We start from the raw sequence: 117,997 nt of genomic DNA on the forward strand, positions 1-117,997 counted from the left end.
TTGATTCCTCCTTTTCCTCATTTAATTGGTGAGCAAGATAGGTCAACTTTTTCCTCACCTCTACTGCTACTATCCTAGTCCATGATACTCCGTTTCGTAAATCCCTCAATGGCTTCCAGTGCACGTCACCTTCTTATCGAGGCTGAAGACTTCACCTCCTATCATTCCTTCTTTTGGTCAGTAGACTTCAGCTACACTGACCTTGCTGTTCCCTAAACACAACAAACTTCTCACCTTAGGGCCTTTACCCCGCTATTTTGGTCTCACACTCTGTTCTTAAGTCCTTTCTAATACCTTCTCAGTGAGGCCATCTCTGATCAACCAACCACCAAAAGTCTGCTCTTTTCCCCAGACTAACACTTCATCCAATCAGCCTTTAATTCTCTTCACAAACTTTTTTTTTTTCTTTTTGAGACGGAGTCTCGTTCCATCGCCCAGGCTGGAATGCAGTGGCGAGATCGAGGCTCACTGCAGCCTCCATGTCCTGGGTTCAAGCTATTCTCCTGCCTCAGCCTCCGGAGTACCTGGGATTACACAAGCGTGCCATTGTGCCCAGCTAATTTTTGTATTTTTAGTAGTGATGGGGTTTCGCCAGGTCGGCCAGGCTGCTCTCTAACTCCTGAGCTCAGGAGATCCACCCACCTCAGCCTCCCAAAGTGCTGGGATTACCGGCGTGAGCCACTGCACCCGGCCTTCTTCACAAACTTACGGGATATTTTCTCATTTTAAAAACTTGTTTATACGCTGTTTCCCTCTAAAAACAGGAGTAGGAACCGTTTGTTTTGCTGCTGCTTTATTTCAGTGTAGGTGAACACCTACTCTGTACCTGGCACAGAGTAGCTGTTCTTCCAACAGTGTTGAATGAATATCTAATTGCTGACTACACGCATCTGTCTGGTTGGCTCACAGGCACTTCGAATTTTACATGGTCAAAACAGAGACTTCTTTCTTCCCTAACATATATTCTTATTTTGTTTCTAATCTCAGTGAAGATATTACTATCCTCGTAGCTGCTCCAACTCATTTGGCAGTCACCTCTGACATCTATTTTCCTCAGTCATTTTCAGTTAACGAAATCTCCCAATAACCACTTCATCTTCTTCACAACTACTTGCCACCAACTCAGTCCAAGTCGTCGTTGGCTCACAGTCTGCTGTTTACTCCAAACTCTTTTCCTTGCCTCAAATTTTTGTGTAACAGTGATCTGTCTAAAATGAATTCAATCCTGATTCTTCTACTTAAAATCTTTCAATATCTTCCTCCTGGCTCTCAGAAGCTGACTTCTGCACACAGCATTCAAGGCCTTCACAAGCAGACCTCCAGCACTGTCTTCTTTACCCAAAAATCTCTCCAGTGTTTGCCTCCAAACATCGGTACTTACTGCTTCTTATCTAGGTCTTCCATAATACCCTTATTAAAGCCAATTGCTTCTCTAGTCCCATTCCATTTTATTCCTCCCTCTTGGTTTATTAAGGGGTTCCTCCTTTATTTGATTCCACAGTATTAAGTAGCTTCACTCTCATCATACTGATGCCTACTTACTTGTCTACATTCTACAGTGTAAGATTAATGGGGGAAACGATTTTCTAACAATAATTAGCTGAATGTTCACTCAAACAATGCTCATTCTGGGGGCAACGATTTTCTAACAATAATTAGCTGAATGTTCACTCAAACAATGCTCATTCAAATAATGCTACAGAAAAACATCCGCATTTTGACAAATTTCTATTAACCGAAGCAATGAAAATATTAAATCAAAAGAAAACATAGACTATGGTTCCTATGCTTTTTTTCTGTTTTAGCCACAATGCTTTAATAAATTACGCAAAGACTACAAACCTTTATTACATCAATTGTTACAAAAGGCTAAGTGGAGAAAGATTACTTATCTGAGGCTGCACAAAATCAGTGGGCAATATGGATTTCATTTAAGCTTGTCAGTTCTCCTGGATTAAATTCTTGGCGCTGTCTCACATACTCCCAAGTCCTAGATGTAGGATGCTATAAGTTGCAGTTACTAGGTTGGGAAAGCCATGCCCTGACTCCCCTGCGAAAAACATATCAATATGTTAAGTTCCTTAGCAAATCACATCTAGATTAAGTTCATAAAGCTTTTTTTTTTTTTTAACCTTGCAAATCTCCAAACTTTTGCTACTTAATAAAATACAACAAAAGTTTTGACATTGCAGCCACGGAAAAACAGATCTCTACCTCTGAGGTGGCAGTAATCCAAGCAGTTACTAGGATCTACGAAATATGAGGCATCATTAGAATGCTCGGGAAAAAAATCTACAGAAATATGTACATCCTCGTCATGAATCTGACCGTTGAGTTTATGTAAAAGTGGAAAAGGAACCTCACTCGTTCCTTCCCTGGTACCTTCACAGCGTCTCCCGTCCCAGTTTGACTAGTTGAATCTAGGGACACTTAAAAGGTAAATCCTAGCCTCCTGGCTGTCCTTCCGTCTCCCAGGATTCTGCTAGGCCGCTCAGTTGGCAAGCTTAAAGTCCAAAGATTCCGCACTCTCCGTCTTTAAACGGTCATGTCACAGAGACACGAAGGTTAGCACAGAACATTAGTTTCCAAACTACTACCCACCGCAGAAACACGCGGGAAGGCTCCGCGGCCACCCAGCCTCTCCGCCGCGCACATGGCCGGCCGCAGCTCCCACCCCCGCTGCCGCGCAGGCGCCGGGTAGGCCGGGACTTGCGGTCGCCGAGAGCGGATCATTCCGCCGCTTTCTTTGTGTGGCTGAAGCGCTAGAAGTGGCATATTTTCATCCCTTTCGTTAAAAAATCAGACTCTCTTTCCCCTCTCTCCCGGTGGGAACAGAGTCAGGGAGTGGGTAGGAACGGGATCTGCCGATGAGTGCAGAGGCGGAAAATCCTCGGGCGAGCAGCTGACGAGGGCCGGGTCCGGGAGGGATGCTGGGAGCTTGACTCACTCGCACACCATGTGTCCCTCCGCGCGCAGCACGGGGGACTTTTCGGTGGGGATTTTGGGCGCCGACCAGACGCGGCATTTTCGGAAAATAGCGCCCTGTGCTGCTGAAGCGCTTTGTGTGTAGCGGGGCCGCGTCAGCCCGGCCGGGTACGAGGCGCCTCGGGTCCCCGCACCACCTCCTGCTGCCTTCCCGTCGCCGCTCCCGAAGCTTTTCCAGGTCAGTGCGGGTCTGTGTAGGGCCCTGTTACCACCGGATGTGGAAGTTGATCTCTTCGCTGGTAAAAAATAATTCCACTTCCCCCGGAACCCAGATCATCCCCGCGATTTCCTGTTTATTGCATTAAGGCGCCGGGTTTCCGGGGCTCCTGGCCCCGCTTATTCCGCGGGGGTCGGCGGGGTCGGCCTGGGCGCCCGCTCCGCCTGCGCCGTCGCTGCGCTTTGTCCGCTGGGCACCCCGCTTCTGGGAGGGGCGGGCAGACATGGTGGCGGCCGCCGCCCCCTCCTCGGCCCTGGCGTGCGGCGGCCTCCTCGCGGCTACCTGGCGGGCCGGTCCCGAGCGGCAGCCCCGGGGTGGCGATGGGGTCGCGCCGAGGCAGCGGAGGTTCTGCGGGCGACTGGAGGTTGGCAGTGGGCGGGAGAAGGAGGAAGGCAGGCGCGGCCGGGCCCGGCCTCTGGCGCCGCGGTAGCCTTTGTCTGGGCAGCTTGACGGCCCCGCTGGGCTCTCCGGAGAGGGGAACGGGCGGCGGGGGCGGCGGGTCCTGGGCGCCCTGTGCTGCGGGGCCGAGAGGCGCTCGGGCCGCGGCGAGATCGGCCGGCTCAGACAGGGTTAACGGGAGAGCCTGGCCAGTCCCGCGCGGGGCCCCCGCAGCGACAGTCTTGGCCGCGGGGACTGGAGTCCTGAGGGGGAGAAGCCTGCCGTTTTGAAGGCTTGGGACTTCTGCCCGAAAGACTTCGCCGCCGAGACCCGCGGGTGCACGGCCTCAGGGAAAAAGTTGAGAATTTTGCCAGGTCATCTCTGCCAGGGCACAGTTCATCAGTGTGTATTTAGTGTGTTTCGGTGAAGCTCTCCAAGTGTGTTGAATCAGCGTGCCTAGCCTCAAGGGTGCATCGTGAAAACTGAAACCAAAGGAATGATACAGGCCTGCTTTGTGTGTGTCTTCCCACTTGAAGCTTGTTTTCAGTACAAATACTCTTGCTTTAAACCTGATTGGACTGTGGCGAGCGGACATCTGTTCAAAGGAGGGGCCGAGACCACAGTACTTCTGAAGGGGGCTTGATAATGTGGAAACATTTTAAGTTTTCTCTCCGGACTGTTTTGCTCTTTCAATTCAGGCAAGTTACTGAAGTACGTTTTTTATCTAGAAAAAGGTTTGATGTAGGCTGTAAATGGTCCTTGTAAAGTACATTGCCATCCCAGAATGAAAAGATCCACTCTCATTTATTATGCAGAAGTTAGTGGTCAGACATTCTTGTAGATAGTTTATCTCGTGTAAAGACCCACCCAGCTTGGTTTAAATTTTTTTCTCACTGACGTATAAACCATCAGCTTTGATACTTCCATTTTCAGGGTCAGACTTTGAGGAAACTAAAGATGGCTTTGTTTTATTTTCTCCCGGGTTTTTTTTCCCAAAAACAAAAAATACATCCATTACATGTTAGCATAGATGATTTGTTAAGAGTAACATCTTGCATTTTTGCAAATCTTTTTAATGCCTGGTTTAATAGAAGATTCTCAAAACTACGTCACTGTTGTGGTTAGCACACCATGTAACCTCTGGAACACTCCACTGTACACTCATACTTTTTTTTTTATACCAAAAAACAGAAATGTGTCATTCTTACCGTGCTTTCACCATACAAGTCAAATCAGGATGTTATGCAAGACACATTTTAACAAGACGAATAAGATTGATTCCCATACTTTTTTTTACTGGGCTCCAGCTTTTTTAAAAGTTGGAATTTAGGTACCTAAACAAAATCATAGATAATGACTGCATAATCTGCCTATGATCTTGGAGACTCAGGAACATTTGAAAATATTCTTAAGTGATTAAAAAATTTAATTCTAGTACGTACAATGATTTACACAAGTAACACGTGAATTCCACATTACATATGCTATTAACACTTGTGTGTAAATGTTATTTTTAAAGATGAAACATGCTGAAAACTATAGGAGGTGCAGATTCTACGGAAAACTAGTTCTGCAGTGAATCCTTTGGTGAAACGAATAGTTCGCAGATACGTATCCTTAGAGTTCTTTGTCTCTGAATCATTCTGGGTTTTCTAGGTTGAGAGACAATTATACCTAATTGATTAATGCGTAAAAATTTAAGGCCATACTTTAATGGTTTTGAAAGGAAGCTAAGTTTGTTTCCAGTTGTTTCTGTGAACTCTAGTCTGAATCTGTCAGTCTGTAGTTCTCTACTGTTCCATCAACAGGAAGCATCTGGTCATTCTTCGTGTAATTGTTAGAAAATACCAGGTGTATTTTTAATGTTTGCTGTTTAAATGAAAATAGATTGGATCTTGGTTAAGTTTACTTGGTTTGGCCAGGCACAGTGGCTCACGCCTGCAATCCCAGCACTTGGGGAGGCGGAGGCGGGCCGATCACCTGAGGTCAAGAGTTTGAGACCAGCCTGGCTAACACGGTGAAGCCCCATTTCTACTAAAAGTACAAAAAATTAGCCGGGTGCGGTGGTGCGCGCCTGTAATCCTAGCTACTTGGGAGGCTGAGGCAGGAGAATCGCTTGAGCCAGAGAGATGGAGGTTGCAACGAGCCGAGATAGCGCTATTGCATTCCAGCTTGGGCAACAAGAGCGAAACTCTGCTCCGTCTCAAAAAAAAAAAAGTATGCTTGGTTTTAGTTTGTTTAGTTTGTTTTTTCCTCTAACATTGTGTCATTATAATGGACCACATCTCCTGTACCATGGATGTTTTGTTTTGTTTTGTTTTTCCTTTGGCCTTCATTACCTTGTTAGAAATAGTAACAGGTAAAGTTCACATGTCATGAGGAATTCAGAAATTCAGAAATTACATGAAGTTTTGCATCATGAATTTTATTTTGAGGGTGCTTGAGGCGGTTACCCAGTCTCTGTTTGCAGGTAGCCTGAGTTCAGATGAACTCTCTGATGGCCTTCATCTCTTCTGACTTTGCAAACGTTAAAAAACAAACCCACACAAAATCTCAGTTCAGAGCAACTTAGTTTCCTTAGTGTCATCCTTCCCCTCCCCTCTCCTCCCCCACAACTAGTAGGATTTCCAGCTAGTAATCACAATGTTTCTATAGCCTGATGTGCCTACTTTGGTATAGCTATAATTAGTATTATAGTTTTCTGAAGATGTTTGTTCCATCATGCTTTCTAGAAGGTAAATCTAGCACTAGATGAGATCAGTATTAGGGCCTCTGTTTTTTCTCAGTGTTGACATCACAGTGCTCTATACAGAGAAGATGCTTTGGTGCAATCAGCTGTCAGTTCGGTTGTTGGTGGGCTAGTGCACCTTCCTCTGTCTCTCTGTCTGTCTGTCTCCCTCCCTCCCTCCCTCCCTTCCCTCCCTCCCTTCCTTCCCTCCCTCTCTCCCTTCTTTCCTCCCTGTGTTCCCCTCTGCACCTTTTCTTTCTTTGACAGGATCTTGCTTTCTCTGTTACCCAGGCTTAGTGCAGTGGTGCAGTTATACTTCACTGCAAGCTCCGCCTTTCAGGCTCAAGCAATGCTGCCTCTGCCTCAGCCTCCTGAGTAGCTGGGACTACAGATACCTGCCAACGTGTCCGGCTAATTTTTAAATTTTTTTGTAGAGACGAGGTCTCACTATGTTGCCCAAGCTGGTCTCAAACTTCTGGACTCAAGTGATCCTTCCACCTTGGCCTCCCACGTGTTGGGATTACAGGCGTCAGCCACCAAACCTGTCAGAGAGTAATTCTGAAGATGGTAGAACAGCTTATTGAAAGAGCAAGGTGTTAGCCCCACTTTACTTTGTACTAGTTATATTACACGTGGGGTATTGAGTTGGTTTTTTGGGTAGCATACTATCATAAGTGAGACCTTGTATTCATTCTCAGACTTTATCAGAATAATCTGGAGAGCTAATAAGAAACCACACAGAGCCCCAAACTTAATGTAGGGTAGGAATGGACCTTTATTTTTCTCATTTTCAAGGTGGTAGACATCAAAGTGTCAAAATCACTTATCTGTAGAGCATAAACGAGGACCTTGATCATGAGAGAAATGGAAATGAGAAAAAGTTGAAAAAATGGGATATTTGACCTAAAGAAGAGGAGCTTCTTTTAAGAAGTAACAGCCACCTTTAAGGATTTGGTGTTCTGTCACACAGAAGGATCAGATTTGACCAGAAGGAACTAGGGTCAGTGGGTAGAAGTTTAAAAGAAACAGATTTCCACTCTATTTCAAGAGAAATTTCCTCAAAACTGTGAAAATAGAATGAGTTGTTTTGGGTGGTAGGCTGTTCCTTTTCACTGACAGATTGAGGATTCTAGAGTAGAGGAATCGTGCTGAAGGAGAATTTGGGCTAGGTGTCTTCAAGTTACCTATAAACTTTGAGGTTTTATTAAATATGCCGAGGTTTATAGGTGGAAGAACAAAAAACTAATTGAGTGAAACAAGCTGGTTAACTTAACTGGATAATAGTTTTTGCCTTTTTTGATAAAGAGAAATGAGTATTAAGTGAGAAGGCTATTTAATGAAGGACTGTAAACCACTCTGTAATTTGGCAGATTCAGAAGCCTTAAAAACGGGCATACTTTCTGACATGGAAATTCCCTTTAAAGAATTTTTTTTTGGTGTAGTAAAGGTGTGTGTGAATATTTAGCTGTGAGCATACCAATTGCAGTGTTGTTGGTTATACAAGCTGTGTGTTAATGCCTTTGACCCCCACGGTAATCATATGGAGTGGGTAGTACTATTTCTGTTTTTCAGAAGAGAAAACAGGCATAGAGAAATGAGGTTGCTTGCTCAAGATACCTGAGTTACTTAAGTTTTAGGGCCAGGACTTGAATCCAACCACTGTGACTCTAGAGCCAGTACTATTGATCATTATATGGTAAAACTGTAAACCTAAATGTTTCACAGTGATTGTTAGGGTCCATCCATACAGTGGGGTACTGCCTTCTCAGCCGTGAAAATAATTATAGAATAATATAAATACATGAAAGGATGTCTTGGTATATGTGAGAAAAAGTAAGATTTAAAAACATGATTCCATTTGGTAAAAAAACCGAAAATATATCGATGTTTGGGAGGATATGTGCCAAATTGTTAAATGGTTATTTCTGAGTGTAGTTTTATAGGTGATTATTTTTTTTTTTGCTTATCCAAATTTTCTAACTTCTACAATGACTATAAATTATCATGTGTTATAATTAAGATATTAAGATGTTATTTTTCAATAAAAAAATATGTTACATAAGCTGAGAAATTTGGGTTTTATACTCTGCATTTTAAGCAAGTGTGTAGAAATTGTACATAAATGAGAATTTGTAAATGCATGTAGTGTTTTGTAATTTTTTGTTTGATTCCTTATTCTGGAAGTAATATCAATTGAGTAGAGAAACATATCACTGACTCCTAGCACCTAGCATAATCAATTATCCCATTTTCTTGTGTTTTGTTACTCTTATGTGTAATGTTTTAAATATTCATCCCAGTGTCATCCCAGTTAGTCACACTCTAGCTGTGTGATTTTAGGCAGTTTACTTAATCTCTCCATGTCTCAGTTTCCTTCTTTGTAAAATGGGGATTATTATAATACTTAGCTCATGATGATTGGAAAGATTAAATGAGTTATTTCATATAAAGTGAACAGTATCTGACACATAGTTAATAGCTCAATAAATGTTAGCAATTATAGGATCACAGTCCACCATTCAAACTCTTAGAGTCTAATAGGTTATGGAATTAGGAATTTTTTTTGATAAGGGCAAGGTAGTAATGTATAGCCTTCCAATAGAGTCCAGTGCAGTATCCCCCTTCAAAAATGTTACTGTTTCTGCAGCAAAATGTATCAATGTTTGCACTAAATAGGATAAAGACTGTAAATAGCTTCATATCGGTTTGGGTAAGGTTTACCACAAGATGAGTTATTTTGGGTTTCAGAAGTTTTTTGGATTTTTGGAATTGCAGATAAAGAACCTACAAAATACTAATTTTGAGTCCTATTTTATAATATTAAAACATCTTTTCATGGCATTATATAGTTTTATAGTGCATGGTAAATTAAAGTCAATTAAAATGAAATAATGGAAAATGTCCACCTCCATCTCCTTTGATTAAAAAAATACGGAGCACACTGATACTATGATTTTTTTTTTAAATTTTTTTTCTTTTTGAGATGGAGTCTCTGTCACCAGGCAGGAGTGCAGTGGCACGATCTTAGCTCACTACAGTCTCCACCTCCTGGGTTCAAGTGATTCTCCTGCCTCAGCCTCCCGAGTAGCTGGGACTACAGGCGTGCGCCACCATGCCCAGCGAATTTTTGCATTTTTAGTAGAAACGTGGTTTCACCATGTTGGCCAGGATGGTCTCGATCTCTTGACCTTGTGATCTGCCTGCCTTGGCCTCCCAAAGTGCAGTGATTACAGGTGTGAGCCACTGTGCCCAGCCTAAAAGTTTCGCAGTCTAAAATGAAAAAAAAAATGGCTGGGCGCAGTGTCTCATGTCTGTAATTCCCGCACCTTGGGAGGCTGAGGCGGGTGGATCAGTTGAGGTCAGGAGTTCGAGACCAGCCTGGCCAATATGGTGAAACGCCGTCTCTACTAAAAATACAAAAATTAGCCAGACATGGTGGCGTGCGCTTGTGTCACAGCTACTCGGGAGGCCGAGGCGGGAGCAACCCTTTAGCCTGGGAGGTGGAGGTTGTAGTGAGCCGAGGTTGCGCCACTGTACTGCAGCCTGGGTGACAGAGCAAGATTCTGTCTCAAGAGAAAAAAAAAAACAAAACAAAACTGAAACTTTAAAAAACTACTCTTGTTGGTCCTGACTGTGATTCTATTTTTAAGAATATTTTAAACCCACTAATGCTGTGATTATATAATATAGAATCTTTTTTTTCTGAATGAGGCTTGAGCATTCCTATAACCCAATTAGCTTGTTTATGTCTCATTACACTTGAGGGATAAGATACTTTTACTATGGTGGTTTACTATAGTAGTGATTCTTTTTTTTTTTTGTGAGATGGAGTTTCATTCTTGTCACCCAGGCTGGAGTGCAGTGGCGTGATCTTGGTTCACTGTAACCTCTGCCTCCTGAGTTCAAGTGATTCTCCCACATAGCTGCAGTTACAGGTGCCCGCCACCACACCCAGCTAACTTTTTTATATTTAGTAGAGACGGGGTTTAGCCATGTTGGCTAGGCTGGTCTCGAACTTCTGACCTCAAGTGATCTGCCCGCCTTGGCCTCCCAAAGTGCTGAGATTACAGGCATAAGCCACTGCGCCCAGCCTATAGTAATGATTCTTTAAAGGAGGTGGGTAGATGCCAGTATGATACCTGTCTTTAACACACCCATTCTGTGCACGTAGACACTGAGGTGGTTTTAAAATGACAGAACGGAACTTTGGAATTAGGTCGATTCTTCTCATTATGATAACGGTTTTGGATGTATAGCCCCTTCTGACTCCTGGAATCCTTTATGTCCACAGCACTTCCCATGTATCCAAACAGAGGAAAAAATAATTAGTAGTCTAGTGCTTGTTTCAGCAGCAAATATACTAAAATTGGAACGATGCAGAGAAGATTAGCATGGTCCCTGCACAAGGATGACACATAAATTTGTGATGTGTTCCATGTTTATTCTTTTTAATGATAAAAAATAAAAAAAATTTGTGTGGTAAGTGAATGATCTAAAAATTTCCTTTACGCCCTGAATGGCTTGTGTGAACTCTGTGTCTTTGCCGATGGGATTCTTCTTCCTATGTTCCTTTACTTGTTCCATTCATAGAGACCCTCACTTTCTCTCCCTTAGTGCTATGGTCTAAATGCTTGTGTCTCCCCATAATTCATGTTGAAATCTTAACCTCCAAGATGATGGCATTAGGAGGTGGGGCCTTTGGGAGGTGACTAGCTCAGATGGGTAGAGCCCTCACAAGTGGGATTAGTGCTCTTAAAAAATAGACTCCAGGCTGGATGCAGTAGCTCATGCTTATAATCCCAGCACTTTAGGAGGCTGAGGTGCGTAGATCAGGAGGTCAGGAGTACAAGACCAGTCTGGCCAAGATGGTGAAACCCCATCTCTACTAAAAATACAAAAATTAGCTGGGCGCGATGGTAGGCGCCTGTAATCCCAGCTACTCGGGAGGCTGAGGCAGGAGAATCGCTTGAACCTGGGGAGTGGAGGTTGCAGTGAGCAGAGATCACGCCACTGCTCTCCAGCCTGAGTGACAGAATGAGACTCTGTCTCAAAAAAAAAAAAAAAAAAAAAAAGGAGACTCCAGACAGCTTGTTAGCTCTTTCTTCCACATGAGGTTACAGCAAAAAGACTGCTGTCTAGAAGCTGGCCCTTACCAGATACTGAATCTGCCAGTGCCTTATCTTGGACTTCTCAGCCTCCAGAACTATTAAAAATGGTTTTCTGGGCTGGGTGTGGTGGTTGCTACCTGTAATCCTGGCACTTTGAGGAGGCTGAGGTGGGAGGATTGCTTGAGACCAGCCTAGGCAACATAGATCCTATCTCTACAAAAAAAAAAAAAAAAAAAAAGAAAATCATTTTCTGTTGTTTAGTAAGCTACCCAGTTCATGGTATTTTGTTACAGCAACCCAGTCTAAGACATTTAACTTACTCCTGTACGCACTAGATACAGTCTGCACTTTGACATCGGTCACTTATTTTATATTTTACTGGACGCATATTGTCAGATTTTTCCACCATCGATTTCTTCTGTTTTCCCTCACAGGTCACAGCATATTTGTGGAGGAAGGTGAGTAATTATGAAGATTTCTTGGCCACTATAAATTTATGCTGAACAATTCCAAATAGGCCCTTCCTACTTCTTGGCAATCATCTTATTAATTGCATTTTTCTGTTGTCTTATATTCCTTCTTCCTCTTTAACTCTTAATAGATGCCATTTACTTCTATTTAAGTGAAAAAGGAAAACAGAATACAAGCTTGCACATTTTTTTTTCATTGTAACCATGACAAATCACTGTTCTTTCATCTTATTTTGTAAATTGAATAGAAGAAGGATCCTGCTGCCACAGTTAACTACCTCTCTGGTCACTTTGATTGTTTTTTTTTTTTTTTTTTTTTTTTTGAGCCGGAGTCTTACTCTGTTGCCCAGGCTGGAGTGCAGTGGCACAATCTCGGCTCACTGCAACCTCTGCCTACTGGATTCAAGCGATTCTCCTGCCTCAGCCTCCCGAGTAGCTGGGATTACAGGTGCGTGCCACCACGCCCGGCTAAGTTTTTTTCTATTTTTAGTAGAGACGGGATTTCACTGTGTTAGCCAGATGGTCTCGATCTCCTGACCTTGTGATCTGCCTGCCTTGGCCTCCCAAAGTGCTGGGATTACAGGCGTGAGCCACTGCGCCTGGCCTTGATCATTATTTGCAATGTTTTTTCTTCGCTGTCTTAAAATATGTACGGACTTCTGTACTTTGGGAGGAAAAAGAATCAATTTTGATGAACTGCTGCTACTGTTCTATCTGCTGCATTTCTCTTCTTTATTTTCAAAAATTTTAAGAATTGACTTACCGTTGTTGCCCTGAGTTCTTACTTTTTTTTTTGAGACAAGGCCACACTGTGTTGCCCAGGCTGGAGTACAATTGCAGCTCACTGCAGCCTTGACCTCCCTGGGCTCAGGTGATCCTCCTACCTCAGTTTCCTGAGTAGCTGGGACTACAGGTATGTGCCACCATGCCTGGCTAATTTTTGTATTTTTCTGGTAGAGACAAAGTCTCACTGTGTTGTCCAGGCTATTCAACTCCTGAGTTCTTTTACTACTTCTTTCCTAAATTACGCAGTTTTGGAATATCATAATTCAGATTGTTGCTTCAGAGGACATCTTTTTTGTCAATAATAACGGCTTCATCCTGACTCTCTTCAGCTAGTATATATGTGTTACTGTTTCCACCAAGGCTTCTTAATGTTCTTTCCTTGCCCTTTGTGTTAATTTGCCATCCTGGTTTTCCCTTCTGACTACTGCTTTTCTGTTTTCTTTGTTGTTTCTTGAGCTTCTTAGCACTGTTAGTCTCATCAGTACTTGATTATCTGTTCCCCTCTCAGATGTTTTATATGCTGATGGCTCCCAAATGTGTGTCCCATCCGTGTTTGTTGCTCTAATAGTTTACTGGATATTTCTGTTGGAAAACTCAAGGAATTTCCATCACTTTTAGATTTATTATTATTCAGCCTCCCACCTGCTTTCAGCATTTCTCTTAATTTTGTCATACTTAAATCTTGAAGTAGTCTGCAATGCATACTTTTGCTTTCTTTTTTTTTTTTTTGCCTATTATTTACTTCCTTTAAACTTTAGATTTTCCTTCCTTGAATCCGTTTTGCATATGGCTGCCAGAATGATTTTCCTGAAAAATTTTTGAACCCATTGCTAAACATATAAGCCTAAGGGGAGAACATGTGCTGTTGACCTTTGCACTGTCTATTCTGTCAAACAAAGTGAATTGAACCTGTGCTGAATAAATGTTTGAAAGGGTCACCATTTGCTCAAAAATTTGAATGGCTCCCAGTTGTTTACAAGATAAAGTCCAAATTCTACTTCTGACTTTCCAACCTTTTTATATTCTTTTTCAGCCTTATTCCTTACTGTTTGACATTATTAAGCTGGGGTTTCCTCTGTAATATACCTTGCTTAAGCACAACTCCGTGCATTCTTCCTTTTCCTTGCCTGTCAGAGCCTACTCAGGGATGTTTGCCCTGCGGCCGGCACTGTTCTAATCTCTAGTGTTAGAATAATGAACAAAACGAAGACAAAGTCCCTGTTTTCTTGGAGCTGACGTTTGTGGGGAGGGACTCATAGTAAATAAATATGTGATATTAGGTGGTAATGAGTAAAATGAAAAGGAATAAAAGTAGGTAAGGGGAGGCCAGGTGCGGTGGCTCATGCCTGTAATCCCAGCATTTTGGGAGGTCAAGGCGGACAGATCACAAGGTCAGGAGATCAAGACCATCCTGGCCAACATGGTGAAACCCCATCTCTACTAAACATACAAAAACTAGCTGGGCGTGGTGGTGTGTGCCTGTAGTCCCAGCCGCTCGGGAGGCTGAGGCAGGAGAATTGCTTGAACCTGGGAGGCGGAGGTTGCAGTGAGCTGAGATGGCGCCACTGCATCTCCAGCCTGGCGACAGAGTGAGACTCCATCTTAAAAAAAAAAAAAAGGAGGTAAGGGGATAGATTGGTGAGATGTGGTAGCTATCTTAGGTGGTCTGCGAAAGCTACTCCCTGGGCGTCCTGGAGTGCAGGAGCAAGCCATGCAGTTATCTAAGTGAAGAGTTTTCTAGGCAACGGAACCAACATGTGCTAGACCCTAAAGTGCGAACACATTTGCCTTGTTCAAAGAATTGCTAAGACTTTTGTGGCTAGAGCACAGTAACTAAGGGTGAGAATGAGAGAGGAGCTGAGAAGAGATGGTGGGGAGACAGGTTATGCTTCAGATGTTAAGTCCTTCATTGAAGAGGCCTTCCTTGACTGCTACAATTTGTTAATATAAACCTTGGAACCTATCAACTATGGAAGTAGCTCTCAGATGATTGTTTATTCTGACTCCCAATAAAAAATACATCTTATATGGTAATTGTCTATTTATGTTACTGTGTGCATGTGTGTGTGTGAGAGATAACTACATTTGATATATGCTGATATTTTCAAAAACATTGGCTTTAACCCACTAAAGTGATTTCACAGTCTGTTAATAGGTCATGACTAACAGTTTGAAGAACACTGATCTATGGTATCTATACCCGCTTAAACAAAACACTGAACTACAAACTACTTTTGTTATAATCCACACATTTTTTCAGTTTGTGAAATATTTTTGGTTAAAGATCTTACCTTCAATTTCTGTGTTTGTAGGCTTACAGTGTTTGTAATAATGCTGAATAGAAAGGACTTGTTTAATTTGGCAAACATCTGTTGAGTGGTGTATTAGAAGCTGCTAGATACTAAAATACACGTAAGAAGAAGATAAACTATTAGCCTTTACTCCTATAAGGGTTAAAAAAAAAAAAAAAAAAAAGATAAATCCCTATCTGAATTCCTAAGGTTTATGAGAGAGGAAAGCTTGTAAATAAATCATTTGTAATGTGATGGAATCTATCTAATAATGAAAGTGTGTTAAGGCCACAATGAGAGAATAAAGAAGTGATTAATTCATTTTGCTGAGAAGGTCAAGGGAAACTTATTGGAGGAGGTAATGTCTGATCTGGGTTTGGAGGGAGAATAGAACTACTTAGGTAAGTTTGGGAGGGAACGACTTCTTAGGCAGGATAACATATAAAGGAGTAGAATTGTGAGAGAGAATAGCACATGAGGGTATTGTAGATAACTCTATATTAAAATATAAATCCAAGGGGGAAATGTTGAGTGAAGAGGCTGCAGTGAGGCACAGGTCATATCCTTGAAGGTCTGGGATGCTTTGGAGTTACCACTTACTGATTATGCATATTAGGGGAAAATACTGTATAGTCAGAATCAACTTGTAGGAAGTTGCCATATGGGAAGTAAGATACCATCTCTCGATAATTCCAAAACAGCCAGTTTTTCATCTAGTGATGAAATATATCACCGTTTCCTCAATTGTGCTCTAGAGGAAGGTGGCTTACATTTATGGGCCATGTTGTACAAAATAAAATCGTATGAAACATTAACTTATCTATTGCAATGAGAAGTTCATTTCATAAGATGCATTTGAAGAACTGAGACCTACTGAGGAAATAGATTCATATTTCAGGCTCATGCTGGGACTTATGTTTATTAAATAGAATGGTGAGTAGCCAAATGTTTAAATCTTCTTTTTTGTTTTTTTTTTTTTTTTGAGACAGAATTTCACTCTTGTTGCCCAGGCTGGAGTGCAGTGGTGTGATCTCGGCTCACTGCAACCTCCACCTCCCAGGTTCAAGTGATTCTTCTGCCTCAGCCTCCCGGGGTAGCTGGGATTACAGGCATGCGCCACCATGCCCGGCTAATTTTGTTCTTTTAGTAGAGACGGAGCTTCTCCATGTTGGTCAGGCTCGTGTCGAACTACCGACCTCAGGTGATCTGCCCACCCTGGCCTCCCAAGGTGCTGGGATTACAGACGTGAGCCACTGCACCTGGCCTAAATCATTTTCAAGTTAAATACACATATGGTTCAGTGCCACTGTATTCTATGGGTGATTGGAATGCATAATTATATCTACGTTCATTTTGGAAAGGTATTTTGATACATTTGACCAAACCACAATTTAAAACTTTATGACAACATTAACATTTAGAATATACAAATTTTAAAGAAAAAAAGAATATACAAATTTAAAACAGACTGAGAGGAGTATGCAACATATGTAATAAACCAGAAATATACATATTGCACTCCTACAAAGAGAATGAAATGATAAAATAGGTAAAGAATATGAATAGGCAGTTTCTGAAGAGGAAACATAGTGGCCAACAAACATTTGATAAAGATGCACGGTCTCAGTAGTTTGAGAAATGCATGTTAAAACACAGTAATAGCATACTGTGCAGCTGTATAAAAAAATGAGGAAGTTCACCTCTCTGTGAACTAATGGGAAAAGATCTCTGGGATGTGTTAAACAGGAAAAGCAAGTGGGGAACAGTGTTATGTGGTAATGTTATTTATTTATTTTTTTGGTGATTATAGAAATGCTGGAAGGATACTCATGAAACTAGTAAAGGTGATTACTTGTTGGAGTTGTGGGTCCAGGCTGGGCTGAGGAGGAGCAGTGAGTAGTGTAAATACTTCCGTTGAGAATTTTCAATGTATACATTTCTGTGTTTGGGCTTTTGAGCTAAATGAAAGTATTGCCTATTAAAAAAAGAAAAAGATGTGAAGTAGACTTTATAGAACTTGACGACCAACTGTCTTAGTCCATTTGTGGTACTGTAACAAAAATATAAACTAGTGACTTATAAACAATAGAAATTTATTTCTCACAGTTCTGGAGGCTGGGAAGTTCAAGATCAAGGTGGTGGCAGATTCCGTGGCTGGTGAGGGTCCATTTCCTATTTTACTGATGGAGCCACCTTGCTGTGCCCTCATATGGTGAAGGGACAAAGCAGTTATCTGGCAGTAATTCCATCCATGAAATTATGAATGGAATGATAAGGTTTGCCCTCATGACCTAATCATCACTCAAAGTCCCCATCTACTAATACCATCACCTTGGGGTTAGGGTTTCAACATGTTAATTTTGTGGGGACACAAACATTGAGACCAGCTGTATGTAGAAGATGAGGGAGAGGGAAGAGTTTAAGATAGCTCCCAGGTTTCTAAATTGGGAAGTAAAGAGGCTGTTAATATTATCAGGTAATACAGAAGGAAGATTAGGTTTTGGCATGTGCCTGGGAAGTTCTGGACATGCTAACTGACTACTCACCTTACTACTTTTTAGTTTTTATCACCTTACTACTTTTTAGTTTAGTGTTGGTATAATTTATGTGCTTTAGATATGGAACTTTTGAGCTTATCTTAAACATGAATGTTAAGTAGTCATCAATAAATATTCTTTATCCATGGACATATTCTGGGTTAATTTTTAGAAAATTATGACTAATTCTATAATCATAATAGGGACACTGATAAACACAGGTAGAATGTAGATAGAGAAATAGAGAATGTATATCTGATAAATATATAGCTTAGGTGGAAAGTAAGAGCTTAATTTATTAACATGGTTTCAAGAAGCTTTATTTTTTTTTTTCCAAGATGGAGTCTTACTCTGTTGCCCAAGCTGGAGTGCAGTGGCACAATCTTGACTTACTGCAACCTCTGCCTCCCAGGTTCAAGTGATTCTCCTGCCTCAGTCTACCAAGTAACTGGGATTACAGGTGCCTGCCACCATGCCCTGGTTAATTACCGGTTATTTATTTGTTTGTTTATTTTTTGAGACGGAGTGTCACTTTGTTGCCCAGACTGGAGTGCAGCAGTACGATCTTGGCTCACTGCAACCTCTGCTTACCAGGCTCAAGCAATGCTCCCGCCTCAGCCTCCCGAGTAACTGGGACTACAGGCACGCACCACCATGCTTGGCTAATTTTGTATTTTTAGTAGAGACAGGGTTTCATCATGTTGGCCAGGCTGATCTGGAATTCCTGACCTCAGGTGATCTGCTCGCCTTGGCCTCCCAAAGTGCTGGGATTACAGGTAGGAGCCACCGCACCCAGCTGCTGGTTAATTCTCGTGTTTTTAGTAGAGATGGGGTTTCACCATGTTTGCTAGTTTGGTCTCGAACTCCAGATCTCAGGTGATCTGCCTGCCTCGGCCTCCCAAAGTGAGACATGAGCCACCATGTCTGGCCTATGGTTCCAATTTAATGACATCGTTTGATATCTGAAATTCAAAGAAATAAAAATATATATGAATAAGGAAGTCATCATGGTAGATGAGCTTATGCTGTAATATTTAAAACTGAAGTTTAGGCCAGGTGTGGTGACTCATGCCTGTAATCCCAGCACTTTGGTAGGCCAAGGTGGGTGGCTCACTTGAGCCCAGGAGTTCAACACCAGCCTGTGTAACATGGTGAAGCCCTGTCTCTACAAAAAATGAAAAAAATTAGCTGGGCATGGTGGTGTGTGCCTGTAGTCCCAGCTTCTCGGGAGGCTGAGGTGGGAGGATCCCTCGAGCCCAGGAGGTGTGAGCCAACATCACACCGCTATACTCCAGCCTGGGAGACAGAACTCTGAAAGAAAAATAAATCTCTTTGAAATTTAGGGAAGTTTATAACAGCACAGAAATATTTTTTTATGTAGTACCTTTGGGAGTAACTGTATATAAGACAAAGAAAGAGATTTAACCTAATGGAGACATGGAGTCATAACATGTTGGGTGCTACTTAAAACAAGCTCTTTGTCGGGTGTGGTGGCTCACGCCTGTAATCCCAGCACTTTGAGAGGCCGAGGTGGTTGGATCGCTTGAAGTCAGGAGTTAGAGACCAGCCTGACCAACATGGTGAAACCCCATCTCTACTAAAAGTACAAAAATTAGCCGGGCGTGGTGGCATGCGCCTGTAATCCCAGCTACTTGGGAGGCTGAGGCAGGAGAATCACTTGAACCCGGGAGGCAGAGGTTGCAGTGAGCCAAGATCACACCACTACATTCCATCCTGGGCCACAGAGCGAGACTTTGTCTCAATAAACAAAAAACAAAAACAAGCTTTTGGTATATAATTTAGAGTTTAAATTTTTTTTGAGTGAATTATATTTCAGAATCTGATTTTTGAGGTTCTAATATATCCATACTACTTTTACCTGAGTTTTATTTGGCTAGAGTCTAAAATTAAGTAAAAGAGGAGCACAGATAAAGCACATACTTGCAGGACTTGCAAATAAATGTAGTTTTTTTCTGGATTTTTGTTAGTAAGGATTTGGGTATGGAATAGTAATGAAAAAGAACTACTAAGTAATTCTTTGTTTTCTTTTTTAATTGAGACGGGGTCTGTCTCTAACACTCAGGCTGGAGTGCAGTGGAGCAATCTCAGCTCACTGCAGTCCTCTACTTGGACTCTGGTGATCCTCTCACTTCAGCCTCCCGAGTAGCTGGGACCACATGCTTGCATCACCACACCTGGCTATTTTTTGTATTTTTTGGTGGAGACGAAATTTCTTCATGTTGTCCAGGCTGTTCTTGAACTCCTGAGCTCAAGTGATCTGCTTGCCTCAGTCTCCCAAAGTGCTGGGACTACTACAGGTGTGAACCACTGCACTCAGCCAGTAATTTTTGCTTGAGATTCAAAACTTTTAACCATTTATGTCTGAAGAGAAAATAGTTTACTAGTAAAAGTTTACTTTTTAAGAGTCTTTTATTGCTGGCTTAGTCTTTCAAAAAATGCTTTAAAATTACAAATATTATAGAATCTCGTAACAGGTGGAGATGGGCTTGTTTATGTGAGAGTGAAAAGGGTCTGAAACGTTCTGCCACCTCCAACCTGTGCTTACCTCTTTAGCCACTGCCCTTCTTGGTACTGAAGTCTGGAGCTTTGGGAATCACAAATTGAGAAATGCTGGATTGGGCTGGGCTAGAGTTTTGGATGGGCTCTGACCTCTTCATATATATATATATATATATAAAAGTAATTTTTTCTTCTTGAGACAAGGTCTCACTCTTTTGTCCAGGCTGGAGTGCAGTGGTGTGATTATGGCCCACTGCAGCCTCAATCTCTTGGGCTCAAGTGATCCTCCCACTTCAGCTTCCTGAGTAGCTGAGACTACAAGCACACACCACTGTGGCTGACTGGCCTGGTGCTCCTGAGCTCAGGAAATCCCCCTGCCTCATCCTCTCAGTCATGTACCACCATGCCTGGCTACATTTAACTTTTTATAATAGATTTGTGTATATTTAATTGTAGTAAACCATAAAATAGACCAAAATCTATATATATTTTATGCATTCTTGACACCTTTTTCTTAAGTTTTTAAATATGCAGTTGGTGAGTTTTGTTTTTGAGACAGTGTCTTGTTCTGTTGCCCAGGATGGAGTGCAGTGGCATGAACATGGCTCACTGTAACTTTGACCTCCTGGGTTCAAATGATCCTCCTTCTTCAGCCTCCTGAGTAGCTGGGACCACAGCTGCATGCCACCATGCCTGGCTAATTAAAAAATTAAAAATTTTTTTTGTAGAGATGGAGTCTCACTATGTTGCCTAGTCTGATCTTGAACTCCTGGGCTTAAGCAATCTGCCTGCCTCACCTTCCTGAAGTGCTGGGATTACAGGTGTGAGACACTGTGCCTAGGCTTGTGCGTTTTTTTTTTTTTTTTAAATTTTCAAAAAATTTAACTTATATCTTTTCTTTTTGCTTCTTTTTTTTTTGAGACGGAGTCTTACTCTATTGCCCAAGCTGGAGTGCAGTAGTGTGATCTTGGCTTACTGCAACCTCCTCCTCCTGGGTTCAAGCAGTTCTCCCTGCCTCAGCCTCCTGAGTAGCTGGGATTGCAGGTGCCTGCCACCATGCCCGGCTAATTTTTGTATTATTTTAATAAAGATGGGTTTTTGTCATGTTGGCCAGACTAGTCTCAAGCTCCTGACCTCAGGTGATCCACCTGCCTTGGCCTCCCAAAGTGCTGGGATTACAGGCGTGAGCCACCGTGTCCAGCCTCAAAATAATTTTCTAATATATTAAAAAAAAATGTATGCGTGAACTGTGCAATTCAAACCTATGTTGTTCAAGGGTCAAGCTGTACATCAGGAAGGTCACTTCCAAATATGTCTGGTTTCTGGATAATAGTGGCCTAAATTAGACCAATCTTCTTTTTTTGTTTTTTGAGTCGGAGTCTTGCTCTATCGCCCAGGCTGCAGTGCAGCAGCGTGATCTTGGCTCACTGCAACCTGTCCTCTTGGGTTCAAGCGATTCTCCTACCTCACCCTCCCCAGTAGCTAGGATTACAGGTGCATGCCACTGTGCCTGGCTAATTTTGTATTTTTAATAGAGATGGGGTTACACCATGTTGGCCAGGCTGGTCTTGAACTCCTGACCTCATGATCCACCCGCCTTGGCCTCCCAAAATGCTGGGATTCCAGGTGTGAGCCACTGCTCCCGGCCGACCAGTCTTCTTTTTGAAGACAATTGAGAATGTTGGATAAAATACATAGAACATTGCCTTAATAGCTTTGAAGAACTGGGGAATCTGTTAAGCCAAATTCTGGAAGAAAGCCTAAAGCAAGAAGTTAACAGACTGTCTGGTGAACTGAAGCCACTTTTGCCTTCAATATGTTTGCCAATATCAAGAAATTTAGATTTCTGTTCATCAGTCTTACGGGGTGAGGTGGACAGAAATTAAGATGCAGAGCCCACCCAACATGTGGACATGTAAAGGCTTATGAGATATTCTTGCCTGATTAGGCTTGGGCTCCATATATCTATAGCTGAGAGGTAAGGATGAACCAGAACTAACCCCTTTTCATCACCTTTCATCACCTACCTCTCAATCAAATATCAAGGAACTTCAAGACAAGTTGTGTAGGCACTGAGCAGAGCAGGAGGAAAAAAGAGAAAGGAAACAAGCAAACACAAGTCTTTACAAAGCTGTGCCCATAGCATAGGTGGGAAAGGGAACCGTAAGCCATACCTAATTTAGGTTGGTTCCTGACTCCAGGTGCTTGTCAGAAGCAAATGCAAATGTTCTCTGATGGAAGGCTCCTTCATCTTAGGCCTCCCCACAGTTTTTCAAGGACAGTAATCAGCCCGTAGTCAAAAGATAACTAGACATACAAGGAGACAAGGAACCATAGGCATGAACCAGTAGAAACAACAGACAGCAGAAAAAGATTTTCATAGGCACGATGTAATAGAATTAAAAGCTATGTAATGAAACAACCAAGTTTACTGTGTTTACAGAAATAAGTGACAAATTTGAGAATAGGGAATAGGAAATGATTTATTTATTTATTTATTTATTTATTTATTTATTTATTTATTATTTTTTTTTTTTGAGACGGAGTCTCGCTCTGTCTCCCAGGCTGGAGTGCAGTGGCCAGATCTCAGCTCACTGCAAGCTCCGCCTCCCGGGTCCACGCCATTCTCCTGCCTCAGCCTCCCGAGTAGCTGGGACTACAGGCGCCCGCCACCTCACCCGGCTAATTTTTTTTGTATTTTTTAGTAGAGACGGGGTTTCACCGTGTTAGCCAGGATGGTCTCGATCTCCTGACCTCATGATCCACCCGTCTCGGCCTCCCAAAGTGCTGGGATTACAGGCTTGAGCCACCGTGCCCGGCCAGGAAATGATTTATTTTTTTAAGTGGCATCATAGTTTTGAAAAAAACAAATAGAACTTTTAGAATAAAAAATAACTGATTAGGAGTTTGAGGCCAGCCTGGGCAACATGGTGAAACCTTGTCTGTACAGAAAATACAAAAAAATTAGCTGGGTATAGCGGCATGTGCCTGTAGTCCCAGCTGCTGAGGAGGCTGACATGGGAGGATTGCTTGAGCCCAGGAAGTCAAGGCTATAGTGAGCCAAGATGGTACCACTTTACTGCAACCTAGGTGACAGAATAAGACCCTGTCTAAAAAAAAAAAAAAAAAAAAAAAAAAAGATAAAGTAACTGAATTAAAAACCTAATGACTCAATTTGCAGCAGATTGGACATATCAGAAAAATTATCAAACTGGAATATAGATTAGATAAAATTATCCAGAATGTAGCATAGATGATGGCTAGAGGCAAAAAGATGGGAATTATAGAAGACAGTGTAAGACATATGGGGATAGAGTGAGAGAGTCTTAATTGGAATTCCAGAAGGAAAGGAAGAGAGAATGGGACATTTGAAGAGATGATGGCTCATATTTTCCAGAACCAAGGAAAAATACCAAACCAGCATGCAAGAATTCCAGTGAATCCTAATTAGGATAATAATAAGTCCACACCTAAACACATTGTAATAAAGTCACAGAAAGCCAAAAGTAGCTGGAGAAAGAGAAAACCATCAAAAGAGCAAGAATTAGAGTAATAGATGACTTTTCTTTTCTTTCTTTTTTCTTTTTTTTTGAGATGGAGTTTCGCTCTTGTTGCCCAGGCTGGAGTGCAATGGTGCAATCTTGGCTCACTGCAACCTCTGCCTTCCGGGTTCAAGCAATTCTCCTGCTTCAGCCTCCCTAGTAGCTGAGATTACAGGTGCCCACAACCACACGCAGCTAACTTTTTGTATTTTTAGTAGAGACAGGGTTTCACTATATTGGCCAGGCTGGTCTCGAACTCCTGACCTCTGGTGATCCACCTGCCTCAGCCTCCTGAAGTATTGGGATTACAGACGTGAGCCACCGCGCCTGGCAGGATGACTTTTCAACAGCAACAGTGGAAATCAGCAGACAGCGAAATGTCTGCTATGTGAAATGAAAACTACCTGTCAATCTAGAATTTTATGCCCAGTGAAAATATATTTAAAGAATGATGGTAAAATAAGGATATTTTCAGATAAAAACAACTTGTCATCAACATCTCACCTGTGAAAGATTGTTTAAAGCAGCACTGTTCAATAGAAGTTTCTGTGGAAATGGGAATGTTACTTATTTTTTTCTTGAGACAGGATCTCACTCTGTTACCCAGGCTGGAGTGTGGTGCAATCATGGCTCACTGAGCTAAAAACAATATATTTATGGATTAAGTAATGTGATAATGTGATAATAATGTGATCACTCAGGAGATCCTCCTACCTCAGCCTCCTGAGTAGCTGGGATCACAGATGCACATTACCTCGACCTGGCTAATTTTTAAAATTATTTGTAGAGACGAGGTCTTGCTATGTTGCTCAGACTCAAATTCCTGTGCTCAGGTGATTCTCCCACCTCAGTCCTAGAAAGTGCTGGGATTATAGGTGTGAGCCATCACATTTGGCCTGGAAATGTTCTTTGTCTGTGCTGTCCAATATTGTAGTCACAAGCTACATAGGGCTATTGAGTACTTGAAATATAACTAGTGTAACCAATAAACTGAATTTTTAGTTTTACTTAATTTTTATTAAATAGCCACATGCACCATATTGGACACTACGTTTTTAAAGGATATACTTAGGACAGAATGAAATTGATCCCAAATCACAAAATGAAATGTATGAAGAGTAAATGAAAGGTAAAGAAAATGATACATATTTAGAGAATGAAAATGAATATGGATTGCATTAAACATAGTAAAAATATCTAATGGATAAACACAAGGGAATAACAAGTAGGATAGATAGAGTCTAGGATTTAAGGTTCTTGTCTTACCTAGAAGGATAGTAATTAAAAACTCTTTGTTACGGAAAATTTTAAATATGTAAAAGAGAAGAGTATAATGAATCCTTACGTATTTATTACCCACCTTCAACCATTATGAATTGATGACTAAAGTGTTTTTATATATATCCCAAGTATTTTAAAGTAAGTCATAACAATCACGTTATTTAACCCATAAATATATTGTTCTTAGCTCATAAAAGGTATGGGCTTAAAGTATAATACCAGTATCATATACAGAAAAAAATTAATACTTAGCATTACATACTTAGTATTCATATTTTCCCAATTATCTAAAAAAATTATTTAAAAAATTATATTTGGTTTTTTCAAACTGGAATCCAAACAGGGTTTACATATTGCATTTGGTTGATGTGTTGCTTATATCTTTTAAAAGCTATAGATTTTTTGGGAAAAGAGAGAATAAAGATTTTGATTAGACTTTACTGCATGGTATAATTTCTAGAAAACCAGTAAAAGAACAGAAACAGAGTGTAACTTCCAGATCAGTAGAGGAAATAAATAGAATGTTAAAAAAGAATTGAGGTAAAAGAAGGCAGCAGCAACAAAGGAGAGAAAAGAAACTGGACAGGGGGTGGGCATAATCCCAGCACTTTGGGAGGCCGAGGCAGGTGGATTGCTTGAGGTCAGGAGTTCGAGACCAGCATGATCAACGTGGTGAAACCCCGTCTCAAGTAAAAATACAAAAATTAGCCCAGCATGGTGGTGCATGCCTGTAATCCCAGCTACTTGGGAGACTGAGGCAAGAGAATCGCTTGAACCCAGGAGGTGGAGGTTGCAGTGAGCCAAGATCATGCCACTGCACTCTAGCCTGGGCGACAGAGCGAGACTCTATTTCAAAACAAAACAACTGAAAACTGAACAGGGGACAAATGGAAAGCACAAAATATGATGTTCGATTTAACTTAAATATATAGTAATTAAAGGTAAATTGTCTAATAACCACACAGGTATCATCCAGGCCTGAGGTGCCAGCAGCTCTTGCCTGGAATAATTTTCTAACTAGTACGCTTGCTTCAGTTCTTGCTTTCCACCATGTATTAACCATATGATAACAAGAGTAGTCTCTTAGCAATGTAAATCACATCACAACACTCTCCTGTTTAAAACTTTCTGACAACTTGGTAGTAATCTCAATAAAATTTACTCTTTACTAGTGCCTATAAGGCTCTCTATGTGATCCAGCCCATTCGTATTTCTACGATTGCATTTGCTGTTATACTTCTTCACTGTAGCTCAGGGCCCTTACATTTGCTGTTCCATTTCCCTGAATCACCAGGGTCAGCCAGAATTCTTAGTTCTAAGCAGTCAAATAATCTCTGGTTAATTGAACAGAAAAGGAATTTATCACAGGAAGAAGCTGCTACCACTACTGTCATTGGAATCTGCTGCCATGTTTACCGCAAAGGGTTCTACACACACTCTGCTTTTTTAATGCACTATCTTCTACATTAAGGTCCAGCACAGATGCTTCTCTTGTGGAGTGGAGGTCATACGACTGTACCCTTGCCATATGGGAAGCAAGGAAGGCAAATAGTCGGTAGTAGACAGAGGTTTCTGCCTTCTTTCAAGATGCATATGGAAGGGAATTCCCCAAGGACAAGGTGTTTTGATGCTAAGCAACCAAGAGAATGACTTGTGCATCATGATGCTTTCTTTGGATCCTTCCTTGGTTTGCTTTTCCCTTTCATTCCTGTTTCTACTCAGTTGTCACCTCAGAGAGGCCTTTCGTAATCACTTTCTCCAGAATGGCAATTCCTTATCCCTAATCTAGTACTCTGTTTCTTACTCTGCCTTACTTTTTCTTCATTCCATTTATCACTGTCACAACCACTACTACTACTACTATTTATTTATTTCTTTATTGTGAAGTTCTTATCCCAGAACATAAGCTCCTTGCTCTTCATATGCTCAGTAAACGTTTGTTGAATGAAGGAGAAGCATATAGATTATGCTATAAATTGCTGAGGAAATTTAAGAACTCAAAGTTTTGTTGGAGAAAAGATCATTTAAAAATGGGCTTTGAAGTATAGAATTTGGAGAGAAAGAATGTAACCATTCTGAAGTGGGAAAATCGCATGAGGGGAGACATTGGGTCTGGAATAAGGTAAGTGTGTATGGGATGAGGAAGGAGAATTGTTTAAAATCAGATAGACTGTCAGGGCCCTATATTAAGAGAAAAATGGATGAAGTAAATGTGTGAGGCAGTTGACAGAGGGACTCAAATTGCAAGGTAAGATCTTGTGATTGCTAGAGTAAGAGATAACTAGTTTTTTTTTTTTTTTAATTAAAAAGTTTGTGATGGGCCGGGCGCGGTGGCTCACGCTTGTAATCCCAGCACTTTGGGAGGCCGAGGTGGGCGGATCACGAGGTCAGGAGATCGAGACCACCCTGGCTAACACGGTGAAACCCCGTCTCTACTAAAAATACAAAAAATTAGCCGGGCGAGGTGGCAGGCTCCTGTAGTCCCAGCTACTCGGGAGGCTGAGGCAGGAGAATGGCGTGAACCCGGGAGGTGGAGCTTGCAGTGAGCCAAGATGGCACACTGCACTCCAGCCTGGGCGACAGAGTGAGACTCCGCCTCAAAAAAAAAAAAAAAAAGTTTGTGATGGTGTTTTCACATAGCCAAGTACTATGCAGCTGTAAAGCAAAATGAGAAAAATCTCTATGCAGTATTTTCCAGGATACATATTAAATGGAGGAAAAAAGCAAAATACAGAACAATGTGTTTAGTATGTTCCTTTGGTGTGAGAAGTAGGGAATGGTGGCTAGGCGTGGTGATTCATACCTGTAATCCCAGCAGTTTGGGAGGCTGAGGCGGGAGGATTGCTTGAGCCCTGGAGTTTGAGACCAGCCTGGGCAACATGTCAAAACCTCATCTCTCCAAAAATTAGAATTAGTCAGGTGTGGTGATGCGTGCCTGTAGTCCCAGCTACTTGGGAGGCTGAGGTGGGAGGATCACCTGAATATGAGAGGTCGAGGCTGCAGTGAGCCATGATCACGCCACTGCATTCCAGCCTGGGTGACAGAATGAGATCCTGCCTTGAGAAAAAAAAAAAAAGGTAGAGTGGAAGTGTGGAGAATAAGAATATGAGAATATGCAAATTTGTTTATGTTGCAAAGAGAAACACTGAAAAGACAAATTAGAAACTAATAACATTGTTACCCTATGATAGAGGGTATGGGAAGTACATGAAGTAGGGATGGAAGTGTGATTTCTGAATGTGTCTTTTTATTATTTAGTTTTGACTTTTGAATTAGTAAATATACATTCAAAAATTATAGTAAAATCAAAAATTTTTAAATCCTTAAAATTGAAGACAAACTTGAACAATTGCATCCATGTGTATATCAAAATAGTTATTTAAATACATGGAGAAAAACTATTTCAGGTGACTTTGGAGCTTAATACTAAATGGCATATATGCTAAGGATAAAAAGAACTGCAAAAAAACCCCCACCTTTATTCATTTTATTGCTAGTTGTAATATTCGTATTTTAATTTTGACACCATATGATATGTATTATAGGATAAAGCCAGTAAGTCTTTATGTGAATGTATTAGTAATCAATAGAGATACATGTATAAAATCAAAGAAGCTAAGCACAAAACCTGTAATTTTGAACCTGAATTATAAATGTCAATATGAATTCATCATTTATAATACACATTTCTTAATCCATATAAATTTGTTCCTTAGCTCTGTCCACTGAGAGGACTTAGAAACACTTTGTCACCTTGGTAGATGTAAGCTCCTCTAATACCCTAATTTTGGTCTTTAAATACTTGTACTTGAAATAATCCAGGACTCCTTGAAGAAATGACTGATTCTGGGTCTGGGGCAGGGGACATGCATAATGAACCTGGAACATCTTGTGCCAAAACCAAGAAAGCTTTCAAAGATGGAAAAGCCAAATTGAAAAGGCTCTCCTTGGCCAAAATTGGGACAATTTGAACATCAGAAGAAATAAGGAGAATAATTTATTGAGAAAATGATTATATAACAATAAATAGAACAAATGGAGGTGGCTAGGTGGCTATTATTCTTTACTGTGAAAATTGGTAATGAAAAAGAATTATATATTTGAACTGCCTTTTGAGTGGGAACCATTTTATGTTTAATGAGGAATGCCAAATAACGTAGAAGGAATTAAAGAATTTGAAAGTGACAATTTATTATAACCTGTTATGAATAATTACTTTGGGCCAGGATCATTAATGGGTGCTAAAACTGTTAGACAAAAATGTTTGATTGGGAATTGGATATTCCCATGGAGCCAAAGTATGATTCCACAGATTACTAGATTACTAGTTGGCCTCAGGCTAAAAGAATATAACTTTACGTTGGAAGGATTAGACTATCACTAACCTAGCTATTATTCTTAGTATCATTAAAAGTGAGCCAAAAAAGATGTGCTTCAATATCAAGCACGTTGCTATTGAAATTTTTTGTCTAAAATTTTAAATCTGAATTTTAATTAACTTCAGAGACTTAGTTTGTAAGGCATATGGAAGATCAAGAAATTACATGCTATCTTGAGGAAGAAATTTAAAAAACTCAGTATGAGGTACAGATGAACCGACCATTCTCTTCAACAAATCAATGTCATGAGGGAGAAAAACGGGAGAGGTAGATGGGAGAAAGGGAAAGTGTCCTAGAATAAACTTGATTTAGAGATAGAGTAAGCAAATACAACATGTGTAAACTGTAAAGTTCCTTTTTTTTTTTTTTTAAAAGAAAGGAGTAGGATGAAGCAAGATGACCAGCTTTTAATTTAGAATGTCAGTGATGGGTATAGAGGTGTGTATATAATCAAACACACATATACAGTACATATTATATATATGCATGTATATTTCCTATATTTGAAAATTTGTATAATGAAAATTTAATTTTTTTGTTTACAGATACTTAGGTTATTTGGAATTTCTTTTTTTTTTTTTTTCCTGTTACGATAATGTTTTTATAAACATTCCTTTCCTTGTTTATGTGTTTAAGTGTATACCAATATAGGGTAGCTAGCAGTGGAGTCCCTAGGTCAAAGAGTAGGCACAGCTTTTTTTTTTTTTTTTTTTTTTTTAAAAAGATGGAGTTTCACTCTTGTTGCCCCAGGCTGGAGTGCAATAGCATGATCTCGGCTCACCGCAACCTCCACCTCCCAGGTTCAAGCGATTCTCCTGCCTCAGCCTTCCAAGTAGCTGGGATTACAGGCGTGCACCACCACGCCCAGCTAATTTTGTATTTTCAGTAGAAACAGGGTTTCTCCATGTTGGTCAGGCTAGTCTCGAACTTCTGACCTCAGTTAATCTGCCCACCTCGGCCTCCCAATGTGCTAGGATTACAGATGTGAGCCACCACGCCTGGTCGGCACATCTTAAACTCTACTAGATGTTCATAAGTTGTTCTTCAGAATGATTGTATTGGTGGGGATTTTGGACAAGGGAATCATGAGACATATGTCTTCCCTACTAGATGGTGAATTCTTTAAGGGCAGGTACTGTGTAGAGGTTCAAATATAGAAATGTTTGATTGAATGCAATCGTATTTTAGGAGGATTGCCTGGCAGCAGGATGGAGAAACTTGAGTTAGGTCAGCTGAGAGACCATTGTGATGTTTAAGGTATGAGGCAATGAGTGTGTAAGACCAGAGGTAGTAGAGAGGAGGGGATGGATATGAGAACTCCCTAGAAGAAAGGATCAGAATGTATGCATTCTTTTTGTTGAGGAGAATATCGATGGTTCATTTTTGTGATTTACAAGAACCAGCAGTTTATTGGCTTAACTTTGTAGGAAGCAGGTAAGTTATACTTCCCTAATTAAATCAAAGGCATCTTCTGGCTAATTCCAGTAGAGTTCTAGCCTTTTCTTTATCTTCTGCTTGCACTCTTTTCAAGCCTCCGTTTTTTTCCTGGGATACATTCATGCGATTTAAAAGCAACTGATAGTCGAATTGGGCAAAGGCACAGTCAGTGGCAAAGATGAGGAGGATTTAGTAGAATCTATGGGCCCCTTCCTTGTCAAATGAATTTGTGAAATCTTCCAAGGATAAAGGCTGTCTCCTCCTATGGTTTTTAGAAGGAAAGCGTATTCAGCACCATAACGGGCAGTTCATCATGTGCAGTTTTTATTATTATTTTTTTAAAGACAGGGTCTTGCTCTGTTGCCCAGGCTGGCATGCAGGAGTGTGATCAGTGCAGCCTTGACCTCCCAGGCTCAAGCAGTCCTCCCACCTCAGCCTCCTGAGTAGCTGGACCACAGGAGCATGCCACCAACTCTAGCTAATTTTTGTTTTTCATTTTTTTTTGAGATGTCTCGCTCTGTTGCCCAGGCTGGAGTGCAGTGGCGCAATCTCAGCTCACTGCAATCTCTGCCTTCCAGGTTCCAGTGATTCTCCTGCCTCAGCCTCCCCAGCAGCTGGGATTACAGGCGCATGCAACCATGCCCAGCCAATTTTTTTTTTTTTTTATTGTATAGTAGAGACGGGGGTTTCACCATGTTGGCCAGGCTAGTCTCAAACTCCTGACCTCAGGTAATCCACCCACCTCAGCCTCACAAAGTGCTGGGATTACAGGCGTGAGCCACCACGCCCAGCTCTTGGCTAATTTTTAAAAATTTTTGGAGAGATTATGATTTCACCATGTTGCTCAGTCTGGTCTCAAACTCCTGGGCTTGAGCGATCTTCCCACCTTGGCTTTCCAAAATGCTGGGATTACGGGCATGAACCACCATGTCTGGCCTAGATGAAATTTTTCTAAAAGAATCCCCTTGGCTGGGCATGGTGGCTCATGCCTTTTGACACTTTGGGAGGCTGAGGTGGGTGGATCATCTGACATCAGGAGTTTGAGACTAGCCTGGCCAACATGGTGAAACCCTGTCTCTACGAAAAATACAGAATTAGCTGGGTGTGGTAGTGGGCGCCTGTAATCCCAGCTACTTGAGAGGCTGAGGCAGAAGAATCACTTGAGCCAGGGAGGCAGAGATTGCAGTGAGCTGAGATCATGCCATTGTACTCAAGCCTGGGCGACAGAGCCAGACTCCATCTTAAACAAACAAACAAACAAACAAAAAAACAAAACCCTTATATCTTATTTTAAAACGTTGTGACTTCTTGCATATTCTGAAGTTAGTGACTTCAAGAAGTTTGACCAGGCCAGGCGTGGTGGCTCATGCCTGTAATCCCAGCACTTTGGGAGGCCGAGGTGGGCGGATCACGAGGTCAGGAGATCGAGACCATCCTGGCTAACAGGGTGAAACCCCGTCTCTACTAAAAATACAAAAAATTAACCGTGTGTGGTGGCGGGCACCTGTAGTCCCAGCTACTCGGGAGGCTTAGGCAGGAGAATGGCGTGAACCAAGGAGGCGGAGCTTGCAGTGAGCGGAGATCACGCCACTGCACTCCAGCCTGGGTGACAGAGGGAGACTCGGTCTCAAAAAAAAAAAAAAAAAGAAGTTTGACCAATGATTCTAGAACAGCTCTCTCCAGTAGAAATATAGTGAGCCACATATTATCATTATTATTTTGTCATTGATTGCTCCATTCTACATCCACAGAAACAGACCCAGACAGGGAGTGATGAGATTTGCACCTGGGTCACACAGCTGATCTGTGGCAGAGGTGGGGGTCTCAACTTCTGGCTTTTAGCCGTGCCTTTTTTTTTTTTTTTTTTTGACAGCATCATATTGCCTTAGTGCCCTCAAAATATTATTTGTCCAGTTTGTAGTTACTAACTATTGGAGGCCAAGTCTTGATCTAGTCCCACTTACCATGGGGTACACTTGTCCCTCTTCCTCATGGAAACAGTTTCATCCTGACACTGAGGTCTCAAAGAACATTTCATCCTTTAGGGACTTCACCTTTTTTAAATCACAAAATTTACTTAGGACCTGACACTTAGAGTCAGAAAGGAACACCCATTACTGAGCACCTTCCTTGGGCATGGTGTTTTCAGGGAGCTATGCATGTCTAGTGGGGCCGGCCCTCTAAAAAGTGGAGACAAGAAACAACCTACTCATAATCCCACAGTCTCCCCAAGGAGCCAGAGATTCTTGTCTAGCTAACCTCCTTTAACTATTTTCTAAACAGCTAGTACTATAACCTTAACTTGTGCCCATAAAAAGAACCATGGAGACCAGGTGGGGTGGCTCACACGTATAAACCTAGCACTTTGCGAGGCCGAGGCAGGTGGATTGCCTGAGGTCAGGAGTTTGAGACCAGCCTGGCCAACATGGTGAAACCCTGTCTCTACTAAAAATACAAAAAAATTAGTCGGGCATGGTGGCATGCTCCTGTAATCCCAGCTATTTGGGAGGCTGAGGCAGGGGAATTGCTTGAACCCGGGAGGCGGAGGTTGCAGTGAGCCGAGATCGCGCCACTGCACTCCAGCTTGGGCGACAGAGTGAGACTCTGTCTCAAAAAGAAAAAAAAGAAAAAAAAAAAGAGCCACGGAGACATTGGGAGCATTCAGGGCAGTGGATCACTGGAGGAGCTTCAAAGCCAGGGGAGCCCACTTTTGAGGCTGAATGTCTCACCTACTAGCTTTGTGACCTTGGTCAGGTGACTTTTCCAAACCTTGGTTTTCCCATCTGTAATGTGAGTATGGGCAGCACAGCCCCTACTCCTAGGACTGTGTGTAGGGAGATGGTGCTTGGGCACACAGCACTCACCGAATGCAGGTCATTAACAGTGGGAGACAGCAGTAACTAAGATTTATTGAGCACTTACTGTTGACCTGGTGCTTGCCGTCAATGAACTCATTAAAAAAATTTTTTTTGAGATGAGGTCTCATTCTGTTGTCTAGACTGGAGTGCAGTGGTGCAATCATAGCTCACTGCAGCCTTGACCTCCCTGGGCTCAGGTGATCCTCCCATCTCAACCTTCTGAGTAGCTAGGACCACAGGTGTGAGCCACCCGCCCAGCTAATTTTTGTGTATTTTTTGTAGAGACAGAGTTTTGCGATGTTGCCTAGGCAGGTCTCAAACTCCAGGGCTCAAGCAGTCCACCCATCTTGGCTTCCCAAAGTGCTAGGATTACAGGCATGAGCACCACACCCAGCCATTTTTTTAAAATTAAATTTTAAATTTTATTTATTTATTAATGAATGAATGAACAACAGGATCTGACTCTGTTGCCCAGGCTGGAGTGCAGTGGCACAATCGTGGCTCCCTGAAGCCTCAAACTTCTGGGCTTAAGTGATCCTCCCCCCACCCCCCAGCCTCCTGAGTAGCTGTAGCTGGGACTAGAGGGAGACCCCACTATACACAGCTAATTTTTTTTTTATTTTAGGGAGGGATGATGTCTCTCTATGTGTTGCCCAGGCTGGTCTTGAACTCCTGGGCTCAAGGGGTGCTCCTGCCTCAGCCTCCCCAAATATTGGGAGCAACTGTGCCTTGCTAATTGCCTCTAATCCTCAGAACAACCCTGTGAGAGAGGTTGTGCTATTACCCTCATTTTACAGATGTGTAAACTGAGGCGTAGAAAGGCTGAATGACCTCTCCCTGCCTCACTTCTGGGTCCTTGGCCACTTCTTGCCTCTGCACGTGTTTTTTTTCCTTTCCCTTAGGCAGGGATAGAAAAAGGGCATCTATGTTGTCTTCTGGGGCCTGTAGTGAGAGTAGTGCATTCTATTAATTATGATTGGTTTTACTGTCATGGCTCCTAAAAATGATGGGCCAGCAGGGACTACTGCAGTACCAAGGTTTCCCATTTCCCCCATGGGCCTGATCCTAGGGTAGCAGCTTCCCATTCCTCTGCGGTGGTGCCTGCAGCTACAGATTTAATTTAAAAATTTCTAGTAGCCACTGTGCAGTACAGTTTCAAACTCCTAGGTTCAAGTGACCTTCCTGCCTTAGCCTCCCAAGTAGCTGGTACTGCAGGTGCACGCCACTGTGCCCAGCAAAATTAATTTTCATAATAGCGTTTAATCCCTTATATCTAAAATATTATTATTATTATTTTTGGAGACAGGGTCTCACTCCTGTTGCCCAGACAGGAGTACAGTAGTGTGATCACACCTCACTGCAGCCTTGACTTCCTAGGTTCAGGTTATTCTGTCATTTCAGCCTCCCAAGTAGTTGGGTCTACAGGCATGTGCCACCATGCGTGGCTGATTTTTTTTGTATTTTTTGTAGAGACCAGGTTTTGCCATGTTGCCCAGGCTGGTCTTGAACTCCTGGCCTCAAGCAATCCACCCACCTCAGCCTCTCAAAAGTGTTGGAATTACAGGCGTGAGCCACTGCACCTGGCCCTTCCAAAATACTGTTTCATCAAGTAATCAGTATAAAAGTTATTAATGAGATATTTTACATTCTTTCTTGATGGCAAGTCTTCAAAATCTGGTATGTTATATGTATAGCACATCTCAATTTGGGCTAGCCACATTTCAATGCCCAGTATCCTTGTATAACTAGTGGTTACTGTATTGGACACCTCAGTTCTTTTTTTTTTTTTTTTTTGAGATGGAGTCTTGCTCAGTCGCCCAAGCAGGAGTGCAGTGGTGCAATCTTGGGTCACTGCAACCTCTGACTCCTTGATTCAGGTGATTCTCCTGCCTCAGCCTCCTGAGTAGCTGGGACTACAGGCTTGCACCACCATATCCGGCTAATTTTTTTTTTCTTTGTATTTTTCACCATGTTGGCTGGGGTGCTCTCAAACTCCTGACCTCAAGTTATCCTCTGGCCTTGGCCTCCCAAAGTGCTGAGATTACAGGCATGAGTCACTGCGCCCAGCCCGGACACCTCAATTTTAGAATATACCCATTTGAAACCTTTGAACTCAGTTTGGTGTACTGATTTGATCTACTGTCATTGAGGGTGGTCTTGAGCTGATTTTGCTTTGTAATATTATTGCTAGTTATTAGACAAGTTCTGGCTTCCTGCCTAGATTTTTCTATGCTAACTTGGCAGGTCCAAGAGTAATTCTCAGGGTCCCAGACGAAGCCAATATCTACATTTATTATGTTCACAATTTTCTCTTTTGACTAAAAAACAGGATTGACCTCAGATTTTTTTTTTTTTTTTTTTTTGGTCACATCTGTCAATTTGAGTTGCTGCCAATAAAAAGATAATATTCAGGCAAGTTCCAGTCTTGTTTAGTTATAAGAAATTTTGTTACAACAAGGTTGACGTAAGTATTCAGTAAGCATTCTATTATGATATTTCCTAGGGTTTGTGAAATTTAGATTACATTAAAAAAAGTCAAACATTATGATGTTTTTGGTTATTCCAAGTATTTCTGGAGTTTCTACTGTGTGCCAAATATTGTTCATTCAATGGATTAATATTTGTTGAACTTTTTTTTTTTTCTGAGATGGAGTCTTGCTCTGTTGCCCAGGCTGGAGTACAGTGGCGTGATCTCGGCTCGCTGCAACCTCTGCCTCCTGGGTTCAAGTGATTCTGCTGCCCCAGCTTCCCGAGTAGCTGGGACTACAGGCACCTGCCACCATGCCTGGCTAACAGAATGCCCTTTTAATGCAGACTTTAAAAGTGATAAAAAGGGTTGCTGCATCTTTTACTTCTTAAGTCTTTCTCTCCTTGCGTGGTAGTGGGATGTCCTCAGATTATGGTTACTGAAAGAAAGTTATCTTAGAAGGAGGTTTTTTATCAACTTTGTGAGTATGATTTCATTGGAACTGGTCTTGACTTTAGGAAGATCTGGCTCTGAGATCAAGGTTCTGGCTGTGGGGAGTGGAGACCTTGTGGAGAAACAGTTATTCTTGTACACTGATAGTGGGAGTATAAGTTGCTACAATTTTTTGGTAGATAATTTGGCAGTGTCTAATCACAATTAAAATGTGATTTTAAGCAAGTCTAGCAATCCTGCTTCTGACAATAATTTCTAGAACAATGCTAACTCATGTGTATTGCAGCACTGTTTGTAAAGATGAAAAGTTAAAATAGGATCATATAAATAATATACTGTATATTTGTTTCCTGTTCCTATAGTGTAATAATTTCCTATTTGCTATAACAAATTACCACACCCTTAGTGTCTTAAAACAACACAAATTTATTATTTTATAATTCTGGAAGTCTGAAGACCTACAATTAGGATTTCAGCAGGACTGTTCCTTCTGGAAGCTTTAGGAGAGAATCTGTTTTCTTTCCTTTTCTAGCTTCTAAAGAATGCATGCATTTCTTGACCTGTGGCCCCTTCCTCCATCTTTAAGGCCAACAGCATAGTATCTTCACATCTCTCTCATCCTCTCTCTGATCTCTGCTTCCTTCTCCCTGACCGTGACCTTTTGCTCCCAGTGTCACATCTCCTATTCTGATCCTCCTGTCTCCCTCTTACAAGAACTCTTGTGATTACATCATACTTGGATAATCCAGGATAACCACCCTAGTCAGGATCCTTAATTTAATCATTTCTGCAGAGTTCCTTTTGCCATGTAAGGTAGCATATTCACAGGATCTGAGAATTAGGATCTAGACATCTTTGGGGGAGCATTATTCAGCCTGTCACACTCCATAGTACTGTGCAGCCAATAAAAAAACTGTGTGTACTGACACAGGAAGATTTCACTGATAAAACAAGAGGATTGGCCAGGAGTGGTGGCTCACACCCATAATCCCAGCACTTCGGGAGGCCAAGGCAGATGGATTACTTGAGGTCAGGAGTTTGAGACCAGCCTGACCAAAATGTTGAAACCCCATCTCTACTAAAAATGCAAAAATTAGCTGGGCCTGGTGGTACATACCTGTAATCCCAGCTACTTGGGAGGCTGAGGCAGGAGGATTGCTTGAACCAGGGAGGCAGAGGTTGCAGTGAGCCAAGATTGTGCTATTCCATTCTAGCCTGGGCAACAAGAGCAAAACTCCATCTCAAAAAAATAAAATGAAAAAAAGAAGATTGCTTGTGAATGGGGAAAAAAGCAAGTTGCCAAACAGTATAGTATGATCCCTTTTTGTATGTTTTTGAATTTTAATTTTTTATTTTTGCCCACCCTCCTGACCCCTTTGCGTGTTTTTGTTTAAAAAGAAGTAAGCATTGTGTGTATGTGTTTCTATACACATAGAAAAGATCTGGAAGAATGCACACTAAACATTTGGGTAGTGGTTACTTCTGAGAACACAAGGATGTGTTGAGATGACTTTAAACTGTATAATTCTTCTGTACAGTAAATGTGTTTGTTTGTTGTGATTTTATTTATTTATTTATTTTTGAGATGGAGTCGCACTGTGTCGCCTGGGCTGGAGTGCAGTGGCGCGATCTTGGCTCACTGCGACCTCTGCCTCCCGGGTTCAAAACAACTCTCCTGCCTCAGCTTCCCAAGTAGCTGGGATTACAGGCGGCTGCCACTACGCCTAGCTAATTTTTTGTAGTTTTAGTTGAGATGGGGTTTCACCATGTTGGCCAGGCTGGTCTCGAATTCCTGACCTTGTGATTTGCCCGCCTCAGCCTCCCAAAGTGCTGGGATTATAGGCGTGAGCCACCGCGCCCAGCCCTGTAATTTTATTTTTATGAAAGTATATGTGCAGAGTTCTGACTTATAAGTGGGAGCTGAACAGTGGTTATACATGGATATACAGAGGGTAATAATAGGGAGGGTGGGAGAAGGGCAAGGGTTGAAAAATTCCCTGTTGGGTACAGTGTTCACTATTCAGGTGATGGGCACATTAAAAGGCCAGACTTCACCATTATGCAATATATACATGTAACAAACTGCACTCGTACACCCTGAATCTATAAAAAATAAAAACTTTTTTGGCAGGGCACTGTGGCTCACGCTTGTAGTCTCAGAATTTTGGGAGGCCGAGGCTGGCGGATCATTTGGTCAGGAGATCGAGACCATCGTGGCTAACACGGTGAAACCCCGTCTCTACTAAAAATACAAAAAACTAGCCGGGCGAGGTGGCGGGCGCCTGTAGTCCCAGCTACTCGTGAGGCTGAGGCAGGAGAATGACGTAAACCCGGGAGGCGGAGCTTGCAGTGAGCCGAGATCGCGCCTCTGCACTCCAGCCTGGGCGACAGAGCGAGACTCGGAAGAAAAAAATTATACGTGCGCATAGTTGAAAAAGTAAAAAATGTAAGCCTTCTGATGAAAATCCTATAGTCAGTTGTGTTATTTCTTCCCACCCCAGAACCCTCTTTCCCAGAGGTCTCCATTTTATGAATCTTTTAGGTCTTTATATTTCTAAATAACAAATGTATGCTATTTCTTGATTTTTTTCCACATTAGATACCTTTTGACTTTCTACTTATGAAGATGAGGCTTCAGCTGTTTTTCCCTCACCATTTATCTTTTCAGTATGATTACACTGAAAATTTTGCTCTACATTACACCCCAGAAACTGTTATTCTTAGCTAACCCACGTCTGTACCACAAAGGAAATGTGCGTGTGTGTGTAAAGGGAAAACTATACAAGGGACATGTATACCTTTATGGTATAGTTTTTTTCTCCCTTCTGAAAAATAGTCTAGTTTTTTCTTTTCTTAGTCTTCTTGTATCCGTCATTAACCCATCCCAAACTCTCCACTGGCATTCATTCTCTTCTTGGGAGACTTACCAGCCTGTCTTTTCCTTGGAGACCTCTTTCCTGGAATTGTGTTCTCTGGCTCCCATCTGGGTTTGCTTTCTATGCCTGTGTCACAGTTGTTGTCTTGGGGTCTCCCTTCACCATCATTTTGGGTACTCTCTCCTATTCTGTTTATGTTGGATCCTTTATTTCCCGAAGGCCTTGATTATTCTTTCTGGTTTACTCTTGGTTTTGGTGGAACGTGTCATCTAGTGGTTTTCTGAAAAAGGGGTATATGGGAAATACATATATGGATATAATATTTGAAAATATCATTTAAAAAAAAAATAAAGGGGAAAATAACTCCATTAGGTAAAATGGGCATGGGGGAAAAATCCAAATATACCAGAGGTCACGTAATGATTTTTCTGTTCAAAGGAATTACACTGGGAGACACTAAACTTAAATCGTTGGAGGACATGCCCTTTATATCCCAGCAGATTCCCAGTGTTCTCCAACTTAGGACACAGGAAGAATTGAGAATAAGGGTCGGATTTTAAGATCAAAACTAGGGTTCTTTGGTAAATGTTTTTACTTTTCACTTACTTCCTCTGCAAAATGGAGACAATAGTGATCTTGTTAAGGCACTTTAGATAAAATGAGACAATACAGATAAAGAGCAAGATGCTAGGGACTGTTTTTATTATTATTGAAATTGTTTTCTTATGAGACTGTAGGCAACTAAATTTGGAATATTTTCATACATGTACACATGATTATAATATGCTAAATTTTACTTGGAGTCATATTTTACATACTTTTACTATGAGAAATGCTTTCAATATCTAATGTACATTAAAGACTTTATCACCTTATCTGTAACCTAATTTTGAAAAAATGCTTTTTAATAAAAGTTTTAATATTGCATTAGTAATATATGCTTGCTATAAAAAATGAAAACTTAGAAAAAAGTAGAAAAAAGGGAAAATTCATAATTTCCATTAACATGGTGTATTGTTTCCAAGTTTTTTTTTTTTTTTTTTTAATTGTTTCTTTCTTTTTTCTTTTGAGATGGAGTTTTGCTCTTGTTGCCCAGGCTGGAGTGCAAAGGGGCAATCTCGGCTCACTGCAACCTCCACCTCCCAGGTTCAAGTGATCCTTCTGCCTCAGCCTCCTGAGTGGCTGGGATTACAGGCGTCAGCCACCACACCCAGCTAATTCTTTTCTTAATTATTATTATTTTTAGTAGAGACGGGGTTTCACTGTGTTGGCGAGGCTGGTCTTGAACTCCGTACCTCAGGTGATTCACCTGCCTCGGGCTCCCAAAGTGCTAGGATTACAGGCATGAGCCATCACGCTCGAACCCAAGTGTTTTTCTGTTAAGATCATGGTATATATACAACTTAGAGTCCTGATTCTTAAACTGTTACATACTGTTTGTAAATATTTTCAAATGAATATATATAGTATTATTTTAAAAATATTTTTATCTTTTAGAGATCTGTACTGAAATATTTAGAGATAATATGGTATAATGTCTAACACTTGCTTCAAAAGAGTGGGTGGAGGTGGGAAATGAGTCGGCCATAAATTGATAATATTTAAACTAAATGTTGGCTATGTGGAAGTTTATTATACGACAGTCTACTTTATATATATTACAAATTTTCCATAATGTAAAATAAATAAATCACTACAGTATTCCATTATGACATATCTTTTTTTTTTTTTGAGATGGAGTCTTGCTCTGTCGCCCAGGCTGGAGTGCCGTGGCGCAATCTTGGCTCACTGCAACCTCCGCCTCCCGGGTTCAAGTGATTCTCCTGCCTCAGCCTCCCAAGAAGCTAGGACTACAGGCGCCCGCCACTATGCCTGGCTAATTTTTTGTATTTTTTTAGTAGAGACAGGGTTTCCCCATGTTAGCCAGGATGGTCTCGATCTCCTGACTTCGTGATCCACCCGCCTTGGCCTCCCAAAGTGCTGGGATTACAGGCGTGAGCCACCGCGCCCAGCCTGACATATCTTAATGTCTTTAATCATTGTTTGTAGTTGTTTTTTTCCTTATTTTAAATAGCATTAGCATTAATATATTTAGGTTTTTGAAAAGTTTCCTTATGATGCTTTTATATGAGTAGAATTACTAGTCAGAGTATGAACATTTTAAAGACTTTGGATGTGTGTGTAGGATGTGTGTGTAATACAAAAAGTGGAGAAAATCTTTAGGAGATTTATATTGGATTTATAATTGTACTTATTGAGCATAAGAATTATATAAAAAGTTTATTTTAAAGTTTTAATGTGAGTAAAGGCTTATTAAATATAATAGGTGTAAACATTTTTAAAATTCATACTCTTTTAGAGTGTTAGTAACCACTCACGTGGAACTAGTACTTTATGATTTTATAGAGCTTTCATGTCCGGTAGATGCCATAATCCTCACAACCACTCTATAAGCTGTAAATTACAGAAAAATTCAAAACAAAATACTCTAAGCTTTAACATGTAATTATTGGTAGTAATTCCTGTTACCACTAGATGGCTCTCTTGGTGTGTCCTTTTGAGCAAAAGTAGCTAGTTTGTATAATAGATTTATTATTAACATACATTTTTTTCTTTTTTTTGAGAGGGAGTCTGGCTCTGTTGCCCAGACTGGAGTGCAGTGGTGCAATCTCAGCTCACTGCAGCTTCTGCCTCTCAGGTTCAAGCGATTCTCCTGCCTCAGCCTCCTGAGTAGCTGGGACTCCAGGTGCGTGCCACCACACCAGGCTAATTTTTTGTATTTTTAGTAGAGACGGGGTTTCACCATATTGGCCAGGATGATCTTGATCTCCTGACCTCGTGATCCACCTGCCTCGGCCTCCCAAAGTGCTGGGATTACAGGCGTGAGCCACCACGCCCAGCCTTAACAAACATTTTAATTGGAGTAAAGAACTTATTTGCCACACCACAAAAGCAATATATTTTTGTTGTTAAACTAAATGATTAAAAAAAAACTAGCACTTTATCTCTGAGGATTTTTGTTTGTTTGTTTTTGAAGCAATCTTGCTCTGTTGCCCAGGCTGGAGTGCAGTGGAGCAATCTCGGCTCACTACAACCTCTGCCTCACGGGTTCAGGGATTCTCCTGCCTCAGCTAGCTAAGTAGCTGGGACCACACCAGGCTAATTTTTGTGTTTTTTTTAGTAGAGATGGGTGGGGTTTCACCATGTTAGCTAGGCTGGTCTCAAACTCCTGGCCTCAAGTGATCTTCCCTTTTCGGCCTCCCAAAGTGCTAGGATTACAGGCTTGAGTCACTGCACCCATCCAGGATTTTAATATATAAATATTGAACTGAGTAAATTAGTGACTTGACCTGGAGCTATGTTCCCCTTGGTCAGTGTAGTTATGTTATTACAATTGAGTTCCTCTAAGGGTCAAAAACTACGATGAGTGTGTGTGGTCCCTGTTAGGTGAGACAGAGTGAAAATGCTACGATTTTGTTGTTTTCATTATTTAAAACTACTAATTATCTTGACAAGAAAATCAGAGCACCTTTGATTTTTGTCTTGCTTGATCTTATGTGTATTTTCTTCCATTTATTTCAATCTTATTAGATCCATTGCCACCTTTTTATAATAAATATTTTGTATTGCCCCTTCTGCTAACTTTAAATGAAAATCATCGTTGCTGGGTGCAGTGGCTCATGCCTATAGTCCCAGCACCTTGGGAGGCTGCAGTAGGCAGATCACTTGAGCCCAGGGGTTCAAGACAAGCCTGAGCAACGTGGCAAAAACTCATCTCTACAAAAAATACAAAAATCAGCCAGGTGTGATGGTGCACTCTTGTAGTTGCAGCTACTCGGGAGGCTGAGGCGGGAGGATTAGTTGAGCCTGGGAGGTCGAGTCTGTCGTGAGCTGTGATCTCGCCACTGTACTCCAGCCTGGGCTACAGAGAGAGTCTCTATCTCAAAAGAAAAGAAAGAAAATCATAGTTAATGTTACTGATCTGCATGATTTCAAAAAAATCATGTTTTGATTATAATATAAAGGATAATTTGAAAAGAAGCAATTTATAATAAAATGTGTATTAAAATATGTAAATACTTGAGCACACTGCATTAGATGTCACAGTGAGTTAGTAAAATGCTTATGCTGGCACATAAAATCACTGTGAATGTGATAGCTGAACAAGCTGATTGATATATGATATTGGTGATGCACATGCCAAAGTGGCATTGACATGATTTTCCAAAATGACAAACAACTCTTAGTAAATTTCTGAACAAAACAAATAGATTTATAGTACGGCTGCATTCTAGAATATTTGGAACACATTAACACTGTGGAAAAAATACATTTTGTTTACATGTTAGATTCCAGCCTTAGATATGTTTTCAGTGGAATCTTTGAAAATTATCCAGAACATGTGACAATTCTTTGTTCTACAGGACTATTCCCTCCTTTGCTGGACCTCTCGTATCCATGGCGCTTGCCCATTAAATGCTAGCAGAGCATCGGCACCTTCAGTCCCCAAAATGCCGCCATAAACATACAAAGGGCTCTCAAGGGGGCAGTGCTGCTGCCAGTGAGAACCACTGATTTCCAAGAATCCATCTCATTAATCTACCATAGGGCTGTATTGCTCATGGAAATTTAAAACCAGAGTAACTTAAGTGTATTTGGTCCTAAACTGTGATATGTTTTGAATAATTAGGACAATTGAATAATTATGGACAAAGTTGATTTGTTCAAATGCTTCATGATTTTATTATAATTCATGTAAGCAGATATATGATTGATATTTTAAGTTCCCAACATTCTACATTTTCTTTATTTTTTTCCTGCTCATCCCATCTAGTAAGTCAGGAACATAAAACTTTCCTTAATGTTATCATTTGCTTAGTTGACAGTCATACAATGTAATTTGTCCCTTTGAAAAAAACATTTTTAAAATTAGGTAATATAGTAATGTTATAGAAACTTTGTAAAATGAAGACAAAATTTCCCATAATCATTCCATCCTAAACAATTGTTAATATTTTTCAGTGTTTTATACTTTATATGCGTATTTTGACAAAAAAGTTTTATATCTTTTCATAATGTGGCATAAATTTTTTGTTGTTTATATAGCTTCAAAACTATTAGGTTAAATTACTGCATTTTGTTCCTTTCGATTCTACAATTCAATCATTTTCCTACCTTTAGATTGGTCACATAAGAATTATATATAATATATATGTGTATGCATATATAATCTTTACTGATAGATCTGTTTCAATATATCTTTCCTTTAGAATAGATTCTTAGAAGTGGGATCACTTACTGGGTCAATGGACTCAGATATTTTTGTAACTTGTTAAATTTGCCAAGTTGACTAAAAAATAAAGCTGATCCACTTATATTACTATCAGCATATCTGAGTTGTCAATATATCAAAGTATCAGTTTCACCTAATTCTTGGCTGCATCAGTAATTACTTTAAAATTATTTACTTTATGTTAACCTGATTAGCAGTGACACTGAGCATTTTTTGCCCTTGTGAATTATTTCTATTTTCTTTTCTGTAAAATGTATGGCCTGTCTTTTAACTATTGATGTGTTGGGTCCTTGCTGTTTATTTCCCGCCCCTTTTCATTTTGAGTCAAGTCTTTTAAATAAGTAAAACATGACTGTTTCTTCTAGTCATTTTTGTGGTAAATATATTTCTTTGCCATTTCTTATTTTATTTTATTTTAATAGTATAGAAAATACTATGTGTTATCAAAGAAAGAACATAAGATAGAGAGTCAAAAATCAGGGTTCTGGACAGAGATACTTATAGTACTTGTTATATTTGACAAAGGACTCATATCCAGAACATATGTGAGAATGCTTACAAATCAATAAGAAAAAGACAGACAACCCAGTTTCAAAAAATGGGGAAAAGCCCTAAACTGGCACTTCACAAAAGATACTCAGATATCTAAACCATTTGGCAGTATGTATGCTGAATGAATGCAAACTGATTTTATATTACCTGCGTAAAACCTATTTAAAAATGTTTATTTTTGGAAAGATATATTTCATCGTAAAGCCAAATTTATATCATTCAGAGTATAGGTGCTATATTTGTTAGTGTGACCAGTTCAGATTTTACCGTACTTCTGTAGGAGACAGGTCAGTTTCTTTTTGCTTTATCTTGCCGTTTAATAGGAAATTATTTTTGCAGGTTTCTTGCTTGTTGAATATGATGTTAATTTTTACTGTCCAGCAGTTACATATTATTTAGGAAAAAATGCCTCATTGGAGATCAGTAATCTCTATAGATCTTAGTGACTTTAAGCAGGATTGAGGAATATCTTGGCTTTCAGTGACTCCATCAAGGTTATGAGAGAATAGGAGAAAAAAAGGAAAGGAAATCAGAAATGCAAGGATGAAAATGTTGCAAGTATCACAGAGAAGTGTATTTAAAAAAATCCCATATAAATCCCTCAAGTACATGTGGTTGTTTTTCCTATTCTGTACTCCAGAATATAATATAGTTTTTTTTTTTTAGATGGAATCTCACTCTTATGCCCAGACTGGATTGAATTTTTCGTAGAGACAGGGTTTCACCCTGTTGGCCAGGCTGGTCTCGAACTCCTGACCTCAAGTGATTCGCCCACCTCGGCCTCCCAGAGTAGTGGGATTACAGGTGTGAGCTGCTGTGCCTGACCATAATATAGATTATTTTTATCCTTACAAATGAAACAATTCTAAGAAATTCTTTCCTGCCTTGTGATGAAGGCCTGTTTGGGATATGTATATCTCACCTAATTATTGTGCAAGCCTCCAAGTGTTAGTATCTGTCCCTGGTTACCTCTTTTGTGCTTGATTATTCCCATCTTACCTAATTCACTAAAAATTATAGGCATAATTCTGTTTATTTTCATGGACAGCTTTTCTTATAATTACCCCTTTTAGATTTCTTGACAGCCCTTTTAATGATGTAGAACATTTCAGTTCTTCCTGGCAGAAATAACTTTTTCAAGCCCCATTTGCCAACTTCCTTCTCACACATACACTCCTTTCTCTTCCTTATTGAGTTCAGGTTGAGTATCCCTTATCTGAAATACTTAGTCCAGAAGTATTTCAGATTTTGGGTTTTTTCAGATTTTGGAATATTTCCATTAATACTTACTGGTTCAGCATCCCTAATGCAAAAATGCAAAATCTGAAATGCTCCAATGAGCATTCCTTTGATGCTTAAAAAGTTTCAGATTTCAAATTTTTGGATTAGGGATACTCAACCTGTAATAATTGTTCATACCAGGTAGAGATACACTGATCAACCTGCCATTACTCTTTATAACTTATTTCCTCTTGACTACTTACCTAACCCTCAGAGTATATACTTTTTTTGAGATAAATTTATACCCCAGGCACATTTTTTCATTGTAAATCTCAGGGGTTCCATATTTCCTTTCCCTACAGGCCCAAAATTCTGCTTTTCCTTATTTACGATACTGTGTAACGTAATTGAGTAATCTTCCAGCTGGATAGTCTTTCTGGGTTTGGAAACTTTCTTCTGAGAACTGTCATCCCTTGAATTTGAATGTTTGTGATACATTCAAATCTTAATTTACCTATATTCTACTATCATAATCTTTTTTTCTGACATGTATTTCAATATTTCTTATTCAAGAAGACACAAATACATACACACCTATGCACACCTCACATCCCAGGCTGGGACATTAGCCTTTTCAGATATATTAAATTCAAGACACAAGATACTCTTTCCTGGTTTTTTTTTTTTTTTTTTTTTTTTTTTGAGACAGAGTTTACTTTGTCGCCCAGGCTAGAGTGCAGTGGTGCGATCTCGGCTCACTGCAACCTCTGCCTCCTGGGTTCAAGTGATTCTTGTGCCTCAGCCTCCTGAGGAGCTGGGACTATAGGTGTGAGCCCCCACACCCAGCCAATTTTTTATTTTTAGTAGAGATAGGGTTTTACCATGTTGTCCAGGCTGGTCTCGAACTCCTGGCCTCAAGTGATCCACCTGCCTCAGCCTCACAAACTGCTGGGATTACAGGGGTATGTCATCATACCTGGCCTCTAGCCTCTAATGAGACAGATAGTCTATTCATAATACTATTACTCTCTTTTTAGTATTTTCATAGAATGTGAATTATTTACTTTCTGCAAGAACTTAAATATACATTCATGTAGGAGGGCAGAAAATTTGTATTTTAAAATTTTGAACACATTTACTATTGCAAAATAATTTATGGTAAGTTTAGTTTAATTTGCACCAACAACAGATGATAATATCTTGCACTTTATTTACTTTTATGAAAAATTTTATTGCTGCAAACCCTCCAGTGAAAACAATTAGTTGCCAGTTTTAAATTTTAGACCAGCTTGGCTGGGCGTGGTGGCTCATGCCTGTAATCCCACCACTTTGGGAGACCAAAGCCGGCAGATCATTTGAGGTCAGGAGTTTGAAACCAGCCTGGCTAACATGGTGAAACCCTGTCTCTATTGAAAATAGAAAAATTAGCTGGGTGTGGTGGTGCATGCCTGTAGTCCAAGCTACTTGGGAGGCTGAGGCAGGAGAATCGCTTGAACCCAGGAGGCGGAGGTTGCAGTGAGCCAACACCGTGCCACCGCACTCCAGCCTGGGTGACAGGCCGAGACTCTGTGTCAAAAATAAATAAATAAATAAATAAATAAAAATTTAGACCAGCTTTTCTCTGCTACTTACCTCTTCTTTTACCAGATGTATTTGGAGAATTTAAACTACTTTTATTCTAAGTAAAAACTTAATGAGAAAGAAAAGTGGATTCTAAAATCCAATATAAATTGCTTTTGTATGATCTGTAATTTTGTATTAACCATGGCACACTCTTTTGAAGGGATAATTGAGAATTGACTTATTAATAAAGACAGGGAGGGAAAATGTCATGTCATAATGTATAAATGGAGATTTTGATGTTCAGTTCATCTATGTTTTGTTTAGATGTCCCTGGTAGATTTGGGAAAGAAGCTTTTAGAAGCGGCACGAGCAGGTCAAGATGATGAAGTTCGTATTTTGATGGCAAATGGAGCTCCTTTTACTACAGACTGGGTAAAGAATGATTTTAATGTTGTGTGTTTTTTTTCCTTCTCATTTTTGAGTTTTTGCAGAGAAAAATGTAGTCAGGATTGTGTTTACAAGTGATAAAAAATTATTTTTTTTTGCAAATTCGTTTATTATTTTTGAATTATAACTGTCCTAAAAGAAGTGGTTTATATTATTTTCTTTGATACTGGATAACCTTATCCAAATATTTCATCCACAAAGATTTTTTCTTTCAAACTTTGGAGTGCATTAATGTGGCATGAATATAAACATGTGTCTGCTTGGGATTTAATTTAAAGGCCTTATAAATAGCACAGGTAGAATTTATAATTCAGAAAGATACTGATAAAGATTGGCGTTAGTGTTACAGTCACTCCTAAAAGAAAAACAAGTTTATGTTTCAATTAGTACTTGTAAGACTATTGCGAACATGATCAAAGAGGAAGAAAGGAATGGGAATGAGATCTTGACAACTATAGAAAGAAGGCAGTTGTGGGGAGGGCAAAAAAACATAACTCTTTAATTCTGGGGGCAAATAAAAAAGCATTGTATTGGGGATATGGAATGCTAGGAATCTGAATTAGCCCTCCCATTGGTAACAACTAAAAATTCCAGATTATTGGTTTTGTTGTTTTCGCCTTCCTTTCTCTTGTTATTTTTACATTTTTCATGAAAAACAAAACAAAATTTTTTATTATAGAAAATTTCAAATATATATCAATCCCTGTAATACTCTTTACCCAACTTCAAAAATTATCAAATCATGATAAATCTTGTTTCCTCTATAACTCCGTCTACTGTATTATTTTTTGTTCTGTGTTATTTTAAAGCAAATTCCAGGGACCATATCATTTTATCCATAAATGTTTCAACTTGTATCTTTAAAGAATAAAGACTTTTTGATTAAATATGTTAAAGAAAATCTTCTTAAGTACACTGCTGAGTTAGAAAGAAAGAGCTAATCAACCTGAAAAACCAAGTGAAGGCTAAAACCCAGAGAAATTTTACCTAGAGAAGATTAGGTGAACTCACACTTGTCTGGTGGATTTTCCACCTCACTGACTTGGGGTACTAAAGATAAAGACCTGAGACTGTTCATGGAGAGAAGTCTGATAGGAGATCTCTTCTCATAATTCTGGAATTCCAAAGAGCTGCACCTTCAGTGTAAGGTTAAGCAGGAATACCCTGTCCCTCCTCCTGTCTGCTCCTGCCCTTGTCCCTGTTGCCATGATGCTGCAAAGATAATAAGCTGATGTGAACCAAGACATCAAATGGAGAGAGGAAAAAAATCTGATGGTGAGAATTTGGAATCACAAGGCATCCTTTGTACACACTTGCAGCCTGAACTCATAAACACTTGTGTAGTCTAAAAAACTGTAAACTGAGAAATGAGTTTGAAGTGATCTTTGGACTAGGGATTACCCCAGGTTCCTGACAGAAGCAGATGAGTATCCTCTCTGGAGGAACCTGGCTTCATCCCAGGCTTCATATCCACAAATGAAATTCAAAGGAAAGTGAACAGTCAGAAATAACTAAACACATGGACACATGCCAGTTTGAACAGTAACCTGCTAAAACAACTGTCAACAGAAGCAGACCTCTAAGGACTTGAGATAAAATTTTAGTAACAGATTAGAAACTGCTAAAGAGAAAATTAGTAAACTGAAAGGTATGAAAAAAGATGATCCAGACTATATCACAGATAAAAATAGATAGAAAATGTAAAAGAGATGTTAGGAATCATGAAGGATCATGTGAGAAAGTCTAATATCTGATCATAGATCCACAAAAAGAGCAAAAATAGGGATGAAATAATTCAAAGAGGTAATTGCTGATAATCTTCCAGAACTGATGAAAGATGGCAGCCCACAGATTTGAGTAGCCTAAGAAATCTCCAGCAGAATCAATTTAAAAACTAATCCATATCTAGATACATCATAGTGATGCTGTAGTACCTCAAGACAAAAAGATTTTTTTTTTTTTTTTTTTTTTTTTTTGAGATGGAGTCTCGTACTGTTGCCTGGGCTGGAGTGAAATGGTGCAATCTCAGCTCACTGCAGCCTCCGCCTCCCAGGTTGAAGTGATTCTCCTGCCTCAGCCTCCCAAGTAGCTGGAATTACAGGCACCTGCCACCATGCCTGGCTAATTTTTTGTATTTTTAGTAGAGTTGGGGTTTCAATATGTTGGCCAGCTGGTCTTGAACTCCTGACCCCGTGATCCACCTGCCTCGGCCTCCCAAAGCCAAAAAGATCTTAAGAAGGATTATTATCCATAATACATAAGGAATTCCCATGGGTTAGCAATAAAAAGATAAGGCAATAGAAGACTGACTTTATATGGTACTTTATCAAGGAGAAAGTTTGATTAATAAACATGAAAAGATACTCAACTACATTAAGATTGAGGCAAATGCAGAGGAAAATCATGAAAAACTATTATATATCCACCAGATTAGCAAAAACAGTTGATCAGTACCAAGGCTTGGTGAGGAGATGGTGGGAACGCTCACATATTTTTGGTGGAAGTGTGGAATTGGTATAATCGTTTTGGAAGACAGTTTGGCAGCACATAGTAAATTTGAAGATGTACATACTGTATGATGTAGCAGTTGGGCTTCTAAGACTATTCCCAAGAGAAATGTGTTCATGTGCCTGAAACATATACAAGACTTCTGTATTTAGCAGCAACATTATTCATAATAACACAAAAACTGGAAACAACCCAAATATTCATCAATACTGGTTAAATTAATTGTGGCTTACTCATTCAATGGAATATTATAGAACACAGAAAATTAGTAAGCTATACTTATATTTATTAACATGGTGAATCTCATGAATATAATATCGAGCAAAAGAAGGCAAGTCACAGAGAAATACATGCAGTATAATTCTGGAGGCTGAGATGGAAGATCGCTTGAGCCCAGGAGTTAGAGGTTACAGTGAGCTACGATTGCTCCACTGCACTCTAGCCTGGGCGACAGAGCAAGAACCTGTCTCTAAAAAAATGCATTAAAAAAAAACCCCAAAAGCTACAAAAACTACATGGCCAGGTGTGGTGGCTCATATCCATAATCCCAGCACTTTGGGAGGCTGAGGGAGGAGGATCGCTAGAGCTCAGGAGTTTGAAGATACAGTGAGCTGTGATCACCCCACTATATTCCAGCCTGAGTGACAGAGTGAGACCCTGTCTCAGAAAACAAAACCAAAAAACTTGCATATATGTATATATATTTTGCATCAATAACCAAGAAGGGAAAGTCTCAGAAGACAAAAATAAAAAAGTAGATCCTAATGTCAAACTGAGCAAAACTCCTGGTTGCTAAATTGGCTGTTGAGATATTTTCATTAAATACTGATATTTAAGAGTATAGAAAAGGTTAAAGAAAAAGTGACAAAGCATGGAGAAAGAAAGGATTGTTTAAGGAATTTATTTGATCTGCTGGGATGACCTTCCCTTGAAAATGTAAGGTTTAGCTGGGTTCATTGGTGTGTGCCTGTAGTCCCAGCTACTCTGGAGGCTGAGGTGGGCAGATTGCTTGAGCCCAGCAGTTCAGAGCTGTAGTGTGTGATAATTGTACCTGTGAATAGCCATTGCACCCCAGCCTGGGCAACACAGTGAAGCCCTGTCTCTAATTAAGCAAACAACAATCAATCAAACAAACAAATAAACAAAATATATATATATATATAGAGAGAGAGAGATAGGACTAGGGACTTTTATACATATATCCCACTTAATCTCTTCATAACATAGTGAACTTTTTTTTTTTTGAGATAGAGTCTCGCTCTGTCGCCCAGGCTGGAGTGCAGTGGCGCAATCTTGGCTCACTGCAACCTCTGCCTCCCGGGTTCAAGTGGTTCTCCTGCCTCAGCCTCCTGAGTAGCTGGGATTACAGGCACATGCTACCATGCCCGGCTAATTTCTGTGGTTTTAGCAGAGATAGGGTTTCACCATGTTGGCCGGGCTGGTCTTGAACTCCTGACCTCAAGTGATCCACCTGCCTTGGCCTCCCAAAGTACTGGGATTACAGGTGTGAGCCACCATGTCTGGCCACTGTCTCTTAATTTCTAATGAAATTAATTTTGTTCAGGCAGTTTATCTGATAAAAAATAATGAAGAAAGAAAATTTGAATTAAAGGAAATACTGGATGTTTTTCTTCATTGAGAGTGGGAATTCTTCAAGGCATCTGTGAAGAGGATGTGATAAGCATGAATCTACTCATGTCTTTTGAGTTTTGAGTTACTACATAAACAAATAATGTGAAGAAAATCTTTACTATATAAACAGAAGTATACTAACAATACTGTAAATGTGGATTTTTTTTTTTTTCCTGTGGTACAGTTGGGAACTTCTCCACTTCATCTAGCAGCACAGTATGGTCATTATTCCACCACAGAGGTACTGCTCCGAGCTGGTGTAAGCAGAGATGCCAGAACCAAAGTGGACCGAACACCATTACATATGGCAGCTTCTGAGGGCCATGCCAGCATAGTAGAGGTTTTACTTAAGGTATGTGTTCTCTTTTTGCACTTTGCTTTTAAAAGGCTTTAGAGTTTTATAAGAAGGAGAGGGAACTAGTTTTTGTTAAATGCATACTTAGTATTTTATCTATAGTATTTCATTTTTTGTGTGTATAAGCCCATTAAATGAAAATTATCTTACAGCTTTCATTTCATGAGAGACAAAACTTTCTTTAGGTATATTCTTAGTTAAGTCAACTAATTTATTTCTTGGACCTTGGTCTATCTTATGGTGAGGGACTACAGCGTTTTTTTCTTTTTTCTTTTCTTTTTTTTTTTGAGACAGAGTCTCTCTCTGTCACCCAGGCTGGAGTGCAGTGGCACCATCTCGGCTCACTGCAACCTCCACCTCCCGGGTTCAAACGATTTTCCTGCCTCAGCCTCCTGAGTAGCTGGGACTACAGGCACCCACCACCACGCCTAGCTAATTTTTGTGTTTTTAGTAGAGATGGGATTTCACCATATTGGCCAGACTGGTCTTGAACTCCTGACCTTGTAGAAAATTCTGAAACATAGAGTGATAGATGTTCTGCTTGATCCTTCTTATTCTGGCCTCTAGATCAGCCTATCAAAAAGAAATACAATGGAAGCCATAAATGCAAATCACGTATACTGTAATTCTAAATATTCCAGTAGCTACATTTAAAAAGTAATTCTAATTTTATATTTTATTTAACCCAATATATACAAAGATTATCATTTCAACATGAAATCAGTATAAAAATTATTGTTATTATTATTATTTTTCTGAGATGGAGTCTAGCTTTGTTGCCCAGGCTGGAGTGCAGTGGCACGATCTTGGCTCATAGCAACTTCCGCCTCCCAGATTCAAGGAATTCTCCTGCCTCAGTCTCCTGAGTAGCTAGGATTACAGGTGCCCGCTAACCCGCCTGGCTAATTTTTGTATTTTTCGTAGAGATGGAGTTTCACCATGTTGGTCAGGTTGGTCTCTAACTCCTGACCTCAAGTGATCTGCCTGCCTCGGCCTCCCAAAGTGCTGGGATTATAGGGGTGAGCCACCACGCCTAGTCCAGTACAAAAATTATTAATGAGATGTATTACATTCTATTTTTTTGGTATGTTTTTCAATTTCAATGTGTGGTTTTTTTTTTTTTTTTTGGATGAAGTTTTGCTCTTGTTGCCCAGGCTGGAGTGCAGTGGCGTGATCTTGGCTCACCGAAACCTCTGCCTGCCAGGTTCAAGTGATTCTCTTGCCTCAGCCTCCCGAGTAGCTAGGATTACAGGCATGCACCACCAGGCCCCGCTAATTTTTTGTATTTTTAGTAGAGACGGGGTTGCTCCATGTTGGTCAGGCTGGTCTTGAACTCCCGACCTAAGGTGATCTGCCTGCCTTGGCCTCCAAAAGTGCTGAGATTACAGGCATGAGCCACTGCACCTGGCCTCAGTGTGTGTTTATACATATAGCACATCTCTATTCTGGCTAGCAGCATTTCAAATGCTCAAAAACTACATGTGTCTATTGACTGTCATATTGGACAATATATCTCTAGTTAGCTTACTTTCAGTTCTTTATGGTGCACTGGTTTTCTTTTTATAATTTTTTTATTTTTATTTTTTCTGGGTTACAGTGGTTTTGAAAGCAAAAGATTTTTTTTGGTGGAAATGAGGAACCAAGGGACCAGCTGCTATACAAACATTAAAGAAGCTTTTAGAGGAATGCTCATAGTTTCCTTCATTTCTTATGCCATTCTAGCTCTTTATGCCCATAGCTGGGTGACTGAAAAAATAATTGCCTCATTCCTAAGAAATTAGAAGGAAAACAGGAAATTCAGCATGAGAGAAAAATGATTAAGTGACAGATTAAGTGGTGATTGTAAGTGACAGATTAAGTGGTGATTGCTGGGACATGTGTGTGTGTGTGTGTGTGTGTGTGTATATATATATATATATATTTTTTTTTTTTTTTCTTTTTTCTGAGATAGGCTCTCACTCTGTTACCCAGGTTGGAGTGCAGTGGTGCAATCTTGGCTCATTGCAACCTCCGCCTCCCAGGCTCGAGCAATCCTCCCAACTCAGCCTCCTGAGTAGCTGGGATCACAGCTGTGTGCCACCACACCCAGCTAATTTTTTGTATTTATTTATTTATTTGAGATAGCATCTCGCTCTGTTGCCCAGGCTGGAGTGCGGTGGCATGATCTTGGCTCATTGCAACCTCTGCCTCCTGGGTTCCAGTGATTCTCCTGTGTCAGTCTCCCATGTAGCTGGCATTACAGGTGTGTGCCTCCGTGCCTGGCTAATTTTTGTATTTTTAGTAGAGATGGCATTTCACCATGTTGGCCAGGCTGGTCTCGAACTCCTAACCTCAAGTTATCTGCCTGCCTTAGCCTCCCAAAGTGCTGGGATTACAGATGTTAGCTACCATGTCTGGCCCTTAATTTTTTGTGTGTTTTTTGTATTGTAGAGATGGGGTTTTGCCATGTTGCCCAGGCTGGTTTCAAACCCCTGAGCTCAGCCAATCCAACCGCCTCGGCCTCCCAAAGTGTTGGGATTACAGGTGTGAGCCACTGTACCTGGCATGGAACATGTATTTAACATATACAGATAAAGAATTGATTATGTTATTTGTTCTTACTTTAAAGCACAGACTAATAATTTCATATCAGGAATTTTTTATATAACATTTCATATGTTAGTAATCTCTTTGAAATATTTTTGTAGCATGGTGCTGATGTCAATGCAAAGGACATGTTAAAGATGACAGCTCTCCATTGGGCCACAGAACACAATCATCAAGAGGTGGTGGAACTTTTAATCAAATATGGTGCTGATGTACACACGCAAAGTAAATTTTGTAAAACTGCATTTGATATTTCAATAGACAATGGAAATGAAGATTTAGCAGAGATATTACAGGTAACTTTTGACTTTTAATTTAAGAACATAAAGAAAAAGAATTATCAGTAGAGGGATCTCTTATATTGTGGATGATTTAAACTATTTCGTTTGTAGCCTTTCATTTTGGGCTTAGTTATTTTGGATAGGCCTTTTTCTCTTTCACTTCCTCTTTGTTTATTACTATTCATTTTCTTGATTATAAGGCCAGTCTTTTCATTAACGTTAGATAAGGTGATTACTTTCTGATTTTTAAGTTTCTAAATTTCCCTGTAGACTTTTTTTTTTTTTTTTGAGCCAGAGTCTTGCTCTGTCACCCAGGCTGGAGTGTAGTGGTACGATCTTGGCTCACTGCAACCTTTGCCTCCTGGGTTCAAGCAATTCTTCTACCTCAGCCTCCTGAGTAGCTGAGACTACAGGTGCATGCTGCCACGCCCGGCTAATTTTTTGTATTTTTAGTAGAGGTTGTGTTTCACCATGTTGCCCAGGCTGGTGTCGAACTCCTGAGCTCAGGTGATCTGCCTGCCTCGGCCTCCCAAAGTGCGGGGATTACAGGTGTGAGCCACTGCGCCTGGCCCTAGACATTTTATTCTATTATTTTTGTTGCATTTTGATACTATATGATTTTTCCAGGTCTACTATAAATGACTTTATAAAAATTAAAAAATGTATATATTAGCAACCGTAATAACATCCCTTGAGTGAGTGATGCAGTTTGATTTGTTTCTTTTATTTTTCAACATCCTCAAAAAGATCTGCTGTTTTTGGCTTTTGGGAAGATTTTTCTAGTAACTAACATTACTTCTCTTATTTTCAGCCATATGACATAATATAAATTATCTTCTTTAATTAATGCCTCTTCTTGCCTGTTTGTTCCTGATCCCAGCAGTAGAACTCTTCTTTGCTAAGACTGTCTAACTCCTTTGAGCTTTCACTAGTTACTTAAAAGATGTTTTATGTTCAGGAAAATGAATTCTACCATGCCTCTTTCCATTCCTTTTACTCTTAGGAGTGCAGTTTGGGGGTTGGAGTTGAAGATGGGGAACAATTAATTGAGAAGGACATGCTTTATATATGTGGTATTATGTATTGCCAAATATAGAAGAAATAATTAAATTTCTATAGCTACAGAAATATTTTTTGTTTGTTTGTTTTGTTTTGGTTTTGGTTTTTTTAAGATGGGGGTCTCACTATGTTGCCCATGCTGGTCTCAAATTCCTGGGCTTAAGCACTTCTCCTGCCTCCGCCTCCTGAATAGCTGGGATTACAGGCACCTGCCACCTCAACCGGCTTGATGTCCAGTTGTTCTTTGTTCTGTTAAAAACCTTTTAGATACTCATTTCTCCTCTCCCAGGATTTTGCTGCTTTACCTAGGAGGGGGACTCGGGATATAAATATATACCCATGGTGTGCCCCTACACTGTCAGGGGACCTTAGACATATATTTCCACTTGTACTATGTGATTATTCTTCGAGAATATTCCTTTACATGTGTGTTTGTATTATATGGAGAATTTGTGCTATATGTTCTGGTTATAATTCTGGAAACACTGTGGTCATTTTTTCCCTAGATTGCTATGCAGAACCAAATCAACACAAACCCAGAGAGTCCTGACACTGTGACAATACATGCTGCAACACCACAGTTTATCATTGGACCTGGAGGGGTGGTGAACCTAACAGGTCTGGTATCTTCAGAAAATTCATCCAAGGCAACAGGTATTGAGATGCATATAGGATAGGCTTTGGGATTTTATGCTTTAGTAGGTATTCATCATTTTAAGAAAGGACTGTTGGAGAACAAGGGTAAGATTCTGTCAGCCACCTTGGTTTTCTTTGGCATAACTGGCAAAAAAAATTTTATGAGACAAAACAATCTGAAGAAAGGTGATACTGCAAAATTTACTGCAGTATTACCTTTCAAAAGCTAATGCTATCCAAGCTTTGTTTAAGAGTCAAATAAGGTAAATAGAGTATCAGAAATATGCATTGGATTAAGCTCCTTAGAAATTCAAATCTATTTTCTTTTTTCTTACAGATGAAACGGGTGTATCTGCTGTTCAGTTTGGAAACTCTTCTACATCAGTATTAGCTACATTAGCTGCCTTAGCTGAAGCATCTGCTCCATTGTCCAATTCTTCAGAAACTCCAGGTTAGAAAAGCACGTCTAATGTGTACATTAAAATTGCAGATTCAGGCTGGGTGCAGTGGCTCACACCTGTAATCCTGGCACTTTGGGAGGGTGAGGCGGGTGGATTGCCTGAGGTCAGGAGTTTGAGACCAGCCTGGGCAACATAGTGAAACCCTGTCTCTACTAAAAACACAAAAAATTAGCCAGGCGTGGTGGCACATGCCTGTAATCCCAGCTACTCGGGAGGCTGAGGCAGGAGGATTGCTTGAACCCAGGAGGTGAAGGTTGCAGTGAGCTGAGTTTGCGCCACTGCATTCCAGCCTGGGTAACAGAGCAAGACTCTGTCTCAAAAAAAAAAAAAAAGAAAGAAAACAAAAAAACAGTTGGAGATTCAAATATTTACAAAGGCCAGGAAGACAATAAAAGGCTAAGGTGTGCAGGATTGAGATTACGCCCGGCTGAAGAGTGGGGCAAGGGCAGGGAGTCATCTGTGACTGAGCTCTAACTGATTATAGTCATCAGCCCAGTATTCCCAAATTCTGTTTTTTAATAGGAAGCTGTGAATCTGGATTTTGAAAGAACATTAAATCTTGGTAACTAATTGAAAAACAAAACAAAACTTTTGTGGCTCATAGAAAAAAAATGTCCCTGTATCTAAGTTGGCCCTTGATTTACTAGTTTGTGACTTTTTGTTTAAACAACTTACTTTGGCTGGGCATGGTAGCTCACACCTGTAATCCTAGCACTTTGAGAGGCCGAGATAGGTGGATTCCTTGAGCCCGGAACCCTGGGCAACATGCTGAAAGCCCATCTCTACCAAAAAATATAAAAATTTAGTCAGGTGTGGTGGTTGGTGCCTGTGGTCCAGCTGCTCAGGAGGCTGAGGTCAGAGGATCGCTTGAACCTGGGAGTTCAAGACCAGCCTGGCCAACATGTGTCTGAAACCCCGTCTCTACTAAAAATACAAAAATTAGCTGGATGTGGTGGTGTGCCCCTGTAATCCCAGCTACTCAGGAGGCTGAGACAGGAGAATCGCTTGAACCTTGGAGGTAGAGATTGCAGTGAGCCAAGATTGTACCACTGTGCTCCAACCTGGGTAACACAGGGAGACTCTGTCTCAAAAAAAAAAAATAAATAAATAAATAAAAAATAAATAAAAGTTTAAGTATGTTATCACCAGAGTAAACAACTCAAAGCTCAGTTTGCACATACTCAGGCAAAGCTAAATCTGCCACAAATTATTTCTCCGACTTCTGGCTATCCAGTTTCTTTAAAATCAATTGTCAGACTCATCCTGATTCTCGAAATGTTTATATATATCTTTTCAAGGGCTTGTTAGAATCTGGAAAATACAGTAGTGGTACCTCCATTTTATATATAATGAAACTGGTTTGTGGAAGTTGAATAATTTTATCAAAGGGCATGTGGCTGTGACCACTATCATGTACCATCTGTCTTATGCAGCTTATTCACATGGTCTGTGGGCTCTTTTAGAATGTTTATAATTTGGTTTGTGATATTTGAATTACACAGTATTGAATTATTTGTGTAATTTTCATTTTACCTTATTTCAAGCAAAAGCGTCACTATTACTTTTGGGATGTATCTGTTTCTGTAGCTTTTTCTAGTAATAGGTAGTCTGTTGAAATAAGTGTTCTGCTACTTTCTTGTCCTTTTAAAATGATGTTGGCCAAAATATAGTATAAGCTCCATCAGTACACTGATTGTTACTGCTCATATTCTTTTCTTTTACTAGCTAAGTGGTACAATAAACATTTTTCCTGGGTAGAAAACAGCCAGAATGTAGCAGCAGATGGACTGTATTTTAAATGGAAACTAGCTGGTTGGCATGGTCCTATATATAAAGAGAAGGCAATTGTGGTAGTCCAGGGTACCATGCCATTTCACTCAGGAATTATGGCTTTAGATAGCACCTTCATGTCTCTTCATTTTGGAATGACTTGCAAAATGGAAATGATTTCCATTTGGAAGTCAGTGGAATTAACTTTCCATTAGAAAATGGAAATGACGTTAGTACCATTTTTGACATATACCACACATATTAATGGTAGTCCCATGAGAACCTTAGAATGTCTATTATAATATTTTCATTGAGAAACCAAATGATACCTCTGTCTTTTCTTGACGTTCTAGCAAATATAACAGCAGGTTGTCAGTGCTGGATGATTAAAATAGCTCATTGAATTACTATTGTTGTTCAGTGGAAAGAGATTACTTTTAGCTGGAGTTGGGGGTGGGTGTGGTGGAGGGGAATGTGTTGAGTTATGCTCTAAAGAATGGATAAGATTTAGATAGATTGGAACTAATTCTAACTCATACCATTTTGTGTGATTTTCATTTTGAAAGTCATTCCAAAATGAATAGACAGAAAAGTGAAAGCTTTTTTTTTGGGGGGAAATTGTGGATATATATTTTCTTATGAGGAAAACCACCACCATGTTGTACATTATTTATTAGTATACAGAAACAATCACATTTTCCTGTCTTTCTACTAAGGCTTACAGGCCACTCTAGTGGATCATGGAATCTTTCTAGAGGAAGAAACATTTAAACTGAAAATTAAAGTAGGCATTAGTCAGGGAAAAGTTTGGGGAAGAACATTTTAGCAAGAGGGACATGTAAAGCTTTTGAGACAGGAAAGTACTTGACTTTTTAGGGGACCCGGAGGCCAGTGCAGCTAAACCCAGTAAGTGGAAGAGTCACTCAAGGTGACTGAAGGTGAGATTATATAGGACTTTAAAAATGATCCTTTGGCAGGTTTAGAAGAATGCTTTGGAAGGGAGTTTTGTTTGGAGTCTAATGCAGTCAACCAGGGAAGAGTTTTCATAGTGATAGCGTGAATGAAGATTTGACAGAGACAGTGAGTGAATAGATTAGAGGGTTATTTGGGATGTAGAATTAGAAGCTGTGATTGGTTAAGATGGAGGCCTTACATCTGTAGTGTAGTTATCTGGCTCTTTAAAAATATTTTTTCATACATCTCTTATTTCGTAGCTCTAGCCTGTAGTCCTATAGCAACTTTTCTTTGCTTAGCTTTATTCTTCCTTGTGGTCTAATTATACAATACCTTGATTAAATACACATCTGTGATTACCCTTCTTTTTTGTCTTTAGAGCAACTTCTGGTAATTACTAATAAAGTGGTTTTTCCAAAGGTGTAATGCATCTGGTGCCTTTAAAATTTCCCTCCTTTCTTATGTGTCAAAATAGGGGTTCAAAAAAGAAAAACAATAAAAATAAAAAGTTCCGTCCATTCTTCCTAAAAGTGAAATTTGAACCAGATCTGTTTTGCAGATTGTTTTTTGGTCTGTATAAAAAATAGGGTAATACAACTCAGTTGGCTTTAAGGGATACATACTGGGCCTCATGAGGTTGTTTTGTTTTTGCTTTTTTGTTTTTAATTTCAGGTTAAACTGCTGCCATAATACCTTTGAAAAGTTTTTTTTTTTTTCTTCAATGAACATAGTTTCTACTTTATTTATTTTATTTTTATTTTACTTTATTTTATTTTATTTTATTTTATTTTATTTATTTTTGAGATGGAGTCTCGCTCTGTCGCCCAGGCTGGAGTGTAGTGGCATGATCTTGGCTCACTGCAAGCTCCGCCTCCTCCTAGGTTTGCACCATTCTCCTGCCTCAGCTTTCCCAGTAGCTGGGATTACAGGCGTGCGCCATCACGCCCAGGTAATTTTTGTATTTTTAGTAGAGACGGGGTTTCACCATCTTGGCCAGGATGGTCTCGATCTCTTGACCTCATGATCCACCCGCCTTGGCCTCCCAAAGTGCTGAGATTACAGGCATGAGCCACTGCGCCCGGCCCATAGTTTCTATTTTATTATTTAAATGTTTCTATGTAGAATTTTCAGTCTTTTAGGGCATTTCAAAGACAGTGTTCTTCCCTGTCTTATTTCATTTTTATGGCATCCAAATTCAGAATTCTTGTTGAACAAGAGATCTCAGATGTCTTCAAAGGTGCTGCAGATTATCTAGGTTTTCTTTAAATATTACAACTTGACTTTTGAATTAGATCAGTGAATATTTATGTTATAGTTTTTTTTTTATCCAGGGAGCTTTATGTTTTGGAATATAAATATATTTTTAAAAATCAATAATCTTTTAAGAGTTTTTAGACTTTCTCTTTTATTCTTACATGTTTCAACATTTTACTGTTAGATTGTTCTTAAAGCTTCTGGGGGGCACTTTGTCTTACATAATTGGTTTCCTTTTAATTTTTTCTTAAATATCTTACCATAGCACAACTTAAAAAGAAAGCTTGTTAGATGAAAGGCAAGAACTCTTTTATTTTAATAATAGTCATTGCAAATAGTGCAAAGATGAAAGTTCTTGAATTGTGCCTTGTGTGTGATCTTAGAAATTTCTTACATATGATTAAGCTTTAAAATATTTACTAACTGTAGTTAGTATTCAACTCAAGTGAACATTTCTTTTTCATATGGATAGTTTTTTGAAAAAATCAAAGCAATACTTAATGTGTTTGAAAATCCTAGTAGTAGTTCTGTTGACTATATTACTATTTTATGTCCTACTTTTCATTTTGTAATTATCTTCCTGAAATTTTCTTAAGTGCTTGGTGATAAAACCTAATCATAGTTTAAGGTAAACAAAAATTACAAGAGAGCTCAAAACATAAAGATTGTTTGCATTTTGAGTGTTCTGTGGTTTGTATTGTGATCCTTGATTACTAAGTAACACAGTAACAGTCGAAGCCAGGCCTGTTGAGTACATCGTGAAAACCAGTTTCCTAGTATTTTTCCTGCCTTAAAAAAAAAAAGCAGTTCCTATATTTATGGCCTCTCTGTCTTAGTAAATCCTGTGATCACTGATATCCATGATGCCCTACTGTGAGTTGATAGAAACTCAGCATGTTTCAGAGCAACTGTGTATCTGGATGGTAGCTCGATTTTAGTAGAGTGGTTTTATTTAATTACACTTTTTGTAAAATTACCCTTTTTGTAATTACACTTTTGTAATGTGTAAATAACACATTAAAAACCATGCCATTTAGAAATAATTTTTAATGTCATTCCTCTTTTTGAGCTAGTTATAATTAATTTTTTTATATGTAGACAGTTTTCAAACCCACAGAAAAATTGGAGGATGAACCTGTATAACTTTGACCTGTATTCACCAACTATTAACATCTTGGCATGCCCGTATGTTCTCTGACACATGCGTGCTTGTACACACACACACACACACGCACACACCTTTATTTTGCCAAGTTATATGAAAGGAGGCTGGAGACATCATGATATACTTCACCTTTACTTTGGCATGTATATCTCAGGAGTAAGAATAGCCTTCTATGTATCCACGGCTCCATTTTATTTTCTAAAAACATCAACATTAATCACAAAAATTATCTGATATATGGTCCATTTTCAAGTTGTCCTCCAAATGTCATTTATAGTCAGATTTAGTTCAGACATTTCCAGGAAGAACACCAGTGAATTTTGTAACCTCCCAGTGCATCACGTAAGGAGGCACATAATATCAGCCCATCCTGATAAGAACCACTTGGTGGAATTGTGACTGCCGGCTCTTTTCAGGTAGATTTTCACCTTTGCAACTAATAGTAATCTTTGGTGGGATACTTTGAGAACATTTGAGTATCCTGTTTCCCCACAAGATTTTACCAGTGCTTTTAGCACCCACTACTGATCCTCGCTTGAAGCAATTATTACGTCAGGAGTTACAATGATTTATCTTAACTTGTCTTTTTTCAGTGTTAATTAGATGTCTTTCTATCAGGAGGACCTTTCCCATTTCCTCCTTTCTCTCCTTTTTATGAGGTATTGTGATAGATTTTTTTTTTTTTTTTGAGATAGAGTCTTACTGTGTCACCCAGGCTGGAGTGCAGTGTTGTGATTACTGCTCACTGCAACCTCAACCTCCCAGGCTCAAGGGATCCTCCCACCCCAGCCTCCCAAATAGCTGTGACTACAGGTGTAAACCAACAAACCTGGCTAATTTTTAAATTTTTTGTAGACAGGATTTCACTGTTACTCAGGCTGGTCTTGAACTCCTGGGCTCAAGTGATCATACTGCCTCGGCCTCCTGGAGTGCTGGTATTATAGGCATGAATCAGATAGAAAGATTTTTTAAAATTCAGGCTGGGTGTGGTGGCTCACACCTGTAATCCTAGCACTTTGGGAGGCCAAGGCAGGCGGATCACGAGGTCAGGAGTTCGAGACCAGCCTTGCCAATGTGGTGAAACCCCGTCTCTACTAAAAATACAAAAAAAAAAAAAAAAAATTAACTGGGTGTGGCGGCATGCACCTGTAGTTCCAGTTACTCGGGAGGCTGAGGCAGAAGAATTGCTTGAACCTGGGAGGCGGGGGTTGCAGTAAGCCAAGATCGCGCCACTGCACTCTAGCCTAGTGACAGAGTGAGACTCTGTCTCAAAAAAAAAAAAAAAAATTCAATGGATAGTAATCCATTACTATCATTCCTTTTGATGCTTTTTTATTGAAGTGCAGTTTAATATACAGAAATGCTTATAGATTATAAGTGTGCAGTTTGAGGAATTATCACAAAGGGCTCACAGAGGATAATTGTAAACATTGTATAAACATTGCTCAGTTCATAAATGGAAGGTAGACAGTACATATTCTTTTGTGTCTGGTTTACATCACTTAGTTTTGTTTTTTTGTCAGTTTCACCCATGTTTTGCATACAGTCAAATTGCTGTGTTTGAGTCTACCATTGTTTATTTATTATCAAAGAATATCTGGGTTGTTTGTAGTTTTTTACTAGTATGCATAAAGCTACCATGTATGTTCTTCTACATGTCTTTTGGGTTCAGTAGTGGGTGTAGGATTGCCTGTGAGAAAGGATTTTGGCAGTATTAACTTGCAATTTCTCTACCCAGACAGGGACACAGGTGCTGCTTTTGCTGCCAGAATCCTCTCTAAGGCTCTCATAAATTATTAAGAGCATATTTGGGGATTTTATTTGTGGAAATGTTAATATATTATACTATTTACTATCACATAGTACCACGTCTGTATACCACTTATTATCAAGGCAAATCCTTGCTCACTTAATCCAAAAAGAGAATACTCTTTATTCTGTATGTCAACTCATATATAAATGTAAATGGAGTATAATCATATTCAAATTCATCTTATGAATTGTGGATTTTTTTTTGTTTTGTTTTGAGACAGGGTCTTGTTCTGTTGCCTATTCTAGAGGGCAGTGGCATGATCTTTTCTCACTGCAACCTCTGCCTCCCAGGTTCAGACAATTCTCCTGCCTCAACCTCCTGAGTAGCTGGGATTATAGGCATTCACCACCAGTCCCTGCTAATTTTGTATTTTTAGTAGAGACGGGATTTTGCCATGTTGGCCAGGCTAGTCTCAAACTCCTGACCTCAAGTGATCCTCCTGCCTCGGCCTCTCAAAGTGCTGGGATTACAGGCCTGAGCCACCAGCACCCGACTGAATTGTGAGGTTTTATGAAACAGATACAACCTTCGTCATGATATTAGATCTTCTAAATTTTATACCTCATACAACCAAATGAAGAGAAATTGTTTAACCACTCACATGTGAAGATAGTTGAAACTTATGTATTGTAAATTACGAGAGACTTGTAATCAACTGGTTGCATAGATATTTCCAACACCACTGGAGACTGAGTTTTAAAACCATGTACAAATTTTCCTGGGTAAGAAAGAAGCAGGGGACCAGGTGTGGTGGCTCATGTTTGTAATTCTCAGCACTTTGGGAGGTCAAGGCAGGAGGCTTGCTTGAGGCCATGAGTTTGAGACCAGCCTGGCCAACATAGCAACACCTCATCCCTACAAAAATAAAACTAGTCAGGGATGGTGGTACGTACCTGCAGTCTCATCTACTTGGGAGGCTGTCAAGAGGATCACTTGAGTGCAGGAGTTAAGGATGCCGTGAGCCATGATTGCACCACTACGCTCCAGCCTGGGCATCAGAGTGAGACCCTGTCTCTATTTAAAAAAAGAAAAGAAAGAAGCAGAGAAAGCAAAAGTAGCAGACAAAGCAATAATAGGTTTCTATTCATACTGTTACATATGTTTGCTGAGTTTTCATTTTTTTTTTCCAGTAGTGGCCACGGAGGAAGTAGTTACTGCAGAATCTGTGGATGGTGCCATTCAGCAAGTAGTTAGTTCAGGGGGTCAGCAAGTCATCACAATAGTTACAGATGGAATTCAGCTTGGAAATTTGCACTCTATTCCAACCAGTGGAATTGGTCAACCCATCATTGTGACCATGCCAGATGGACAACAAGGTTAGTAGTAGACATTTTTATAAAGTTTGTGTTTGTTTTTATTTTATTTTTATTTTCTTTAAGTCTTCTCTGCAGTCCAAAGAGATTGTGTTTATTTTTAATTCTCAGGAAATTATGATATGTGTTCCAAAGAATTTATTTTTGCCTTGAGTTATATTTGTATAACCCTTTGCAGGACACCTAATTACCTAATTTTATTTGCTTAGGCTAATTAAAATTAAAATTAGCTTGCTTTCTCTGAGTATATACTAGGTGGAAAGAGAAATTGGCCCTAAAGTATTCTGGTTGAAAAATGAGCTTAAATGTCACCACAAATAATACCTGAAATAAATAATTCAAATCAGCATTGGACAATAGTTTCCTAGATCATTTAATGCAATTGGAATACCATGTGAGCTTTTAAAAATATCACATAAGAAAAAGCTACTTAAAAAGAAGTTGGAGCCTGGGCAACGTGGTGAGACCCCATGTCTAAAAAAATTATAAAAAATTAGCTAGGCATGGTGACATTTACTGATAGTCCCAGCTACTTGGGAGCTCGAAGTGGCAGAATTGCTAGAACCCAGGAGGTTGAAGCTGCAGTGAGCCATTATCGTGCCACTGCATTCCAGCCTGGGGAACAGAGAGAAACTCTTTCTCAGAAAAAGAAAAAGAAAAAAAAAAAGGTGGACTTAGGACTTGTAGTAGGAATATGGTAGCAAATTTTAGCAGCTTTATTGTGAATTCTAACATTTTTCTCCTTTTGGAAACCACAAAGGCTAACAAGATGAAACAAAAGCCTCAACTACATTTTCAGTAAAACTAAAAGGCTGAGAAAACCTCAGAATTCCACATTTTTAAGTGCTGCCAAAAGCATCTGAAGCCATTACAGCCAGAGGGCAAGAGGACTGTCACGGAAATCCACGCTGGTGCATCAAGGAAAGAAAAGGGGTTAAGCTCAGCAATAAAGATAAACATGCTTTCTCAGAAGTATAGGGCCCCAGACTCAGTAGGAAGTGCTGAATGCAGGACTAAGATAGAATAGGGCATGAATACTGAGGCAGAGAGAGAAGCTGCAGAAAGTATCTAACTAAGCATTGCCCTGTACCTTGTCTCCCCCTAAAAATAGTGTCCACACATAATCTTGGAGAAAATGACTAGGGCTGGTATGGTGGCTTAAGCCCATAATCCCAGCACTTTGGAATGCTAAGGTGGGAGGATTGCTTGAGGCCAGGAGTTCAAGACCAGCCTTAGCAACACAATGATACTTGTCTCTACAAAAGTAGAAACAACGAAATTAGCCAGGTATGGTAGTGTGAACCTGTAGTCCCAGCTACTTGGAAGGCCGAGGCAGGAGGATCGCTTGGGCCCGGGAGTTTGAGGCTGCAGTGAACTATGATTGCACCATTGCACTCCAGTGTGGATGACAGAGCGAGACCCTGTCTCCAAGAAAATAAAAAAGAAGAAAAAATGAGTAGGATTGTAGAGCGTGTGCCTTTCATGGCCAGTGAAGGGCAGGGCTAGAGGTAGAACTTCACCTAAACCAGGTTTGGTTTTGAGTGGCAGAGGAGGCATGACACTGAACAGAGACCAGATTTGGAGAAAGGAGTTTGTTGCTGTGACAGTAGAAGAGGGAACACTTGGCCTGTGAAGCCTGGGAGGCCATTCTGTCCCACTCTGCTGAAATCTTCTGCTGATAGCTGGTCTGAAATTGGATTAGGGTCAGATGCTTTCACAAAGTGTTAAAGAACTAATTCTAATTTTTAGAAAAGAAGAAAGCTTTAAAAATATTTGTATCAAGCAGACGTAACATTGTTTCCAAAACCTGTATCATTATGCAGACTAATGATTTCTCACAGCTCTGAAGGCTAGAAGTGCCAGGTCAAGGTCTTGGGGCAGGTTTGGTTTCTTCTGAGGCTGCTCTCCTTGATTTGCAGATGGCCATCTTCTGGCCTGTCCTCACATGGTCTACCTCAGTTTGTTTGTGTTATCTGTGTCCTAATCTCCTCTTCCTGTAAGGACACCAGTAGTACTGGATTAGGGCCCATCTCATTTTACCTTAATTATCTGTTTAAGGACCCTGTCTCCAAATAGAGTCACACTCTGAGGTACTGGGGGTTAGGACTTCAACATGTGAATTTGGGGAGTGGGAGTACCACTCAGCCCATAACAAAGATCACGTTTTTTTCTGTAATTAGCCAAATTGATTCTAAAGTTTATGTTGATGGGGCAGAGAGAAGAAGAATAAGGAAAACTCTGGAAAAGAATAGCAATGAGAGAGTTCTACTGAATATTTTTAAAAAATAAACTTTTAAAGCCTTCCTGAATAAAAAATATATAGTTAACATGTGAATTATATAGACTGTACAGTCTAATAGATATAAATTCTCATTTTTTTCCAAGTTAATTTATAAATGTCATGAATAAAAAAGAAAACTCGAATTCTCAATATCTCTAATGTTTTAAATTACGTTGTACTAGATAAATATTAGTTTTACTATTTTTAAATTTTTATTTACATTTATAGCTGTCACTAAGAGGGTTTTTCATGTTTTGGCAAAAAATTTTAAAGGCCATGGAACAATTGTAATTTTCCCCATTGTGATTATTAGGATGGCTTCACGTGATTTCAGCTTGCACAGTCGTTTTTATGTTCCTGTACTGCTGTGCAAAGCAAGGACAACCTCTCTATATAATTACATTTATATAAAGAGCTACTAAAAACTGAGAAAAAGCCCAACAGTCCAATACAAAAACAAGCAATGTTTATGAACTCTCAGTGCTCATAATGGAATATCCACTTAGTGGATATTAAGAAGCTAAATAAACAGAAGCTCTCTATGTAATGATGTAAGATACTATAAGTATCTGGAGTGAAAAAAGCAGATGCAGAACAATGTATCTGTTGTATATATGCTACCTTTTACGTAAGAAAGGAAAATGAGAATGTATATTAATTTTTAAACAAATTAATATAAGGATAATACATAATAAATTAATAAAATGATTATCTGTTATCGGGGTGGGCATGAAGCCTCTCAAAATATGCTTGTTAAATATTTTGATGTTTGAGTCATGAATGAATATATTATCTATATAATTTAAAAATATATGTAAATACAGTAAAAAAGCAAGAAGGTAATAAAAAAGACATATATGGATAGTCTCATAAAAAGCAGATCGATGATTTGGAATTATTGTTTTGGAATGTACTTATTTTAGATGAGTAGCATCAACAGTGTCAAGACTAGTTTTATTTCTAATAAATCTCTCTGAAAATGAAGTAATACATAAATTTTTTTTCATTTTAGTATTAACAGTACCAGCAACAGACATTGCTGAAGAAACTGTTATAAGTGAAGAACCACCAGCTAAGAGACAATGTATCGAAATAATTGAAAACCGGGTGGAATCTGCAGAAATAGAAGTAAGGAGTCTTTTACCCGGTGTGCTTTGCCGCAGTCATCCAAAATAAATTCAATTTTTTTTGTCTTTTATATTTATTACTGACAGTATTGTTTTGATACAGAATGAAAGTGCGTAGTATTTTCATTTTGTTTATTTTTGCCTTATACATATAGCAAGCCCTCAATAAATAAATATTGAATGAATGAATGAGTGAGTGAAGAATTTGTTTTATAATAGTCTGTCATCTTGACAACACTGGAATGTCTTTGGTTCTTGCACTTCATCCTTTATATTTTAAACTTACACACACCATTCTTACAAGTCACTAAGGAAAATACCAGTATATATTGGCTAAATTTTTTTTTTTCATTCAAAACTGAAGCTAAAATACCTAATTGGGCTAGGGGGTCCTCTTAAAGAAGGTCGATGTTTGTCAAATGGGTTATTTTTTAAAAGCAGTAGATAATTGCTTCTTTCAAGGAAAGTAAATGAATTTAGACTAGCTGTTCATAGGATTCAACTTTTTTTCCCCTCCCCCAGAGTAATTTGTAAGTGTAAACCAGTTTGTAGGTGTAACCAAACCATAGTTGCTTCACAGGTTTTTTTCTTGACTGACTGTAAATAAAATTTTGCTCCATGAACTTGATAATAAATTATATCAAATGAAAACAAAGTTATTCTTGAATAACTTTGAAAGAACAACTGCAACCACTGAACTTGAAATCAGATGAGTTGAGTTTGAATCCCACCTCTTGTTCTGTTAGCATTGAGGCAAGGAATCTTATCTTTCTGAGTTGCAGTTTTATTGTGTTCCAAACTGGAATTTAGAATAATAATGTCTCCATTTTTGGGTTTTTATGAGAATTGAAAAAGTCAGCATAGTCATACAATATTTATATCTGATATGTGTTTGTAGTAAATTTGGTGAATATTTAGTAATTTTTTGTAAAGGTTCTTGTTATAGAAAGGAGAGTTTTAAAATAAGCCACTAAAAGGTAACATAAGTCAAACTAAAGACAATGAGAAAATACCCTTTCTAAATTCATGTAAATATAAGACTGGTACATCTTTGGCCACACCACAAATATATTATTGAGTTTAAAAGAATCTGATTAATGGTTTAACCAGAATATTTGGTAAAATTATGACTTTAAATATTGATGTTGGGTTGTTTTATTTCTTCAGGATTTAAAGTGATGTGTAGGATGTTGAAGTTTTTATTCACAAACTAACAATTTTTCCATTGAACGGTATCAGTATACTTATTATTTAATACTTTTTGTTGTTTTTCTGATATGTCAGATGATCTTTTTCAGACACATAAGGTAAAAAAATGTACTTCGCTTTAACTCTTTAATAAAGTATTATTTTAAAATTACTTGAATTTTTTTATTAAATGTAAGCTTATTTAATTCAACAGATTATATTTTTAAACAATGAATGTGCAGCCTGTACCTTTATTTACCTAATGACCAGGGAGCATTGCTGTTTCCCTCAAAGTTTAGCCTGATTTCTTTCTTACAGTCTTTGAGAGACCAGGGAAAATAACTGCAAATAACAGGGAAGTATGAATTGAGAGGTGTATAAAATAACTAGGGCCCAGGAGATGGAGCTTTAGGGAGATTCGGTTTCAGCTTGGTGTGAAGAACAGTGGTTTTCGTTTGCTTGCTTTGTTTTGATTTTAGTAAAGAGAGCTTTCTGGTAATGGAAATCTTGTTCTCCATCACTGGAAATGTTCAAGCCAAGCTTGCCTGACCTCTTAGGGCTATTTCAGAGAAACCTGGAAGCATACAGTGAGTATACAGGTAGTGGTAGGCTGGAGATATAGAATGAAGAGATGACCTCCAATGTTTTCACCAAACCAGGTAATCATTTCCTTATAATACGTGAAGTTGTTATTTTGAATTTATTTTCTTAGGTGGCCAATGGAGTTATCTTGGGGGGAGACTTCTATACTCCTGAGGGACAGCTTGGCCATTAACTGAAAAAGTTTCTCTAAAGCAGCGTCAGAAGACGTATTTGGTTGTCATGACTAGTGGCATTCCACTGACATGTAATGGATAGAGGCTGGGTAGACATCCTACAATGCACAAGATAGCCTCCCACAATAAAGAATTGTGTGGCCCAAAAATATCAATGATGCTGAGATTGAGAAACTTAAAGAAATTTAAAAATTAACTCTATACAAAATCTAATGTTCGGGTTTTCTCCATGTATCTGTGACTGCAATGCCCAGAGTGACTCTCCATAAAGAAGGTGCTAAGAATTGGCCAGGGGCAGTGGCTCACGCTTGTAATCGCAGCACTTTGGGAGGCCAAGGTGGGTGGATCACCTGAGGTCAGGAGTTCGAGACCAGCCTGGCCAACCTGGCAAAACCCCACCTCTACTAAAAAATACAAAAATTACCCGGGTGTGGTGACACACGCCTGTAGTCCCAGCTACTCGGGAGGCTGAGGTGAGACAGTCGCTTGAACCTGGGAGATGGAGGTTGCAGTGAGCCAAGATTATGCCATTGCACTCCAGCCTGGATGACAGAGTGAGACAAAAGAAAAAATGATAATACAATAAGGTGCTAAGAATTTATGTTTACAGTTTCCCAACTAACAATGGAGAGGTTTTCCAAGAGTCTCTGGAAAAATTACTTTAAACTGTAGAAAGTGTATTGTACATTTTGTGGGCTTTACATCTGCATATAGCAATATAGGAAATAAAATAGGTTTGTTTTTTGGAGAGAAAGGTGTGAATAAGACACCAAATTGCAATAATGTATATAATTTTATCTTCCATTTATTACTGCATTGAATATATTTTCCGGAAGAGTGTTATTTACAGATTTCCAAAAATAAACGTTAGACTATTCTGAATTGAAATTAATCTTTGTACATGTGTAAGAAATATATTTAGTGTATTAGGAGTAACAGATTTTGTCTATTACTTTATTGTGTGACTTCAGGAAATACCTTTACATTTTCTTTCCCATGGAGGTTAAAGATAAATACGTTTATTAGTAAATTTTATTTAATTTTTTTAGAAAGAGTCTCACTCTGTTGCCCAGGCTGGAGTGCAGTGCTGCGATCTCGGCTCACTGCAACCTCCGCCTCCCAGGTTCAAGCGATTCTCCTGCCTCAGTCTCCTAAGTAGCTGGGATTACAGGTGCATACCACCATGCCCGGTTAATTTTTGTATTTTTGGTAGAGATGGGGTTTCACTGTGTTGGCCAGACTGATCTTGAACTCCTGACCTCAGGCGATACGCCCGCTTCAGCCTCCCAAAGTGCTGGGATTATAGGCGCGAGTCACTGCTCATGTCTGTAAATTTTATTTTTAATGAAATATTTGTGTCCTTTAACTGGTAGCAGATTTGAGATCCTTAGTGCTCTCTAAAAAACTGATTTCTGTAAACTTTATAAAATGTTTTATTTGATGCAAAGTTTTTCAATTTGTGTGTTTTTTTTTTTTAATGGCTATCTTTCCTGATCTGCCACAATTTAAAAATGTTTATAGTCACATCTCTCTCTGGTTTTTTTTTTTTTGTTTTTTTTTTTTTCTTTTTTCTTTTTTAAGGCAGGGTCTCGCTTTGTCACCCAGGCAGAAGTGCAGTGGTGCAGTCATGGCTCACTGCAACCTCAAACTCCGGGGCTCAAGCAAGCTTCCCACCTCAGCCTCCCAAGTAGCTGGGACCACTATACCTGGCTAGGCTTTTTTTTCTTTTTGTAGAGAGGGTGTCTTGCTATGTTGCCCAGGCTGGTCTTGGACTCCTGGCCTCAAGTGATCCTCCCACCTCAGCCTCCTGAAGAACTGAGATTACTGAGATTACTGGCATAAGTCACCATATCCAGGTCATTTCTCTCTCTTTTTAAAAATTAATGTTTTTATGTATGTTTTTATTTATTTTTTGAGACAGGGTCTCACTGTGTTGCCTAGGCTGGAGTGCAGTGGTGCATTTACAGCTCACTGCAGCCTTGACCTCCCTGGGCTCAAGCAATCCTCCCACCTCACAGCCTCTTGAGTAGCTGGGACTACAGGCATACACCACCATGCCTGGCCAATTTTTGTATTTTTTTGTAGAGATAAGGTTTTGCGGCCAGGCATAGTGGTTCATGCCTGTAATCCCAGCACTTTGGGAGACTGAAGTGCGAGGATCTCTTGAGGTCAGGAGTTCGAGATGAGGCTTTGCCCTGTTGCCCAGGCTAGTCTCTTACTCCTAGGCTCAAGCAATCCTCCTGCCTTGGCCTTCCAAAGTACTAGGATTTCAGGCATGAGCCACTGCATGCCCAGCACCCAGTCCATATCTCTTTTTTCTAAGGCTGAAGAAGGCAAAGTTTTTCATAAATGGCCAGGTACCAAATATTTTCGGCTCTGTGGACCCTACAGTCTCTTTGTCAACTACTCAGTTCTGCCATTGTAGTGAAAGCAGCCATAGACAATTTGAAAATGGGTGGGTGTGGATATATTTCAATAAAACTTTATTAAAACAAAATCATAGTTGTCATGTTTGGCCCAGGGCAGTTAGAAAATTGACGTTTACACACAAGCAAACAGCTCACATATCCTGCCCAGTTTATCTCTTTTAAAAAACATTTAGGCCAGGCGCAGTGGCTCATGCCTGTAATCCCAGTATTTTGGAAGGCCAAGGCAGGCGGATCACGAGGTCAGGAGATCGAGACCATCCTGGCTAACATGGTGAAACCCCGTCTCTACTAAAAATACAAAAAATTAGCCGGGCGTGATGGCGGGTGCCTGTAGTCCCAGCTACTCGGGAGGTTGAGGCAGGAGAATGGTGTGAACCCGGGAGGTGGAGGTTGCAGTGAGCCGAGATCATACCACTGTACTCCAGCCTGAGCGAGACTCCGTCTCAAAAAAAAAAAAAAAAAAAAAAAGTATACTGTTAATTATACTTTCAATCTTAAAGATTAAATGTATTCAGCATGCAGTGCTAATGATCTTTGTCTTCTAGGTTTTATAGAATTAGCCAAAAAATGCTGTGAAAATGAGTTTTTTATTTCACCTAGTAGGCAGAAGGGAGCTATCTTTTCATTTTTATCAAGATAAATTGTACTTCTTGAAATTAAAATATGCAATATGGAAAATAGGGTTAGGCTCTTTTCACTGTTAGACTACCTCACTCGGTTTGCTTTCATCTTCTGCAATAATTGTGAATCCTTTCCTGACTCTAAATGTTAATAAATAGGTAATACTAGAAGATGCTTTAGAGTTAACCTCTTCCAATATTTCCTGCTAAATCAAGGTAAATTTTTACCCATGTTCGAAACTTTGGCTACCAAAGGATTGGTCTTATTTTTCACATACATGTAAGTTTGTGTTTGTTTTTTTCTTTTTTCTTGTTTTTTGAGACAAGGTCTTGCTCTGTCACCCAGGCCAGAGTGCAGTGGAGTCGCTCACTGCAACCTCAACCTCCTGGGCTCAAGTGATTCTCCTGCCTCAGCTTCCCAAGCAGCTGGGACGATAGGCGCATGCCACCATGCCTGGCTAAATTTTGTATTTTTTTGTAGGGGTTTTGCCATGTTGCCCAGGCTTGTCTCGAACTCCTGGGCTTAAGTGGTCCGCCTGCCTTGGCCTCTCAACATGCTGGCTTTACAGGTGTGAGTCACTGTGCCCGGCCACACGTAACATTTTAAAACACATGCATGGCTGTGGACACTCCTGCCAGAGCTGTGGTCTAGCTCCTGGGAAGTAACATCCAACCTTCCACCCCTCACCCCTTCCATTGGTGTCCTTAAAGTCCTGCAGTCCATAGCCAGGGTACTGGCATTGATTGCTTACCTTGGACTCATCCCACGGTGTCTTTTCTGACTTGTTCCTACCTTGGCTGGAGTTAGGATAAGAGGAGGGGAGAAGAAGTGTTGGGAGGCAGCAGGATAGGGCCTGGGCATTGCTTAAACTGGGGGTAAGGGGCATTCCTTTCTTCTACTTGTACATTTTGTGTAATTGGATTCCAAATGAATCACTCCCACATCTGGTGGGCCCATGAGAAAAAGAAATGTTGGATCTCGCTTCATTCCCATTGTGGGGAAGGAAGTGGAATCACAGAAAGGCAGGGGGATTATACATGCTCCTGCTTGTGGACCAACCGTGTGAATAGTGAAGGTGAGGAATCCTTTGGTGTTGGCAATGGACAAGAGTCAAGGAGGCAGAGGATACACAGAATAGGATATAGAGAAAGAGAACCTCATACTGTGCCTCCCCAGCAGTCGGCCAACCACTTACCTTTAGTTCCCTCTGACCAATTATCTTGTCCACTGCGGACCCATCATTCTTGTGACAGTCTGAACCCTGGCCTTCACCCCACTCAGAGGTCCTGGGCATCTGTGATGAGGTTGCTTCATTCCTAAGACCATGGAAACTAACCTTGGGCTTTGGTCTGTGGAGGCTGAGCTTTTGTCCTTGTGCTTGCTTAGAGGTGTGGGAATGGGTTCGTTGAAATGTTTCTCCTTGTTTTTCCTGCAATAACTGAATAGGGGCAGAGTGAGGAGGAAGAGGAGAAAGAATACCGTTTTCATTGGATTGGATTTGTGTTTCAGCTCTCAGTTTGCTGAGGAGTTTAATACATACATTTTATACCTATATAATTTAATCATTGATAATTTCGTATTTTATTGGTTTATGAAACAGTATAATTTAGGAAATACTGATCTTGATCAGCACTCTTCATTTTAAAGGTGAATTACCATGCTTGCTATTGTAAATGAAAAATAGTTTTAAAAGCAGTAATGTTAGAACCCTATAAATCTAACTCCTTAGTATGTGACCTTAGGAGAGCTACATCATCCCTGAGCATCATTTTTCTCATCTGTAACTTGTGCATAATATCTGTCTCAGAAGCTTATTGTTGGAAATCACCCTGTTTACTCATATAGTGGGTGCTCAGTAAAATTGTTTTATAATTATTACCTTTAGGTAAGAGCACAACAAATGGAAATATAAAGAGGTGTGGTTGTGTATTTCCCTCTTAAAAACTCTTTGTTAGTTTTTGTAGTACGTATAAAAGTACAGGTGCCCAGTTTGGAGTCTTTCTGTTAGTCTTATTTCTAAATAGGAAAATAATTTCCTTGCGGTCGGAAACTGATCCATATCTCATAATGTGGAGCACAAAATTAGGGACTTAAATATTAGTGAATTGATTGAAAAGGCAAGATGTCCAAAAAAAAAAAAAAAAAAAAAATAGGCCGGGCGCGGTGGCTCAAGCCTGTAATCCCAGCACTTTGGGAGGCCGAGGCGGGCGGATCACGAGGTCAGGAGATCGAGACCATCCTGGCTAACATGGTGAAACCCCGTCTCTACTAAAAATACAAAAAACTAGCCGGGCGTGGTGGCGGGCGCCTGTAGTCCCAGCTACTCGGAGGCTGAGGCGGGAGAATGGCCTGAACCTGGGAGGCGGAGCTTGCAGTGAGCCGAGATCGCGCCACTGCACTCCAGCCTGGGTGACACAGCGCGAGACTCCGTCTCAAAAAAAAAAAAAAAAAAAAAGAAAAAAAGAAAAGGCAAGATGTCTAGGAAATTTCAGTAGGTGGCTACTTTTAGCTACTACAGTTTTTTTTTTTTTTTTTTTAATTTGAAGGATGCATGCCTATATGTATTAAAAATGTATTTTTGCCAAAATTAAAAAAAACCTATTCTTTTAATTAGGAGAGAGAAGCTCTTCAGAAACAGCTGGATGAAGCAAATCGAGAAGCACAAAAATATCGACAGCAGCTCCTAAAGAAAGAACAGGAAGCAGAGGCCTACAGACAGAAGTTGGAAGCTATGACTCGTCTTCAGACTAATAAAGAAGCTGTTTAATTGAAACGAACATGTAGTTTGATTTTACTTTTGGTCAAGAAAGAATACAGTCTTGAACTGTACACAACAAAGGTACAGCCATGGGAATACAGAATGATAGAAGAGACTACAGATTGATAATTGGACTTAAGCCATGAGCTCTGAATTCTTGTAACATAAAACTTTACTTTAGAAGTTGTGAAATGTATTTAAAACTGAATTCTGTAAATAGTTTTTGTTTTTTTTTTTTACAGTTCCAAATGAGTTGATAAAGATTGTTGAAGAGATCCAAAACCACAATAAGCCACTGTTTTTGTGAATTCTTTTTGATTTTAGTACAAACCTTAATTTCTCAGAAACAGAACAGTTTTAAGGGTGATCGTTGCTGGTTAGAGCAAATGTTGTGTAATAATTATGGTGGACTGATGCTGGAATTACTCCTATAGGTATAAACCTCTATACAGAGAGAAGATTTCTCCCAGGAAATCTTTGTACAGCTTTAAGTTGTGTCAGATTCTCTGAAAACATTTTTTAGAAAGCAAAATTTTTATATTTGTTCAATTTCAGCTATACCCAAGTAGATTTACATGTATATGAAGCAAATATTTTAAAAAATTTCTGTTTGTACATATTCTGCATGTTTTATAATTTCAAAATGCATCACTTACATAGGTATTTCTCCCACAGAAATGATGAAAGTGACCAGGAAAAAAAAAAACAAAACCCCTTTACTCTATAGGTCATGAAACTAAGTAAGCTAGCAGCTGGTTTTATTGGAATGACAATGTTCTCGGAAGGAGCAGCCTACAAAATAACTTGAATTTGCCAATTCTGCAAAATCTGTGCTTTTTCGAAAATTTAATAGTGGGGACGTGAAACTGTATTCTGTGCCTTCCATCATGATTTCCACATGAAAGCACTTTAAGGCACTGGATTTTAAGATAATGTTTTTGGAAAACTCAATGTATATGGGTTTCTGAAATATTTTATGGACTTATTTCTCCCCAGGAAATTATTCTTATGGAAAAAAATTGCTTTTGTATGTAGAACAGGAACTTTTTGTACTACAGTGATGCAATAGACATGTCTAATGTAACTTCTACTTTTCCCTTTGAAAGCTCAGTGTCTGTGCTGTGACTTGCCCTCATCACAGTATTGTTGAATTCCACAATGTATGGACATTAAACACTGGCAGACTGTTCACTTTTTCTTTTTTTTTTTTGGTAAAACATTACTTCAAACCCCTTTTTCTTGCTTTATTTTTCAATGTTTTATTGCTTTATGAACTGTTTAGCCCTAACATCCCTCTAGGTTATCTATACTGTATAAAAAAGCAATTACCCTTAAAACTGTACTCTCGCCTACTTTTCTATTTTGCAATTAAATATCTTTTTCACATATGTTCATTGTAGACTTATGTTTTTATCACATCTTATTAACACATTAAAAATGTTATCCTACTGCATATTTGAGCTACCATATGAGAATATTTTATACTCTCCACAGTGTGACATTAAAATTCCTGAGGTAGCTCTTGAGAATTTGTTAACTCTCTCACTGGAATTACCAGTTTATTTGTTAATGTAATAAAGGGATCTGTGGTCTGCCCGCCTGATGGTTACTACTGGAAGCGCTTAAAAAGGGTTTAGGGCAAATTGAAGAACTCTGTAAGGAAGAGGAAAAAGATCTTTTTCAATTTTCCACTAAATTTGCCATATTTTAAGTGATCCAAAAACTAGTTTTTAAAAATGCCAGGGGCGGGGCACGGTGGGTCACGCCTGTAATCCCAGCACTTTGGGAAGCCGAGACAGGCAGATCACAAGGTCAGGAGTTCGAGACCAGCCTGGCTAACAGGGTGAAACCCCGTCTCTAGTAAAAATACAAAAAATTAGCCAGGCATGGTGGCGGGCGCCTGTAATCCCAGCTACTCAGGAGGCTGAGGCAGGAGAATTGCTTGAACCCGGGAGGCGGAGCTTGCAGTGAGCCGAGATCGCACTACTGCACTCCAGCCTGGGTGACAGAGCGAGACTCCATCTCAAAAAAATATAAATAAATAAATAAATATAAATAAATGCCAGGCCATATTTCCGGTAACATGAAGTGACTTTTTCTGCAGTCCTGAAAAGTCAATAGAGAATGTCTGTTTCTGGTTACAGAGAGCATTAATTTGGCACATTAATTTGTCAGGTGAGGCAGGGTGCTGGTACAGCAGCCAGGTACCCTGACGTGGTGCAGGAGCAGAGACGGGCCAATGTCTTCACCCCAGAGTGCAACCACTGTAGAGTTTTGCTTTCAGACCAGGCTGCCCCTGAAAAGCCTCAAGACAATGTTGGGAACAAGTTTGTGAAAGCTAACTTAATGTTGTCTTTGACTTCCAATCTCCTCTCCTGCTTGAGACTTTACCTGGTGCAAGAAATAATTTTGATTCCTAATAACAACAGCTGGCATAGATGGGAGAAAATAATTGGTGCTTAAAAGGAGTAAGTCTGTGGCAGCATCAGGCACTCAGGTATCTATGGCGGAAGCTCACCTTTTTCAGAGTCATTGTTATATAACTTACAATTTCTCAATCATTTACATCTCATTTACTGTTCTGTAAAATCAATACTTAGACAAGAATTTGTAATTAAAACTTAAAATCGGTTTCTTTTTCCCTTCACTTATTTCATACTGTTTTCAGGTGGGCTGTAAAAGCTTTGCATTCTAGTCATTCTCAATGGTGCTGTGAGCAGAGGATTTAAAGAACTGACAAAAATAAAAGTCTGTGAAATAAAAGTTTTCAGAAATCCACGCAGTTGTTTCCACTACATATCCAAATGATGGATTTGTAGTTAGCAGTCATCTGGTTGCCACATCACTGGTTAATTGTTTCGACATATATATGAACAAACACTTCTAGAGCAACCTTTCTCAACCAGGGTTCTGCAAGACAAGCAAGCCATTTAGTGTTACGGTGTAATGAATTATTTTCTTTCCTATGCACCTAGAATCGTTCTTGTTACGTATTATCTAGACACCGAGTTCATTAGGCATCTTGACTGCCCAATTACTTGATTCAGATTTAACACTTCCCTCTGTATAGTCTCTGGACCTCTAGAATTATAAATTCTAGGTTGAATCTGTGATGCTTTCAGAAAGCCTCATCTGAGTAGTATCTGTAGGGACTGTGCTTCTCAACTAATTTTTATTTATTGTTATTTATTTTATTTATATCTAAATTGCTTCACAAAAGGACTTGTGATGTCATTTGCTTTCATTGGCTTTTAGGAATTATTTTCTTAACATCAGTCTTTTGTGATATGAATGGCAGAATAGTTCTTTTACTCTGCCACTGGACTGCTCTATTTCTCTATGGTGGTGGAGTGTTGGGAAGAAAATTAAAGAGAAAAGGGGATAAATGAGAAATCTCATGTAATGAAAACTATACAGATGGTCTCCAAGTTATGATGGTTTGATTTGTGATTGTTTGACTTTACAATGGGTTTATCGGGGTATTAATTGCATTTTACATTTATGATATTTTTGACAGGATGAGTTTATCAGGACATAACCCCATTGCAAGCCAGAGAGCATCTGTACTTGTTTGTAATAAAAAGATCTGCTTACAAATATATTTCTCCAAAATGTGACTGATGAAAATCTCTACCAGTATATATGTCTTCAACGTGATCGTTTATGATGTTATTGAAAATTAGAAGAAATCCTTGCTCATAGCAGGAATTGATGAGTTGATAGAAATGTTTATGAGTACCTTATTCTGATGTTACTGATTTTTTCCATACTACTGTATAACAGTTTTTTCATGATAAAATCTATAAAGTTTCTTTGTGCTTTAATACCTGAAAGACCTTGAGAGCTGACTCAGAATAAAATAGAGCAAGAAGAAAAGCCTTTTCAGGTAAAATCACAAACAAAGGAACCTTAATGTCCATATGGATGGGTTCCCAAGGCATTAGCACTCAGGCTTATATAGCAAATAGAAAAAAATATTTTCCATTCACCTGGTTTCTATTGAATAAATAACTCCTCCATTATGTCAGGTCAACTTAGGAATGGACTAACTAATAGATTCGTTATTTCATCAAATAATATTTACCGTGCTTGGATTTCATTATAGATAACTAGTCTGTTGTAGTTTTGAATGATGTCTGCTATTTGCTTCCTCTGTTAGTTGAGAAAACCGGATGCACATGGACTCAGTTTGACGTAAGCTCTCCATATTCATTCTCAGATTATTTTGTGTAACCTACGATGGAAAACATACTATCATCATTGGAAATATGCTTCTGGTTCCAAACCAAAATTTTGATATCAATATTTTTGTGACTTATTAAAACTATTTTCCAAATATATAGATACACAGATACACAGTCTTGATCTTCTTGATACACAGAGCTCTTTTAACTTTTTTCACTTCAATGATAGTCAAATTTTGAACATAATTTGGATACAATTTCTAGGGGCTCTTTATTTTCAGATAAATATTGTAACTACCCCCTCAAAAGCACCAGTTGCTTTTCGGAAAAATTTTGACCTGGTTTCTGAGATTCTGTTCATTCTGCTTTATTAATTGCTTCCTCAGTTTTGTTTGTTTGTTTGTTTTTTGAGACGGAGCCTCGCTCTGTCCCCCAGGCTAGGGTGCAGTGGGGCAGTCTCAGCTCACTGCAACCTCCACCTCCCGAGTTCAAGTGATTCTTGTGCCTCAGCATCCTGAGTAGCTGGGACTACAGGCACACGCCACCACACTCGGCTAATTTTTATATTTTTAGTAGAGCTGGGGTTCACCATGTTGGCAGGCTGGTCTCAAACACCTGACCTCAAGTGATCTGCCTACTTCGGCCTCACAAAGTGCTGGGATTTCAGGCATGAGCCACCGTGCCCGACCCTAGCTTCCTCAGCTTTTAATTTGGATAGTTTTGATCTCATGTGCATGGTTGACATGTAATGTTTTCCACATCTGTAAATACGTAATATTATCGAATACAATTCCAATCTTACTGCTGATGGATTACATGGATTATAATTTTGAATTGTGTGGATTATTTAAATGTCTTCTTGGTTTTTCTATAAGCAGTTTTCCCATATATTTTTGTGTGCCAGTTAACAGTAGAGCATTTGTTTTTGCATTACTATTTTTCATTATTCTAGACTTACCATCATCATCATGACTCTTAAGAATTGTTTAAATTGCATTCATTTACTATGTTTTGAAGTTTTCATGAAAGATCACAGAGAATAATAAAATATCCATGTACCTACCACCCAAATTTAATACATCTTAAGTGGCCTTTCTTGCTTTAATTCTTTTGAGAAACAGAATGTTATAGATGTAGTTATTTTGTCTTCTCCCCATAACCCATTCCCTTCCTCTCTCCTAAAAGGTAACCAATATCAACCACTATCCTGGGTGTGAGATGTTTCTATCTACATTTTTACATTATGCTTTTATTATAGACCGTATTTCAGAAATATATGTTTTGTGTGGTTCTTAAACTTTATTAAGGCTATTGTACTATATAAGTAGCATTCTGCGTATTGATTTTTTCAGGTAAATGATATATTAGATATTCATGTTTATACTTGAGTATCTAAGTCATTCATTTTGACTGTTATATAAAATTAAGAATGTATCATAATTTGTCATTTTTCTCTGTATAGAAATATCATTTCGAATTTCTTGCTAATGTGAATAGTGCTATAATGAACATCCTTGTATATTATCTCCTTATAGCGTATGCAAGTTTCCCAGAGGCATGCACCTAGTAATGAAATTGTTAGGTCTACAGTAGTCAACCTTACTAGATATTGTCAAATTGCTTTCTAAAGTATAATGAGGGAATAATGATAATTTTCATCTCACCACATCTCACCAACACCTGATACTGTCACATTTTTAACATTCTTGTCGGCCGGGCGCGGTGGCTCACACCTGTAATCCTAGCACTTTGGGAAGCTGAGGCGGATGGATAACCTGAGGTCAGGAGTTCAAGACCAGCCGGACCAACATGCAGAAACCCCGTCTCTACTAAAAATACAAAAATTAGCCGGGCATGGTGGCGCGTGCCTGTAATCCCAGCTACCCGGGAGGCTGAGGCAGGAGTATCACCTGAACCCAGGAGATGGAGGTTGTGGTGAGCCAAGAACATGCCATTGCACTCCAGCCTGGGCAACAAGAGCAAAACTCCGTCTCAAAGAAAGAAAAAAAAAATTTTTGTCAACCCACGTTGGTATGAAATTGTTTCTCATTATTTGCATTTCACTTATTACTAGTGAGGTCAAACATTTTTTCCCTCTTATTTTTTATCCATTAAAGTTCATTCTGTGAATTACCAGTTCATGGCCATTTTGGGGGTGTAGTTTTTCTTACTGATATATTGAAGTTTAATATTTTTCTGGAAACTAATATTTTGCTAGTTGTATGAGTTGTAAATATCTTCTCCCACTGTATGTTTTTTTTTAAACTTCGTTTGTATTGTCTAACTTAGCACATATTTAGTGAATGCCTCTATGTGCAATTCTTTTTTTTTTTTTTTGAGATGGAGTTTCACTCTTGTTGCCCAGGCTGGAGTGCAGTGGCGCGATCTCAGCTCACTGCAACCTTTGCCTCCCGGGTTCAAGTGATTCTCCTGTCTCAGGCTTTTCGAGTAGCTGGGATTATAGGTGCCTGTTACCATGACCGGCTAATTTTTTGTATTTTTAGTAGAGATGGGGTTTCATTATGTTGGCCAGGTTGGTCTCGAACTCCTGACCTCAGGTGATCCACCCGCCGCGGCCTCCCAAAGTGTAGGGATTACAGGCGTGAGCCACTGAGCCCAGCCCCTATGTGCAATTCTTAATGTCAAGCTGAGGAAGAAGTCTAAGAAGTTTTATATAAGTCTGACACCCAGGGTGCCTGTAATTGAAGGTGGAGTGAAATTTTAATTTACGAGTTGATCCTTTTGTTTTTTAGTTCAGTACTTCCCCCTTTTTATAATGTATACTTTCCAGATAATTACTGAGATAAAGATTGGATTTTCACTTTTAGCGTTTCTGAAAGATGTAATAAGCTACCTAATATAACTTGTTTTTAATACTTGCTCTAACTTCTGATATTTTACAGTTGTGTATTTTGAATTATAGTTTAAAGGATTAAGTGGATTATTGCACATGATGTTTAGTAAAGTGTTTGGGAGTGGTTAGCACAGCCTCCAAAAATTAGAATTCTACTAGCCCCCTGATCCTACATATCTGTCATCTTAAGAGTCAATAACAGTAAAGTTGAGAGAGGCAGCTTGGTGTAGTGGAAAGAACATGGGTTTTGGATCAGATAGTCTTAGGTTCAAATCCTGGCTTCTTCAGTAATTATGTTCTGTAATTTTAGCCAAGTGTTTAATTTCCTTGAGTCTTGGTTTCTCAAAGATGATGTAGAAAATGGCTTTCACCAGGTTGTTGTAAAGATTGAATCAAATAGTGTACATGACAAGTGCAAGGCATAGTGCTCAGTACAGAGTTAACATTCTTAAATACATGTTGAGGAATGGTGTGCACCTGTAGCCCCAGCTACTTGGGAGGCTGAGGTGGCAGGATCGCTTGAGCCCGGGAGGTTGAGGTTGCAGTGAGCCATGATTACGCCACTGCACTCCAGACTGGGTGACAGAATGAGACCCTGTCTTGAAAAAAAAACATAAAAGCAAATATATACTGTATTCTAATTTTTCTCCTTTCTTTTTTTTTTTTTTTTTGAGACAGAGTCTCGCGCTGTGTCACCCAGGCTGGAGTGCAGTGGCGCGATCTCGGCTCACTGCAAGCTCCGCCTCTCAGGTTCACGCCATTCTCCTGCCTCAGCCTCCGAGTAGCTGGGACTACAGGCGCCCGCCACCACGCCCGGCTAGTTTTTTGTATTTTTAGTAGAGACGGGGTTTCACCATGTTAGCCAGGATGGTCTCGATCTCCTGACCTCGTGATCCGCCCGCCTCGGCCTCCCAAAGTGCTGGGATTACAGGCTTGAGCCACCGCGCCCGGCCAATTTTTCTCCTTTCTTTTCTTTCTTTTTTTAAACACAAATGGGACAAGTACAGTACAATGTTCTGTACTTCATTTGTTAATATATCTTGACATGTCCTTCTTTTTTTCGTAGAGCTGCATTGTGTGGGCATACCAGAGAGTAATCTAGCAGTGTACAGTGCTAGTTCCCTAGCAGTGTACGTTTCAGTTGTTTCCAGTCTTTTGCTATTACAAACAGTTCTACAAAAAATTACTTTGCGCACATCAGTAAGGATATCCTCAAGTGGAAAAGCTGGATCAAAAGGCATGTATATTTGAAGTTTTTATAGGAATTTTCAGAATGCTCTTCTACCACCATTAGATGAGGGCTCCTAGTTCCCTACAGCCTTGCCCACAGAGTTTATTAACCTGGGGTTTTTGTTATTCTGATAAGTAAAATATGGTAGGTCAGTGTAGATTTAAATTGATCTCCATTATGAGTTTTATATTTCCCTTTCTGCTAATTTATCTTACTATCCTTTGCCCATTTTTCTATTAGAGTGCTGATCTTTTTTCTTTTTCTTTTTCTTTTTCTTTTTTTTTTTTTTTTTTTGAGACAGGATCTCACTCTGTTATCCAGGTTGGAGTGCAGTGGGGCAATCTTGGCTCACTGCAACCTCCACCTCCCAGGCTCAAGTGATTCTCCCACCAGGGTTTCGCAATGTTACCCAGGCTGGTCTCAAACTCCTGAATTCAGGTGATCCGCCTGCCTTGGCCTCCCCAAGTGCTCTGGGATTACAGGCATGAGCCACTGTGCCTGGCCTCTTTTCTTCTTGATTTGAAATTCTTCACAGATTAGACAAATTTGCCCATTGTACAAATATGTTGCAATTATATTTTCTTGGTTTGCTATTTATCTTGATTTTTCTTACGGTTTTAAAAAAATGTGATTGGATTTATGGTTTCTGGCATTGAACCATAGTTATAAATGTATGTTTTACTCTGAGGTTGTCCAGAGAAGCTCCTAATTTTCGTAATTTAATTTTCATCTTTTTAAAAACAGCTCTATTGATGCATAATTGATATACAAAAATAGCACATATTTACTACAATTTGATGAGTTTGGACATGTGTACACACCCATGAAACCATCTGTTAACCTGATGGTGGTGATGGTTTTATGTAATTTTATGCTTCTATTTTTCACATTTAAATCTGACTTTTCTGGAATTTATTTAAGTGCATGATGTGAAAAATAGATCCAACTTATTTTTCTTGCCAGATGGCAACACCTTGTTCTAGCATAATTTATTAAATAGTTCATCTTTTTCTTTCTGATCTGAGATGCTATCTTTATTAGGATGCGAAATTTCTGTACATTTAAATTTATTTGGTCCTTTTGTTTGTCTCTTTGTACACCAGTATCTATCTCATCGTTCTAATTATTTGAGCTTCATGAGAAATTTTAATACCTTCTGGATAGGAACAGAAACTGCTTATTACTCTTGTAAAGTTTTCTTCTTTATTCTGGTTTATTTTTCCTAAGAACATTAAAAGTTGGTACTGAATTCCAAAATAGAACACCCCAAAAGCCTGTTGATTGTTCCACTGAGATTATGTTCAATTTTCAGGTTAACTTAGGGGAAACGGTTATCTTCATGATGTTAATTAAGTCTTACTCCGTGAGAGCATGGTACGTCTTGTCACCTGCACAGGTCCTTTTTTATATTGTTCAATAGCAATTTGAAAAAACATCTACTATGTTCAATGAAATAAAAGTCGAGATTTAAAAATTTGGCAAGGAGTTGAAAACTATAAAAAAGAACCAAATAAAAATTCTTTTTTTGCCCCCATAAGGCAGAAAAATAAAAATTCTACAACTGGGCCGGGCGCGGTGGCTCAAGCCTGTAATCCCAGCACTTTGGGAGGCCGAGACGGGCGGATCACGAGGTCAGGAGATCGAGACCATCCTGGCTAACACCGTGAAACCCCGTCTCTACTAAAAATACAAAAAACTAGCCGGGCGAGGTGGCGGGCGCCTGTAGTCCCAGCTACTTGGGAGGCTGAGGCAGGAGAATGGCTTGCAGTGAGCTGAGATCGGCCACTGCACTCCAGCCGGAGCTTCCGAGCAAGACTCTGTCTCAAAAAAAAAAAAAAAAAAATTCTACAACTGAAAAAATATAATATCTAATATTAAGAAATCAATAAATGGTTTATTATATTAGATATATTTGAAGAGACAACTAAAAATAGGAAAAATATTTTCAAAGCAACTCAGAAAAAAGAAGATAAAAAAAGAATACAATACTGTTTATATATAATAGTATATATAATACACAAGTTTAACATAGGACTGCATTTGCAGAATAGAAGAGAGATAATGGGAAGATAGCAACACTTGAAGAAAAAATAATAATACCTTTTTTTTTGAGACGGAGTCTTGCTCTGTCGCCCAGGCTGGAGTGCAGTGCCACGATCTCTGCTCACTGCAAGCTCCGCCTCTCGGGTTCACGCCATTCTCCTGCCTCAGCCTTCCAAGTAGCTGGGACTACAGGCGCCCGCCACCATGCCCGGCTAATTTTTTTGTATTTTTAGTAGAGATGGGGTTTCACCGTTTTAGTCAGGATGGTCTCGATCTGCTGACCTCGTAATCTGCCTGCTTTGGCCTCCCAAAGTGCTGTGATTACAGACGTGAGCCACCACACCCGGCCAAAAATAACTAATACTTTTTTATTTAAAGTGCCTAACTTGGCTGGGTGTGGTGGCTGACACCTGTAATCCCAACACTTTGGGAGGCTGAGCTGGGTGGATCATTTGAGCCCAGGAGTTCAAGACCAACCTGGGTAACAGGCAAAACCCCGTCTCTACAGAGAAACCCCCCAAAACAAAAAACAATAATCAGCTGAGTGTGGTAGCACATGCCTGTAGTCCTTGCTACTCAGGAGGTGAGGGTGGGAGAATTACCAGGGCCTGGAAGTCAAGCCTGCAGTGAGCTGTGATCACATCACTATACTTTAGCCTGGTTGACAGAGTGAGACCCTGTCTCAAAAAGAAAAAAAAAAAAGTGCCTAACTTGGTGCTTGGCACTTTCTAAAATTGATACATAATATTTGTACCTGTTTATGGAATATATGTGATATTTTGATACATGCATACAATGTGTGTAATCATCAAATGAAGGTATTTAAGATATCCATCATCTCAAACATTTTTCTTTGTGTTCAGAACATTCCAAATCTAGCTATTTTGAAATACATAATAAATTACCAACTATAGTCATCCTAATGTGCTATTGAATATTATTGAATTCCATCTAATTATATGTTTGTACCAATTAACCAATCTGTATTTATTCCTCACCCCCAGCTCCCACCAACCCTTTCCAGTCTCTAGTAACTATCATTTTATTCTCTACCTCCATGAGATCAAATTTTTTACCTCCCATATCGTTGTCAATATTATTATTTTTCCCACCCCGGCTCCTGTGAAGGATTTATTGACAATATCACTGGAATCTAAATCCTCTAGGCCATTTTTTCACCAAAGCCCTTATTTTCTTAGGGCATTATTTTTTTTCTTAAATCAACAGTTTTCTTGAAATATCATTCCCATTCTATAAAATTTCCTGTTTTGAATTGTATAGTTTAATAGTTTTTAGTATATTCACAGAAGTGTGCAACCATCACCATAATAAATTTTGAAACATTTTCAGCAGGGCACAGTGGCTCACGCCTGTAATCCCAGCTACTCAGGAGGCTGAGGCAGGAGAATTGCTTGAACCCGGAAGGCAGAGGTTTCAGTGAGCTGAGATTGCGCCACCGCACTCCAGCCTGGGCCACAGAGACTCCGTCTCAAAACAAAACAAAATAAAGCAAAACCAAAAAACTCAATAATTTTAGAACATTTTCATCTCACCATCCTGCCAAAAAACCCTGTTCTCCTTAGCCATCAATCTTCAGCTCCCTACCCATCTCTAACCATAAATCTATTTTCTGTCTCTGTAGATTTGACTATTCTAGATATTTCATATGAATGAAATAATATAATATATGGTTCCTTGTGACTAGTTTCTTTCACTTAGTATGTTTCCAAGTTCATCCATGTTTTGGTATGTATCAGTATTTCATTCCTTATTATCGTGGAATAATATTCTGTTGTATTGATATACTGCATTTTATTCATTCATCTGTTGATGAACATTTGGATTATTTCCACTTTGTCTATTATAATAATTCTGCTATGAACACCCATGTATAAGTTTTTGTGTGGACATGATTTCATTTTCCTTGGATATATACCTAGCAGTAGAATTGTCGAGCCATAAAGAACTCTAGGTTTAGCTTTTTGAGGAGCTTCCAGATTATTTTCCAAAATGGCTGTGCCATTTTACATTCCCACCAGTAAAGTATGAGAGTTCTAATTTTTCCCTGTCTTCACCAACACTTGTTACCTTTTTTATTATAGTCATCATAGTCTGTATGAAGTGATTTCTCACTGTAGTTTCTTCAGTAGTAATTTAAAAAGTTCCTACCTACTTTAGCATAAAATTACTTTCCTGACTCTCTTCAGGGAGCCTGCCAGAGAATTCTCTTTCTCTTGTGCTGTCTGCCTTATGCCTGGGCATAAGCTCTGATAAAGCCCTGTCTGGGAAAACTCTTTTGGCCTTCTCAATTTCGATTACATTGAGAGCCCAAGAACTCACGGTCAGTAACAGGCCAATGAGAAGTCTCCCGCATTAGTCTAGGTGAAGGATGATGGTGGCTTGGACCAGAATAGGGTGGTAGTCATGGAAATGGGGAGAATTTGACAGACTAGATTTATTTTGGAAATAGAACTGAATCTGACCAGATTGAATTGGGCAGGGAGCAGGGAAGGTGAAGGGGAAGGAAGACTCCAGGTTTATGCCTTCAGCATTTGGGTGGATGAATGGATGGATGAAGGGATAGATGGATGGATGGATGGTGGTTGGATGGATGGGTGGTTGGATGAATGGATGGTGAAGGGGTGAATAGATGGGTGGATGGAAAATGGAGAGATGATGAACTGAGATAGGGACGACTAGAAGAGGTGCATATTTTGGGGCAAAGACAGTTTTGCAATACGTTAAGTTTGAGGTGCCTCAGAGTCATACAAGAGGATTTGTCAGAAAGGCAGTTGGATATAAGATTTCGAAGCTCAAAAGATAGGGAGGGCCTGATGGTATGTTTAAACCTATATGGATATCACATAGGTAACATTTAAAGCCTGAGAAATGGGCCAGGCGCAGTGGCTCACACTTGTAATCCTAGCACTTTGGGAGGCTGAGGCGGGTGGATCACTTGACGTCAGGAGTTCAAGACCAACCCAGCCAACATGGTGAAACCCCATCTCTACTAAAAACACAAAAATTACTGGGGCATGGTGGTGGGTGCCTGTAGTCCCAGCTACTCAGGAGGCTGAGGTGGGAGAATTGTGTGAACCCAGGAGGCAGAGGTTGCAGTGAGCCAAGACTGCACCACTGCACTCCAGCCTGGGCGACAGAGCAAGACTCTGTCTGAAAAAAAAAAAAAAAAAGAAAAAAAAGAAAGCCTTAGAAATAGGCAATGCCACGTAAGAAGAAAGATGAAAGGAGGGCAGTGCCCTGAGGTGTGCCAGCACTGGAGGAAACAAACAGCCAGAGATGTAGGAGGGAAGCCCAGAGAAACTGTGGGCTGCAAGGATGAAGCAGTAACAAATAAAACGCCACCAAGAGAGGAAGAAGGACGACGGGAAACAAATAAACCAGACAGACTATTGCATTTAGCAACTTGCAAGCACTGGATTACTTTTTACTCAGAAATCAAACCCCAAGGATAGTGTTTCCCCTCCCTGCAGGGTTTTCTGCAGGTCCCTTTCCATGCCCCCTTCCACTTCTTTAAGTGCTAAAAGTGATGATTTTGGGGTGATGTTTTAATTTTTATTCTTTTTGGCTTATAACTGTGTTTTCTCATTCTCTACAACAACAGGTAGTATATTGTAATAGAAAAACCATTGTGGTCAATGATAACTTCTGCCCGTTCCTGAGCACAGGGGACATCACTATTAGTGCCTGTTCCTTCCTCCCTACTGCTGATAAGGAAACAGGGGCAGGAATAATACTAATAATTTGTGCTACTTTTTCTGCATACCCTTGGCCTTATTCTGGGCTACTGAGCTGAGAGCTTGCCTGAGGCTGGAGCTCTATTGTCTGAATCCAGGGGCAGAAATAACTGAGGGCTCTTTTACCACATCCACCTGGAGGCTGCCTGCAGGCTTGGGTTGCTAAGTGCACTGCTTAATTTAGAAGCGCCTTTTATCCTGGCTCTCTTGACCAGTCGAAGTTGTGGTCACTGTTTTCAACGAGGACCAGGAAAGAAAGGGTGGAATTAATTAAACCTAGAGGAAGGGACTTTGAAGGGCGGAGCTAAGGTCAAAGAAAGAACCCTTTAAATAAAGGGCCCACACTGGCAGCCAGGGAGTGCGCAGGGCTGGCGAGAGGGAAGCTGGGCTGCTCCACGCCTTTCACGCCTTCCACCTCCTGCGTGTCCATCTGTGAGAAGGAGCCAGAGCCCAAGGGAGATGATGGAGCCTGAGGAGTACAGAGAGAGAGGTGAGCGACAGGCATCCCTGGCCCTCTTCCCTGCTGCTACTTCTGCAGGAACAGCTGCTGGTGGGTGGCCCGTAGATTTTGGGGTGACATTTGACCGGAGCATTAGAATTGCCTTCTGAGAGTTGGAACCAGCAACACTTTTTTTTTTTTCCTGCAAAAGGGATGTGGGATCAGAGTGTAAAACTTTTTTCAACCACTCTTTCATTCTGTCTCTCATATACCCACTCTCACACACGTCCACACTACCGTGCCTTGCTTTTCCTCCTCGCTTTCCCACAAAATAGAGGATTTGGATTCCTGAGCCACTAAATGGGAAAAGGGGATTGTTCATATTCTGAAATAGAAAAAAATGTTCTCAGTATTCTGTGATCACTGCAAATCTTTTCTTTCTTAACATTCATTCCTTCATGTGCGAACCTATCAGTAGCGTTCTTTCATTTAGTCATTTATTTCATAAATATTTAGTAGGCGCCTACTCTGTATCAGGCAAAACCAAGTGGTTATCCAGTTTTCAGACATGGCTCTCCCTTAGCAGGAAAGTAGGTAGTTGCTTAAAAGAGAATCTTGAATGTCTTTATTTCTATAATTTTTTATATCCTTCTATTCACTAATTAGTGTGCATTAGCTTCTTCTGTTGCTTTCCTAAGGCACTGTCAGCTGAGAGCAGGTTCCTGTAGATATTCATCCTCTGAGTGGAATACAAGTACATTTAGCACTGTTCCTGGACCTGTGGAGGGTTAGGTCTAGAGCTCTCAGATCTCTGGTGGGGCCCTGCTGGAGAAGCACCAGGATGTGAGAGGGCTGAAGGGGAGCAGAAGGAAGACAGAATGGTGTGGAAATCTACCTTTGTCTCATCAGTGTTGCCTGGGGCTGGTTCTGTTCTTAAGAACTTTGCATAAGCTGATGCAGAGGGGAGAAACTGAGTTCCCTCTCCCAGGTAAAAGCAGCTCAGGAAGTACTAAGGAATGGATATTGAGACAGACAAAGAAATATGTACACACACACACACACACACACACACACACACACACACACAGCAACAGAGGCACTGAAGACTGCAACCTGAAAGGATAAATAATTTGCAATAGTTTCAGAGTGTTCGACTTGACTTTTTTTCCTTCCTTATTCATATGTTCATTCACTTGATACATTTTTTTTTTTTTAGCATCTAAAAAATATCCTAAGCACTGATGTGTTGATGGAGGCAGCAGGGAGGGAGAGAAAGTCATTAAGATTTGGTGCCACATTTCCCAGGCCAGGGCAGGGGGCTTGGTCTGGACCCATGGTTGTGCTTTAGGAATTCTGTGAGCCTCAGAAATTATACACAAAGTTCTGTGTGTATGTAAGCCTACAGTTTTAATCAGATTCTTGAATTTAAGTCCTCATATGAGTCCAAAAAAGATGAATAATAACGGATTCAATGGGAATGGTGAAAAAATAGTTTTTTTGTCCTTTATTGGAACTGGGCATGGAATCTTTCCATCTGTGCTACCAGATATAACTGGTGGGTGTGTGTGTAACACTTTTTGGATGCAAAGAGCTGTAGAGTTTGTGGATACAAATAATATCTTTGTAGATACAAGGAACCTATAAAGTAGTTAATAGATGTTCTGTTTCTGAGAAGGAAAGAAAGGTAGGAGAGACAATCAAAATTGAAGTGGAAAAAGGAAGGGGAAAGAAAATGAAACGTTTCACTTTGGCGCTAGAGTTTTGTGCTTTGGAGATTTTCCCTCTTGTTCATTTGCTCACTCAGAATCTCCCTCCATCATTCATTCACTCCCTTACTCTTTTTTTAAATTCTGAAGATAAGGTTGTGCAGGGGATCAGATCCTACCCTCGGCCCATGAATCTGTCTCTCTTTTTTTTTTTTTTTTTTTTTTGGGTCCAGGCTGGAGTGCAGTGGTGCGATCTTGGCTCTCTGCAACCTCCATCTCCCAGGTTCAAGCGATTCTCCTGCCTCAGCCTCCCGAGTAGCTGGGATTACAGGCGCCTGCCACCATGCTTGGCTAATTTTTTTGTATTTTTAGAAGAGAGGGGTTTCACCGTGTTAGCCAGGATGGTCTCGATCTCCTGACCTAGTGATCCACCTGCCTCAGCCTCCCAAAGTGCTGGGATTACAGGCATGAGCCACTGCGCCTGGCCAAATCCATCTCCTTCTTTACCAAGTCTCTTGGCCCGGACCTGAGAGGGATGGGCACAAATCGGTCAGGCCCAGTCAGAGGACTCGAGCCTGATTTCTCTATGTCACTTCTAGGGAGGGAGATGGTGGATTACATCTGCCAGTACCTGAGCACTGTGCGGGAGAGACGTGTGACGCCAGACGTGCAGCCTGGCTACCTGCGAGCCCAGCTGCCTGAGAGTGCTCCTGAGGACCCTGACAGCTGGGACAGCATCTTTGGGGACATTGAACGAATCATCATGCCTGGGGTGAGACACAGTGACCACAAGGGCAGATCTGGATTTCAGGGCACAGAAGGGTGGGTGGTGGCCTGAAGAAAGGCCTGCTTTGTGTCAGCTTGGGATGAGAATGCATCCTTCAGCCACTTGGCCACTAACACCCCAGCCCATCTGTGAGGCATGTGGAGGGCAGGACTTTGACTGGTATTAGGTTTCTTTTTTTTTTCCAAGTTGTGCCATGGCAAGAGGTTTATGATGCCAGGGCAGGGCTGGCCAGAACACCTGCATTCCGGAGCACAGTCTGGCAGAAGTGTGGAAATCTCATGGGATGGGTGGAGAAGAGAACATTTTGTCTGAGGGGAAAGGACAACTGTGGGTAGTAAGACAGCGGAGAGGAAGCTGGAGGTAGTGCCTGGCCCCGACGACGGAGCCAGGGACTCTTCTATACAGTATCTGAGACCACACCAAAGAGAAGGAAGGAAGTGGGGAACACATCCCCGCAAGGACACTCTGGTGACCAGGTTGCATTGGTCCAGGAAACTGAGTGGGCCCCAGCAACCCCTCCTGGCACCTCTGAAGTCTGGTGATTGAGCTGCTTTTCAAGAGCAAGAGGGGGCTTTCCCTGAATCATTGATACTTTCCATGATGGAAGGTGCAGCCGGGGATAGTGCTGGTAGGGCCAGGAAGCTGATGGAAGCTGGCTGATGCATGGGCTTGAGCTGGAGCCTGCCTTGATGGGTGGTGATGACACCGCTGGCCAGCGGCGGTGAGGAGCTCTGCCATGTGCTCATGCTAAAGTAGACTCCCTTCCTGTGGTGGGGCTCCCTGCCACGTGCCAGCTCTGTGCCAGTGGCCCTGTTTTACAGATGAGGAAACTGCTGATGCTCAGAGAAGTTAATTGTCTTGCCCAAAGTCACAGAATTAGTAACTGGTAGATCCAGGATTTTAACCTAGACCAGTCTTACTTCACAGGCTCTGCCGTTTCTCCTACCCTCTGTCACCTCTACTGGTGAGTGCCTGAGTGTGCCTGGCTAAGCCTGGGTCCCTAGCATTGCCTCTCTTGTTCCGCACCCCCACACAGGCTGTGTCCTCCCTCTCCCCGCTTAGGGCATTTGTGTTCTGAACCACACACGTTTAGAGGCTCTTCCTGAGGCCAACTTGAGGTTTGCCTTCATCATTGCCAGAGAACTTTTGACTTAAATGTGACAAAAAGGCCAGGCGCGGTGTCTCACGCCTGTAATCCCAGCACTTTGGGAGGCCGAGGCAGGAGGATCACCTGAGGTTGGGAATTCGAGACCAGCCTGACCAACGTGGAGAAACCCCGTCTCTACTAAAAATACAAAATTAGCTGGGCATGGTGGCGCATGCCTGTAATCCCAGCTACTTGGGAGGCTGAAGTAGGAGAATCGCTTGAACCCGGGAGGAGGAGGTTGTGGTGAGCTGAGATAGCACCATTGCACTCCAGCCTGGGCAACAAGAGTGAAACTGCATCTCAAAAAAAAAAAAAAAAAAGTGACAAAAAATATGCTAGAGGCAGGGGTGGGAAAATACTCAAGCTCAGAAAGTGATGGCAATTTTGATTTTTTTTTTTTTTTTTAAAGCAACAGAAACAAGGTCTCACTATGTTGCCCAAGCTGGTCTCCAATTCCTGGGCTCAAGTGATCCTCCTACCTCGGCCTTCCAAAGTGCTGGGATGAGAGACCTAAGCCACTGCGCCTGGCCATGAAGGCAATTTCATATAAAGCCACTCATCTCTTTGACCATTCAGCCTATTTCACAAGCATCTTTTGAAAATGTCAGTATCAGTAAGGCTTACGGAGGCTAGATCCTGATAAGATTATCTCCTGGTTTTTATTCTGTAAAATGTAATCTGCTGAGGGGCTAACTGTAATCTGAGAGTGAGACTGAAAGCAACTGTCAGAAGAGGTGGAAAGGAGCTGATTCATTTGATTGAAAGGAATTCCAGCAGTTGCTGTGGGTGTGGTTGGTGAAGCTCATTTCTGGAAAGAGAGGTCTGTTTGTTTTTGATAAGGCCCTTCTGGCTTATTTTATCTTATTTATCTTACGAGAACAGACTATTGTCTCTTGATAGGGCTAGGAGGTAGAAGCCCTTGTCTGGGGTTTCCAAAATACTGTCACTAAACACAGTGATAATAAGGGTCAAATCTCTCAACTCATCTCTCAGGCCACACCAGCCTCCGAGAGCTGGCCTGAAAGCAGTTGGCCCTTTGCTTACTCATTTTGCTCAGTGCCTCACTGAAAACTGAATTAGTTTTTCTCTTCCTGCCACCACCTAGAAAATAAGAGAAGAAAAATTCTCTTTCCCCTTTAATTCCAACCCTGGTTAGACAATCCTCATTTACTTTTCACGAGAGAGAGAGGGCATTCCCATGGAAAAAGTCAGGACACCACCCTGCTCAGGTGTCTGGGCTTCTGTCTCATTGAGGTCACCTGTCCGTATGGGGTATGTGTGACCACAGGGATGTTGCTTCTCTCTGCCAGCCCCAGTTCTCACCTGTAAAACAGAGATAATGCATAGGCCCTACCCCATAAGGTCCTGTGAGAAGTAAGTAAGAGAAGGCATGGAGAGCAGGAGATGTGGTTATTACTGGTCATGAGTCTTGCATGGTGAAAATCGGAGGAAGAGGTTTGATTCTCTGAGTCAAGTCAGGATATGTGATGTGTCTGTCACCCACATGATTAGTTTACCGTTAACATTTCACACATTTCTTGCCCACACCTCCACCCACACAGCAACCCTGGGAGACAAGATTTATTTTACGATGAGAAACTGAGGTTGAGGGAAGTGCAGGATAGGCTCCTGGTTTTAGGGGGTCTGTACTGTAAACGCTTTTTGAGACCTCCTCTTGAAAAACAAAAAAGAATGAGGCTGGGCACGGTGGCGCACACCTGTAATCCCAGCACTTTGGGAGGCTGAGGCGGGCGGATCACAAGGTCAGGAGTTCGAGACCAGCCTGGCCAGCATAGTGAAACCCTGTCTCTATTAAAAATATGAAAACATTAGCAGGCATGGTGGTGGGCACCTGTAATCCCAGCTACTTGGGAGGCTGAAGCAGGAGAATTGCTTGAACCTGGGAGGCGGGGGTTGCAGTGAGTCGAGATGGTGCCATTGCACTCTAGCCCTGGTGACAGTGTAAGAATCTGTCTCAGAAAAAAGAATGAATCTCAAAAGAGACCCCTGCAAACATGGTATGTTGGAGCTTAAGTTCATTAGCTTCATGGTAAATCTACACAGTCACACAGCTGGTTAGGGACCGAGGTGGGATGGGAACTTGTGTCCTTGGACTTAATTCTTATGCTCCTTATACTATACATGTTGTCCAGGACAAGGCCCTTGTTCTTCAAGGACTCTGAGTATTTGTGCACAGTAAAGAACAGGATGATGTTCTAAGAGGTTATCAAATGAGTCCTCAGTAGAGTGAAACATCTAGAATTACAGCGTTCCATCGCTCAGGGAAGGGATCGAAGGGAGCTGTGGGAGCTAGGGGAGAGTTCGAGTAGGAAATGAATATTTAGTAGCTTTCTAAAAACTGGCAGGTTTTGGAAGGTCATGTCTTTATGGCGAGTGCCTTTGTATCAGGGGACACAGCATTGCTCAAAAAGGAACAGGGCATGCTTGCAGAGCAGTGAGATGAGGAGAGATTAGATAATCCATGAGGCAGATGAACCACTGGGGCTGCTTCTGACTTCTGATGGGGGGCCCCCCCTGCCCACTCAGCTCCTCCTTACATCCGCGTTTGATTGTGGGCTCAGGGCTTAGCCTGGAGGTTGGCCTCCAATATGCTTGGTCTGGGCTCTCCTCTCTACTGTCTCCTCTCCTCACTACATTCCCAATGTGATGCTTAAGGACAGCTTTGAACCTGTTCACCCTGACCCTCTGAGCTGCATGCCCAGAGAGCTCAGTGCTCCATAAAACAAAAGGTGCCTTTTGCAAGAAACTGGGTGAAACAAGCAGTCTACTTTTCTAGAGCTCACAGTCTCTCCTTCCTTTTATTCCTGGGCAGAGGCGGCATGAGCGGTAAGTATTGGGGACTAATGTGAATACCACTCAGAATCCCACAACTGGATTACTTCAGCGATTTTCCTTTTGCATTTTCCCTTCTGGACTTTGCATATATGAAAAGGCTCCACTGATGATCTAGCATAGGACATGAGCCATGTGAGTGGCAAGAACACCAGTTAACAAGTCGGATTTTCATGGAGTTGTGTCACTTATTTCTGCTTAAAAGTGTCAGCCCATGTCTAGAGTGACACTTCACCTTGCCAGAGATGGTCTCTGGAGAAAGAAAGCCTCCTGGTGCCAACTGTGTGCATGCTCTGCCTCCAGGTGGTACATTGGCAGAGCCCCCATATGCACGCCTACTACCCAGCCCTCACCTCTTGGCCCTCCCTGCTAGGAGACATGCTGGCTGATGCCATCAACTGCTTGGGATTCACGTGGGTGAGTAGCAATGGCTGTAACTACTGGCAATGGGGAACGTAGCAGGGAGTGGCATCCTACGGCAGACATATTTTGCCTTTCTTTCTGAATATGGCTCCACGATAACTATTAACAACGGCTACATTCTTTAAGCTTATGCTTTATTTTAATTTTCTCATTGCATCCTTTAACCCTATGGAATCACGAGTATTGGTCCCATTGTGTAGGTGAGGAAATCGAGGCTTAAGCAACTTATCTCCCCCAGATCACACAGCTCATAGAGACACAGATAAGATTTGGATATAGATCCGGTTATTGCCACAGTTTGTGACCTTAACTAAGCAATTTGATGCCTGTTGGGTTGCCACTTCCCCTGTGCTCTCGTATTTGAGTAGCTGGAGATACGTCCTGAGACTTCCCTTAATAACCCCTTAAGCACCACTCAGCTTTAAATGGTGCCAAAAAGCCTTCTAGAACATCTTTTTATTTTAAGCCTGAACTCTTACGGGTGTGTGGGTGGGAGGGCACTTCCAGAGCACTTCTTGCACTACCACCCCAGCAGCCAGGGCGGAGGCGTCCTGCAGGTACTTCCCCTGGCAAAGCTTCGCCTAGCATGGGGGCTATCTTTTCTAGGAAAGAGTACGTTCTTAGTCCTAAAACCTCCCCCTGGGCATTTGAGGACTTCTCAGCTATGTATTTTAGGGTCTTGGAGAACCAAATCCAAGCCAACGATTTCTAGGGCTATTTCTCCATAGAGCCTTGGAGAATTCGCCTCATTGAGGGCAACATGAATCCAAAACCCCACATTATTTTCTCTTTTTGGTTGACAGAGCGTGGACCGGGAGAGAGGCACACAGCCTAACATTGACCCCTTTCCAGAAAGGTTCCCATTGACACCATCAGGGGCAGACATGTTTCTGGAGCTCGTGGGGGCACCTCAGTGCCCTGGGGCTGTGCAGTTCGAAGTTCCTTTTCCTTTCTCAGGCATCCAGCCCTGCGTGTACAGAGCTAGAGATGAACGTCATGGACTGGCTGGCAAAAATGCTGGGACTTCCAGAGCACTTCTTGCACTACCACCCCAGCAGCCAGGGCGGAGGCGTCCTGCAGGTACTTCCCCTGGCAAAGCTTCGCCTAGCATGGGGGCTAAGTAGTGAAAAACAAGCCAAACCCTAACCTGGCAATTCTCCCGTTCTCCATGGAATTTCCCCCACGTTACCACACCATCATCACCAACACCACCATCATCACAGCTTCCACCTCTACTCCCACCTCAGCTGCTGCTTCATTCACATGTGCTGCTACTTCCTTTGAAAGCAATTAAAGAGCCAACACATGATCACATGTCCAGTATGACTTGATTCGGGTTTCTTAGTCTATAATCTGACAATTCCCTTTTGTTGTCCCATTTTGCATCTCACGGTGAAAGGGGAAAGGAGAAGGCAAGGGAGGACTTCTCTCTCTCTCCCTGCTAGGTTCAGGAGATCCCTTGCAGTGAGAGCAACTAACAGCATAAACTGATTAATGGCATCCTCTGACCCTATCTTTTGGATAGTTGTCAAATAATGGCTCTTCAAATATTTCTTTTTTTCAACAGCAGTGCCATGGAATGGAGCTTTCTGGGTGCCTCCCGGAACGCTTAGGTGCTTTTGCATCAGTGAGCTATGATTGCACCACTGCCCTCCAGCCTGGGCGACAGAGGACGACCTTGTCTCAAAAAATAAAAAAATTGCCATGTCACTCTGAGATGAGAGCCAGGAAGTTCACTGGGTCCTCTTGCTAGCTGAGTGACTCCCTCTCTCACTCCAGCCTTGCAGCAAGATTAAAATCTGAACCTTGGAAGAAAGATAAATTGCTGCATGTTGTGGACATTTTGGGTTGTCAGCAAATAGTTACAACTTCGGATGTCATATTTGGGAGAACATGCTAAATGTCTATGGTACATGATCTTGCTTTTCATCTAATTATCTCAGGAACCCTGTAGGTGAATAGTACCATTCCCCAATGTTTGAGATAAAAGCATTGAAGTTCAGAGAGATTAAATAACTTGCCCTAGCTTACACAGCTGCTAAGCAGAAGAACGAGGATTCAAACCCATGCCTGTCTAAATCCAAACCATGCTTTCTCCTGTATCGTCAGCCATGTGAACTTGAGTTCGTCCCATCATCTCTCTGAGCATCCCTCTCCTCATCTTAGTATGACAAGAATCATAATTATCTCAAAGAGGTGTTGTGAGGAGCAAGTAGAATGCCAGAAAGTGTTTTGTAAACTAGGAATTGCAATACGGATGGAAGGTGTTGTTACTATTATTATTTTTTTTAAAAACAGGGCCTGGTTCTGTCGCCCAGGCTGGAGTGCAGTGGAGCCATCATGGCTCACTGCAGCCTCCACCTCCTGGGCCCAAGCAATCCTCCCACCTCAGCCTCCCACGTAGCTGGGACTACAGGTGTGCGCCACTAAACCTGGCTAATTTTTTTTTCTTTAAGAGACAGGGTCTCACTATGTTGTCCAGGCTGGTCTCAAACTCCTGGACTCAAGGGATCCTCCCAAAGTGCTGGGATTACAGGCGCAAGCCACTGCACCCAGCTGATTATTATTATTATTATTATTATTATGCTATGTACCTCTTTACATAAATAGCTTGTTATGGAGTAACTCCCAGACACTTAATATCTGTGTGATCTGGTCCACACCACTCTCCATGACAGCGTCTGCCAGGCCTTTTTAGCAGGATTCTATCAGCTATAGGTTACTTGAAGATTTCAAGAAGCAAAGACATCAAAGACTGGGTGAATGAATGATGAGGAACCATAAAGACTCCTGTGAAGTTTCTGAGGTGGCCCTGAAGATTTCCACAATCACGGCCAGAGCAAAATCCTACCCAACCCTTGTTTGGATAATCTATACTTCCGTCCTGGGAAGCAGTTAAAGGGATGCTCTCCATTTCATAGACAGAAAAGAGTCTTCTGGAGGGGAAAGGTTAGCCCAAGGTCACAAGAGCTATTGACAACTAAATGGGCCCAAGTCACCAGCCTCTCGCAAAGGCCAGGACCCTCTCTCCCTGGGGAATCGAACTCCATTTCCATTTGTGTAATAAACTGAGAGTTCTTCTTTTAAATATGTTTTATATGAGGAGCAAACATATCCAGGAGGGACAGAACATTCTCTTTTCGGTTTCTGTGGCCTCTCTAACAGAGAGGGTGGTATTAGGTGCAAGCTTATTTTAGAAGGCAGAATAGGAATGCAAGCTGGGGAGGGAGATAGGCACCTTGGGCAGGAGGAGCTGTGTATTTCCTTCTGTGAATAGCTATGACACACACACACACACACACACACACACACACACACACAGAGAAAGAGAGAGAGAGAAACAACTATAAAACCTGGGGAAATTTGGCAAGAGAACACAGAAAGGCTGCCATGGTAATCCTTTCCCCTGCAGAGCACAGTCAGTGAATCCACTTTGATTGCCCTGCTGGCAGCAAGGAAGAACAAAATCCTGGAAATGAAAACGTCTGAGCCCGATGCTGATGAGTCCTGCTTGAATGCCCGACTCGTGGCCTATGCGTCTGACCAGGTGAGTTGCCCGACGCAGGACAGCCCTTCGGGTTGGTGCTTGGCTTCTGGAATCTTGGTCCCTGAGCAATTTTTTTCTAGATGTGAGTACGCTGGGGTTCCGGGCAGCTCAGACCTGGAAGCTTGTCTCCAGCAACTGTAAGGAAGGCAAGCTTGCAACGATCGTATTCGGTTCCCCGAGTCTTAGGCTTCAGCAGTTTCTGGGGAGTGATCATTCCAGGACGACTCTTGCTGACAGGTTTCTGTGGCCCTTCTAGGCTCACTCCTCCGTGGAGAAGGCTGGTTTGATATCCCTTGTGAAGATGAAATTTCTGCCTGTGGATGACAACTTCTCACTCCGAGGGGAAGCTCTTCAGAAGGCCATCGAGGAAGACAAGCAGCGGGGCTTGGTGCCTGTCTTTGTAAGTCAGGATGTGTGCCTAAGCTTAGAATGATAGAACTTGGATGTGAGGAAGGAATTTTGGCAGAATTCAGGTAAGTAACATGCTGCACACGAAAGCAGAAAGGTCCTCCCATACAGTATTTTACACATCATGAGGTGCTATCCATAGGTGTGTGGTGGAATAAATTTTGTGGGTCATAACCAGCATTAAAAAGAAATATAGTATAAAATATTAGAGTGCACACAGATAGCCAGAGTATGCATTGTTTTATGAAACTTTTTTTCCAAATACACATGTATACATGTACTAGATTGTTATATAAAATGTGTTTCTTACGAGTCATGGTAAAACACAGTCTGAAATATACACTGTTCTGGTGGGATGGATGGGAGAAGATCGCATGTGTGGTGAAATCTTTCTCAGGCCAAATGTGTCACACGAGCCCACCCTCCTATATTTTGCCTTCATTTTCCCCTAGGTCTGTGCAACACTAGGGACCACTGGGGTCTGTGCATTTGACTGTCTGTCAGAGCTGGGCCCCATCTGTAAGTATCTTCCCTCTCTGGCTAGGAAGACAAGGAATACATTTTTAAATGTCTCCGAAAGCAAGAACCTGAGACTAGCTCTATGGGATTATTCTGCTCCTCTTTGGTCAATGCAGAGACATGGGAAGAACCACCAAAGGTCATGAGGCTGTCTTCCAGGGATCCCTGGACACTGCCTTTCCCAGTGGTGTGACAAGAGTTAGAGGTGCCCTACCTTGCCCCTTGTCCTAGGAGAGGCTTTGGTTTTCTCATCCTCTTACTCGTATGTTGAACTTTACTTAATGCAGGCTATATCCAAAATACAGTGTGAATTAGGCTAGAATAGAAATGCTTTCTATTCTAGCTTCAGAAAAGGAAAAGGGTTGGGTAGGGGAAATCATGGGAGAGATTAAAGGCAGAGAGGAAACCCAGACGGGACTGTTTAACCCCCAAGCAAGAAACCCTCTAACTTTTGTATTCGGTGTGCTAACATTGCTCTCTGTGCTGGTGGGAAATTGATTTCTGTGCCAGGATGTTCTAGGTTGAGGCCAAGAGGGTGCTGGCCCTTTACCCAGTGGAAGAAAAAGGCAAGGGCGAGGCTTTGTAGACTTTCCTGTTAGGAGGCAACGATGCCTCCTTCAGCCCCACTTCTTCAAACTGACTCCCCCTGCTCCCATCTCCACACCCCTCCATTTCTCATTTAGCCAAAGCACATCATCCTTGCAGCCCACCACTCAGCTTGGCCAGGTGAGAGACACCTTTCCCCACTTCATCCTCCCCTCCAGCCAGGTGATGTTTGCCTCCTCAGGTGCCCGTGAGGGGCTGTGGCTCCACATCGATGCTGCTTATGCAGGCACTGCCTTCCTGTGCCCCGAGTTCCGGGGGTTTCTGAAGGGGATTGAGTATGCCGACTCCTTCACCTTTAATCCTTCCAAGTGGATGATGGTGCATTTTGACTGTACTGGGTTCTGGTGAGTGGAGCAGCCCAGCTCTGAGCACACGGGAAAGCCTTGCCTCCTCTGGAGAGACCCCAGCCACTAATGCCCATTTGGAAACCCACAGGGTCAAGGACAACTACAAGCTTCAGCAGACCTTCAGTGTGAATCCCATCTACCTCAGGCATGCCAACTCAGGCGTGGCCACCGACTTCATGGTGAGTGGCCAGGGACAGGCAGCCTAGTGGGCTCGGGCGTCTGACCCCCCAAAAATCTGGACGGTGGCTCCCTTCAGAAGGCAGCACGCTATGAGCTCCTCTCAGAATATTGCCAATGCGTACCTTGGTTTCTAATTGTCCCTAAGTATGTAGAATGAAACCCAGAAAATGGTTGAAAATGAGACTAGCCTTTGAGGCAGTGTGCACATTTCCTGAATATTTGTGGCATTTTTTTAATTCCTAGAAATGCTCTTCCTGTCACAGGTGGACCAGTTCCTTCTGCCTCCATCTCGGGTCATCTTTTTTGTTTCCCACCCAGCAGCAGGGCAGGGTGGACAATTTCCCCGGTGGGGAAAGAGCCTTCTTGCTGAAATCGCTTTTGCTTTTTCGTCCCTGACAGAGGCGCTGTGGGGCAGCTCTGTGGTAGTGACGGGCTGCGGGACTTGTGTGAGGTTCTGGAAGCCTCCGAGCATTCCTGACTTCCCCAGCTGGCTGCACCTCAACTCTCTTAACTCTCTCTCTCTCTCTCTCTCGCTCTCTCTCTTTTTTCTTTTTTCTTTTTTTTGAGACGGAGTCTCGCTCTGTCAACCAGGCTGGAGTGCAGCGGCGCCATCTTGGCTCACCGCAACCACCGCCTTCCGGATTCAAGCGATTCTCCTGCCTCAGCTTCCCAAGTACCTGGGACTACAGGCGTGAACCACCGCGCCCGGCAAACCTCAACTCTCTTGATCCCACATCCTCAGCCAGTATTTTGCCTTAGGGAAACGAGTTCTTACAAATTGACTCCGCAGTTTGAGGATGAGCCCTTCCTTTACTTGGAGGGGAGACAGGGATGTAAACGAATGTATTACACATTACCTGGCCAACGAAGGCAGCAGAGCAGAGTGGGGGCGAGCTTGGTTTGGAATTCCATTGCAGCAGCGGCCCTTTGGGAAACTAATGGACCTCTCTGAGCCTCGCTTTCCTCATCTGTAAAATGAGAATAGTGGCACTGATTCACACGGTATTGTGAAGCTTAAATGGGAACACGTGTAGATCACTTAGCACAATAACCGTGTGGCAAGTGCTCGATATATATATGGTAGGCATAGTATTTCTGAAAGCTCTTCTTTGAGATTTGTTATGACAGTGGGTAAGCATGTAGGTGCTAAAGCCAGATGGCTTGTATTGGAGTCCTGGCTTTCTGTTTACTAACTTGTGTGACCTTGGACAAGTGACTTAAACTCTGTGTCCAGATTTCCTCTTGTGTCGAATGAGGCTGATGACCACAGTTCTGGCTTCTTAGGCTTGCTGTGAGGATTATACAAATTAATACACTGAAGCGCTGAGAGCAGTGTCTGACCCCCGTAAGTGTCCTTCCTTGTGAAGAGATGCTTTTATCTTGTCTTCTTGGACAACTGAAGTGTCTTGCCCTTTTAGTCTTAAAATAATACCTTCGTCATCACTTGATTATACTGGCTATTCTCCTTTGGACCAGCCCACACCCTCTTTAGATTTTTGAAGCTTTTGGATTAGAATTGCAGCGGTAAGCCTCATGGCTTACTGGTAGTGACAGAAGACCCTCTAGAGGTAAATAAAGAAAAATAATGGTTCTTTGTCTCCACTGCTCTTTCTGGTGGGTTTTCAGAGATTTTTAATGAAAAATTTAAAAAATTCCGGAACAGCCCAAGGGTCAGATATCTTTAGGGATAACTGTGGGTTTGCTTCCTGAGTGTGAATTGATGCCCATTCTCCTACCAGTATATTTGGGTCATCATAACTGAGGAGCATTATGTTCACTCTTGTCCTTTTGAATTTCATGTTACCCTTTAAATTCATTTACCACAGTGCCTCAGGATCTTCCTGGGGTTCATTCCCAGGAGTTTGGAGATTTTACAGTGCTCTCTCTCTCTTCCAGATAACTCATAAAAATGTTACAGTAAACTCTTCCCAGCCCTGCTCTGGGGAACCTTATTATTTTTACCTCTCCACCCAGAAAGTGCTGCCTGACAGTTATCCTTCCCCCCACCTTTAATCCTACGGATTTGATTTTGAAGTCCATGAAGAAACTCCTAGAAAAGTGAAGCTGCTATCTTTGTCATGATCCTGAGGGTCCTCGTAGCTACTCTCACATGGGCCCAATGTCTTTCCCACCCAGGTGGCTGCAGCTTCGAACAGAAGCTCCGTCTTGCTCTGAGAAGAGCCAAAAATAGGCCAGCATCCCAGGAGAGAAGACTTAGGTGCTTAATCCCTGGGGCCCTGGAATCACCTAAAATCAGGACTAGATTCTCTGACAGCAGAGAAGCTCCCTCTTTTCTGTCTCCCACTGGACAGAGAGCACCAGTGGAGGGAGCATTACCTTGACCTTGGCAGGGGAGCCCTGCAAAACCTTACAAGGACATAGAGGAGGCTGGGGATGCCTCAAGGTACAGAAGAGTCCTGTCAGCCTTTGTATGTCCAGATTTTTTGATCCAACAGAAAATGTTGGCTAGAACCACTCTGCTGAGTCAGCATGGATCAGTTTTGGAATAGTGACAAGCAAAGGAGCAACTGGGAATGAGGAAGATTGTGAAGAAGTCAAAATAAAATCACCTCTGCCTATCCTGGTTTATTTGCTGGTAAAACAAAGTAGCTCTTTCTATATATGAAATAAATTGGCTATAACTATCTGGAAATCAGAACCTTTTAAGAGATGACCCCTATCATCCGTTCATTATTCTCTTGGAGTGTCCATGGACAAGAGGTGGAGTTGACGCTTTCCCTGTTACAGCAATTTTGTTCCATTTTCAGGTTTTGATGCCCTCTGCTGGCACAAAGGCCACAAGCTGGTCCTCAGCACAACAGAGTTTTTTGCTTGGAAATCAAAGGCTTAGTACTTTTATGCTGGGGAAACTTTGTCCATCAACAAAGGGGTGATGTCCCAACTGTGCCTGGCTTAGGAAACTGGGGTGAAGGGTGAAGGTGAGGACATTTGTGAGGATTTGATAATCTTGTGCATGGCCAGATAAATACGCAGTGGGACAAACATTTATTTTTAGTCAACAGAAATTGTGGTAGAAACTTTCTGACATTTGAGGGAGACGTCATTAGAAACCACATGACTCATTATAATAACTGCAAATGTTTTCCAAATCCTCTGCTCTATTTTCAGATCTGAGAAATCAGTCTGAAATTAATTTGGAAATTTTCAGGTTTGTGGTGGCTGCAACTTTGAACTTTAAGCTCTGTTGAATTTGGCCACCAGGAGCAAAGGATCAATTTTCATCTAACAGAGGCAGAAGTTTCGTTGCTCATTTGAAATCTGACAGCTGGAGTGATGCCCCTCAGATCACACGAATCTCACAGGAAAATGAACAAGGCAGTGTGAGGTTAAATAGGGATCATCTTGGCTCTAGACAGAAATGCTACTGTGATTTGTAGCTCACATTTTAAAATAATCGAAATAGCCAACACCTACTGACAACTTCTTCTGAGGCTCTTGGCGTTCTTTGTCCTCACGCCACTTCCCCGGGAGGTGCAGTTGGTTCTTTACGTCCCGCACTGATGAGCCAGTGAGGTGGCACTACCCAAGGTCACACAGCTAGTAAGTGGCAGAGCTGGAGGCAAAACCTAGGTCTGCAGGACTCTAGTGTCTGTGCTCTAACCACTATACTTTACATTTTTGGGGGGGATCAAAATAGGACTTTATTTTCTGCTATTCAAGGAATATAGATTCGTTTAGAGTGAAAATGTATTGCCCTTATGTTGAATTTCTGGGCTGGGATGAAATGTTTAAAGGAGCAATTTAAAGCAAAGTGCCCTTCTCATTGGTTCAGGGTAGTGGACTTGATTTCCACTTGTCTGGCTCTCAGACAAGTGACTATTGGCCACCTTCATCAGTGACTTGGTCACACGATGGGGCAACCGTTGGGAAGCTTGGCTTACTCCTTAGCAACAGCTTCCGGAGTCATGGTGACACCATTCATCCCTGGAGGGCTGGGCAGGCAACAGATAATGCCCAGAAATGCCCGAGGGAGTGGGGCGCCCTTGTCTCTAACCGTGGGCACTGTGTTCCTTTGTTTCTAGCACTGGCAGATCCCCCTGAGCCGACGGTTTCGGTCTATTAAACTCTGGTTCGTGATTCGGTCCTTCGGGGTGAAGAATCTTCAAGCACATGTCAGACATGTATGTAGCATGCCACTGTGGGGGCTGAGCCTGTGTTCCTCCGTTTTCTCATGGCGGGGAAAGCTGGTTTCTACTTTGCAGATCTGCCCAGGAGATTTGCGGTGTCTGGTTCAGGTGTCTGGGCCTGTTCCTCAGCTCCTGGGATTTGATTCTCTTTGTTAACCTGAGGAGCGCTGAGCACAACATGTCCCGAGGGCCGCCTGATGCCTGTCTTCTGCTGAGTGTCTCACTGTTCCCCTTGCTGTCACTGAGCACTAGGGAGGGATGGCCCCAGAGTCTGGTTTGCAGAGAGAGAAAGAGAAAGTAAATCAAGGGGAAGTGTGTGTGGCCAGGGTAGGATCCTATCTGCTTTGGAATTACCTCGGTGGTCACAGCTGGCTGAATATTTTAGCACTATTATGATTATGCCTTAAACAATGCTCTCCTGGCTTGGACAGGTAGACCTACCAAGTCTGGAACAAACCTCCCTGCATTGACAGGCATTTATTGAAGCCCCTATTTGGCTTAATTTATTTCTATTCAATCCAGCAATTACAAAGGTATTGTGCTAAGAAAGGGACACTGAGGTAAATGAGACAGGCACAGCCTCTCTCCCATGTTCTTCATGGAAGAGGCGGGACTTAAGAACTCTGGCCACTGGTGGTGGTCTCCCATTTCTACAAGAGCCCACATGCAAGGCAAAGCCATTGATAAAAGCGGCAGGGGACGCTGGAGACACTATCCTTTCTGCCTGTGTGTGCCTTGGCCTTCCACCTTGCCTCTAGGGAATTCCTTCTGGGTTAAACAAACACAAACCAAAATGAAGTGGTGGAAGCGGTAACTATGACTTTTTAAAACTTAAAAAAAATCAATTATTATGCTTATGTAATAATTATGCATTTATTTATGGGGTATGTGTGAGGTTTTGATACAGGCCTACAATGTACAGTGATCAAATTAGGGTAACTGGGTATCCACACTCAACCATTTATCATTTCTTTGTGTTAGAAACATTCTAGGTCCATTCTTTTAGTTATTTTGAAATGTACAGCAAATTATAGTTAACTACAGTTGCCTTATTGTGCCACCTAACCTTAGATCTATTTAATTGTATTTTTGCCCCCGTTAACTATCACCTTTTTATCCCCCATTCCCTGCTACCCTTCCCAGCCTCTGCCAACCTTCATTCTATTGTGTGTCTCCACGAGCTCAGTTTGCTTGCTTTTTAACTCCCATGCTTGAGTGAGAACATGTGAAATTTGTCCTTCTGTGCCTGGCTTATTTTGCTTAACATAATGTTCTCCAGTTTCATATGACTGGTTTTAATGTTGGTAACTTTACCTTTGTAATCACCACTGGTTGTTTACCAATGAGCAGCTGCCACCAACAATATTGAGGAACTTTAGGCACTTTGTGCTGTTTCTAGAAACTCAGACTCAAGACTGGAGGGTTGTGGGTGGGGAATGGTTGGTGGAGGTTACAAGTAATTAGGAAGTTTTTTTTTGCTTACAATTTGGGACTGGATATTCAATGTGCAGATCCTGACCAACCTCCCTTAGCACTTCCGTCTGCGAGTCAAACCCCTGAATTCCTATTAGCAACCCCATTGCCTACCATATATGAGGCCCACGCTCCTGGGCCTGGCTTTCAAGGACTTGATGATCAGCTCCTACCCTAGCTTGGGCATTTCATCGACCCATCCAGACCCCATGCTCAGTCCATCTCTGCACCTTCACCCGTGTCCTTCACCTGAATTGCCCTCTCCTTTCCAAATGTTGTGAATGGATTAAATTCTGCTTCCACCAGGAGCTTTTCTGCCTATTCCATCTGTTCTGGTTTCTGCTTCATTAGCATCCCTATGATCACCTACTCAAACCCCTTTACAAAACTGAGCTCAAAGTTCTTCCAATGTCCCACGATAGAAGAAATGGAATGAAAACAAAGCTGTTTGATATGATTTAATTTTATCTCTTCAACTTGACTGTGATGATAATTATTAACACTTGCATAATGCCTTCAATGCAAACATACATTCTAGTTGTTCATTAGATTCTTAGCACAGTGCTTGGGGTGGTCACTCTCATCTGGCAAGGCTCAGAGGGAGCAATTGCCCTGCTTGAGGGAAGAAGGCCTGGGACTTCCCCCGAAGCCTCCCAATTACAAATCTTTAACTCTGGGCTGCTTTCTACTATGCTGAGCTCTTGGAAAGTTATATAAAATTAAATTTCACATTTCTCTGTTACAGAGAAGTGCTTTAAAGAATGGAAATTTAGTTCTACCCTTTACTATTTGGTGACCTTAGACAAATTACTTAAACTTTCTATATTTGTCTGCCTTATTTATTCATTTATTGTTATTTATTTTTGAGATGAGGTCTCTGTTGCCCAGGCTGAAGTGCAGTAGTGCCATCAGAGCTCACTGCAGCCTTGACCTCCCCAGGCTCAGGTGATCCTCCCACCTCAGCCTCCTGAGTAGCTGGGACTACAGGTGCATACCATCATGCCCGGCTAATATTTTGTATTTTTTGTAGAGATGGGGTTTTGTCATGTTGCCCAGGTTGATCTCAAGCTCCTGGGCTCAAGCAATCTGCCTACCTTGGCCTCCCAAAGTGCTAGGATTACAGGCATGAGCCACCACCCTTGGCCATGCCTTCCTAATCTATAAAAATGAGAAAAGGATACTACCTCTCTCAAATTAAATGAGATAATATATATGCAGCCCTTAGCATAGGGTCTACCTACTACTCAGTTAAGTACTCTATGAGTACTTCTTCCTCTTCTCCTCTTCTTCCCCTCCTTCATCATCTCCTTCTTCATCTAATTATAAGTTGCCATCATCATCACCATCCTCCTCATCATCATCATCTCCTATCACCTACAATAGGGATTGGTAAACATTTCCTATAAAAAGCCAGATAGTAAATATTTTTGGCTTTGTAGGCCATACTCTATTGTAATTACCTCTGTGCTACAAAAGCTATCATAGACAATATGTAAGCAAATGGGAATGCTGTGTTCCAAAAAACTTTACAAGCACAGGTGGGGGCTATATTTGGCCATGGCTGCACAGTGCCTGCCCTTGACCTAGAGCAGTGCAGGGCACTGGCAGCAGCTCTCTTTTCATGACCTGTGAAGTGGGGCTTTGGAGGTGGTGGTGCTGCCTGTGCTCTGTGTTTTCCTCTCCCCTGACCTCTGCTTCAACATGTTGTTGCAAACAGCATGCGTTATAGGAGGGATAAAAGCACAATGGAAGGAGATCTCCCTGCTGTCACTTGGGAAAGTCACTTTCCCTTGGTTCCTTCTAAAAAATGGAAAGATTGAGCTGGGCACAGTGGCACGTGCCTGTAGTCCCAGCTACTCAGGAGGTGAGGTGGGAAGCTCAATTGAGCTCAGGAGTTCTGGGCTATGGTGTGCTATGCTGATTGAGTGTCCGCACTAAGTTCAGCATCCCTGCCCTTCCCAGGACAAGGGATCACCAGGTTGCCTCAGGAGGGGTGAAGGGGCCCAGGTTAGAAATGGAGCAGGTCAAAAGTCCTGTGCTGTTTGAAACTGACCATGCAGGGGAGAAAGGGGCTCTGAGAAAGATTTGGAGAAACTCATTTCATTATGGTCAAAAGAAAGGATCAGGGCCAGACATGGTGGCTCATGCCAGTAATCCCAGCATTTTGGGAGGCCTAGGAAGGAGGATCGCTTAAACCCAGGAGTTTGATACCAGGCTGAGCAACCTAGTGAGACCCCTGTCTTTACAAAAAAATTTAAAAATGTAGCTGGGCATGGTGGTGCGTGCCTGTAGTCCTAGCTTCTCAGGAGGTGAAGGTGGGAGGATTACTTGAGCACAGGAGTTCAAGGCTGCAGTTAACTTTGATTGTGCAACATGCCACTGTACTCTAGCCTGTGTGACAAAGCAAGACCCTACCCTCTTAAAAAAAAAAAAAAAAGACGATCAGCTAAATCCCTTGCCCTCTCTTGAAATAGAGTAGCAAGTGTGAGAACTAATTGATATAATTACTTAGCAAATATTTTATTGAGCTCTTCTGGATGCTTGGAGAAATTTTTTAAAAAGAAAAGAAAAGGCAAGTCCTGTTCTTGTTTAGTTAGTAATCCCAGTTTAAAAACAAAAAGCAAAAAACCCCAGGACATTTAAAAAGATGACATGAACTTCAGTGGAAGATTAATATAATACAAAGCCTTTAACATTTTAAAATTGTAACAAAATATACATAACATAAAATGCACCATTTTACTCATTTTTAAGTGCACGATTCAGTGGCATTAAGTATACTCACAATGTTGTGTGAGTTATTTCCAGAACTTTTTCATCATCCTGAGCGGAAACTCTGTATCCATTAACCAGGTCCAAAACCTGTCCATGGTGGGTGGGGACAAGATGTGAAAATATATTCTCTATGGAATGTCAGAAACAGGGGATGAAAAGGGCATTTGGGGTACAGGGTGAGAAGAGGTTTGAGAGGCAAGTGAAGCATGTAGGCTGAGGATGGGGCAGGGCTGCCACTATCCCATATGGCAACTTTATGTGCCCTAGAAACAGGCATCTCTTCCTATAGCCAGATGCAGCTCGCATGAGGCACCTGGCTGGGGATGCAGAGGATGGGCTGGGTTTTGGCCCTTACTTGCCCACTTGGCCGGTCCAGGAGCTGTGAAACCAGGAGTTGAGGTCAGGTTGCCTGGACTGCAAAGCACATGCCTTCTGGGTTCTGGGGCTGAGTTTAAAGAGGGCCCTGAGATGAATTCTCGAGGTGGATCCGATGTGACAGGAAACAGGGGGCCATTGGACATTTTCCAGCTTGGAATATGAGCAAAATCAAATGGAGATGACAATGAGGCAGAAGCCGCTTAGGTCTCTGTGATGGGAAGGTGGCACTGGTTTAAAACTATTTAGCAGTATGAAAGTTTATGCATAGTTAGTCCCTCGTCCGATGGTGAATCTCAGTTCTCTTTATATTTGCAATTCCAGGGTACTGAAATGGCTAAATATTTTGAATCTCTGGTCAGAAATGACCCTTCCTTTGAAATTCCTGCCAAGAGGCACCTTGGCCTGGTGGTTTTTCGTCTAAAGGTAATACCATCTTCCAAGCCCCTCTGTGAATGATGTTATGTGGTGCTCCAGAGCCTCTCGGAAACACAAATGCTGGGCTCTGGGGATGCTGACAGGGGTGTGATGGAGACTTCTCTTTATTTTTCAAACAGGGTCCTAATTGTCTCACAGAAAATGTGTTAAAGGAAATCGCTAAAGCTGGCCATCTCTTCCTCATCCCGGCCACTATCCAGGACAAGTTAATCATCCGTTTCACTGTGACATCCCAGTTTACCACTAGGGATGACATCCTGAGAGACTGGAATCTCATCCGAGATGCTGCCACTCTCATCCTGAGTCAGCACTGTACTTCCCAACCCAGCCCTCGGGTTGGGAACCTCATCCCCCAAATCAGGGGCGCCCGAGCCTGGGCCGGTGGAACGTCCCTTCAGTCTGTCAGTGGGGCAGGAGATGATCCAGTCCAGGCCAGGAAGATCATCAAGCAGCCTCAGTGTGTGGGAGCTGGTCCCATGAGAAGGGAAAACGGCCGCCATCATGAAAGCCTGCCAGACCCAGTTGATGACTGCTTTTCAGAAGAGGCCCCGGATGCCACGAAGCACAAGCTGTCCTCCTTCCTGTTCAGTTACTTGTCTGTGCAGACTAAGAAGAAGACAGTGCGCTCCCTCAGCTGCAACAGTGTGCCAGTGAGTGCTCAGAAGCCACTGCCCACAGAGGCCTCTGTGAAGAATGGGGGCTCCTCCAGGGTCAGAATCTTTTCCAGGTTTCCAGAAGAGATGATGATGCTGAAGAAAAGTGCCTTCAAAAAACTCATCAAGTTCTACAGCGTCCCCAGCTTCCCTGAATGCAGCTCTCAGTGTGGGCTCCAGCTGCCCTGCTGCCCTCTGCAGGCCATGGTTTAGACCCAGGGTCTTCAGCCAGAGTCTGAGGATATACTTCAGGGACTCTGAGAACCCCTCACAGTTGTATGCCAACTTTGTGTGCTTATGTGTACATGCATTTTTCTTGGGGGCGAGTTCATAATTTTAATCACATTCTCACAGGGGTTCACGGCCCACGATGGGATACAAACGAAGAGTTGAAGCCAGCATGATCCAGATGGGCTCAGCAGGCTGATCAGAGAGAAAGGGCTGAGGGTAGACAGGCAGCTTCTGTGGCTCAGCTTGTGACATGAAATATAACCTAGAAATAAATTATGTTTGTCCCTGAAACAAAACATATCCTGTGTCACTTAATTGGCTGCTGAAACATTGATTAACCAGTCTGGGAGCTTAAATGCATGTACTTTTTTTGAAGCATCAAGTATGAGTCAGGCACTGTGGCTCAAGGTTCATAAATGAGGAAACCAATGTTTAGGTCACATAGCTTTATTTTTTATTTTATTTTTTGTTTATTTATTTATTTATTATACTTTAAGTTCTAGGGTACATGTGCACAACGTGCAGGTTTGTTACATATGTATACATGTGCCATGTTGGTGTGCTGCACCCATTAACTCATCATTTACATTAGGTATATCTCCTAATGCTATCCCTCCCCCCTCCCCCAACCCCACAACAGGCCCTGGTGTGTGATGTTCCCCACCCTGTGTCCAAGTGATCTCATTGTGCAATTCCTACCTATGAGTGAGAACATGCGGGTTTGGTTTTCTGTTCTTGTGATAGTTTGCTGAGAATGATGGTTTCCAGCTGCATCCACGTCCCTACAAAGGACATGAACTCATCCTTTTTTATGGCTGCATAGTATTCCGTGGTGTATACGTGCCACATTTTCTTAATCCCACATAGCTTTAAATAGTCAAACCCAGGTCTCCTGGCTTCCAGTGAAGCCCAGGCTGTTTCCACCATGCAGTACTGCTCAAGGTTGGCCCTGAACAGGAGCTCACGGCCCAGCAGGCCACTCTGGTCCTCCAGTACATTTAAAAGTTTCCTTTCTAGGTGTGGACCTTATGCATTTTCCCTTTGTTTTCTGGACCCGGTAGTCAAATAAAAGCTATGCTCACAAGTGGCTTGCTCATCATTAGTTCAGAGGCCAAACACATAATTTTGTTTCTATTTCAGATGCTACTTTGCTAGGTTGTGACTCTGAAATGGGTTAGTAAAGAGCATTAAAGACAAACAAAGCTGGACATTAGTTAAAACTGTAAGGATAGATGTTAATCAATAATATACTATCACAATAGGGAAAAGGGTCCCGTGTGAACTGAACTCACCTTGGATTTGTGCAAAGGTGACTAGGCATTTCACAGGGCGAATGGGAGAATAGGGAGAAGGCCAGCCTAGACTTGGAAGAGTCAGGAAGGTGAAAAATTAGAAAAAGTGGAAAGTGGTTGATGTGAAACCCCTCTGGGTTTGCTAACTGGTGCTTTTTGAAGAAAGGCTGTTACTCTCCCACAGAGACTGGGAGTCAGGGCCCTGTGTTCAGGGGTTGGCTGGAACGAACAGTTAAATCTTTTGGCAGCTTTGAGTTTTCTTAGGCAGGCACTTTAAGGTGGGCTAGGATCATCTCAGGGATGTGGCCTTGAGCTGTGAGAAATTATGTTAGTGTTTGTTCACGTCTTTATAGGCAAAGGTTGGGGGCCTAGTCGAGAAGGGGGCTCAGGGCTCAGAGGAGCTTGACTAGAGTTTGGTCAAAAGAATCTTTGTTAAGAGTTTAAAGCTTTTTTTTTTTTTTTGAGACTAGTGCTTTCTCTCTTACCCAGGCTAGGGTGCAGAGGCATGATCACGGCTTACTGCAGCCTCGACTTCCTGGGCTTGAGCGATCCTCCTGCTTCAGCCTCCCAAGTAGCTATTTATTTATTTTTGAGATGGGGTCTCATTCTGTGAGTGCAGTGGTGTGAACACAGCTCACTGTAGCCTCAGCCTCTGAGGCTCAAGCTGTCTTTCCACCTCAGTGACCCGAGTAGCTGGGACTACAGGTGCACACTACTATGCCTGGGTAATTTTTTATAGAGACAGGGTCTCCCTATGTTGCCCAGGCTGGTCTGGAATTCCTGGGCTCAGGTGATCCTCCTGCCTCGGCCTCCTAAAGTGTTGGGATTACAGGCATGAGCCACCATGCCTGGCCTGGCTAATTTTTAAAATTTTTTGTAGAGACAGGGTCTCCCTATGTTGCCTAGGCTGATTGTGAACTCCTGTGCTCAAGCACTCCTCTTGTCTTGGCTTGCCCAAATGCTGCGATTATAGGTGTGAGCCACTGTACCTGGCCAAAAGCTGAAAACTCACCCCTTGTTCTCTACTAGTGATCCCTGAGCTTTGCTGCATACTGGAATCACTTGGAGGTCCTTAAAACAATACTGATGCTTCGTTCTCACTCCCAGAATCCTTGATCTAATTGGTATGGCAGGGGCCTGGGCTTTGGTATTTTTGACAGCTGCCCAGATGATTCTAGTGTGCAGTGACATCTAGGAACCACTGCTTTAGACTGACATGCTACTCAAAGCAGCGTGTGTGCCCCAAGCGTTGGTGTCCCCAAGTGATTCTCATGCACAGTAAAGCTTGTGCACTGCTCTAAGCCAGTGATTCTCAAACTGAGTCCACATCAGTAACACCACGGGGGCTTTGGCTTGTCAAAACACAGATGTCTGGGCCTGCCCCCTGAGTTTCTGATTCAGTAGGTCTAGAATTTGCAGGGTTCAAGAATTTGTTGGTCCAGCAAGTTCCCTGGTGCTGCTGATGTTGTTGGCTCAGGGACCACACTCAGAACTACTGGTCTATGATGACACTCTCTTCCTGCAAGTACTAAGTGAGATCTTAGTGAAGCCAATTAGCTGTGTGATTTTAGTCATGTCACTCAACCTCAGGCCCCCGTTTTTTCATTTATCAAGTAAAGAGGTTTGACTAGCTACTCTCTAGGATTGCTTTTAGTTTGCTATAGCAAATCATAATACATGTGTATGTATCTAGCAAGCAGATATAAGCTCTAATTGATGTAAATTTCCAAGAGCAATTGCAGGCTTGAGATGACAAGGTGCTTCTTGATGCTGGACATTTCCTGGGGCCTGCACTTTGAGCCACTTGATCTAAGAGTTGAGTCTCAGTTAGCAAGGGATAACCCAGCCTGGAGGAACTGAGTTACCCACTAAGTAAGTGCACATGATGTATAACTCAGGATGTCAGTTATTCCCCAAATGTGGCCCCCATCTCACAGCATTACCCTCACCTGGGCATTGTTAGAAATGCAGACTCCAATTATACTTTGGGGGGATGGGACTCAGCACTCCATGTTGAGAACATTTCTTGGTCCATAGCAGGCACTCACGAAGTGCTTGTAGAGTGGATGTATGAATGAGCGACACATTTAGCAAATTATCTCTTAAGTTGAGTCACTGCAATTAGTTAAACCTACCTTTTTTCCTTTTTTTTTTTTTTTTTTGAGATGAGGTCTCACTATGTTGCCCAGGCTGGACTCAAAACTCCTGGGCTCAAGTGATCCTCCTG

The 117,997-nt window shown here is 41.2% G+C and overlaps 2 protein-coding genes and 1 non-coding gene across 13 annotated transcripts; all 3 read left to right on the forward strand.

The window, feature by feature from the left end:
• Positions 1-1,781: 1,781 nt before the first annotated feature.
• Positions 1,782-78,744, forward strand: LOC116268568 (GA-binding protein subunit beta-1). 10 transcript variants are annotated; one of them, XM_031662236.1, is made up of 10 exons: positions 1,782-3,163; positions 11,851-11,874; positions 48,267-48,374; positions 52,714-52,881; positions 55,572-55,766; positions 57,317-57,464; positions 57,784-57,897; positions 65,994-66,179; positions 69,470-69,585; positions 77,213-77,375. In XM_031662236.1, the coding sequence occupies exons 3-10, from the start codon at positions 48,267-48,269 to the stop codon at positions 77,363-77,365; spliced, it is 1,188 nt and encodes a 395-aa protein (XP_031518096.1). In that variant the 5' UTR covers positions 1,782-3,163; positions 11,851-11,874; the 3' UTR covers positions 77,366-77,375. The 10 variants fall into 10 exon arrangements, with proteins under 10 accessions (XP_031518096.1, XP_031518095.1, XP_009208422.1 ...); XM_031662235.1 differs by lacking the exon at positions 11,851-11,874; XM_009210158.3 differs by lacking the exon at positions 77,213-77,375 and having other exon boundaries at positions 2,740-3,163; positions 57,317-57,428; positions 69,470-69,769.
• LOC116273275 lies at positions 10,649-10,751 on the forward strand. Its single transcript, XR_004181674.1, has one exon. It is a non-coding gene; the product is annotated as a U6 spliceosomal RNA (small nuclear RNA).
• A 15,219-nt stretch (positions 78,745-93,963) lies between the features above and the next one.
• On the forward strand, positions 93,964-114,774 carry LOC116268502 (histidine decarboxylase-like). 2 transcript variants are annotated; one of them, XM_031662233.1, is made up of 11 exons: positions 93,964-94,340; positions 98,659-98,772; positions 99,736-99,858; positions 102,191-102,325; positions 102,582-102,725; positions 103,186-103,252; positions 104,040-104,202; positions 104,294-104,384; positions 108,429-108,527; positions 113,481-113,582; positions 113,714-114,774. In XM_031662233.1, the coding sequence occupies exons 1-11, from the start codon at positions 94,104-94,106 to the stop codon at positions 114,458-114,460; spliced, it is 2,022 nt and encodes a 673-aa protein (XP_031518093.1). In that variant the 5' UTR covers positions 93,964-94,103; the 3' UTR covers positions 114,461-114,774. The 2 variants fall into 2 exon arrangements, with proteins under 2 accessions (XP_031518093.1, XP_031518094.1); XM_031662234.1 differs by lacking the exon at positions 98,659-98,772.
• The last annotated feature ends 3,223 nt before the right edge of the window (positions 114,775-117,997 follow it).

This window comes from Papio anubis, unplaced genomic scaffold (genome assembly GCF_008728515.1).
Source record: "Papio anubis isolate 15944 unplaced genomic scaffold, Panubis1.0 scaffold50, whole genome shotgun sequence".
In the NCBI taxonomy this organism is placed as follows: Eukaryota; Metazoa; Chordata; class Mammalia; order Primates; family Cercopithecidae; genus Papio; species Papio anubis.

What these genes read in the sequence shown, in the direction of transcription:
- LOC116268568 (XM_031662236.1), top strand. Translation starts at nt 48,267, where the DNA reads ATGTCCCTGGTAGATTTGGGAAAGAAGCTTTTAGAAGCGGCACGAGCA. An exon ending in ATTTAGCAGAGATATTACAG is followed by an intron (nt 55,767 to 57,316) that starts GTAACTTTTGAC and finishes TTTTTTCCCTAG; the next exon opens with ATTGCTATGCAGAACCAAAT. An exon ending in TGGAATCTGCAGAAATAGAA is followed by an intron (nt 69,586 to 77,212) that starts GTAAGGAGTCTT and finishes TCTTTTAATTAG; the next exon opens with GAGAGAGAAGCTCTTCAGAA.
- LOC116268502 (XM_031662233.1), top strand. Translation starts at nt 94,104, where the DNA reads ATGGGCACAAATCGGTCAGGCCCAGTCAGAGGACTCGAGCCTGATTTC. An exon ending in ACTGCTTGGGATTCACGTGG is followed by an intron (nt 98,773 to 99,735) that starts GTGAGTAGCAAT and finishes TTCCTTTCTCAG; the next exon opens with GCATCCAGCCCTGCGTGTAC. An exon ending in TGGCCTATGCGTCTGACCAG is followed by an intron (nt 102,326 to 102,581) that starts GTGAGTTGCCCG and finishes TGGCCCTTCTAG; the next exon opens with GCTCACTCCTCCGTGGAGAA.